This window comes from Chrysemys picta, chromosome 2 (genome assembly GCF_011386835.1).
Source record: "Chrysemys picta bellii isolate R12L10 chromosome 2, ASM1138683v2, whole genome shotgun sequence".
In the NCBI taxonomy this organism is placed as follows: domain Eukaryota; kingdom Metazoa; phylum Chordata; order Testudines; family Emydidae; genus Chrysemys; species Chrysemys picta.
Genome location: NC_088792.1, coordinates 12,497,047 through 12,624,162, shown reverse-complemented (window position 1 = coordinate 12,624,162; position 127,116 = coordinate 12,497,047). Strand labels below are relative to the sequence as shown.

General features: G+C 46.5%; 1 protein-coding gene across 1 annotated transcript; it reads left to right on the top strand.

The window, feature by feature from the left end:
* Positions 1–38,579: 38,579 nt before the first annotated feature.
* Positions 38,580–79,109, top strand: GHRHR (growth hormone releasing hormone receptor). The gene is made up of 13 exons (XM_065582397.1): positions 38,580–38,695; positions 48,393–48,553; positions 49,405–49,512; positions 58,841–58,938; positions 63,124–63,221; positions 63,829–63,961; positions 64,112–64,265; positions 65,295–65,355; positions 67,127–67,196; positions 68,638–68,729; positions 69,193–69,322; positions 70,944–70,985; positions 76,997–79,109. The coding sequence occupies exons 1-13, from the start codon at positions 38,580–38,582 to the stop codon at positions 77,120–77,122; spliced, it is 1,389 nt and encodes a 462-aa protein (XP_065438469.1). The 3' UTR covers positions 77,123–79,109.
* Positions 79,110–127,116: the final 48,007 nt, after the last annotated feature.

The following is a 127,116-nucleotide window of genomic DNA, read 5'->3' as shown; positions in this document are numbered from 1 at the left end:
CAGAATGTAAAGCAGCACCTGGGCCCTGAACATGTAAAACTAGGCTATGAAGCCCAGATCCTCACAGATATTTAGGTGCCTAACTCCCCCGGGCCTCTCCTCTTTGAGACAAGGACATTATCCTTCTATTTGTTGTGTAGTGAGCCTAGCACACGTCGGCCGCTGTACCTCGGTAATGATTCTAAATACAATCAGATTAATAAAATATTTTTTTAGTAGTAAAAATATGAAAATAACTACTTCCCCAAGGCAAATCTTGGCACATTACCGTGATGGTTTTCCTTGCAAAGGGTTCATTGCTGGCACATCAACGTAAATGAATTACAGCGTGGTTTTTTTTATTATTACTATTGTTATGAATGTCGAGAGAATTTGCACTTATTGCAAATCCCCAGCACAGCCCCTTGGGAATTGTGGGCTACATTCACTGAAGGACTTTGGTGATTAACTGCCACTTTAGGCACCTAAATCCCCAAATCAGGCCCCTCCGAGATTCGCAAAACTGCTGCTTAGCTGCCCCCGAGTTCTGTAGGCACCTAAACTTTCTTGGTGCCTAAATTTCTGCAGTAAAAGTACCATAGGCACCTATGAGTCTGGCTCTGCAGGACATGGGTTGTTAGGTGGCTGGTTTTTGTACTGTCTTGTTGGTTAAAGAGATTTTTTGCCCTCTGCCTCTCTGAGGGTGAAGTAGGGAGAGAAATACTCAAGACCCTGGCCTACTTTGGAGAACCTGTCTGCCTTCCCTTCCTTCCCGGCATGCTCTGGGGTCAGGCAGGCTCTCTAGTCATTGTGTTGGCAGCAGGTGGGTGGGTTTGTTGTTATGGGGCCACCCACGTTGCCAGCTGCTGGTGAGTTTGACAGGGGCCCGGAATGCAATGACAAGTGGAGAAGATAAAAGGCAAAGAGGTCTTGAGCCACCCCCAGCTCCCCACGTGCACCGCTGTCTGCGTTGGAGGGTTGGTCAGGCTGCTGGGGAGTGGGGAACTTGAGGGGGAAGAGGAGGGCCAGGCTGCTGGGGGACACCTGAGAGAGGAAGAAGAGGGTCAGGCTGCTGCTGCTGGTGGTGGTACAATGGCTGCTTTTTCTGCTTCTCAGAGGAAGCAACACTACTAAGCTCCAGAGTGATGCACCAATGAGTGGAACATAGGCGTTCCTCAGCCTAATTCGCCTATGGGGCCTGATCCCGTGAGCGTGATCAGACGTCACTTAGCAGACTGGGGCCCCATAGGCAAGCTGACACAAAAGGACAGCAGGAGGCGCCCTCCCTCACAACTTTAAAGCCAGTGGTTAGGGTGCTCAGCTGGGATGCAGGACACCCCTGCTTCCTCCTCCATCTGGAGGGGAAAAGGGATTTGAAGTGAGATCTGCCACATCTCTGATGGGTGCCTTGCCACTGGGCTATGGGATATTCTGATGGAGGTAGGGAGGCTCCCTTCCCATTGAAGCTCTTCCTCTGTGGAGAAATAATTAAAAAAAAAAAGTCATTGGAGCAGAGGGACCAGGTGAGTGCTCTAACCACCAGGCTACAAGGTCATTCTTTCTCTCGGGTCCAACGATTCACCCCCAGTGCAACAGCTTCAACAAGAGGGAATGTGAGAGCCCCCACAGCTGAGTCTGCCAAAGCCCAGTGGTGAGGCATGCAACCTGCAAAGTGGAAGAGCCCTATTTGAATCCTTCAAGTCCCTCCACCTGGGTGGGAGGCGGACTTGAACCAGGGGTCTCCCACATCTCAGCTGAGGATCCTAACCACTGGGCTAAAAGCTATGAGGCAGCTGCTCCGCCTTCTCCCACTTCCTGCAAAAAAATGGCACAGACACCTAACAGGAGAGGGTTTGCAGCTGGGAATGCCAAACAGAGGGAGGCGCTTTCCTGCAGCTGGGAACTTGGCACCTATCTCTGTGAGAAGGGAAGGGCTTAGGACACACTCCTCTCCTTGGCATCTCCCATTGGCTAGCTTAGGCAAGGAGCTGCCTAATGTGCTGGCTTTTGTGAATCCCATTCTGCGGCGCCCGTCTCTCCCCATTCATTGCATAGGAAGCATAGGTGCGGAACTCAGACTTGGGTGATTTTCTAGGCGCCTAAAAGTCAGGCGTGGTAATGCTGAGCCCTGCCATGCCTATATTTATTTGTGGATCTAAATAGCTAAATAAAGCCCCAGAGTTCCATGTGGCGGAAACGGAAAAGCTTAATGATGAATTCAAAATACTTGGATCCCAAACTGGGAACGACAGTTTCTAAACAATGCAAGTCAAGGCTATAATTACTAATAATTTCCCGTGCTGTTCCTAGTACAAGTAGTTGGGACTGTGCTGGCCAAGACCCTTATAGTACTCAATTTTAGTACTCAGTATTCCAATTAAAATAAAACATTAGGAGGCTGCACAGTAAACAGATTCAAATCTGACATGCAGTAGTAGGTACTGGGTACACGGACAAATGTCAGGTACACAAACACACCGTCATGAGGGTACCAACGCCCATTGAAATCAATAGCCAAACTCCCATGGTTGGTGGTGGTTCAAGTCCTAAAAGAGAAGCTGTTGATAAACCATCTTTCTGCTCTGCATTGTAATAGCTCTCAAATGGAAATGAATTGGACAAGTTTAGAAACCTCCCGTAACGATTGGGACTGCAGCGGATACCTGACTCCAAAGGGTGTCTACCAGTTCCCCCTCCCCCCCAACTGGGTAGTCAACTAAACCAGTGTTTCTCAACCTTTTCAGGTTGGTGACCCCTTATTCGAAGTCAAACATTTTTCAAACCCCCTTATGTTTATTCTAAAAGTGAGGGCTTGTCTACACCTCAAAAGCTACAGTGCTTGTGCTTCAGTGTAGACACTACCTAAACTGATGGGAGGGGTTCTCCCATCGTTATAGTTAATCCACCTCCCAGAGAAGTGGTAGCTAGAATTCTTCCATCAACCTACTGCTGTCTACACCGGGGATTAGGTCAGTTTAACTACTCTGCACGGCGGGGATTTTTCTCAGCTCTGAGCAACATAGCTGTGACGATTTAAGTTCCTGGTGTAGGCCAGCCCTAAGAGTTTAAAATGTCGATATAACTGATGTATGTGTCTGTGGATTTTGAAATGTTGATAGAGAAAATTTGACCTGGAAGGTTATGGGTGTGTGGGGAGTAGGGGAGTGAGATTTTCTTTGCTTTACATCGTAATAACATTTTAACACCTCACAACCCTCCGATGGCCTTTCATGACCCTTGGAGGTTGTGACTCACTGATTAAGAAACACTGAACCAGACCATCAACATAGCCTTGGAGAATCCTCCTATACTCATTGTTATACTGTATCAGAATCAAGAACCTGTATGATATTTTTAGTGAGCTGTTCACTCTCTCCCAGAAAATAATGCCTTTCTATTACTCACCTTTCAGAGAAATACAGCTGCCATTCATTCTTCTCTGTACAGTCTAGGTACTCCTGTATTAGCCTCCTAATTTAGTGCTTTTATAGCTCTTTATCTTCAAAGTGCTTTAGAAGCCTTAGCTAGTTAACCCACACAACACCCTTATCATGGAGGTAAACATTATTATTCTCATTTTATAAAATGGTAACCCAGAGGCACACTATCATTAACTATCTTGACTAAGGCTAGAGGGAAAATCAGTGGCAGAGCCAGTGTGAAATCCCCAGGTTGGTATGGCACACAGAGACAACTAATATGGGCCTTGTCTGCATGAGAAAGTTGCACTAGTTTGACCTAAGATGTGAATTTAAACCAATCGAGTTAAACCAGTGCAGTCCACCCTGTGGGCGTTCCTATTTCTGTTTAAAAGTAACATTTTCAGGTTAGCTTAAGTCAATGGGGGAAAAAGGTTTAAACTAATTCAAAATAAACTTAAAATGGAGCATCCACACAAGGGGTTTGCAACCTTTAACTAAACCAGATTGAAAACTGACTTCAATTGAACTGTTGTAACTTTCCTGAGTAGACATGGCCACCAACCCAGCTGGTTCTAATAAACAGATCTTCACTGTAGATTGCTCAGAGATCATTCTGCATGAACCATGCACAGACCCAACCTGGTGGGGTCTATTACTGGGTCTCTTAAAATGCACGTTCTATTGCAGCTGGGATTAGAACTGAGGTTTACAGTTCTCGGCTCAGGCTATGAGACGGCACCTTACCATCGCTATATCTGCATCTCATTATTACATCCTGCGGCAAGTTAAATTTAGATTCTTATTCACTTGGGTTCCCATATACTTAAAAATATACAAGAAGGAAAGAAAGGCGTTTGAAACACAATATGAAGAGAGCCAACAGGGCAGGAAGTTGCCATTGTGTTCACATATACACAAGCTGCACCAGCTGTCCACCAACTACAATTCGTGGATTAAGTATTTTCTTAAAATAAAAAAAAAAAAAAAAAAAACACAACAAAGCTAGTAATCAGCTCCCAAAGTAGCCTGGCATTTTTACGTCCTGTCCCAGCTGAAACTGGGAAGTGCACAGAGACACATGGGAAAATGACAATAAAAACCCAAACAAAGTTTGGGTTTGGTTCAAGTGTTTTGTGAAGATTTGAGTTGGGTTTGGTTTCATCTGACCTTGTTGGCCAGGCCCTATTTATTAATACATTGATTCATGTTATGGAAAGAATTTACCCCAGATATGAATCCTCCCTGATAGGGATGAATGAGGTCTTTTACACAATTTCTAATGGCAAATTGTAAAATGCAACCTATATATTAACAGATTGATTGATATGTGAAAATTAGCTCAATGTGGATTACACCAGTGATTCTCAAAACCAGTCCGCCGCTTGTTCAGGGAAAGCCCCTGGCGGGCCGGGCCGCTTTGTTTACCTGCCGCACGTCCGCAGGTTCGGCCGATCACGGCACCCACTGGCCGCAGTTCACCGCTCCAGGCCAATGGGGGTGGCGGGAAGCGGCGCGGGCCGAGGGATGTGCTGGCCACTGCTTCCCGCCACGCCCATTGGCCTGAAGGGAGCCGCGATTGGCCGAACCTGCGGACATGGCAGGTAAACAAAGTGGTCCGGCCCACCAGGGGCTTTCCCTGAACAAGTGGCAGACCGGCTTTGAGAACCACTGGATTATACCACCTGAGGCTGTAGGCTTCCCAAAGCTAAGGAAGATGGTCCTGTAGTGAAGGCAGTAGACTAGAACTCAGAAGGGGTGGGTTCAATTCTTGCCTCTGTCATAGACTTCCTGGAGGATCCTGGGCAAGTCACTTACTCTCTCTGCGAGCAATCTTGACCTAACTGAATCCTCTGTGAGTTTATTTACTTCACTGAGGACAAGATTTCACTCTCTGTGCCTCAGTTTCTTATCTGTAAAATGGAAGTTCTTCAGGGTAGGACTGTCTGTTTCTATGTGTATATACAGCAACTAGCACAATGGAGCACTGATAACAATTGGGGCCTCAAGGTCGTACAATAATACAAACAATAAAAACCATGTCATCGTATTGGATGGAAACAGCCAATGAAATTAAACATGCTGCAGGACAGGGCGTTGGTGATTCTGTTTGCACCACTTTTCCTTCTGGATCAGCACCACAGCATGATGGCATGTGCTGTGGGTGACATTTTTTGGAATGAGACATAAAACCAGTAATGTGACTATTTGTAGTCTCACAGCACTTTGTCTTAACTCCAAACCATAGACTTTTTGTAACAGCCAGTATAGAAAAAGTTAAAGCACAAATTCTCAACTCTCTTGGGATTTTGGGGCCTGCTCCTAATCAGAGAGGCCAATGGATACTCTTTGACTTCAATTAAATTTGGATCATGCCCTTACTGAGATGCCCTGTTCCCCTTTTAAAAAAAGGTCAAGGATCATTGTACATAGAGCAAACACACATCAGTAAGTGTAAGATACTTGTAAATAAAATCCCTTTTCTTGCTCCCAGGTATGGCAAAGGAATGAGATAGCCAATGTTTTAATATTATGATCTAGTCTCACTTGTATTTCAGTATCACTTTTCTTCTTTCTGGTTCAATAGACTGTTGTATTATTTCATAGAAATACCTTATCATCTTCCCACACAACCATGTGCAAATATAGTGCTCAACAGAATATTCCACGGCAATGTGCATTGCTATCCTCACAACAGACACACACACACAAAATGGATGTAGGCAGGCAAATTTCTCTAAAGTTTGAATTAGCGCCAATTTTAATTCAACCCAAGTTTCATACAGAATGTATCAACTCTTCTGAAGCAAGTGAAGTTGTTTTACACATGCAAACTCCTCTTCTGCTCCGCAAAGCCCATCACTTCTATTTTCTCATATATATTAGGGAGCAGAAGGTGGTGCACAGTAATTTGAATAAAGATGGTTGACTGAGATACAAGTATGTGTGTTTCTATAAAAATTAAATGCAGCAGCACTCTTGCTTATTTTAGATAAGTTGTCCCACTGAATTTAGTTTTTTTTTGTTTCATTTTGAATGATTCACAAACAAACTCTGATTTCTGCAAAGATATTAGTCAAAGTAGGTTAGTTGAAGAAATTTCAACCTATGGGATGTTTGCTGTCTGATCATATTGCCTATTTGCTATTCACTGTTCATGGTGTATGAATTGACACTTAAATCACATAGTGTTGCTGATCCTTCTTGACTGGTGGCCTGACAATTTTTAAACAAGAGAATAAGGAAAATCAAGCAACAGACAGCGAATAGTTTATTATGAACAACAAATAAAGACTAGGAAACACTCTTGTTTGCACAAGAACTTGGGCATTTGTATGAAGAACCATGCATGTGTACAAAATCTCATAGAATCATAGAAATGTAGGACTAGAAGGGACCTCAATAGGTCATCTAGTCCAGTCCTCTGCACTCAAGGCAGGACTAAGTAATAACTAGGCCATTCCTGACGGGTGTTGGAAACCTGTTCTTAAAAACCTCAAATGATACAGATTCCACAACCTTCCTAGGCAATTTGTTCCAGTGTTTAACCACCCTGACAGAATGTTTTTCCTAATCTCCAACTTAAATGTCCCTTGCTGCAATTTAAGCCCATTGCTTCTTGTCCTATCCTCAGAGGATACAATGAAAATGATGGTACAGGCACATTTTGTGAATAGCTCAGATTCAGAGTTCATAAAAAGCCTGTATAGTTGATTTCAAAAGCTTTCAGGTATAAGCAGCATTAAAAACTAATTCCCTGCCATTTTCCTCACCTGAGCCATGGGCAAACAGAAGATCAAACATTCATTCTCCTATAAAATTAAAGCAGACCATTTGCAGTCAGTGAAAACCACAACTTCCATGCACATTGTTGGTGAAAATAAACCACAAACTTTCTGTGATGCTGATAAATAGAAGGGCTGAACTTGTGTCCCGGGGTTACTTTACAAATGTGAAGCCCAGAAGGATACAGTCCATGCCTTATAATGATCTGCCTTAGCTGCGTAAAAGAGGTGTCTTTTCTCAAAAATTACTAGACATAGTTCAGTGGATATTTTTTTCTTTAGAGTTGGATACCCCATTTAGGGCAGAAGGACTTTCATGGATTCTATCTACCCAATCCTCCCTTAAATTTACTGGGACCAATACTCAACTGGTGTAAAGGGATGTAACTCAGAGCCACACCTATTAACAACAGCCAAGGATCTGGTCCTGTAACTAAGATGAAACCATTACACAGTGCTGACCACAAGCCCACATAAATAGAGCAACTGGATAATATATCAATGCTACTGATGGCCTGATTCTCTTCTCACCTTCATTGGGTTTAACTCCATTGATTTTGAGGGAGCCGCTCCTGAGTCACACCAATGAAAATCAGGAAAGAATCAGGCCTCAGAGGGGTTGACTATTTTGACTCTTTGAATTAGAACTTGTATTCTGCGATTCAAGAACTATGATTCCTAGATTCTAAGGCCAGAAAGGACCACTGTGATCATGTAGTCTAACCTATTCTAGTCTATTAGGATGGGCAGGGATGGTGTCCCTAGCCTTTGGTTGCCAGAACCTGGGAATGGGCGATGGGATGGATCACTTGATGATTACCTGTTCTGTTCATTCCCTCTGGGTCACCTGGCATTGGCCACTGTCAGAAGACAGGATACTGGGCTAGATGGACCTTTGGTCTGACCCAGCATGGCCGTTCTTATGTCCTTACGACCTCCTGTGTAACACAGGCCAGAGAACTTCCCCAAAATAATTCCAAGAGCAGATCTTTTAGAAAACCATCCCATCTTCATTTAAAACTTGCCAATGATGGAGAATCTGCCATGACCCTTGGAAAAGTGATCCAATGGTTAGTTACCCTCACTACCAAAAATGTATGCCTTATTTCCAGTCTGAATTTGTCTAGCTTCTACTTCCAGCCATTGGATCTTCTTATACCTTTGTCTGCTACACTGAAGAGCCCATCATCAAATACTTGTTCCCCATGTAGTACATATGGACTGTGATCCTGTCACCCCTTAAACTTCTTAGTTAAGCTACACAGGAGCTCAATTGCTATATCTCTATGATCCAGAGAGATCTTTGGTTGCCAAATCATGCTGGAAATCAGGGGAAAGAGGAAGAAACAACAACGAATAAACCAACTTTATAGTAAGATTTCCTCAACTTCCTGGTTGGTCAGATTCAAAAATATGCCATGAATTACTTTTATTGCACCATTGCCATTGTTCTGTTTCTATTCTTGTCTGAAAGCAGGAGTCACAAGGCACATGAAAACTGATCAGCACAGTGATCCCATCTATCCTCTTTGATATCACATCTTTCTCAGGCCTCTTCTTTAGTTCCCTTCTTTTGGATGGATGTCAGGAGAGAGATCACTTGATCATTACCTGTTAGGTTCACTCCCTCTGGGGCACCTGGGATTGGTCACTGTCAGTAGACAGGATACTGGGCTAGATGGACCTTTGGTCTGACCCAGTACGGCCATTCTTATGTTCTTATGTTCTTCCATACTCCCTCCTTTCTGGCTACTGTCCCAAGATATGTTGCTAACATTTAAAGAAGAGTGCCCCACAAAATTGCGCCCCCTTGTCTGTGATAAACTCCCCGTACCAAGGTGTGTGTGAAGGGCGGAGGGATTGGAGAACTGATTCATGTGTTTTTGCCATTGAAAACACACACCAAATTTTTTTTTCTTCATAATCAAGGGGGCGAGCAGCAGCACTTGGCAAAGAGGCTCACATTAAGTCCAATTGCTGGAAGTGTTAATGCTTTTTTTTCTTGAAAGAGTCTCTGGAGCCCTAGCAAGTAGCAGTCTGACCACTGAGTGGATGTTGCTATAAACAGGCTGCAGCACTCATGCGCTCACCCTGGGGCAGCTCTGACTTTTTAATGTTGCGCCATTTCATTTTATGAGTTTAATCAGACAGCAGCCCGAGATCAATTCAGGCAGGCCACCAACTCCATCTTCCAGCCTTTATTACCCAAGCGGAACCTTTCAGCCTCCTGTTAACATTGTGTGTGAAATTTCAATGACTGGCGGGAATGGAATGAATTTCACCATCTCTGAACACTGTGGAAGGCAGGGGACATTTGTATCGCAGGAACATAAAGCTGTTTGTACCTGATACAAAGTTGGGGAAGCCTCACATCATCACTGCATGCAAGAGAGGTTGCTTGCAATATGCCAATATTTTATCGCTTGAGGCCTGATTCATGCTTATACTAACCAGGGCCGGCTCCAGGCACCAGCGCAGGAAGCAGGTGCTTGGGGCGGCCAATGGAAAAGGGCGGCACGTCCGGGTCTTCGGCGGCAATTCGGCGGCGGGTCCCTCAGTCCGTCTTGGAGGAAAGGATCGGCCGCTGAATTGCGCCGAAGAATGAAACGGCTTTTTCTTTTCTTTTTTTTTTTCTTCACCGCTTGGGGCGGCAAAAAAGCTGGAGCTGGCCCTGATACTAACACCCCTTAACACTGTTCTGGCAATCGAAAGGGGCCTTTCACACCCCCTTGAAAGCCTCTTTGCACTGCTGGAATAGTGAAAAAGGACCCTTACTGGCAATGAGAAACAGATCCCAGTGCTCTAATATCTGCTATCATAGCAAAATAGTGCTCTGTGTAGGGTGCTGTCTGTCTGTTGATCTCCAGGTGGAATCTGAAGCATTGATTTTGGTCTATAAGACCCTAAATGGCCTGGGACATGCCTATTGGAGAGACTGCCTCTGTCCCCGTGGTATGCCACCCCCAACTGCTCTCAGTGGAGATGCTTGAGTAGGACTGTTGGCAGCATGTTCTGCCAGGGAGCCTGTGACCCTAGCAGCATCCCAGTGCAAGAGGAGAAGGGGCTCACTGACATCTTATAGTGAGTTTCAGCTGGCCTGACCAGTCCAGTGTACCCCAATTCATTAATGTCATACACTGTATCTGACATGTGTCGTGTAAGACATCACTGGAAAACTCTTTAAATATATCAGAGGGATAAATACCAGGGAGGGAGAGGAATTATTCCAGCTTAGTACTAATGTGGACACGAGAACGAATGGATATAAACTGGCAGTGGGGAAGTTTAGGCTTGAAATTAGACGAAGGTTTCTGACCGTCAGAGGGGTGAAATATTGGAACGGCCTTCCGAGGGAAACGGTGGGGGCGAGGGACCTGTCTGGTTTTAAGATTAAATTAGATAAGTTTATGGAGGGAATGGTTTAATGGTAAAACGTGTTAGCTGAGGAATACCGAGCAATAGCAGGTAAATAGTATAATGGCTAACAAGGGTCAGGCTGGAGACTCTTGCCTACATGCTCGGGGTCTTACTGATCACCATATTTGGGGTCGGGAAGGAATTTTCCTCCAGGGTAGATTGGCTGAGGCCCTGGAGGTTTTTCGCCTTCCTCCGCAGCATGGGGCAGGGATCGCTAGCAGGAGGGTTCTCTGCCAATTGAAGTCACCAAGACACAGGATTTGGGGACTTCATCAGCAGAGTCAAGGGAAGGGTAGGGACGGTTTTGTGGCCTGCGGCATGCAGGGGGTCAGACGAGATGATCATAATGGTCCCTTCTGACCTTAAAGTCTATGAGTCTATGAGTCTATGAACTAGTAACACACTGATAATCAGTGGTGCAAATAGAATTCATTTCTTTCCGGTACACTGCACCAGCTAAGGGGGGGGGGCACGTGACTCCTTCGGTGAGACTGTACCACCCCCAGCCCTGTCCTCCTGTGGGGCTGGAGGAACTGTTGGTGTGGGGTCGCCCAGTGGCCCAATGTTCTGCTCCTCCTATGTCTTTCTGGTACGGTGTACCGGCTATAAATATCTTACTGTTATGTCATACCGGACCGGACCTCCCTAGTTGCATCACTGCTGATAATTAATATTCTCCCATGGTGTCTGCACGATAAATGCCCAAGGGACCATACACATACAAAGGAAACATGGAACTAAAATGTGTTTACGAGACACGTCTGGAGATTGGGTGAACACAGTTATACCACACAAAGGACAAACCAATGCCGCCAGCCAGGTGGCATCAGAGTTGATTGGCAATCACATGACAAGTGGCCATTCATTTGAATGGAAAAGGGCAGATGTGGGTCAATTTACATTTCAGCAAACACCAGTGTGTGTATGTGTGTGCGGGGGGACAAATCAGCATGGAACTTCTTTCCCCTCCAGTCTCCGTGTCTCCTTCCTCACTGCTGGAATGAACTTTACTCTAGGGGCTTGCCTGCAGAAGAATCCATGTCAAAGATTCACTAGATTATAAAAGAGAGGGGCAAAGTATCCCAAGTAAGCTTTCACCTGTAACCCTTCTGCCAGGCCGAGTTGATAGCAGCAAGGGCCGGGTTCAGTACATAGGGGTCCCCTCCCAACAACTTAACGCAAAACCAGCTTGAGCCCTCACCCAGTGACCTGGGAAAATCGTACACACACTCCTGGGTGCCTCGAAGAGGCAATACTTCCCCTCTCGCAAGCACAGAGTCTTGGTGTAGCAGAAAATGTTTAATAACATGAGGTAAATGACATCAGCATTAAATTGGGAAAACACCACAACTAGAGTTCATGGACCAAGCCATGAGCCAAGAACCAAGACCCACCCCAGCAAATTGGGCCGTGTCCTTTCCCTTTGGTTCTTGAATCCAGCAACCCAAAAATCACCCAAAGTCCCACACCCCAAAAGTCTCTTGAGTCCACCAACCCAAGAATCACCCAAAGTCCAACAACCCAAACGTCTCTGCCCCTGGTCAGTGCAGCCCCAGAGTTTAAAAGTTTATCTGCAGGATTTTACCCCCCCAGCCTGGGTGGAAATGGGGAGGGGAGAGAGATGGGGGCATGCAGGGTGTTAAGGGGCACCTTAACGTGGTCTGAGGCCAACTGCCCGCCTCTCCGTGGGGTTCCGCTGCAGCCTTCACCATGAGCCGCTCCGTGGGCCGCTCCAACCGTCCCACAAACGGCTCTGCTTTGCCAGCCATTCCACCAGCTGTTCCGAAACTGTTCCGCTCCGCTCGCTGTTCCTTGGGTCGCTCCAGCCATCCCGCAAACTGCTCCACTCCGCTGCGCTCGCCATTCCATGGGCCGCTCCAGCCGTCCCACAAGCTGCTCCACTCTGCTCCAGCAGCTGCTTAGCAATACAGTTTCAGGCTCCCCCACTAGTTAGCACAGCAATCTCAGCTCTTAGTAACTTTAGTGATTTCAGCTTGTAGTAGGGGAGCCCTACTGCTGGTGCACCATTGACCCAAAGTGAATTCAGCTCAGCAGCCTGTAACTAGACTCCTAATAGAATCAAAGTTAGCTCTGACATTCAACAGTGGAGAAAGGAGAAGGCGCAATTGGTGTTTCAGGCTCACAAAAGGGACCCATACCATCAGGTACAAATACCTGTCCCCAACCCCTCTCCATTCACTAGGTTTTGTAACCCATGCCCCTTGTCTAGCGAGTGCTACTTAGTTAATGGTGAGTCCCTCTGTCATACAACAATTCCACTGGCCTTGATTCACTGAATCAGGGTAACAACACTTTATTCTTCCTGCCCCAATAACAGAGAAACTGGGGATCCCACACCAGCCAAAGTAACCACTTTCAGTTGCTGTTGTCCCAGGCTAGACGGGTGGGTGTGCCTATGCAAACAAGATCAGCCACTGAAGTTCTTTTCCACCCTCGCCATAATTCACCACCAGATGTCAGGGTAGAGCTCATCCTGACTCTGCTTACACACCTAAAAAGACAAAGGAACCAAGCACTTTGGCTTTGGGGAGAGATCCTCACCAAGGCAGGAGTCAGCCATCTTGCTGGAAGGAAATGTGGTAAGAAGCTTATGTTGAACCAAGACTGTTGTTGTGTTAAGTCTTAGTCTCTAGAAAGTTTTTTTCACTTTTATTTCCTTGTAACCATTTCTAGTGCTTTATACTTGAAAATCTCTTAAAATCCTATCTCCTTTTGTTAAGAAACTTGTTTTATTTTTAATCTAAACCAACCCAGGGCTGTGTTGGAATTAAAATTATTGTTAACCTCAGTTTAAGTAGTAAGCTGTGCTTTTTGTCTCTTTAAAGGAGGCCACATGGTCCAGGAAAGGGCGGGACTTTGCAGAGCAGGCAGTTTTGGAAAAATTCAGGGCTGGGAGCATTTTGGGGTCACTTGGAGAGTAGTAACCAAAACTGGTGGATACCACTATGCATTTGGGGTATAACAAGCAGGCTGCTGGATCAGCATGCTCAACCAGAGCTGCTCACACTCGGATAATCACTGGATGCTTGTCTGCTGGCTGTTGGGGTCCATGCTGTGAGCCACAACAGCATAGCATTTGAAGCATTCAGTGTTACAGGGCAGGCAGCAACACAACTGCGCACTGGTCTGCGTTGCACCCCAGGATATGACAGGCCCCTCGGATGTTGGAATCCTCTCCTGCAAAGCAGCCAGTTCTGTATTCTTTGAAGGCATGCTGCAAAGTTTCTCTCTTCACCTAGGCTTTTGAAGGGGTATGTTGAGGGCTGGAATTTGTGTGTCAAGGGCTGGTATTTTGGGACTGGGGTGGTTTTTGTTTTCTTTCGTGGCTTTGGAGAGGCAGATGGATTGACTTCTTTTTGTAGATGCCTTTGTATTTTGAAAAGTGGCAAACGCTTTAGGAACCTTGGATAGATGCCGTCATATGTGTGATTCGTAAGAACGATGTCATGCTTCTAAAGGCAACCACTGTATTTGAGAACTTGTCTAGTCTTGTGATTGTCTAGTCTTATGATAAACTGTCATCATTTAAACGTGTCATAGGGGAACAGTGTCATTAGCCAAAGGCGAGTCAAAGTGCCCTGCCCTGTAAAGTCTCAAAGACTCAGTTGTTGCTGGTTTAAAATAAATCAATGTAACACAGATCCTAATAGGAACTTGCATCAATTAAGGATATTCTTAAGGATAAGGCACTGGACTGGTATTCAGAACATCTGGATTCTACACTTAACTTTGCCACAGAATTCCAGTGTGGCACTCAGCAGCGGCTCCAGGCACCAGCACGCCAAGCACGTGCCTGGGGTGGGAAGCCGCGAGGGCCACCCTGCCGGTCCCTGCGAGGGTGGCAGTCAGGCAGCCTTCGGCAGCTTGCCTGCGGGAGGTCAGCTGGTCCCACAGATTCGGCGGCAATTCGGTGGCGGGTGCGCCGAATCCGCGGAACCAGCGGACCTCCCTCAGGCATGTCGCCGAATCCGTGGGACCTGGGACCTCCCGCAGGCATGTCACCGAAGGCTGCCTGCTGTGCTTGGGGCGGCAAAAAAGCTAGAGCCACCCCTGGTGGCACTGGGCAAGTCACTTGATGTACCCCTTGTCTTAATTTCCCAGGCAGTGAGATCAGGAATAATGCTGCTTCCCAAGGATGTTGCGACAATACATTAATTAATGATTGTGAGGTGCTGAAACGCTACAGGAATGAACACCACAGAAAAGCTTATACATATATAAGTAAAAACAAGTGGTTGTCATATCAGTCCAGGCCTTTTTTGCTGCCGTCCCCCATGAGAGATAGAACATCCTAAGGAAGTCTTAACTAATATGTTCAGCTTGCAAATCCTTCAATGCCTTATTTGTTGAGTCCTGCGTATTTCTAATTGCGTGAATGTCTAATTTATTTATTCTGTAATAATATCCCCTTTAAGGCATCATATGCAGGGTATTATAGGAGTATTATTTTAACTCATTAATTGAAACAAACCAAGGCGTTCCAGGTAAATTTTGAATATTACAAAACTGGGAGGACTTCTCAATAAGGAATAAAAGTCACCAACGGCTCAATTCCTAAATTCTATACTTGGCCTAATAGAAATGGAATTCAAAGATCTCAGTCAAAATCTTTATCCTGATTAATTATTGTGGTGGGATTTTCTTTATATTAACAGTAACCTTTTCTTTCCTAAAAGAATTGTTTGTCCTGTTAATCATTTATGTCTTATCTTGTTAAGGAGCCTTGACTTTGGTTTCATGATAATAATAGTTGTTTCCTGTCTCAGTTCAAACATTGAAATCATTGTTACATTTCAATGCTGTGGACATTCAACAGCACACATTTATTCCAAATATAAGCCACGTGAAATGATTTTTGCCACAAAGGGCCCAATCCCTGCAACAAGTAAAACTCCCATTGCCTTCAGTGGGAGTTTTGCAGGCACAATGAACGCAGGATCCGAACCTAACATGTTGCAACTTCTACATTTAACCGAATGAGCAATTTCTGTAAATAGCCAGTGGCTATGGCATGATAAAGAAGGTGCAAACACACCGTCATTTTCAAAGTGTTGTGCATAGAGGTCCAAATTGCATGGTTAGATACCTGTGCAACTTGCTCTGAACTCAATGAGGAGTGTGCGAGGGTGTGTGTGTGTGTGTGTGTGTGTGTGTGTGTGTGCACGCACATCTGAGGACTTGATTTGGGTCACAGCTATAGGAAATTAGCAATTGTAGCCTCAGGACTAGATTGTGCCCTTGTCTTACTCAGTATAGAGGGGAGTAAACTCTCTCCAATCCTCCTGCTCAGTCAAGTAAGGCTTACACCGATCTTGGGTCCAGATATGGTGTGGAACCTCTCTGGATACCTACAATATTTAATAATGTTGGGGTTCTTTTTATTATTTTCCTTATCATTTTGGAGCCTTTTGGGATAGGGGTTGGGAGTGTTACCTTTTCAAGCTTTACTCCACAACCATGAGGGCTAGAGCTTCCTAAAAAAAATTAAGGGTTGAGAGTCACATATAATCACATGACTCCAGGAGCTTGGATATTAAAGAAAATCACAAAAATGATGAGACTCACAATACAGTCACGAGAACTGATAATGCTGAACATTGTCCCCTTATACTTAGGGCTAGACCTAACTGCTCAGTCAAACTTTGGTTGTTAAATACACAGGCCAAAGTGAAAGTTTTTCCCTTGCAAAAACCAAACAGAAAAACAAAGAAAAAACAATCCCTTTGCCAAAATAAAATAAAATTCAGGACCACAATGAATGTCAAATGCCCAGAAATGCAAAATCAGGCAAGTATCAGAGGGGTAGCTGTTAGGGTGACCAGACAGCAAGTGTGAAAAATCAGGACGGGGGTGGGGGGTAATAGGAGACTATATAAGAAAAAGACCCAAACATTGGGACTGTCCCTATAAAATCGGGACATCTGGTCACCTTAGTAGCTGTGTTAGTCTGGATCTGTAAAAAGTGACAAAGAGTCCTGTGGCACATTATAGACCAACAGATGTATTGGAGCATAAGCTTTCGTGGGTGAATACCTGCTTCATCAGACACAGGTGGAAGCAAGGAACAAGGAAGCCTGGCTTGGGAGAGAGAAATCTCTCCTACTCACACACTCCAATAGCTGCCAAAATATTAATAGTGACTGGAGCTAGTAGGGAAATTATGCCCCTCCCCCCCATGAAAAAATGTTGACAAAAAAAACCCTTAATTTTTTATTGGCAAAAATTTCCTTTTTGTCAAAAATCCATTTTTCATTGAAAAAAGTATCAGTGGAAAATGGGCAACCAGCTCTGATAGGAATATAGAAAACGCCTAGCTTTTCAATATACATGTTTTCTTTTTAAGCCTGTCCCAATATAAAAGCTGCTTGAAGGTTTCCAGGTTCAGAACTTCATTACAGTGGGTTCTTCAATCCTCTCTATTTACACTCGGTCCCACCTCTTCACTGGCTGCAATTTAGATTCTTAGACTACAGGGAATGTTAAATGGGACCTTACTGCTTCTGCAGCTCTCCCTGGATGAAAGCCGGTAAAGGAAAATACCAAGCAACCTGGGGTTTTAAAATAGATTTAGGCAGCTGGAGCTGCACAGGCAGCTGAGACGCATTTAGAAAATGCTAGCTAAGGTTTTAAGGTCAGCTCTGCACTGTGGGAAATAAGGCGGCTGTGGCGTGTTGGAATCAAGGACTGAAAAATGAGCTAGACGTCTCTGATTCCTTTATATGCTTTGGAAAAGTTATTCTGCTTTTTCCCCTATTAGTTGCCTTCAGCTGAATGATCCAAAGGCAGAAGTGCTTGGAAGTGTCCTTGACCACAACTCCAACTCCTGTTCCTACCTTCCACCCTCATTTCCCTCTGCTCTCTGAACCTGGGTGTCACCACTGATTTTAAGTCACCTTCTCCTCCCGCATTTCCTTTGTCTCCAGACTTGATTATATCCACCTCTACTGCTCTGCCTGTATATGTCTCTATCCTGATCCCACATCAGCTAAAATCTTTGGGTGAAACCTTGGCTCTGCTGAAGTCAATGGCAAAATGCCAGTTGACTTGAATGGGGCCAGGGTTTCGCCCGCTTGTCCATGCCTTGGTTCCCTCTAATAATGGTTATTACAGCTCTTTTCGCTATTGTCTCCTCAGAGCCAGTGCCGAGTACCACCCCCCTCTGTTCCATATGTGCAGAACAGGGTGGCCATTCACCCTTCATCTTCAGACACCTCATCTGGCTCCCGAGTCATTTCAGGTTGCAATTTAAAACCATCTTCTTTGTTTGTTTGTTTTTTTAAAATACTTCATGTATTTACTCCAGTGTACACCACAAGCCTTATTTATCTTTATACCCTCCTCACGTCTCCCTCCGCTCCTCTCACACCTACCTCCTCTCACATCTTAGTTCTGCCATGAACTCGAGTCCAGGCCTAGTCGGGGAAGCGCTGGAGCATATGCTTTGCTTTTAAGTGTCGGCCTAAGAAAGTTGCCGAGTGCAGACCTCAGCGTGGGATTGAGGAGCATGTAAGAGTCCAGTCGTGAGTATGGATGTGGAGGGAAGCAGCAGCGGGGGATGGGGAGTCAGTGGGGAATTAAGGGTTGAGCTCGGCAGAGGACAGCAGCAGCAGTTGGGAAAGGGGGAAGCTACAGTGGGATTCTGTTGCGGGGGGTTGAAAGAGCAGCAGCTGGGAGTAGGAGGCAGTGGGAATAACGTCTTGGATCCAGTCAGTGTCTTGTTATACTGATTAACTGTCTGATATAAATAATGGCATATGCCTTCCTTTAAATGCATTTGACAAGCAGTAGTAATTATCCTACAAGTGACAGAGGCACAGCATTGATCTTCAAATCTTCTTTGCCGAGATCTCAAATCCTTGGTATTGCCAAGTGGAATGCTGTGGAGCTCTCATCAAGGTGAAAATCACCCCATGTCAGTGCACCATTAAAGCCCTATTTTGAAGGTTTAGGTGATGCATAGGTCTTGAGCTGGGCCAACTCACAGGGACGAATTTCACTCCCAGAGAATTACTGCTGTTTTTTTCAGTAGTTTCCCTTGAAAATAGTAATGTAGCATTGGAAAAATCTGTTCTTATTTAACTATCAGTCCTCTGATTATCTTTCCTGTGGCCATTTAATAAAATCTTTGCGGAGGAAAAGGGACCAGTAGCTTCTCAATCATCAGCCTTGGTCTGCATCTCATTCTTTCTTCAAACAACCAACATCTTTTATGAATGCCTCCATTTGAGTTGCGAATCCTGGGATTGTATTCTTTCTTCCCTTAGGAGGTAAAGATAAATGATGTTTACAAATACCTTACAGCGCCCACTACTACTTAGTATATTGCACAAGGACACCATACATGCCTGCTGTCTGTGAGCAGTTTAAAGACATGTAATCCATCCTATTTATAACTGAGATATTCATTTATTTGTTATGGGTCTGGTTCTGCTCTCACTTACTCTGGTGTAAATCCCAGATGGGTTACTCCAGGTTCACAGTAGAGCAATTGGAATTGAATGTAACTGAGATCAGAAGCTGATCCCATATTTTTCTTTTATTTTGGTATATTCATTTCTTTTGGTTGGCTTGACATGAAAAAGAGGTTTTGACGGCTTTCTAGCCCATTCTTTTCTTTATCATTACTTATTTGACGCATTCCTATGGCAACTTTTGCCATGGCAACTGAGTTCCTCGCAGTAAATTAAAAAGTAGACACGCGTCCCGTTTTTCAGAGGTGCTAGTCATCAGCAGCAACCACTGACCTCGGTGGGACTTGTGGTCGCTCAGCACCTTTGACAATCAGATCTGTAAACACAGATGGGAGCAGGACATGTGCTCAGCGGTCCAATGGCAAAGCTCAACTAGTAAACAGTGAATACTGGATACTCAATGGAATAGTAGCAATGAACAGTTTGTGAATAATCCATAAACTGGGATGTGACAGCAGAACATACTTGCTGTTCAAGTGCAAAGAGAGAACAAAGCCCTTATCCTTCAGGGGGAACTATGTAGCCGGACTGAGGCCTAATTTGCATGAAATCATACCGCTGGTGGACAATTTGTGATAAAAAAAAATAAATAAAAAAAATAAATTAATTAAAAGTAAAGTAAAGTGATGAGAGGAAAAGGATGACATTTGCTGAATGCGCTGTTTCTGGCTTGTGGCATCATTTCACCTGGATGCTACCTACTCCTATCAACTCAGAGGAAAAAAATAGACCAGAAATTCTAAAACAAACCTTTGTTCCAGCAGTGAAATCCATATACCTGTCTCTCTTGAATATGATCATTTCCAGGCATTGCAAATCAAGCCCCAATTGAGCTTCATTAATGTCAAGTAAGTTAAACACGTGCTTAAGGGCTTTGCTGAATTGGGGCCGGAGCAAACAGGAGCAATGGAAATGACAACCATTGAAATATGCCTCCAGTATGACAAGGGGGAGGGGTGTGAAAAATGAAAGCAGCCGGGAGGTATTGGGAATAACCAGCCCACATAGTTTAATCATTTGTTTCACAGAGTGGCTTTGCTCTGAGCAGAGGTTCACTGTAACTGCAATTGCAATTTGCAGTTACAGTGCATTGGGGCAACAGGAGACTTTCCTGCTCCTTCACTACATCTGAGTCCCTGAGAACCTGCTTGCAGTGTGTCCCATTTACCGTGTGGGAGAGAGGAGATGAGCCACGCACACTGTGCACTGATACAGAAGAAATGCCCTTTTAAGACAGTCAAACACACAGTTCTGTTTGTCTCTGTTACTAAGGCTTGGAAAGCGAACGGTACGTCATGCCAAGCCGAAGGAAAATCGCCCAGCCCTGGGCCGAATCCTCTACTGGCATAACTCCATTGAAGTCAGTGGAGTTTCTCCTGCAGAGAAATTGGGCCCCTGACTTTCACTGAGGGCAAAGTGCAGTTTTAAATCTCCTAGTGTGACGCAGAGATTCTTAGAACAAAAGATTCCGCTTCAGTTCTCTCCCCTCCTTCCTCTTTTAGAGACGGATCCTGGGAGGCGCTGAGCACCCTCAACTCATCCACAGGATGTCCTGAGCACCATCCAAATGAAGCCATCTGTTTGGCCCTTCTCTCACCTGAGCCAGAGCAGCAGCCAACCTGGGTCTTCTCAAAAGTTTCCCTTGACTTCCCTTTGGAGCTCAGAACCTCTGCTCGTTACTAATCAGTGAAGCGGGCCGCATTTGCCTTTTAAAAATGCTTCACAAACAAGTGAAGAAGACCGAACGAGGTGAGAGAGAGAGAGAGAGAGAGAGGCCCAAGCAACTTTCCAGAATATGAAAATGAATGCAGTGTCCAAACAGTCGATCCTTTCCCCAACCCCGTTCCCCAATTCCAAACAGGGAAAGCAAAGATGCTTCCATTTAGTAAACAGCAGAGACTGAGGAGGAAGGACGTTTCTCTGGCCCGGGTGGCTGGGAGGAGGAAGAAGCTGGATTTTAGAAGTATATGTATTGTTTCAGAGGGTGGTAGGGTTAGGGAATTTTGTGCATCTCAGATTAGTGCGCCCCTTTTGTTTACCCTGCAGCCACTTCTCCATCTCCTGGGTTTATACCTTACCTTTGTGTTTTAAGTTGTATATAAAGACATTTCCTGCCAGGGTAGAGAGCAGAGAGGCAAAGCGCCCATGTGATGTCAAGGCAAATGTTATCTTACTGTGGCAAGACATACGTCAAGCACCGCATTCAGTTTATGATAAGAGTTTAACTTAAACACAGCAAAAGCTGAGTCATGCCAAGCGAAAGCCGAAATATTGTGCTTAGCACAGGCTGTGGTAGCAATGATATCGCAGCCTGTTTCGTACTTCGGGTAACCTAGCTTTCAAGGAACCAGTCTGAGCTAATGGCTAGAAAATGGGACTGGAATAAGGACTCTTGAGTTCCATTTCTGGCTCGGGCACTAATTTCATGTTTCTGTGACCCTGGGCGAGTCACTTAGGCCGACATTGTCCATCCCAGCTATTTAAAGCTAGGCAATATATGAGTAGCTAAATACAAATGACCAATTTTTCAGAGGTGCTGAGTATTCACTGCTCAGACCACTCCAGAATATGGAATCTAAATACCATTAGGTAGCCGAGTTTGAAACTTGCAAGGTGTCAAGTATCAGGGGGTAGCCGTGTTAGTCTGTATCTACAAAAACAACAAGGAGTCTGGTGGCACCTTAAAGTCAGGGAAGCGCTGGAGCATATGCTTTGCTTTTAAGTGTCGGCCTAAGAAAGTTGCCGAGTGCAGACCTCAGCGTGGGATTGAGGAGCATGTAAGAGTCCAATCGTGAGTATGGATGTGGAGGGAAGAAGAAGTGAGGAGTCTGGTGGCATCCGAAGAAGTGAGGTTTTTACTCACGAAAGCTTATGCCCAAATAAATCTGTTTGTCTTTAAGGTGCCACCAGACTCCTTGTTGAGTTTGAAACTGTTGGCGGTAGGGGGGGATTTTCAAAAACACTTACAGGAGGTAGGAGCACAAGGTATTAGGGTTTGTGCTCCTAACTCACTTAGGCACTTTTAAAAATCTCACCCTTATTGTCTCAGCTTCCCCACGTGTGAAAAAGAGCTAATATCTACCTCACTGTGGTACAGCAATTAGAACTTTCAAAGCAACCTCTGCGCAAATGTTGAAGTATTAAAATGGCAATAGTATTGCTCTCCTATATCACAGGAGTGGTATGAGCATTAATTAATTAGTTAATGTTGGTAAAGGACGTATGTGTGTTTTATTCTTATTATTTCAGTGACTGTCGGTGCACAAGAAGGGTTAAGGATGCAGTTTCAATCTTAATTCGGGATCTCATTGCTTTTATGGATTTAAATTAGTTCCCTGATGTAGTCTAGTTTTATCTGTTTACTTAAATTTATTTTTAATCTACAAATTTCCTTTCCTTGTTTTTTTAACGGGGTGTTTTTATCATTATGGGTTGATATTCAGGTCAACATCTTGTGGAAGTTTACAACATCATAAGACACTATGCTTATCCTATTAAAGGGACACTCTTGGGTCACATTTGCCCCAGCTTCAGGTTTCTTTTTTATTTGTTTGTGTTTAAAAGGTTTTTCTGAAGTTAAGACTAATAAACTATTTTTCAACTGCTTTTGTTTTTAAACAGTCCCAGTGGAAACAATTTTAGCTCTTTTCTCCCCCAATAGACAAATCTTCCCGTGTGTTTATAACCCAAATAGCACAGCACCACGCTAGTGGGACGCACTGGTTAGTACATTCGCCAGTGAGCTATACTAGTGTAGGAGAACAAGGGAAACTGGGTTAAAACTGGAGATAAAGAAAAGTGAAACTGACTAGGCTGTTTTCAGTGTCCAAACTGAGAGGAAGGCAAAGGGGAAATAAACATACAAAACAGTGGGATGTAAATGAGATTTTTCAAAGGCACAAGGATAATTTATGTGTGCGATTTCCACTGCAAGTTAGTAGGGGTAGGTGGCCTCACTATCCTTGGTGCTTTTAGAAAAACCTCCCCCCTACATTCAGTACATTTACTCTTAGTAAATCTCAGGATTTATTAGTAACGTTGATGAGGACGTTGTTTCTTTTAAATATGATTTTTAACCTGAGGGACTCCATTTAAGACTGACTTGGCACCAATGTGATCAGAATGGATCTCAGTAGTAAACCCCAGGGGACAAACAGTTGTCCCCCTTTCTTCACAGCTCTTCCCTTTCACTCTCTTATTACTGCGGAGTCACTTCTCGTCTATGACAACTCTTTCTTTCCCCTCCTTCCTCTTGCTGTCTGGGTCCAAGCAGAATGGGCGCCTGGCTCGTAAAGAAATAGCAGTGGACCAGATGCTCAGTTCATCTTGTGCCACATCTAGCACAAGAACAAAGGGGGAGGGGCTTTGCCGTACCTTTGCATTCCATATTCCTAGCCCTGCCAGGGCCTATGGAAACATTAGACCAGTCTTAGACCTGGTCTAAGTCAGGCTGCCCTTGGCCCCATCAAGGCTGAGAACAGCCAGAGCGCAGAGTACCCCAGCCACCACCCTCTCTTCCTTACCCACCCGTGGCACACTCCCTACATCTGAAGGGTGGAGCCCTGGAGCCATTCCAACAGTTCTGTGCTAGATAGGTATCCCCTTACATCAGGAGAGGGGTATCTCCCCAGGGTGCCAGCATTCTGGCTCCTTCATGCTGCTAGAGAATACAGAAATCTGGCCCCACATTTCAGGAAGTTTTAGAGTATTATATAACTCCAACTCAGCCAGAGCAGTAGCTGAGAGGTCATATGACTCACCACTGGCCCAGCAGCATGTAGCAATGCAAGACTGTATATCCTATGGTAGGTGGCCCACAGAACAGTCAGGGATTATTAATTGTTTCCGTTGGGGCAATGCTCACAGAGAGTATGAGCAATGTCATCATGTCCTTTTAGAAATGCTTGAGTGAAAAATTGTGATTTCCCTGCAAAGTAAATAAATCATCGTAAAAAAGGAAAATGTCTTCCACTTCGAGCAAATCTTTCCCCGAGAAGGATCTCAAAGCATTTACAATGTGATTTGCAAGCTATACATGCATCACTCCCTCCACTACTCCTACTTGGTGACTGTTCCATTAGCAACAAGGGACAAGCAGGCAGAGCTGTAGGAAACAGATCTTTACTACGTATGCTGAGAGGCCTGTGTGACATGCTGAACCTCTAGAGTTTTGTAAGCAGTCTTGCTCCAGCCTGCCTATCCAAGCCCCCTGTGTCTTAGGGCTGGCCGAACTTATGCATGCTCAGGCTGTTCCCACAACCCCCCATGAGCTGTGTCACGCTGAACTAGGTCCCTCCTGAAACTTGATTCTCTTTCTTCAGTTCCACTCATCATATTACAGTCACCTCTGGGCATGGAGAGCAACACTACACAGTAGTTTTTGGGGCAGGAAGTGTAGAACAGTTTCATTATTCCAGGGGGAATTGAGACAATGTCATTGCCAGAAATGGGTGAATCAACTTGGAAGGCAGAGCCTGGTCCTCTAGTAACACCTATGGAATCAAGTAAACGAGAAATCTGTTTCTCTGCATAGTTCAATACAAAATGATGCATCTCTGCTGCGACTTTCAGCCATCCCAAATGCTGTTTATTGCCGCTACACAAGGCTGAATACGAACAGCTGAAGTTTCTAAACATGCCATCTGAAAATGTGTTATGCAGTATGTAGATGAGCGGTGGAGTTTTCCGGCCTATTGACTCATACACTAAGAATGTGCAAGGAGAGAACCCGGACTGGCCAAGAGACACACAAGTGCTGCCATATCTATGCCTTATAACACCGACTTCCCAGCAACGGGCAGGATTTCTAAAACCTTTCCCGGCTCTGACAGGGCTTGACTGATGAGGTTCGAAGGCTGCTTTGTTTGTACTTTATTTCTCCCCCTACTAGTTTCTGTCTCCACCCTGGATTGGAATTGCTGTTCTGTAATACACTTGCATGCTAATGTGCTAAGTGGTGAGTGGGACAAGGGGCTTTGCCCCTTTCCACCGCCTTTCCCCATTCCCGATAAGAGAATGAATGAGCAGTTTCGCTGCTTCTCTGCTTCTCCTGTCAGTTTGTCACCTGTTTCCTTTTCCTGTGCTACGTTTCTCAGTGAAGTCCTCATCAGCACAGCTCATGCCTCTCCCCTAGTCTTTGTAAGGAAGAGCACGGCAAGCCCTAAAGGGGGAAACCACAAAGCCGAGATAACGCCCGCAACCTCATTCTCTGCTGAGTCTGGGTCAGTGAGAGAAACACTGTATTTGTCAGTGCCAGGAGTCAAAAGTCTCACTTCTCCTCCTTCAAGACAGAGGGTTTCATCCTCCCAGCCACCCCATTACTCTGGAAGTCCCAAAGTGCTCCGTTCCTCCCTCCAGCCCCTGCATTGCTCCTCCATATGCGGTCTACGTACCCAGGCTTTGCATGGAGGAGTGGCCTTTCACTTTGAGTCTGTCAAGCTGTCTCAAGTGACTCAAGAATGTGAGTACCAACCCCAGGGCAGACCGCCAGTGTCACAGCGTCCATGTTAGAATCTTTACCCCGATCAGAGGACGACAAAGCATAAAAGTAAGCAAGGCCATTATCCCACTTTTCCTTGCTCTTTCTGAAGCACCCAGCCCAGATGCATCTCATCTGTAGGTTTCGATACACCTCAGCTACACCTAGGAAGTACAAGCTCAAATGAGACGTATCTAGTGTATTTTTCCATGCTACTCAAAGCCGCTGTAGTTCAGTACAGACACACTCCTCGTACAGCTCCTGCCTCTCTTAGGCAGAGCTGCATTTAAGAGTTGCATTGTGAGGTATAGTATCAGAGGGGTAGCCGTGTTAGTCTGAATCTGTAAAAAGCAACAGAGGGTCCTGGGGCACCTTTAAGACTAACAGAAGTATTGGGAGCATAAGCTTTCGTGGGTAAGAACCTCACTTCTTCAGATGCAAGTACTTCTGTTAGTCTTAAAGGTGCCACAGGACCCTCTATTGTGAGGTATATGATCTTATTTACTCTGCATCTAAATCTATCAGGTATATTAGCGGTGGAAGTACACAGTGTCTCCTGATACTGGCTTAGGTCTCTGGAAGAGAATAGCATTTAATGTTGGGCACCATATTTCAAGGGACCCTATAAAGCTGCCCTGAAAATGTCTTTGTAAAGCTGGGTGCTTTTTTTTTTTTTTGGTCTGCTCAGATTCTTTAAGGTCTTATGAAGGGATTTGTCAGATTTTAACGCACACCTCCAAACTAATGCCTTTTAAAATAGCTTTATACTTTCTTCTTCTTTGGGGACTATTATCTGTGGGGTGTTCTTTTAAAAAACAACAAACATTGCATTCTGCCTTCAAATAAGACAGACAGAATGGCGAGATTTCAGCAGAGAGTGACTAGCATAAAAGCCTTGGAAAATGAGTTCTATGAGGTGAATCCTAAAAGAACTCCGTGTGTGCATCTGGAGAAAAACTGAGATGGCAATTATCTGGGAATGGTTAAAGATGTTATAAAGGAGACAGGAATCAATTATTCCCTCTCGTTGTTAGAGACAGAATAAGAAGTGGGTTTCCAAGACAGCAGGGAGAAATTACGTTAAATATTAAGGAAAAACTTCATAAGAAAAAATAGGCAATGGAGCTAGCCGCCAAGGGAGGATGTGAATCAGCATCAGAGCAGATATTCAAGGCTAGACAGCCATCCGTTAAAGAATAATGAGGTCAGGCCTGCCACAATGCCAAGAAATGGGTTTAATGACCTAGTTTATGTTTCTTATTATTTTGGCTAGTGTGAGGCCTGAGGAAATGGTAGCCAGAATGATTGGTAACTTAACTTGATAATTATTGGGGTATGCCCTGTGTCTCTGGGGAACCATCTAATAAACCAGGAGCTGCTGATGAGCTACCCAGGTTCAGCAGTTAGCACCATTAGAAGTTCAGTGTTCCTTCAACCTGCTTCTTCACCACTGGAAGCAAGTAGTAGGGAGCTAACATTGGGTAGCGGATGGCAAACGTAACTCATTACCTCTTCTCGATTGCATCCCACACAATTTGGTGATGCTACTAGTAACACTGAATAACGGGGTTAAATGATATGCTGTGGTCACCATTATAGCAGTTGCCACTCAGTGGGTGTCTGAATCAGGACATGTGGCCATATACTTAGAATAGGAAAGACCTGTGAAAAGGGAAAGCACCCAGGCCCAAAGGCTGATATGTGAATTGTATGACTGCTTCAAAGAAAAGCTTTCACAAATACTACTTTAGATGTGCATTTCTTGCCAAGGACATTCTCCTACCTGCCATTTTTTGTCCGCATTACACTATGGTGGCATGTATGGGTTGCAGACTGCCAGCAGGGACTGAGAGATAATACCTTCTTACTCGGGTGCTAGCCCTGGCACTGGCTACAATGGCTTTGGCATAGGGGTGTGCTCAGACAAGAGTGGGCAGGGGGGGAACAGGACTGTACCACAATCTTCTACAAGCCAACATCATCACCAGTGACAGGCTACCATAACTCAGAGCAGCCTCTGGAACATCGAGATTACACTGGGGCCTGTTTGATGCTTGGAGCAACTCAGCGAGCACCCAGGTAGCTTAAAGCTAACATGCCCACCCCACTACCCAGGGCTGTATTTCCTAAAGGGGAAGCTCAGAATCTGACCCCATGGTCTAGACTTAGGGCGCAGTCTTGTACAGGTTTATGATCACTCTTCCCAGTGCTTTCCCAGGGATTCCACTTGCGAGTCATAGTTAGTACAATTGTAACTCTGCAGAATGGGCCTTATCGGCCCAGGTTATGTCTACACTTAAACCACTACAATGGCACAGTTGCAACTGTGCTGCTGTAGTGCTTCAGTGTAGATACTACCTATGCCAATGGGAAGGGTTCGCCCATCCCTGTAGTTCATCCACCTCCCCGAGTGGCGGTAGCTAGGTCAATGAGAGAATTCTTCTGTCAGCCTAGCACTGTCTACACTAGGGGTTAGGTAGGTTTAACTGTCAGTCATGGGTATGGATTACTCACACCCCTGAGCAACTTAGTCGGGTCAACCTAACTTGTTAGTGTAGACCTGGCCTATGTCTATACTTAAAGCTCTACACCAGCACAGCTGTAGTGATTCTGTGTAGACACTGACTACAGTGATGGGAGGGGTTCTCCCATTGCTACAGTTAATCCACCTCTCTGGGAGGCGATAACTAGGTCTACAGAAGAATTCTTCCATTGACCTAGTCCTGTGTACACTGGGGTTAGGTTGGTGTAGCTACATCTCAGGGGTGTGGATTTTTCACATCCCTGAGGGATGTAGCTATACCAATGTAAGTTTCAAGTGTAGACCAACCCTTAGTGTAGTCAGTAGAGAGAGTGGGGAAAAGACCTTTTCCTATGAACATTTTCAATGAGAACAGTTTTCCCCTATTTTGTCAAATTTTTTGAAAGGAAAAAAAAAAAAAACCCAAGAAACAGAACTGACATTTTTTCAGTCTTCAGCAATATGAAAAGTGAACATTTTCACTGTAAAACTGAATATTGTTGGTTTTGAACTAAAAATATTAATTAAAGATTCAATTTTCAGTTGTCAAAAAGAGAGAAAAAGTGTTTTGTTTTGTTTTACAAACCCCCAACTTTTTTGATATAAGCAGAGATTGTCTTCCAAAATTTCGGTTTAATAAAAAGGCCATTTTCTCGTGAATAAGTGTTTCCATGGAAATTTTTTGACCAGCTGTTATGGTCAGCAGTAGATTCCATGACTGTTTACTCCAGACCATAACTTAGTGGTACCCTCTGCAATAACAGTAGGTGATCAGGCTTAGATTTACCAAAGTACCAATGGAAGTTAGGAGCCTAAATACCTTTGTTAGGGTGACCAGACAGCAAATGTGAAAAATCGGGACTTGGATGGGGGGTAATAGGAGCCTATATAAGAAAAAGTCCCAAATATCAGGACTGTCCCTATAAAATCAGGACATCTGGTCACCCTAACCTTTGTGGATCTGGGCCTTGCATATTATCATAACCCAAGGGCAATGATATAAGCATTCTGAGGAGAGTTGAGTAGATAAATGATTCTTGAGTTCAGTGACCAAACTGAAAAATAAAATTTAAAAAGTTAGTTTTGAGTTGACCCAGAATGGAATTTTTTTGTTTTTTTCTCATTAAAAATAAAAAATTGGAGAAAAAAATGTTTGGGGGTTTTACAAAAAGTTTTGTTCGACTTGAAATTAATATTTTTTTTTAGTTTCTCTTTGGTTTTGGATTTTGCTTGTACATTTGTTTGTTTTTTATTTACATCTAGCTAAATTTCCAGATGAAACATCATTTCCAAAGGAAAGGTCAGGATGTTTAATTTAGAAAATGAAACATTTCGGCTCCTCCTCCCAAAAGCTATTTGCTGAATTCGCCATGAATTTGTGAACGCTTTCAGCCAGCTTCAAAACTGAATTTTTTCAGCAAATAAACTATTCATCCGAAAAATGTTGCCTCATTCTAATCCTGAGCGAGGTCTCTGGTCTTTCCAGAGAAAAATAGGCCGCTTAGCATTTAGAAAGAAATAACAAACATTTTGTAAAAGAGCAGGTCATTCTTTTCAGACTAGGTTCAGTTGCTAAAATGTCTTCCTAGAAAATAGAAATAACAACCTTTAGTGGTTATTAGGGGTTTGGTAATGAAATTCCTGTCCGCCTGCTTAATTAAAAGCAAATGTTCTTTCTGTAGTGCTTTCCACATACAGTGCGATGAGGACAGTAACAATTTATTAAAATATTGTAGAGGAAATAATATCTAACTAATGGCCTATGTGGTGAGGATATGAAGATGACTAACAACTGGTTTTTATTAGGAACATCCTGCTGAAATAAGTGATTATACATATTATATGTGACTTTGTTATTTATTGGGCTATTTTGTATTCAGCTTTAGCCAAATGCCACTGACCAATTTTCAGTACTGAGCTGAATACTACAATTAAGCATTCGATACTTACCATCTTTACTCCAGTGCTTTGGTACCAACATTAGACCAACCCCCTAAGCTGAGAGAATTAAAAAAAATATCTATCTTGAGCTCATGAGAAAGTTCTCCTATTACCTGTTAATTTACTGTATTTATTCATATATTAATAACACACATAAAGAAGAAACGTTGATCCATGTAAGATAATCAGAGGAAGAAATAAGGATGGGAAAGAATAGCTTGATGTGAATAAGCAGACAGAGGTATCATTATCTGGAAAATAATATTTACTATCTTGTAATAGGTTGCTTTTCCTACCGTAGTGCCCCCCTGGCATCAAGTCATAGCATTGCAGGAAACTTTGCCTATTCTACCCCCTTCTGGCCACTGCCACGGCTCTGTGATGGGCTGTGTCTGTCCAAGTCTTCCGTGTCCTCACCCTCTGACCAGGTCACCTCATAAGTTCAGCCCCCTTCCAGGGTAACAAAAGATCTGACTGTAAGTCCAAACAAACCCAAACTACTAATTCTTCTGACCCTCACAGGCTCCACTGAAGTTCTCTGCTGCTTGGCCCCTTCTCGGAGCTCTTATGTTGCTTCCTCCCAGCAGGGTTTCTCCCATTGCTGCCCCTCCCTGGGTACTCAGGCAGCTTCCCTCAGGGATTTCCCTGTTCTTTGCAGACTCTGTATCAGGGCTCCCCCACAGAACCAACTCTGCTCCCTGTGATGTTTCCAGCCTGAGTTCCCCACCTTTGCACCTCTATTCTGGGTCTCCTCCCCACTCTGTGTTCAGCGCTGTTTAAATAATCATCTCTCTGATTCCCCACAGCTGGGGTCAATCTCCATCATAGTCAGTTGAGGGGTAGCTGTCTGGTCACAGGTAAGGCTGAGCCCATCTTATCTTAAAGGGCCAGCCAGCCTGTGACATATGTCTAATAGACTTTTCATCTCCAAAATGATAGGAAAACCTTTATTATTCCCATTGTGTATGAGGAGGTTGAGGCACAGAGACAGTATATGAATTTGCTCAGTGCCACAGTTAGAGTCAATGTCAGAGTTGTGTTAAGAAGTTGGGAGATCCTGGCTTCCAATCCTGTGCCTGGACCAATAAGCAAACACAGGAACGTGAAAGGTGGCATTATCATGGCCAAAAACCATGTCTCTCCTCCTTTCTTAAAATATTACAAGGCAGGGTCTCCAGGAGTAGAATTTTCCCTAGAGTAACACTCATTACAAAATCCTTGTGCAATGTGAATCCCATTGTGGACCATACAGAATGAACAGGGGTTTATAGCAGAACAAGAGAGAAGGAACAAATTGAACATGAAACCGGTATCTAAAGACTATTCTGGGATAAGCACACAAAGATCTGTTTCTTATTAATTCTGTCATCGTAATTTATGCTGATTAGTATCTTACTCTGTAAATAGCCCCATTAATTTCATAGGGTGGCCCTATGTTGCGCTTGTATCTCCCTTCATTGTTTATTATTATTTACTCATAGCGCTAGGTGCTGTACAAACATAGAACAAAATGACAGTCCTTGCCCCAAAGAGGCTACAATCTAAGGCCTGGTCTACACTGGAGGGGGGGGGGGGGAATCGATCTAAATTATGCAACTTCAGCTACGTAAATAACTGAATAGCTGAAGTCAACGTACTTAGATCTACTCACGCAGTTTCTTCACTGCGGTGAGTCGACTGCTGCCGCTCCCCCCCATCGGGACCGTCCCGAAATTTAGGCGTTTGTCCCAATATTTCGCAGTACTCCTTTTTTTTTTTTTGCTCTGTCGTCGACCCCTCCCACCCATGTATCCCGATATTTTCTTCCTCTCATCTGGTCACCCTAGCCTCTCGCGGCGGTGGAGTACAGAAGTTCACGTAAGAGCATCGGGGGTCGATTTATCATGTCTAGACTAGACGCGATAAATCAACCCCCGCTGGATTGGTCACTGCCCACCGATACGGCAGGTAGTATAGACATACCCTAAGTATAAGACAAGATGGATACATACAGACAGATGGGAGAGTACAAGGAAACAATGAGACAGTATTGGTCAGCATGGTAGGCAATGGTCTTGGTACACCAGAGGTCTAACCATTGTCGATTTTTCACCAAACGAGTCACAATGTCTGTGTCTTCCACAAGGTTTGGGCACTAGGCCCCAGCTTCTCACAAATGGCCTCTATGCTCATCATTCTCTTTCCTTGCTAGTTTTGCAGAGCACATCCTAACTGGGTAACCCCGGCAGTCTGGAGCTGCAGATTAACACTGCCTGCTTGCTGGTTTATGCTGGAGGGCACACCCAGCAGCTTGACTGACCTGCCAGAGAGGCCCCAAGTGAGGCTCAGGAGAGGCACCGTGTGATCAGACAGAGAGAGAAGAGAGAGACGTAGGGGAAGGAGTGCTTGTTCTCAGCCACATGGAGAGGAAACCATTTTCTGACTCTCCAGGTCAGAGAGCCTGAAGCTGACCTGGAGCTCCCGCTCTGCTCCAGAAAGCCTGAGAGCCCTCCACTGCACTGAAAGCCTGAGGTCGGCCCTGGCTTGATTTGCCTGGGATACCAGCCCATTGATTAGCCCACAGCACAGATAGCGACACCAGCCTATCCATCAAACCCCAGCCATGCTGCCCAACTGTGGGGACTTTGGGAAGGGCTGCGGGGCGGGGTGTTTTCTTGTTATATTGCTGTTGTGGGGTTTTCGTGTGGTGTTGTAGTGCAGGATGGGGATCCATTTAGTCACCGTCCCTAAGTCTGTCCCCTGTTCCCCTCCCCTTCCATCGTTATCCATGTGTCCTGTTCCAGGAAGTAAATGGTTGCTATCTTATGTGGTTTTGGTTTAATATATTAGTTAATTTATCCTAGAGGTCATTGCTATTACTTCATCTGGCCAATGGATGGAGGCACCAGTTATTACAAACCCAAGGCCCATTGGTCCCAAGGGCAGGAGGCGGGGGAGTCAAAGACTTCTGAGGAAGGAAGAAACAGGGACTTCACCATCTTTAGGGGGCTGGGACCCCCCTTCCTGAACCTCAAGCAGGAATGGAGTTTCTCTTTCTCCCGCTCTGCCACAGGACCCAGACTGAGTACAGCCAGCAGATATGTGGCATGATCACACACTTAGTTCTATCAAAGGGCTGTATCTGGCAATTGCAAGATGATTACAAGCAGTTGATTAAATCAGGATTGAAAAAGTAGACTTTCTGGGCCCTGCAATATTAAATCCCCTGTGATTTTCTGGTATATTGTGCAGCAGGGAAGTGTAATCTCAATTCTTTTATTAGAAACAATTTTTCTGGTTGTTTGGCCAATTAAAAAAAATAGGGATAGAAGATTTCCCTGGTTAAAAAACTAACTCTCTGTTGTTTTTTTTACTGGTTCCAGGCCATGTGGTGTACTGAAAATGGTGTTAAAATTGTAAGCTATCACTTTCAATTGTCAGGGGGGTCTCCTGGTCCTACTTGCAGGCTGAGGGGCTCTGTAAGGCAACATGAATATCTGTGCCTTCCGTCTGCAGAGAACCAGCCTAGAGTACAGTGAGTTGAGTTGTGGCTCTGTGTTTTAGGGAGCAGCCTGCTTTGTCTCTCTGTTTTGGGGTGTTATCATTCTGAGTCCAAAGAAACAAAGTAGTGTTATGCTGCAACCTTCCAGAAAGAGTCTTTTATGTTTTTATCTAACTTCTCTGTGCGGGTGCCACGGACATCATCGATGACAACTAGCTTCTGGAACAGAACAATCATACTATTGGCCTACTGGGTACTCCATGTATAATCAAGAGAGATCAATTGATGATTGCAAAGATTAGTTGAAGGATTCCATAGAGCACAGTAGAATTTCCAGTAGGATCCATATGAGACTTGCTGTTTTTGAGAGCATTTTTATTCATTTTTTTTCTAGTTCACTTGAAAATTGTTTAGATGAAAATCTTTCTGGCTGATGTTAGTTCTCATAGCACCTTGGACCATTGTTCAATCCAGTGATCATAACGGATGCTTCAGAGAATGGCAGTCGCTTTTCCCTTTCTCCACCTCTATAATGAACCTATTAGAGATGATCAAGGAATTATTTTTTTTTCTGCACCGTTTAATATTTCAACAAAAAGGAAAAAAAATCAGTTTCATCATTTTTTTTTGTCAATGTTTTTCTAGCAGTTGTAAAAAAAACCCCTTGAAAGCTGATTTTTTGTTTGGTATTGTTTTCAGCATCTGGAAACCAAAACTGTTTTCAGGAGCTGAAACCCAAAATGTTCAATTTAAAACAAAAACATTTCGGTTTTCTGTTCTGGAAACAGTTTTTTTGCTTTTGACGAGAACCTGACATTTTTCAGTGAAAAGATTTTTTTACCCCACAAAAATTGCCATTAGCTCGAAACGCCATTTTCCATTAAAGAAACATATTTGATGGAAAATTTTTGACCTATACTTATGTAAATGTGTGATGTTATACTTAGCGTGGGGAGTGTGCCTATGCTGATATGCTCATGAGAGACTCTGTAAGATACCCTTCAGTAGGAAAAGCTTCTCATTACCCCATTAATATGAAAATTAACAACCCTGTCATTGAATTTCAGCTTGGGCTATTTATAATATGTACGGAAGGGGAACATTTTTACATATATATAAGCAAATCAAGTCAAATTGTTATTGATTTAGCCTTTGGCCATGTTAAACATGAATGAAATAAATGCACACGATACACCCAGTTAAACGTACACAAGCTACCATTTAGAAAGCTAACTAGGCTATTAGAATTATTCATATATACAACACACACCAGTTCATGCAGTCCTGTTTCTGCATGCACATCGTTCCTTTACGATTTCTTTGAAGGAAAGTACTGAGACACCAGTGTGCTTTCTGAAAACTTCACCTGGAAGTCCCATCAGCCTTTGCAACATCAGGCCTTCTCTATATTAGAAAACCTGCCCCAAACAGAATTGTTCTTGGTACGCTGGTACAAACTCCCAATATAAATGCACTTACACAGATTTAGTTTAATAGGTTTAAACATGACTGAATGCTTTTCACTAAGTGTTTCCTTGAAGCAATTCTCATTGCTGCTCATTAAAATCCATCTGCCCATTTCATATACAATGTAATTAAAATCATTTCCAACAATTACACTGTCTGTATGTTGCTAGGCAAAAATATCTACCAGAATACAATTTGACTGTGTTGTGCTTTTCAGTCAGCAAGTGTTAGTCAAAATGGCCAAACTGTTAGTACAATTCTGTAATTGCCATTCTGTTATCATAGCGACATAAATATCACAATGTATAACTTTTCTGTATTGATGTAAATTCATATTTTAAACACTCCCGCTTTTCTTATAAACTGGACATTTGATTACCTCTTGTAGTCCAAAAAAGTTATGCGTGACCCTCAAACTTCCTCCCAGACCCTCACTCCAAAACTGCATCTTTTAAATCAGTGGCTCTCAACCTTTCCAGACTAATGTACCCCGTGCAGGAGTCTGATTTGTCTTGAGTACCTCAAGTTTCATCTCACTTAAAAACTACTTGCTTGCAAAATCAGACATAAAAAAACAGAAGTGTCAGAGCACACTATTATTGAAAAAATTGCTTACTGTCTCATTTTTGCCATGTAATTATAAAATAAATCAATTGGGATGTAAATATTGTACTTACATTTCAGTGTATAGTATATAGAACAATATAAACAAGTCATTGTCTGTATGAAATTTTAGTTTGTACTGACTTGGCTAGTGCTTTTTATGTAGCCTGTTGTAAAATTAGGCAAATCTCTAGATGAGTTGATGTACCCCCTGGAAGACCTCTGAGTACCCCCAGGGGTATAAATTAAATAAATAAATTAATGGAGATATCCCATCTCCTAGAACTGGAAGGGACCTTGAATCCAGCCCCCTGCCTTCACTAGCAGGGCCAAGTACTGATTTTGCCCCAGTTCCCTAAGTGGCCCCCTCAATGATTGAACTCACAACCCTGGGTTTAGCAGGCCAATGCTCAAACCACTGAGCTATCCCTCCCCCCCTGAGCTATCCTCTCCCAGGGTATGTGTATCCCTAGTTGAGAACCACGGTTTCAAATAACTGTTCTGCTGGTGAAAGGCTCCGGGTTAGCAGCTCTGAGGCTGAAATCTTCAATTGATCCCCCAACATGAATATTCCTGGTAATACAAGCTTCTCTGTGCTGTCCTGCTCATGGTTCTCAACCCTGATCTAGATGGACCACGCAAGAAGTCACTCCAGATTACATTCCCACTCAACTCTTGGTCTCTCTGATCAGACTATCAAGTACCAAGAGATAGTGCTAGTACCTGGTCTGGGTGTGGTACAGGTCCCCTTCTGAGCCCAATCCACAGAGGATATGAGTCTGTTATAGCATCAGGTAGACAGCTTTAGCTCAGGCTATCACCGTTCATGCTTTTAGTTATGGAGGTTCCCAATTCAATCCTGGGACATCAGTAGGAGTAGGGATCACGGTTGTTTTGATGATGAAACGTCAAGGGTAGAAACACCTGTTTTAGGCCATAGGAAAATTAGGATTCTGCCAGCTTTCCAGTGTTATGAGACAATTAATTATTATTATTATTTCTATATAGATAATGCCCAAAGACTACAAACAGGATGCTCAATTTCATCCGTTTTAAGGCTAGAAGGGACCATTAGATCATCTAGTCTGACCTCCTTTATAACACAGGCAGAGAACTCGAGAAATGCCACCAGTGCCTGACACCCCTGCAAAGACAAGGAATTGATTAGCTGAGATATGCCCAGATGATGCTAACAGGTGATCCACAGACCCTGCTGCAGAGGAAGGCAAAACACAAAACAAAACAAACAAAAACCACCCCAAGTTCCCTGATGATCTAATTTTGGGGAAAATCCCTTCCCATCCCCAAATCGGCTGATCAGTTTCACCCTGACTATGTGAGCAAGACATACCAGCCAAACATCTAAGAAAGAGGGTTTTCCTCACCACCTCAGGACACCACTCCACCCTGATCTGTGGGGGGGACCAGTATGATCATCTAGTCTGACCTCCCGCGTGATGCAGGCCACAAAAGCTGACCCACCCCCTTCCCTGGACTCAGCTGTTGAAGTCCCCAAATCCTGTGATTTAAGGACTTCAAGTCGCAGAGAATCCTCCAGCTAGCGACCCCTGCCCCATGCTGCGGAGGAAGGCGAAAAACCTCCAGGGCCTCTGCCAATCTACCCTGGAGGAAAATTCCTTCCCGACCCCAAATATGGCGATCAGTAGAACCCCGAGCATGCGGGCAAGATTCTCCAGCCAGACCCTCTTTGACCATTGATACTATTTACCCGCGATGGCACGCTGTTGATTGATTGACTAAAATCACGTTATCCCATCAAACCATTCCCTCCATAAACTTATCAAGCTTAATCTTAAAGCCAGAGAGGTCTTTCGCCCCCACTGTTTCCCTCGGAAGGCTGTTCCAAAATTTCACCCCTCTGATGGTTAGAAACCTTCTTCTAATTTCAAGCCTAAACTTCCCCACCGCCAGTTTATATCCATTCGTTCTCGTGTCCACATTAGTACTGGAGCAGCAGAGGAACCAGGAGGCAGACCATGATTCTCCAGGTCAGAGTCGGCTTCCTAGGCTGCTCCCGGCACAGTGCAACTATGCACTAGTCCTTAGGGCTAGTCTGGCTAGCCATAAGGTGCAGGGTGAGAAATAGTGCAGGCGTGGCGAGAGGAGAGGGAGCAGCGGTAGCACAGGGAGAGATGGTGGAGAGGTGATGGTACAGTGGAAGGTGGTACAGGGAGAGGACCTGGCAGCATTTCCCCCAAGCGACTGACAACAGTCCTGCCTGAGTGTACTCCTGGATGTTGGAACTTTGCTAAGCAATGGCAATGACCCATGAGCAGGGGGCAGGGAGGAGGGCATTTATCTGGACATTCACACTAGCTGGTGGGGAGACTGAGGCAAAGGACTACAGCCAGAGTTACTGGGGTATTCGTATTGTTGATTTCTTGTTGCTGTATTTTCCTAAATGAATGCTGTGTTTCCTTCCTTTCCCCATCCCCAGTAAAGTTTCCAGTTTTATCCAGACGCAGGGCTTGCGAGCAGGGAAGTATTGCTCTTAGGGCAGGGAGGGCATTTAGGTTTTTCTCACGTTTCTGGGGGAGGGGAGGGGGCGCCTAGAGCCAGTGGGTTTTGTAAACTTAGAAAGGAACCCCTCAATATTAGAACCCATCCCTTTTTGTTGGCAGAAGGGACCACACAGAAATGGCTCTAGGAGAAGCAGGCAAGGCTGGTGGAGTGGAGGAGGCCAGGAATGGTGGTAATAGACAAGAGCAGACAGGTAGGAGAGACAGAACTGTGAAGGGCCCTGACAGGAGTTCATTTTCACCTCTGGCACATAATGAGATCTTTACCATCACAATCTTTACAGTCAGCTTGCTTTGTCCGATGGCAGGCCTGACCTCACTTTAGCAGCCAATATCTCACAAACTGATAGCGTGAGTGGCTAGGGCTTGCTGAAGCAGCTCTCACAAAAAGCCGCAACTGAAATCTTTACAGAACTGAAGTGGCCGACTTCCAGCTTCGGAGAAAGTCTGAGGAATATGCAGATTTCTTCCACTAGGAATCTGCTCTTTCCTTCTTCATCTCTGCCATCTTCTAAGCAATCTGCCATGTCTAGATACAACTTGGCAGACCGAATGCATGTGCAAAAGCAATAGTAAGTTGTTGATCACTGGTTGTGTAACAACAATTGTAAAGAAAATGTACTAGTTACTGATTTGGCACAGTGGGCAGCCTACTCAGGGGAGGGTCAGGAAAGGGAGAGCCAGGATAGGGTAATTCAAAACCGAGATGCAGTAGTAGAGCTATGGGGTGAAGTGGTAAGCTGTTCATGCCTGGGGTATTTTGATTCTTCTACTGTTCATCTCAGATAAAACCAATAAGATCAGAGGCACGCACAGTGGGAGGAACCGGGGGGTTTCTTTGAAAACTGCAAAATAATATTTTAGACAAAAACTTATCAGGCTGGCTCTGATTTTATTTGAACCAGTCCACCTCTCCTTAATTACAAACAGCTGAAAGGTCACATAAAACGTTGACAACAGACTAGACTTCATTTGAAGAAAATGTCCATGCTGCAGAGAACCACAAAAAAGGCCAGTTAAGCTAAACAGGGGAAGATGGACCAGGACTTTCAAAAGTGACTAATGACCATGGATGCTTCAGTTTTGGGGTTTCCAACCTGAGACACCTTCAAGGGGGCTGATCTTCAGCAAGTGCTCAGCTCCCATCCTCTGGAAATCAGGGCCCTCTAAGGTATGTCAAGGCGGACACTCAAATATTGGGGCAACCAAAATCCACTTTTGAAAACCTTGACCAATTTTTGGTTAGGTATGCATTAAATACACAGACAGATCATAGAATATCAGGGACCTCAGGAGGTTATCTAGTCCAAACCCCTGCTCAAAACAGGACCAATCCCCAGACAGATTTTTGCCCCAGATCCCTAAATGGCCCCCTCAAGGATTGAACTCACAACCCTGGGTTTAGGGGACGGGCCAATATGCAAACCACTGTGCTATCCTTCCCCTTGTACCACCTAGATGCATATATACTCACAGTGGGTAAATGAATATATGCATCTAGGTGGCATGAGGGGAAGGATAGCAGGGTGATCAATGAAATGGTGCAGCGGGCCCTGGATTGAATCGACATGGCTATGACCCCTGGACCAAATGAGGTACATCCTAAGGTACTATGTGAATTAACCCTGATAAGGACTGGCATATTGTAGACCTCCCAAATGGATGCTTGGCAAAATGCACTTAATTAATATTGTATCTCTCTGTAGAGAGAGGCTGAAAGCGCATATATGATGGTGCACTGTGACATAAAGGATTTATTTGGCATGAAATTGGGATGACTGCACGGGTCATGAGTGGTATTTACAGGAATTACAAGGACTATAAGGAAGCAACGTAAAATATCAGAAAGCTGGTAAATCTCCCTGTTCTAATTCACTATTGGAAATGCTCTGATTAGTGCAAATACTGCGTTTATTTAGTTCCACATGTTTATTTAGTTATTTGAGGTAATCAGCAAACGTTAATGGCTGCTTATAGGTTAGCTGTGTATTTTACAGCAGCAGTGTGGCCTAGAGGCTTGAGTGCTAGACTGAGACTCAGGAGACCCAATTTCTATTCCTGGTTCTGCCATTGGCCTACTGGATGACTTTGGGCAAGTCGTATCACTGCGCTGTGCCTCAGTTTCCCCATCTGTAAAATGAAGATCATATTTACTTCCTTTGTAAAGTACTGTCAGGTCTATGCCTGAAAAGAGCTATATATATAGGCAGCCGAAATAGCAATACCTGTACTTCAGGTTCCCTGACACTTTCCATTATAAGACCTTGTTTTTAGTTTCATTCAACTTTGCCAAACTTTAATCATTTGGGCTGAAATTTTCTATGCTCTCCATCTGCCTCGGACTGAGTAGTTTTGGGAAATTCCATCTAAAATGGTTCAGTAATTTCTGATAATAAGATTAGAAAAAATATGTTGTTTTGCCTATGTTAAAAAAATGTACAAATATTTTGTTGAGATGCCCTAGTGCCTGCATGGTTTGGCGCAGGGACTTAAAATTTGGCCGGAAGATTGATTTGCTTTCAGGGATGTGCCTTTGTTGTCTCCATGAAAATTTGCACAAATTACACCAAGATATAAGCCACCGGAAAAAAAAAATCTTAGTTCACATATGCTGGCTAGAGAGTTGGAGTTTGGCAGCTAAATTCTCCAAAGATTCCATCTGGACTGAGCATGCTCCATCCCCTCAGAGTTCCTACATGCCAACTGGAATGTATATGCAGGGCCGCCCAGGGGGGAGGGGGGTAAGTGGGACAATTTGCCCCAGGTCCCGCAGGGGCCCCCACGAGAGTTTTCAGGAGCCCTTCTGTGCTGCTGGTGGCTGTTGTAGCATCAGGCACCAGATCTGAGGACAGGAAGACTAGCTGTCCTGTGCTTTCAGTGCTCCCCATCTAGGAAGCTGGAGGGGAAGGAGGAGCGACAGATGGGAGCAGGGAAGGGGGAAGATATTCAGGGCAGGGGGAGAGGGACTGGGGAGTGGGAGGGACAGTGGCAGGAGCTGGGGGAGCAGGGAAAGCACAGGACGAGCAGGGAGGGGGCAGGGGTTGGAAAGGGAGAAGGGGACAGGCAGAAGCTGTGGGGACAACAGCACAGGCCAAGTTAATTCAGGCATTTCCTATCTTGTGAGTGCTTGACTTTGCAACCTTAATGTTCTTTTCATATAGATTGTTGGGATGTAATATATAAATACACTCACATGCAAGTTTTCATGTATACACACACCCCTGGGTCTGAAGTTGGCCTTCAGCTGCATGCACAATGTGCATTCAAACACCAGGAGTTGTGTATATGTGCAGAATTCGGCCACACATTTAAAAAATGTAATATTATGTGTTTATCTACACACACACACACACACACACACTGTTTGAAACGGGAATAAGATGCACATTTGTTAGAATGAATGAATATTAACCATCACCATGTTTAAAGGGTTTGTCTCATACATATTTTGTTGCGTTAAATGCAACGTGATCAATGGTAATAGATCTATTAATGCCTACTAAACGCCTATTGTATTACAGAGGCAGAAAGAGGGGTCTCTCTCCAGAAGGGAGTGCTCACACCGTCTATCCTTTGCAATCTCAGAACATACTGCAAGGTCAAAAAAGGTGGAAAGCGTGTCACTCACAGCCTCGTCAATCACAGCCGAGAGAGTTGTTAATATTTAGTTTCCTCCTCATTTTACTGTTACGTCACTCCTGGGCAAAAAGATAAATGCTTCAGATCAGCAACTGATAGGAGAGGAGGAAGAGGAAAGGAAGGTAAAAGGTGCTCATGGAGGCTGAGGAAGTGGAGTATGACACCACTTGCTTCGGAACATGAACCCCCGTGCTTTGTACCGTTGTGCCTTTTACTCCCTGAGTCTTGCAGCTTTTGTAAGTAACTGTGTTAAACAGGTTTTCCATCATTGTTTTCCCTAAGCAGTCAGTTTAACGTTGGAACAGATGGTCAGATACGGCTCGTTTCATTGCAGGAGCATCTTTTTCTTTTTTGGGCTTCGCTTCATATTAAACTGTGGAAGATGCTCTGAAAGGTGCAAACTGTAGCAGAAGGAACACACGCATAAGCTGTAGCTGTGTGCCCTTGCATTTCACTGCCTCGTTACTGCACGTTTATTATTACTGCACTTCCATGAAAGAGAAACAGCATCGTTAACAGCGCATGTTACTTTATACAGAAGTGCTAAAAGAGAGGATGACAAATGCAAGGGGAAGGGAATCAAGAAGATACTGTAAAGCCTCTGAATTTAGATATTGTTGCTTAGCCTTTGGCATATCCAACATTAGTAGAAGTTGACATTTCACTTGCTTCTTTGGTAACATTTAAGATAACATAGAATGTGAACTGTGTAGACAATAACAAATTAATTGAATCAACTGTGGCTGCATCTGCATATGCCAGCGTTCGATTTGGCTCCATAAGTTCATCTATGTAAAAAGAAACTACCTATCATGCTGGCGTTTTGCTTCAGCCAATTGCTTATGAGCGAGGTTGCCTGATTGTACCTGAGAAGCTCTGTGCGATTGTTTACTTAAATTATGTTGTTGATGAATTCATTTTATGGTTGAATCCTTTCGTTTCTTTCGAGCAGTGTTTCTCAGTCTTTTAAGGTTAGTGACCCCTTATTTCAAATCCAAAAAAATTGCGACTTTCTCACGTTTCCAATACAAGTAAGAATTTAAAATGTATCAGTTATAACAATCAACCTATATAGTGTGTGTGTGTGTGTGTGTGTGTGTGTGTGTGTGTGTATGAGAGGTTGAAAGAGAAAAGTTGATCTTGAGGGTCAAATGTGTGCAAGGAATGAGGAGTGAGATTTTTGTTGCTTTAGACTGTAATAAAATGTTCAATGCCTTTCATCACCCTGGGATGGGGGTTGCAACCCACGCTTTGAGAAACACAGTATTACAGTATTGTTTTGTGTGGGCTGCACAGGATCTTCTTTTTGTGTGTGGAAAGAGAAACAACACCGTGATGTGGAATAATTGGGACCATATACTTTATCTGTCTGCACCTGTCGTTCTCTCTGCTGGTACCGTGTAACAAACTCTACTTTGCAGTGGCACTCTATGTGGAGTGAAGAACCATTCCTCATGAACAGGGTATCTGAATCTAGTCCTTAGTGGTTAACCATACTCAGCATTAAAGGACATCAGAAAGATCTGGGTGTTACAGTGCTTTCTTCTGAGCTAGATTCTGCCACGGTTACTCACGTTGAGTAGCACCGTACTTCACAAAGGGTACGTCCAGACTACCCGCCGTATCGGCGGGCAGCGATCGATTTATCAGGGATCGATATATCGCGTCTCGTTAAGACGCGATATATCGATCCCTGAATGCGCTCCCCGTCGACTCCGGAACTCCACCGGAGCGAGCAGTGGTAGCAGAGTTGACGGGGGAGCCGCGGCCGTCGATCCCATGCTGTGAGGACCTGAGGTAAATCGATCTAAGATACTTCAACTTCAGCTATGCTATTCATGTATTTTAGATCAATCCCCCCTAGTGTAGACCAGCCCAAAGAGTCACAAAGGGCCAACTCACAGAATAAGATGTAACACAATGTGTGTAAGGATGGCAGAATCAGGCTCTTACGGAACATTAGGGTTTCCTTATTATTATAACTGACATTAGCTAAGAAAACACTGTTTGAACTTAGCTGGAAAAACAACCATCTATTCTCAACCATCAGTATACCTGTATGGTTTGGGGTAACTGTTCAGCGTGGTTTTAAATACTTACAATATTTAAAATGTCTCTACATTTTGGAAACTTAAGATGTTTTGATGCTTTGTATTTGTTGCTTGTATGCTATTTGTTGTAGTACGGTGTAAGAAAGAATGCAGAGACTGTGCAATGCTGAAATCTATGAAAGAAAACAATGAGAGATCATAAGAAAAACAAAATTCAAATAAAACCGCATAAAATAATCCGAATAAGACACATTCTAATCCCAGAGTATGAAGTGTTTGGTTGCTCCCCTGGGCCAGATACTGCATTCATTACTCACCTGAGCATTGATTTCACATGACCAGAGGATTGCAAGAACAGCCTGATTTTCAGAGGGGCGGTGGAGCCCACACTTCCAGTTGACTTGGTTACTCAACAGCTCAGGAAACAAGCTCTAAGTTTAGAATATATCTCCATTTACTTTTTTATTTCAGACAGTTTAATTTTACAACATCAACAAGATTAATGGTTTATTTACTTCTTCTTGTCGGAAAATAATCAGAAATATTAATCACCATCTCTATACAACTATTTTCCATGTCTGATTGTTTTGTTTCATTCTTACTGTTTTGTGCCCTGGAGGGAAAATATGATTGATCTCATCGAAAAGAATATTGGAAAATCTTTTCTCCACTCCATTGTAAGTGGGGCTTATACACCAATATAAAAAGAGAAGCAATTTTAGACCTGATCACTATGTACCTGCCACGGCTGTGTTTATTGTCTATCCCCACTCCTGCCATATTTGCTCTCTTTCCGACTAATCAATAAATCCTTCTTTTTCCTCTGGGATAGATTCTGATACCCTTCTTCAGGTTCAGTAGTGCTATTCCTCATGAACAGAACCGTTGATTTCAGTGGACCCAACCATGGAGTAATGTCCTGCCCACTATGTGAAAATGGCATCGGAATTTGGTCCTTTGATGCTAAGAGCTCCCTGCTCCTGCGTGCATTCCTCAAATGTACCCGCAATATTGGCTCTCATCCCCAGCACCCCAAAGCAGCTCTGCCTAAACTTCATGAGATTCCCTGCTCAGAAGCTGAAGTCTTGACTTTGTACAATCAGTACAATCATACAATCAGTATGTGCTTTCCAACATGGGAGAGAAGGCTCAGTCTGGGACAGGTTCTGGTTAAATCAATATTCATTTGTAACAAGGAGAAATAGTTCTTTTACTTTTTAATTGGAAAATGATCTGGCATGACCCGGATATTTTTATTCCCTGTGGATTCCAAACTGTCTTTATTCTTTGTCGGTGATTAACCAGTGGCCTTTGTTGTATTTGACATGAGTGAAAGACCATTAGAGCGCCAATGTCACAGTGAAGGCATCGCGTAGATATATTTAATAACCATTTTAATATGCTAAAGTCCTTGGCCAACATTTTCATAAGTACCTAGTGATTTTGGATGGCCAATTTGAAATACTTTAATGGGTCATTTTACAGGTAACAGCTGTGCAGCGGGTTCTGAAAATCAGGCCCCATTACGATGGCTCAAGTTGGGCCCACAGAAATGGAGTCCCCAGAATCACTAAGTCACTTTAAAATCATTAGGCCAGAAACCTGTAATCAGAACTGGTTTGGATGCCATATTTTCTGACCCAACTCTAAAACCTGAGCAGCTGGGGCAACTTCAAGATTTCTAGCCCTGAGTGGACACAAACTGCGTGCAAGACATAATGGGGACTAAGGATCTGCTGCATTGTGCTAATGCATCTTCTTAGCTCATATTATATACACTGTGCTAATGCAGCTGTGTGAGAAAAGACTGTGGGTTTGACCCTGCTAGGTGCTGAGATCCTCCTGTGAGGTGTCAAGTGCTCCCCGCTTCCCGAAACAGTAAGTCCTTAGTCATGCAGGCAATCTCACCCCATGAGTAATTCCACAGAGTTTAGTAGGACTATTTGTCCTGTGCCACATGAGCAATCATTGCAGGATCAGACTGCATGATCACGAATAGGATGCAAGGTGAGATGAGAGATCCTTGCTAGATATGGGCCCAAGACTTAAAGTTCAGATCAGGGTCCAAATGCTCTCAAAGTTTAGGAGTGTTGTGACTGTGGATTTTGATTGGAGCATTGTAGTAATAGAAGGTGGCTATGAGCATGGCTCTATCTCCCAGTCTTGTGCCAAGTTGGTATAACGTCTCATCTATTCATCCAATCAAACTGTATTTTCCTGAGTCTATGAAAAAATCAAACATTTATTTGTTCTCACCTTGAATATTTTAGTGGACTTCCAAGGCCATTTTCACATGCAGACACCTGTTATTTTTTCCAGGAGAAGTTCTTTTCACTGTGCAAGCGGGTACATTTCCACCCTGCTGAGATCTTTCTGGACACAGTTCACTAAACCAATAGAGTTCTATAAACTATCCGTTCACTGAAAGATATGCCTGGTTCTCATGCTGGGAACCTATTTTCTTCTGGGGTTTCAATACACCAGGACCAAATCCTGGCCTTTCAGCATAGCTGACTTTCATTACTGATTAAGGAACACAACAAAGGAAGGACAAATATAAGCCTGCATGAGAAATTAAAAAGAGACTGTGTGTAGTGTGGGACTGACTCTTTCCCAGACACCTTTAATTGACCCAAGGGACCTGCTCTCTAGCAGACAATAGGGAAGGTGCAGGACACATTTAAAGGTGCAGGACACAGAAAACAGTATCACAACATCTCCACTACATTTGTATATTCACATATACCCCAGTTTCACTGGCAAGTTTCCAAGTCCTGAAGTCAAAACAGCCATGGCTGTGTATGGAATTCCATGGCATGGAATCCTGGATCTAATCTCTTTTTTCCCCTTACACATGGGACCTAATCCTGCTTCCATTAAAAGCAATGGCAAAATATTCAGTGTCTTCGTTAGGAGCAGGAACAGAGCCTCAGATGGTAAACTAATAAGCAATCGGTTCAAAAGGTCGGTATATCAGCTTGGTATAAGGATGTTAATATGAATGGAGAACACTGGCTTATTAAAACCATTACATTCTGCCCTCTGAATGACCTGAAAGCAAGATATTTATTTCCAAAACTCGCTGAATATTTACCCTTCCTGTGTGAAAATGAGACGAGTTGAATTTAGTCAGCCACCTGCTCAGTGGATAGATTTCATCCTGTTTTGATTCTTTTTTTAAAAAACGAATGCTTTGATAGGTAACACTTCTTCCCTGACGAGTAAGGACAGGGTGGAGGCCGTGTGGAGCAGTCAGGGCCATGTGTGGATATGCAAGAGTCATCCGGCAGGTGCAGAGAAAGATGGTGCCAGGTGATCAAGGCATACACTGCTGCCCCTTCAAAGAGGAGTCATGTGCATTGCTGGCTATCACCCACAGCACACAATAAAGCTGGGTGGGAAATGTTTTTCCCTTCCTGTGAAAAAAATGGAGATTTCAGAATAGTTTCTGTTCAGCAGTGGGAGGAAACCAAGACCTTTTGACATTTATATTTTTGAGAAAAAACAGAGAGGGAGAAAAAGGGGTGTTATAGCCTAGAATAGCTCAGTGGTTATGGCACTTGTCTGGTATATGAGAGGTAGGTTCACATCTCTGCTCTACTTTATTTGGAGCAGGGACTTTACTCCTTGTCCCCCAGGTCAGTGCCCTAGGCTAATGGCTATTCTACAGAGGAGCTCTCTCTGGCTACAAATTCTGTCCAAGACGTCAGAAACCTCTGCTGGCCACAGGGCTGGTGGAACAATTTCTATAGTGGGGATGCTGAGAGCCAATGAACCAAACTGTAAATCCTCTATATAATGGAAACCATTTCAAGCCAGGAGGTGCTGCAGCTCCCCCCGCACCTCTAATTCTAGCACCTGTGCCTGGCCAAAGCTTAGTTGAAACTGACTTTTTCCTACAAAAAGTTTTGGTTTTGACAGTTTGGCATTTCCTCACCCCCCCTCCAAATAAATAAATACAATTGTTGAATAATCCCACTTGTCTCTTGCACAATGTACTTGCCAGCTGGCTGGGTGCCTTGGAAAATCCAGTAGCCATTGTGCTCTGGTCCTACCTGACTCACCGGAGCTCTTTGCAGGTCTAGGTTGGAATCCTGCTTTGTTGTAGCAAGGGGGAGAAGTGGGGAAGAGGTCCTCTCTGTTCAAAGTCTCTGTGCACATCTCTCCCCTGCACCAGAGCACACAAGCAGCAAAGGGTAGGACCTGCCCATCAGAATGTATGGCTGTGAGAGCCTCAAAGCACAGAGGATTATATCCTGCCCTAACATCATTCAAGCAGGAGAAGGGCAAACAGCATGAGAAGGAAACAGAGCAGCTCCCTTAGGAGTCAGTGGCAAGAGATGCTTGTTAGATGCAAATCTTGCAGAGGGCAAATCTTATGGTTGATGATTCAGCGATGAAAAACCTTCCGAGTCAATCTTTACCTGGGGACAGAGTCTCAGCTATGAAGTTTATGGAGCTATGCCAGTTTACACCAGCGGGGGATTTGCTCTTTGGTGTAAATCAGACTTCAACAGAGCTCGACTTCTTTACGCCAGCTGAGGCTCTGGGCCTGTATAGTTGGGGTTACATGATGGAGTGGTGCTCTAAGCCCCAAGCCAGGGCTAAGCATCTTCACGGCACCTTTCTCGTTGCAGGTGCTTGGGCACATTCATCCAGAATGTGACTTTTTAGCTGAGCTGAAGAGAAATGAGAATGAATGTCTGAGGGGTGCTGAAGATCATGGAAATGAAACGGCAGGTACCGCATATGGCAGCTCAAAAGGGGTGCGGGTTGGACAGTGGCGTGAAAAATTGACCGGGTTGTGAGAACCGGTTCAGAGAAATGAGTGACTCCTTCCCACTCAGTTCTAGATGAGAACTCAGATCCTTGGATTCCTTCCACTGGCTCCCCATCACCCAAAGCATCAAATTCAAATAATTTGGTCTTTCATTCAGTGGCCCACCTCCCTTTCCCCTGGTCTATCCTCACTGTTCAGTTTAAAAGAGAACTGAATAAATTCATTGTGGTTAAGTCCATTAATGGTTATTAGCCAGGATGGGTAAGGAATGGTGTCCCTAGCCTCTGTTTGTCAGAGGGTGGAGATGGATGGCAGGAGAGAGATCACTTGATCATTACCTGTTAGGTTCACTCCCTCTGGGGCACCTGGCATTGGCCACTGTCGGCAGACAGGATGCTGGGCTAGGTGGACCTTTGGTCTGACCCAGTACGGTCGTTCTTATGTTCACATTCCGCCACCCACTGGTCCTTTCATTTCCTTCTCCCACTCCTGGTTCTGTGCCCTTTGCCACGCTGCCCTGTAGGCATGGAATTGTTTCCCAGCCTGAGTGCACTGTGCCACCTCCCTCTCCTCATTCCGTTCCCTCCTACGCTTCCTGGGCTGCCTGCAAGAAGTGAGCTAGAAAAAAAATAAATGAATGGGACCAGCAAATTGGACAGAGACCATCATGTGAGCTTGCTGCAGTAATGCTCCTCTTTCTTCACCCCCTCCTCATGCCGACACACTCTCACATATTGCATCATGTCTAAAATTTGACTTTTCATGTGCAAATATAAAAATGCTTTCAAATGTGTTTTCCCTTCCCTGGCAGGTTGCAGGAAAACATGGGACAGGCTACTGTGCTGGCCGAATACAGAAGCTGGTGAGACTCTCACCTTGCCCTGCCCGCAGGTTCTCTTTCACTTCCTCAAGGAGCCAGGTGAGGGACCCGCTTTACCTATTTATTTTAACTGGGCACATGACCGTTGTGCTCATGAAAGTGAGGGACTGAGAAAGCAGCTTACATGGGACTAAGCCACGCAGGGCTACGCAGAGTTGCCACTCCTTGGATTTCAACAGGAGCTGAGGGTGCTCTGCAGCTCATAGGCGGCCTTGCAGAGCTCCCAGGATGGGGCCTGGTCCTGAAGTCCGTACTTAGGGCTGAGCTGAAGAACGTGGACGTCAGTGGAAAGATCCCCATTGGCTTTGACAGGCTTTGGGATCAGCCCATTGGGGTAAACACTCCTGTTGAGTTCATTCACAGGGCTGGCTGAGTCGGGACTTCAGCACAGGATCATAAGAGCTTCAAGCTGTGATAAAGCGTGGGATGAGATGAAAGGATGAGGAACCAGTGATGTGGTTGTTCCTTAGGGCTAAGGGTTGAGATGAGAAGCAGAACTGTGCCATTAAAATGGCATCTGCATTGGGCCAAACACAACACTGAAGACAATAGGCTCAACCCAATGGAAGTCAAAGGCACTTACTCCAGAGGTGACTTTGGCGCAGTAACTCACTACAAACAAACATGTGGGAGAGGAGAGGGAAATGATCTTCCAGGAGAGATCTAGATTTGGCATTTTCAAAAAGGAAAAAGTAATCTGCAAAGCGCAACCTCCTGCCTCCCTGGCAGCGCCTGCCACGTTAGTTATAAATGAGGGATAAGGCAAATCCCTTTCATCTGCAGTTTCATTTCCTGCTCTGGGATTCTTAGGTTTAGCCTTGATCCATCTCATAAAGCTTTCTGCTGAAAGCCCCTTAATAACCAGCAGGACAAACCAATCACACCAGAGAAACCAGCTACTAATATCCAAAAGATGTTAACACCAAGGAGGGAATGGGTGCAAAGGGGTACAAGGGGTGTGTGTGAGCGGGGAGGGGATTGAATATAATTAGGAGGTCAGAAAGAGCAAATATATAACACAAAGGCTTCAGGAAGAAGGAGTATTCATACTCGGACACAACTACAAGATTGGTCATTTCTGAATGAGAAGGAAAAACCCGAACACAGCTAAAATCCTTGTCTGTACGGCCTTCGTGATATTTTATAGAATTACCTCAAAAGCAACAAAAATTTTTGTTTGCTAGTATTTGTGGACACACCCCGGACCCTAAAAGAAAAGCCGTGACTCAACGTGAAACCAAAGAGAATAATGGGAGCAAAGCCATTGACTATACTGTGCAGCTACACTGATGCAAAACATCAAGCCCAAACAAAATGATTGTGTACTGATAAAAGAGCCCTGAGGTATAATTGCAATGCATCAATCTCATCACTTTTGTAGCAATATTTTATAGAGCCACCTGCAAAACAATTACTTTTTTTCCCCATTTGATTATCACATTGAAGTGGCCCCAAAGATTAATTTTTCTAATTATATTAAATCCCGTCACACACACACACACACACACACACACACACACACACACACACACACACCTTGCACCTCTTGCACCCACTCCCTCCTTGGTGTTAACATTTTTCTGGATATTAGTAGCTGGGTTTTTTTGTGTGACTGGTTTTTAAAGGGCTTTCAGCCAAAGACTTTATGAGATGGATCCAGGATAAAAATCTTATATACAAATCTACAGGGTATGGGGCCCTGAAAACCGTAACTTCTTGCACATGCTCCCACCCCACCACTCATAAACATTTTGCTTTTGTCTAAATCAGAGGAAGAGGTTGAGTGGAATACAGATCACAGCACAATGTTTAAAAGCTACACTAGCCCAACCTTTAAACAAAAGTGATAGTTTCTTTTGAAACATTGCCTAAAGGGATTGCCTTTCATAAAACCCCCCCCAGCCAAACAAAAACTTCTCGAAAGCCAGTTTACAAAGATGGGACATAGGCCTCTTCATAGGCTCAACCCCTATAAATGGCAAAGAAAGTTTTGGATTCCAGTGTACAGTGAAAAAATAACATTTTAAAAGGCAAAAGCCATAGCTTTGTGACTGCATGAAAGCCAGAGGTACAGACTGTAGCCTCTGACATCCTTATCTGAAGAAACCGCCCCGTCCCACACCTCCTCCTCCTTCTTTCCTGACATTTTTTTAAATCTAAAATTGCCATATGCATCTGCTAAACATGCTGATTTTAATCACATCAACTAAAGCTTGAAAAATAAATACTCATAAGCTTTTAAAAGTTTAACATGAAAAACAGGGCATGGGGAGACGAGAGCTGGCCTGCCTTTTAGCGGAGCATTGATACATGACTGAAATATTGTTTTAGTAAAACAATTTTGTAGCCACTCTTTGCTAGTTGTCATGCTTTACCATGAACAAACATGTGTCGTACGACAGATTGTCCCAACTTCATGAGGCATTATTTCTCCCATAATTGTGCCAATTTTTCCACTCCCTTTTCCCCAGGCTATCAGAAATAGTAAATAAATCAGATTCTCAAAATCGTTGGCGGGTGACATGCTTGGAGATACTGCATAGCAACACCCACAAAGCAACAATTATATCTGGGGGGGTTTGCTGATCATAACATTGACAGGGTCCTAGAGAATTATATTTTTTCTGTTCTTAGTTAACACTTTATACTTTACTTTTACACAAGCTGTAACTCTGGATACTGAATAATACAGGACAGGCGAACAACCTCAGAAAGTGCTGAAAACACAGGCCTTACGATGGATTTAAGCTCTAGTAACAGGACTAGGGAAGAAGTTAAAAGGGATAGTTGAACAGGAAGAGAGTATTATTTAAAGAGGAGATTTGAAGAAAATGTGGGGGGGAGACTTTTAAAAGTTTCTAATAGCTTATTTTTAAAGCTTTATTTGATGTGATTAAAACAGTATGTTTAGCAGAAGCATAGAGAGAGGATGGTAGTTTTAGATAAAAAATAAGTCAGGAAAGGAGGAGGAAGGTGTTTGAGCCGGGGGATGTTTCTTCAGATACCAATGCATAGGCTACAGCCTTTATCTCTGTCCCTCATACAGGCACAGAGGCTTTTATCTTTTTTTTTTTTTTTAACTGTACACTGGAATCAAAAACTTCCTTTGCCATTTACAAGTGTTGAGCCTATGAAGAGGCCTATGTCCCAGCTTTGTAAACTGGCTTTTGAGAAGTTTTTGTTTGGTTGGGGGGTTTTGTATGCGAAGCAGTTCAGGTAGGCAAATCTTTCAAAACAAACTGTCATGTACTTCTGGCTACAGAGCTCCCTTATATACGCCAGCTGTGTTCATTGTAAGAGCCTTTAATGCTCTGCCAGGCATGGTTAAGGTTAGTTTAAATAAGATATTTTACACCACATAGTGGTTGAACAGATAATACAGTTAACATTCCATTTCATCTCCCCCTTTAAGTTCTACATTCCTACCATTTACAGTATTTACACTTTCACACTGTCTTTGAAGTTCAGTACTTATCAGCCTGTTGCCCGTCTCTGAAACATACTCTTCTTCTAATTACGTGACCCAAATGTGTGTCAACTTGGTATTCTGGCCATCCATTAGTTGCAATGACGAGCCATGGTTGGTTTGGAATCTCTAAGTCTTCTTCTTTGTGAGCTACATCTGCCATCTGTAGAGTTTGCTCTGTTGATTGTTCTTTCTGAGGACCAAACTTTAGCTGTCAACAATTTCTGTTCAACTCTCCACTGTTGGTCTCGATCACATATGTTCTGGGTGCTGAATTCTTTTTCTTTATGACAGCTGGAGTTGTCTCTCCTTTTCCTCCATCCAGTTTGACACAAAAGTGGTCACCAGGTTCTAGACACAGCAGTTGTCCAACTGAGTGATATTTGTAAAAGTGTTCATAAGCTCTTTTAACCTTTTAATCCAATTTGGCTACTCTCTTCCTGTCTGGCCACTTTGGAGACAGATTCCTCTCCCAAGTTAGAACAGTAGTTCCAAGTTGTTGTCCCATCAGGTGTTGTGCTAGACCAGGGATCGGCTACCAGCGGCACGCACGCCAAGGGCGGCACGCAAGCTGATTTTTAGTGGCACTCTGCTGCCAGCTGGGGTCCTGGCCACTGGTCCTGCTCAACACACTGCTGGCCTGGATGGATGGAACTCCAGGCCGGCAGCGGGCTGAGCAGGGCTGGCGGCTGGGACCCCAGGCTGCCAGGGACCGGTGGATGGAACCCCAGACCAGCAGCGGGCTTAGCGGCCAGCCCGCTGCCGGTCTGGGGTTCCATCTGCCAACCCCGCTGAATGTAAAATGTATTACTGGCACACGAAACCTTAAATTACAGTAAATAAATGAAGACTTGGCACACCACTTCTCAAAGGTTGCCGACCCCTGTGCTAGACTATATCCAGTAGCTGCTACTGGTGTTGATCTGTAACTCAGAAGAGTGAGGAATGGACCTTCCTGCTTTGGGATTTTCTTGGTTGGCTGTACAGCTCTCTCAGCTGCTGCATTCATTTATGGGTAATGTGGGCTGCTAGTAATATGGTTAAAATCATATTTAGTTCAAAATGACTTAAATTCTGCTGCAGTGAATTATGGTCCATTGCCTGTTCCTAGTTGTTCTGGAATACTGAAGTGAGCAAAAGTGCACTTCATTTTTTCTCGATAACGTTGCAACATGTCTTTCAAGTACATTATTTCTAATAACTGGAAAAATAGTTCACAATGACCAGGCAATGATATCCTCTGAATGCACGTAAATCGCCAGCTAGTCTCTTCCAAAGTCTCTCTGTTAGAGGTGTTGTTATTAAAGGTTCTTTCTGTTGCATTGGGCCACTAGTTCTGCAACGTTCACATGTGGCAACTTTCTTGTTTATGTGCTTTCTGATGCCCTGCCACCGCACTGACTGGTTGGCCCATTCACAGCATTTAGCTAATCCTTGATGTCCTTCAAGGATGAGGTTTAGAAATTCTCCTCTCATTTAATCTGGAATTATGATCCAATTGCCTTTAATCATGAGCCCATTTGACTCGCTTAACACACCACAAAGTTGTCTCATGTCACCTGCTTAGTGTCCTTTAAATACTTGGGCCAGCTGCCCCAATGTAACTTAGACCTTCCTGAAGTTGCTCCTCTGTCAAGGTTGCTTTTGGTAGCTGGAGTAGCCTCTTTTATGACACTTGTCTGTATGTGTCCACAGCATTCACATCAGCTGTTACATCACCCTCGAGCTCACAGGTAGCTGAGTACAATGCTGAGCTCCATGACAGAGTGCCTGCTACTACTAGATTTTCCAAGGAACATATCTAGCAATTGAGTTAAATTGCGTAAACCTTAGCAATAAATGTTGGCATTTCAGTGGTGCTTGATCCAGGTCTTTTCAGTTGATGAAGGTTATAAGCGGTTTATGGTTCGTTATCCATCTAAATGAATCCAGTCCACACAGATATCTGTAAAAGTTCTCACATGCCCATCCACTTGCCGGGCACTCCTTTTCAATCTGTGCATATCGATTTTCTGCTTCTGTAAGCACGTGAGAGCAAAATGCAACTGGCTTCCACTCAGAGCCAGGTTGTAGCAACAATGCACCACCTAGGTCATAGCTGCTTGTATCTGCACTGACCATTGTGGGTTGGTTCACATCCTCGTTCTTGAGAACTGGAGTCATTGAGATAATTTCTTTTACCTTATCAAAGGCAATTTCTTGGTTTGGCCCCCATAGACAAGATGTGTTGGACATTAACAGTTCAGACAGTGGTTTGTTGCTGTTGAAAAGTCGTGTAGGTATCAACTATGGTAATTTACCATTCCCAGTATACGTCTTGGTGCATGCCATTCTCAAATTGCTGTTACTTTCTCAGGTCTAGGACTGATTCCATCTTTGTTTATTGTCCGTCCCCAAAACTGGATTTGGGGTACACAGAAAATGCACTTTTCCTTGTTTAACCTCAGTTCAGACTGACTGATTAGGATTAGGACTTTGTTGAGGGTTTTGTAGTATTCTTCCACGAAAGATCCATCTATCAGAATATTGGCCATGAAAACTACAGCTTCATTTGTGTTCATTCACAGTTCTGCCATCTTTCTTTGGAAAATGTCAAGTGCACTATTAATCCAAAAAGGTGATCTTCATAAGCAGAATCTCCCAAAAGGTGTGATACATGTAGTTAGTTTAGCAAATTCTTTGGCTAAAGGAATTTGGCAGAATCCACTCGAGGCATCCAGCTTAGAGAATACTGTATATCCTTTCGCTTTGGGGAGAAAGTCATCCAGTGTTGGAAGGATTTATTTTTCTCTCACAACTGCTTCATTAAATCTTTTAAGATCCACACAGATGCATATTTTCCCATTTTTCTTTATAAGTGATACCATTGGGGCACCCCATACTGCTGGCTCAGAGATTTTCTTGATTATGCCAATACACTCCATTCTCTTTAACTCAGTTTCCACTTTATGAAATAATGGGTTAAGATTCTTGTGAGGTGTATGTGTATGGCTTAGCATTGTCTCTTAATGTTATTTGTAATAGATCTCCGTTCAAAAGTCCAATATCAATAAATATGACATTGAGTTCTTCCACCTTTCTCACTAGGCCCATCAGGGCTGCCACACTGCAGCTGAGAAGGCTTTTGTTCTGTGGTCCTTTGATCACACACACTCTGCATGCATAGCTTTTCTCTTTGAAAGTTGTTTCAGTGGTGAACTAGCTCATGCAATTCAAAATCCCTCCAGGTGGTCTGTCAGGTGACATCAGCTTTGGGCAGTGTAGAAGGTGATTGTAAGTCCCTTCTGAGATAACTCTGATGCTAGCTCTTAAGTCAATTTTAAAGCGAATAGTCTTGCCATGGATATACAATTTCATTCTCCAGGCAGGCTTTTGTTCATCAAAAGTGATAGATTCCAGAAACAATGCCCTCTTGATTATCTGTAATATGAGTGAACTCCCTGACTGATTTGGTTCAGCAAAGAGCTCCAAAATGTCCATATTTAATGCCTTTAGTACCCTGTGCACCTCTGGCTACACACACATCATCTCTCGGGATATGACTTTTTCACATCTTGTATATATAGGCTGGAATTTGTCCCTCTTAGCTTGGGAGTTCTTTCTCCTTGCCTCCGGGGGCTTATAATATTGCCTTTTAACACTCAAGTGTCTGTGTACAGTTTCTAACCTAGTTTCAGATTTTTCATGTTCATCAGGAAAGCCCATACTTTAAAATTTTTATTTTTTATTGTAAAGCCTCTCTGTAAATGATAGGTTTCAGAGTAGCAGCCGTGTTAGTCTGTATTCGCAAAAAGAACAGGAGTACTTGTGGCACCTTAGTCTCTAAGGTGCCACAAGGACTCCTGTTCTTTCTGTAAATGATGGAAATTGTATACTGTCCCCTGAAATCTAAAACTTTGTTCACCCTTTACAAATGATATACATGAGAAATGCATTTACAAATTTTTGTTTGGTTGGGGGTGTTTTTCCATGCTGGGCAATTCACTGAGGCAAAACTTTGCCAGACTTAAGGTGTAACAAAGGCCTTATTCTCCGTTGCAGAATGGTAGTTATTTAATTATGGAAATGAAATAATTTAGCCATTTCCTATTCTTGGCCTCTGTAGGGTGTAACGTATAGATTCAATGTAAAAACATGCTTATCTTATTGTTAAAATGCTGGCATAATATTGCTTTAAAACACTTTATTTCAAATTTCATATTATTTAATTTTAATCCTATGATAAAAACATTATTTCGCTGAAGATACTGCAAAAGACGTCTCTCTTAGAATAAGAGGGTAGAATAAGAGGAGAGGGTATGGAGACATGTTTCTTCACATGACAGTGACAGAGGGTACACTCTTTATTAATCTCTTTCATCCAATTACAAAGCTATAACTTTCTTTATGGTAAAACTCCTCTATAAAGTAGGAGAATATTATCCTAACCCCCCAAATCTTCACACTTTAGAAATGATATCCCATAAACTGATGTTAAAAGAAGTTAAATTAAATAGTATTGTATTAATTTAGATGGAATCCGGTGTTAACGTAACCCTGTCACTGTCCAACATTAAACAGTTTTAAACCAAAGTTGGGGTTTGGTATACAGAGGCCCCAGCATGCTTTGTACCATGGCAAACACACCAGTAAACATCCTTTAAGCTTTTTATTAAAGATACAGAAAATAAGGGAAAACAGTTAAAGCATTTGACATATAAAATATTGAATAATATTTTAATTTTAGCAACATCCCCTGTTCTCTTTCCCTTTAGCTGGAGAGAGCTTTTAGAAGGAAAAAGCCCTTGTTTGACAGTCTTTTACGTGGCATTAAAGATGGTAATAATTGTAATTTTGGGGGAAAAGAGAAAAAGTTAGTTGAGATCAGAGGCATCATGTGCATGGGGGGCGGGGGCACGATTTGCTGCTTGGTTTCTACTGAGCATGCTCCCATGGACTGAGCATGCTTAGTAACATCTGCTGAAGCTGCTGTCCTCACTCTGCCCCCCACTATGGGCAGGGATGGGTCGTCTCTGGTTGAGATGGGCTGAAGCTGTCATTGCTGTTGTTAATGTCCGATCACCTTTCCTAAAAGACAAAACAAGACAAACACACACAAGAGGGGGAGAGGAAAGAACAGCAAAATAGAAAATGCCGCTTCTGTGTCTGGTGTTGCTTTTCCCTTGCAGCCTCACCGTTGGAGAAACATGGGTAGAGCACCTGGTCTGATCAGTCATTCCAAGATATGGCAAATTGTACCAACACGGGCTGGTTAGGGCATTGCTTTTACTCACCTCTTTCTGGTCACAGACTTGCGGCAGTGCTGCAAAAGATACATCTTGACTTGGCCGGCTAAGCCAGACTCTGATTAGCCAGAAGGAAAAGGGAGAGGGATAGGAGAGATGGGGAAGGAAAAACATACATGGGGAAGAAGGACGGGAGGAGAGAGACAAAGTCTCCCAACCCAGGTGGTGTTTGGGATTCAGCCAGAGCTGATGGAGGTGGTGGTGTCTTCGGGGTCCCTCTCTCTGGACCAATCAGGTCAGGACATATTTTAGGATTAGGATGAAGAAGGCCCAGGGAACCTCACAAGCTGTATCTCTTCCTAGAACTGCTCCCACGTGTTCTTCTGCAGCAGGAATTAAGTCCTTCCTACCCACCAGGAATGTTGCCACTGCCCATTCTGAAGCTCCTCATTAGCAAGCTACCTACTACTGCTCCTTTCTGTTTTGCAGTGGAATGAATGTATTAATATTATTATTTATGTGTATTACTGTAGTGCCCAAGAGCCCTAGTCACGGACCTGGACCCCTTTGTACTAGGTGTTGTACAAATACAGAACAAAATGATAATCCCTGCCCCTGTGGGTTTACAATCTAATGTATGGCCTTGATTAGCAATAAAAACAAGCATTGTTTGCAGGCTTGGTAAGAAGAAACTGTACAGTGAATGGCTGGTCTGATCCATATCCCTCCTATCACATTGCCTGTCCAGTGAACGATGAGATTCCAGTTGAGGAAGTAAGTATATCTGAACCAATACCGTTTAGAAATATGCTGACGCTAGTCATATACCTTTCTATTTCAGGAGTTGGGGATGGAAACTTTGTTGAAGCAGCAACATTCTCACTAAGTGTAAAATGCCATTGTATTTTTACTCCGTCCACTTGCTCTGTGAAATTATTGATGACATTTATTATACAGGTTAAGAGAGCAGTCATTTAGACACCTAATAGATCTAGAGAGTTGTGTCAGAAAAATATAGGGCCAGATCTCCTGGGGTTGTAAATTCGTGTAACTCTCTTGAATGACACGGACATACACCAGCTGAAGATCCAATCCAAAACTGGGATTAATACTTCAGTTATACTCAATCAGTCTGAGCTGTCGGTAGCATCGCTGCAATAATAAGGCAAACGTGCCCTTTTTTCACCAGAATTTCAGACTCAAGACAAATTGAATCAGTTAAACAGAAGATGCTGCATTTTTGCTCCTCATCTAGTTTAAAGAAAACAAATCATTTAAAGAAAAAATAAGCGGCCATGACAAAGCAAAAGGAAATCTGGGCTTAAGAAAAATACTATGCCCAGATTCTGGTCTCTATTACATAGGTGTAAATCCATTGACTTCAACAGAGTTACTCTGGATTTACACCCGTGTAATTTAGGCACATTTTGTATTTGGCACATTTTGTCAGTTTGATTCCCAAAACCGTTGTCACTTTAATCTTGTCTGCACAGAAAATTTTTCCCATTTTAACTACACCTTGTGCTTAGGTATAAAGATGCTTCTGCTGGTATAGCTATTTTTGTACAGAAAGGGGAATAAGCAATATTGGTATAAGGCACCTTAATAATAGTATCATTGCATCCACCCTAGGCCAGGTCTGGCAGAAGTCCCCTAGTGTAGATAATTATACCAGGAAAGCTGCACTCTGACTGGTATAGCTTGTTTCGCTCAGGGGAGGTGTTTTTTCAACTCCAGCGCAAACCACATTTTTGCTGGTATAAGCTGCATCCACACTAAGGGCTGGTCCACACTAACCCCCCACTTCGAACTAAGATACGCAACTTCAGCTACGTGAATAACGTAGCTGAAGTCGAAGTATCTTAGTTCGAACTTACCGCGGGTCCAGACGCGGCAGGCAGGCTCCCCCGTCGACTCCGCGTACTCCTCTCGCGGAGCAGGAGTACCGGCGTCGACGGCGAGCACTTCTGGGATCGATCCCAGAAGATCGATTGCTTACCGCCGGACCCGGAGGTAAGTATAGACGTACCCTAGGAGTGCTTTGCTGATATAGCCTGCCAGTATTCCCATACTGGTAAAGCTCTCCTGGAATAGACATACGTTAGGGTTGTACTGGTATCTCCATATCAGGAAAAAAATCAGAACCCTACCTGGTATAAGTCTACTGGTTCAAAACCTGTGTGTCACTCTGGCTTTGTTGCTGATTCTTCTCTCAGTCACTCAGGTGTAAAGTCAATCAGACGTCTGTCTATTAGGGTAAAACTGGTAGAAAACAGCAGGGAATCGGACCCAGCAAATGGTGCTAACTGAGCGAATGAAAGCAAGATTCTGTTTTACTTAGTGAAGTTAATTTCACCTGTCAGAGAGAGCATAGTCAATAATCCATTCCATATGGGTTGGATGGATTTTTGTTGTCATCTTCAATTTATTTCTTCACTGTTTGTCAGCAGGCTGTTTAACTTGGAACTTGCTTTCCAGCTGGCTGATCTGTAATGCAGAAATGCAACTCTTGAAATGTTCTTTTCCCTTCCTTTTATTTAGTCCTTGCACTTCTAGTGCAAAAACAAACATAGCATGAGCCTGCTGTTTTCCTTGGCAGTTGCCCTGTTCTTTCACCTAGGTTGACTCTTTGGCCTGCTTGTTTATCCACTTGGGAATTGGATTATTGCCTTATATGGACTTTCTTTCCTATCTGATTTGCAAGGAATGGCTGCCAGCTGGGATGACCCTATCTCAGCTTTGAAACACTTGCTCATGAGATGGGTTCTCATTGATGCACCTGGTGGATTTGCTGCTGAGGATCCCGTGTTTGAGTTTTAGCTGGATAAACGCACTCTGAGGCCTGGTCTACACTAACCCCCCAAATCGAACTACGTGAATAACGTAGCTGAAGTCGACGTACCTTAGTTCGAACTTACCGCGGTCCAGACGCGGCAGGCAGGCTTCCCCGTCGATTCTGCGTACTCCTCACGCCGAGCAGGATTACCGGAGTTGACGGGGAGCACTTCTGGGTTCGATTTATCGCGTCCAGACAAGACGCGATAAATCGAACCCAGAAGTTCGATTGCCAGCCGCCGAACCAGCGCGTAAGTATAGACAAGCCCTGAGTAAGAACTGCTACCAGGGCTTTGCTAACTGGTTAAGAGCAATCTAGTGTTTTGCCACAAGGTGGTAGACACAGTATGAACCCTATTATGAGCAAAGGAGTTGCTGCTCCCTCTTGCTTCAATACTGCTCAGCACGTCTGAAAATTGAACTATAAATATTGCTTAAATTTTATTGAGAGAGAGAGACTAGAGATTCTAACCAGCTTTCCTTTCCAACCTGGAGCTGTGCTACTGCAAAGACTGGCCAGGGTGACAACATCTGTACAATAAAATCAAAATGGGACCAAGACAGATACTTCCAGACTTAGGGAAAGTTTGGATTCAGATCCAAACTGTGCATCTTGGGTCCACGTCTACTTTTATTTGCTGCTTTCTCTAGAGATGGATGAAGTTAGTTTGTCCAAATTCCTACGCACTCAAATACGATGTCTGAAAAAAGCTGGATTTTAACTCAAGCACTATTAGGTTCTTCTTGTACATGGGTAAAGTTGAGTTTGGGGATATAGGGAAAAAATATCCAGTGGACCAATAGAGTGGAAATAGGAACAAAGCACAAACAGTGAAATACAGATAGGGCAAGGTTGAAAAAAAGAAGTAAAAAGAGAGAGAGAGAGAATCATGAAAAAATTGATGTTTGCAGTGTTGTTGTAGACACGTCAGTCCCAGGATATTAAGGAGACAAGGTGGGGGAGGTAATATCTTGTATTGGACCAACTTCTGTTGGTCAGAGAGACAAGCTTTCGAGCTTTACAGAGCTTTTCAACAGGTACTTAGGTGGAAAAGGTACTCAGAGTGTCATAGCTAAATACAGTGTGGAACGGATTGCTTAGCATAAGTAGTTAACACATATTCTTAAGGGATGAGTCCAGGTGAACTGGCCAGCTCTCCAGTCATAGGACAAAATGATACATTGTGTTGTGTATATCATACATAAGGCAGCCATTAGTGCCAGCCTAGCTTTTGAGGAATTAGCTCTATCTCTAATACCAGGCTCTAGTCTGCCTGCAATTTAGGAAAATCTGATGTTAAATCCACACCTCATTGAAGTCAATGGGACTTCTTCCAATTACTTCAGTGGGGCCAGGATGTTACCCAGGGGGGTTTAAAAATGGAATCGTTCTCGCAAAACAAATGTGGGTTTAAACCATAGCAGACAAAGCTTTGTGAACTCAAATTACTGCCATTTGGAATCCCCTAAAAATATAGTTTGAGAGGATCACAAAACCTTGCACATCATGAGATTCATCCTTCTCTCCTTGTTACCCATCTCCCTGGACCTTCTATCATTGATTATCTTGAACTTCTGCCATAATTATCAAACATTTTATCAAAGCAAGAAGATTTTGGTTTAGTAAATGAGTGAGTGGTGACTTATAGGAAGGATTAATGTAGACCAGTCGTGGTATAACAATATATTCACAAAGAGAGTCAGGTTGAATTTTTTTCAAGAAACCCAAACTGGTCCAAACTTGCCTGGTTTCAGAGATCATTATAAGCCTGAAAGCCAGCGCGGTCTCATGGAAAGACTTGCAAAATTCTTAGAACCCTTTGAGTTAACTTGGACCCAATTTCAAGCCAGCTTAGGCCCTCTGGTGGTTTTCCAGCAAAACCATGCAGCGTTTACTGTTCTTCAAGGTTTAGATATGAAGCCCGGTGAAAGGATAAAGGATTCCAGCTGAGTTTTGCTTTGAGATCACATGAACCCTCAAAAAGTGAAAGTCAGGGGTGTGAACTGAGGCCACAGAAAAGGTTCTGAGGCCCCACAAAGCAAACCCACCAGATTCTGTGAAGCTTCTTTTCCTTCTATTTTCATTAAAACCTATGTGTGACTTGTTCATTCTCTTCTTTACAGCAGTCCTATTTTTCTACTGTAAAGATCATCTACACTGTGGGCTACAGCATTTCTATCTCCTCCCTCACCCTAGCTGTGACTGTTCTTATTGCATTCAGGTATGTTTCTGACCATTCACCCTGGGCCCACAAAAGTAAACAGAATAAACAGATATCAAGTTAATGCAACATGCTGGAAGCTACGGGCCGAGAGATTTACAGATTGATAACTGGCAGAAATATCTGCTATTTCACAACGCATTTTGCATTTCCATTCAGTTGCAACACTCATCACACTAGAAGCGAACATTATGATTAGGCATGAGTGATCTGGTGTGGATTAGACTTTAATGCAGCCTGATTTTCACAGTTGCTGAGCATCCCCAACTCCTTCTGAAGACGCTGAGCTGCGGCTGCATATTACCTCTGCAAATCAGCCTCTAAATATAATCCCTGCCCAATTTGCTGAGAAAGCTATCTAGATACTCACGGATCTCTCTGCACCACTCCCTGTTGCTTGGGAGCTGTGTCAGCACAGTCAGTGTTACATCAGGGAAGGTTATTTCTCAAATTCAGATTTCATTCCGCCATTGAGTTCAATGTGAGCAGAGGTAGGCCACAGCGGAGCACTTTGGACATCCCCACACTAAGGAAACCCATACACGTGAAAGATGAGTTACCCATCTTCCACCACTTCATTTTGCTGGCCTTCCTTCTTTTCCTCCAGGAGACTCCGCTGTCCCAGAAATTATATCCACGTCCAGCTCTTTCTCACCTTCATCTTGAAAACTATTGCCATTTTCATTAAGGATGCGGTCCTCTTCCAGAAGGAAGATATTGACCATTGCAGCTTCTCTACAGTAAGCATTTGAAAAGGAGATTACAGTGGCATTTGATATCTTCGTATATCATTAATGTACTGGTTAATACCTTGCCACTGCTTGTGCTTGTATGTGATATTGTGGTACCCATAATAGCAATAATGAAATTTTGCCTTCCCTGCTTCTTAGACTGAATGCAAGATATCAGTGGCTTTCTGTCACTATTTTATGATGACTAATTTCATGTGGCTGCTGGTAGAGGCGCTTTACCTGAACTGTCTGCTCTTATCATCCTTTCCTCATGGAAGACGCTATTTTTGGTGGCTTGTTCTGTTTGGATGGGGTAAGTGAGGACTGAGATGGGACTAGAAAAGATCAGATTATGTTTCAGGGCTTGAGCCATCACCCATTGGGGTCAACGGAAACATCTTGACACCAAAGTAAATGCCCATATACTATCAAATGGATGAACCTCAAAGGGTTCTATGGTTTGGATGATTGTCTGAAACCTGTAGAATTTGGAGACTGTATGAGGACACTGGGGATGCACCATCTCTTGGCCTGGATACATCACTGGGAGCCAGGAACCCCTGATATTTAATTCTGGCTCTGCCAGTATCTACCTGTGTGGCCTTGAGCAAGTCACATTAATCTCAGAGTGGTAGCCGTGTTAGTCTGTATCAGCAAAAACATAGTCTCTAAGGTGCCACAAGTACTCCTCGTTCTTTTCACATTAATCTGCATGCCTTGATTTCTCCATCAGTGAAATATGGATAATAAAGCTTATCTCTGTCTAATCTGTACCATGCCCATCGGTATTACCTTACAGGAACACTATGATAATTTACTGACTGATGTTTGTAAAGCGTTTAGAGGGATTATTGAAATGGATAAATGCCACTCCTCCCTCATCACCCTGCCATGCCAAAACCACCACTCCTTACCTAAAACTGGGGGTGGAACTTGCAACCTGATCTTAGGGACATTAGTTGAGACAACTAGTCACATGACTAAGGATTTCTCATATGAGCAATAGTTTGTGGGGACAAGTCCATCCTGGAGTTATTGTATTGTTTTCATATTCATTTATCCACCCTGCACAAACATTAACTGGTTAATGCAGTAGGCTACTTCATTTCATGGTGTGCATTGGGAGATTTCCCATTATATTTATGCAGCTCACCATAACCTCATTAGGTTAAAATGCAATTCCCGTTAGACATAACAGTCATTGTACGGGGCATTTTCTGTGGTCAGTAAATGTGTCTCATGCTATCCCGGTTGGGTTGCAATAGACAGGATGGAAATTGAATTTGGAATAATTAATGAAATCAGAAAAAAAAAAACAATGTGTATTAAATTGTTTCTACAGGTTTCCCAACATTTTTTACCGTAGTGTGGATATTAGCAAAGCTATATTTTGAAGACACCGCGTAAGTTGACGTTTCATACTAGATGCCATATTGTAGTGTTGCATTTTTAATGTTATGATTGGTTCCAGTCCTGCAATTTTCTCTGTGCCCGTGTGAAGCCCTATTGAAATCAAAGTCTTGCATCTTTACATCCATTTTGCATAAGTGTGAATGGTTTCATAAGGGCATGGCAGTGGAGGATCAGGCCCTTACCCCTTCCTTTTTTAAAAAATAATAAGCACAAAAAAAAAGTAAATGGAAAATATATGTGGGTGAAATCCTTCCTCCGTTGAAGTCCATGGGAGTTTTGCTGCTGAGTTCAGTAGAATCAGAATTTTACTTTGTATTTTTCCCCCCGGTCTGGTGAAAGGATTAAGGGATTTATTTCAAACTGTCCAAAACAAATGTACCTCTTGCACTGAGACTATGAAAACATTGAGGCTAAAGGAAGAATTTTTAAAGAAGCGACTGTAAATATGTTTGTAATGGGAGTGGAGCTACAGCTTTCACTCTAGCACTTGCTTTTGCAAACATTATAATCAGAAACTTGAAGTATTATGCTTCAGGGAAATCAAGGGATTCAGATGAAATAATGATAACTATGGAGCAGAGCTACAGTGGTGTCTGATATCATCAGAAGCATGAGATACTTTTATAGCCTTATAAAGTGAAGCTATTACTTACAGCGGTCGGGGTCACCAATGTGATCAGAGGTTGGCTGCCTGTGTGTTCATTCTGTGGGCTGTCCCAGCTCTGTGCAGATAGCGGAGATAGCAGACCTTAATTAAACTGCCCAATAAATCCACAGACTTGGTTTTTAGCGAAGGTGCCCGGCCAGGTTTATTGTAGATGAAGCACAGTACTAGCACGTGGCAGACGTTACAAGGATACTAAGACATGTATCTCCTGACAATGGACACAGCTTAGTTAGTGGCGGGACTTTCCACTGCTCCATAGGCTGGCCAAAAATACTCCCTTTAAAATACGTCTTTTATACCCCAATACAAACAAGTTAGTTACTGCCCCCTAACGTTGCTAGTTATTACCCATCATTTTGTACATGTTGGTTCAATTAAAACATTTTTATTACGTACTGTCATTTTGACCTTATTTTTGAGGAGGGGTTAGTGTGTTCCTGTCATTTTTGGGGAATGTTTTTGTACCATCCTTAATATCGTAATGTTGGGGTGGCGCTTAATATCGAAATGTGTTTGCATAAGCGCACTGTAACTAGCACTTCTTTAAAATGTGTATTTCTGGAATATCAACCCTGTTCTTGCCAAATTCTGTGAGCAGGGCCTGCCTTTTGCTCACAACCTGATTTTGCTTCGTATCAGCAAAGCTTTAACCACTACTTTAGTTCAGGCCTCAGGCCTCATACCAGACCTCTAACACAAGGGCTTCTGTCTCAGGCGCTCTTCTTGCTACAAAGACAATGTCCCATAGGTCAAAAAGAGATTTTCAAACAACAACGATGTTTTTGATTTGGTTTTCAGCAACAGCCCTTATAACCTGCTGTCATTCATATTTTCAACCGTGAAGCAATAGATTTCTGGCTATCACTTGCTACATAAGGGTCAGTGGTAATTTTGTCATTTTGGTATGAGTAGGATAATATTGATGGAACCTAGACTCTACAAAGCCAAATTGCAGATTTGGATGGCTCCATTCCATCTTAAAATGAGGTAATAGGTCTACTCATAATTCCATTGACCCTAATGTGTGGTTTCTCCATGTAACCGTATTCCAATGACCATGTAGAACTATATTAATTTAAGTGCTACTTTTCCAGATGCTGGGATATTAACCAGGGCTCGCCTTACTGGTGGCTAATCAAAGGACCTATTATCATTTCTGTTGGGGTATGTGTGATGTTTCTCATTTTGGAAACGTGAATGGACAACAAAGTGATTATGGGGGTGGGAAATGGCTTAAAGCTTGACCTACTGCTTCTGAGTAGAAGCAGAAACTGTAGCATTAATCCACTAAAGGGATTATCCCATTGGGCTAAAGATGAGTGCTGCTGAATCTCAGAGAAAACACTTCTCCCTAAGTTTTCAAAGACTTGTCATTCCCACTGAAGTGACTGGGAGTAGTTGGGTGGCAAACACTCCCTGAAGCACTTTGAAAATGCAAGATTTGAACTAGGAGTCCAGATCTAGCAAAGCATTTAAGCACACATTTAAGGAGAAGCACAGGGATAGTCCTATTGAGTTTTGTTTCCAGTCTAAGCCGATAACAGAAATAATGGCCCTGGAGCTGTGCATTTACTGGGGATTCATAATTGGTTAGGGTTAATGGGTCAGGATGCGCAATTACTCACAACTGGTCATTAATCCCTAGGAAATATATAAAATAAACAGTTAATGTGTGCAGTGCACCAGGCTGTAATTAAAGCCACTGCATTTGTGTGACTTAATCGGACGGCAGCACCATCTGAGTCTAAATAAGGGTTGTTGCAGGACAGAGTAGTATGAATGCAGAATCCAAAAATGACAGATCGTTATCAGCTTTATTCTGCCGTGAGGCAGTTTTAAAATGCTCTACACCTCCATGGTTTTTGCCTCATTGCGTTTGACTGACATTCCTGACTAGGTGTGAATGCCATACAGGCAAGCAAGGAATGTATTTTTGTGCAAATCATCTAATTAACTCGTTATAGGTGGATAAAATGAAATTGCAATGTCTGGGGAGAGATGGGCATCATTAGACCAAAACAGCCATTTGCCATCACCTGAAAGACTGATGGATGCACATAATACATGGCATGCAAGGACAAATTCACTGCTAGTATAAAGTGGTCCAGCAATGTTGGTTTGAATGGAGCTGTGACAAATTACACCAGCAGAAAATTTGACCAGTCAGCTCTAAAGGTATCAGCCATAGTTCAGTGCAACAACTATAATTGTCTCAAACCAGAAAAACTAAGAGTGCTGCAAACTATAAAGAAATGATTGATAGTTGGGGATTGGTCCTGCTTTGAGCAGGGGGTTGGACTAGATGACCTCCTGAGGTCCCTTCCAACCCTGATATGCTATGATTCTACTTCAGGGACTAACAAATATGGTTGTTTAATAGAGATGGTCTTCCAAAGAAAACAACAGAATTATATGCAATATCCTTAGGGATACTTTGCTGCCGTCTCTTTAAGACGGGAAGTTTCCTAGTAAGGTTGGTTTCTTGTACAACTCCCACTGTATCTGCAGTAACGGCTAGCAATTATTTAAGTCACAATATACTTTTCACAGGAATGTTTGGTAGTAAAAGGTAACAATCTTCTTTCTTCCAAAAAAATGGAAACAGGTCAACTTTATCCTTTTTATCAACATCATCAGAATCTTGCTGAAAAAGCTGGACCCGAGACAAATCAACTTCAATAATTCATGTCAGTACAGGTAATCCAGCGTCACACACATTGTGAGCAATGCTTCTGGCCAGGATATTTTCCAAATGGAGCAGCTGAGTCAGAAATTAAAGGGCATGCCCAAGGTCACAGATAGAGTCATTTTCAGAGCCAGGGTTGGAACTCAGGGGTGCCTGGCCCCATTTCTGTTGTCAAGATCACTTTTATTCAGTCTTATTCAAGCATTAAGAATGCCAAATCACAGCAAAAAAAAGGTTGGTTATGTGGTACCTCCACTCCAGCCAGAAGCACTGGAAATTTGTGCCCACCTTTGTTCTCATAAAAACCTGTCCCAGGAGATTTTAAAATATATATCTGGGTCCCTTTTTAACCTGTTGAGAATCACTCATTACTAGAGAATTTCTAGTTCACCTGTCCTAATGCTCTTCAGAAGAATTATATATACACATACATTTTGGCCGCTTCTTATTTCCTGCCCTTATTTCCTGCCCTAGACGTCTCTCAAAATCGACGCTGCTTCTCATTCCATTATTTGGGACACATTACATTGTCTTCAACTTCCTCCCCGAATACACCAACCTGGGAGTCCGGCTATATTTAGAGCTTTGCATTGGATCTTTCCAGGTAAACCCATTGAAGTATTGCAGCAGTGCACATGTTCCCGTACCTTGTCTAGCCTGAACAGATAGGATCATTTCTGTGCACATTCAAGTGGGACTGTAATCCAAACTCAGCCATGGATGCCACTTCATTGAAGATGGTGGAGTTGCACAGAACTTTACCCTCTTTGTTGCAGAGGCCAACCTGTGGTGAGGTGACTTAAACCTCCCCGGTTAAATCTTACAGAAGATCAACCAGTGGCTATCAATGTCTCACTTCTAAAAACTAAGGGGTCAATTCACTCCCCAGCCCCTATACACTGCTCTGGCAGTGTATAAGCCCTTAGATGAACCACACCAGGCCAGGGCAGAAATCCCCAATGCAGGAATCAGCCCTATACTACACCCAGGGCAGACCCCAGAATAGGAAGTGTGCCAGTGGCACTGAGTGCTAGGACATTCAGGACAGTGGGGAGGCTGCCATAAGTTAGAGCAACCTCCAGGCTGCTCTGGTTTAAACTGAGGGCTGTTTTGACTCCCTGCATTAGTCCAGGATCTGGGCAGCACAAAGGTAGCTGAAAGCCCCTCTCTTTGCCCCACCCCTTCCCCTGACATATGTCGCAAACCCTGCCCCAGGATGTCTAGTGGCTATACTCACTGAGCTCTTCCCTCTTTGCCTTTTGACTTGAAATGCAGCGTTCCATTGGTCACTAACGATCCCACGGCCTCTTCAGCTGCTGTAAATCAACAGAGACCCATGAGCTGTGCGGAGTTACACCAGCTGAGGATTGGACCCATGGTGTTCACAAATTCCAGTCCAAAGACTCTCATTCTTCCTGTCTAAACTCAGCCTGGGATTTCAGTCCCTACTCTGAATTTCAGTCTTTGGGGCTTTCAGTCGCCATTAAATGATCTTGCAATGTAAGAAAAGATACTAAAAGGGCCAGACTCTCAGCTGGTGTAAACTGACATAGAACAACTGACATCAGTGGCGCTATGCAGATTTGCACCAATGGAGGATTTACCCCCAAATGTTTCCTAAAACACTCTAGGGCTTGATTCTGCTCTGAGCTGTTGGCCACCAGGCATAACTCTAGTGGTTTCACTGGAGATTTTGTTTGGTGTAAAATCACTGTATGTGAGATCAGAACCAGGCCCGCTGTGTATAATATTAATGCCCTGCAGTGTGCTATAGCGATAAGGCTAGTGATTTGGTATTTAGAGAAATTATAAAAATAAAGCTAAGCAGTGACTGGAAGCAATATAATCCAGAACAGTCTCCCAGTGGAGTCCAGGGTGCTTTTGCTGATTTACACTTGCTGAGGATCTGGCCCACAACATATTTGGACGAGCCGTAATTTTGACCACCATGTTGCAGATATAAGGCCAAATTCATTCTTGGTGGAGCTTCATGGGACCAGATCCTCAGATGGTGTAAACTGGTGTAGCGTCACTGATTTCGATGGAGTGATACTGGTTTCCACCAGCGGAGGATCTGGCTGATCAACTGCATAACTTGACTTAATTCAGTTTAGAATATTTTACGCTCATTCCAATGTATAGGATATAGGAATATCATTACAGACTGATGAAGCTGAAGCAGCTTTTTAAAACTGTGCTATCACTTAACTGTTTTGCTTCTTTAGGGGTTCATCGTAGCCGTTCTGTACTGTTTCCTTAATCAAGAGGTAAGAGAACTACATTCTCTTCTTCATTATTGATTTAAATGGAAGTCATATAGAGTTAATACCTAGTTTCACAGTGGCAGGCGATCAAATGTCCTAGGTTAGCCCAGTTGCCTAGTGACATGGGAGTGAATGCTGCTGAATATCTCTTTGAACTATCTTCATGAGAATGAAGCCACCTAGTGGGCAGAAACATTGTTGCTATTTTGTCCTGAATTTAATGGAAAATTATTACCGTCTCTGTTTATGGATTATTTATACTGTTATAGGCTCAGTAATGAACCAACACATGGATGTGCTGGTGATCTACAAACATAAAATAAAAAGAAGGTCCATACCCCAAGGAGCTAACAGATTTGTATTAAGTTGGAAATAATGTCAACTTTAGAGTGATTGTTTTACAAAAGGTAGATCATGCCGGACCAACTTGATCTCTTTCTTTGAGAAGACAACCAAAGACAAAGAAATGCAGTAGATCTAATGTACCCGGTTTTCAGTAAAGCATTTGATACATTTCCACATTGGAAATTATTCATTAAATAGGAGAAGATGGGAATTAATACAAGAATCAAAATGTGGGTAAGGAACTGATTAAAGGGGAGACTACAGTGGATCATGCAGAAAGGTGAACTGTCAGGTTGGAGTGGAGAAGCAGTCTTGGGACCAATCTTATTTAACATTTTCATTAACGGTCTTGGCACAAAAAAGTGGGAGCGTGCTAATCTGGAATATTGTCTGCAGTTCTGGTCTCCCATGTTTAAGAAAGATGAATTCAAACTGGAACATGTGCAGAGATGGGCTACTAGGATGATCAGAAGAATGGAGAGTTTATCTTATGAAAGGACACTTAAGGAGCTTGACTTGTTTAGCCTAGCCAGACAAAGACTGAGGAGTGATATGATTGCTTTCAATAAATACTAGAGAAGGAGAGGAGTCATTTACGTTAAGGGCTAATGTTGGCACAAGAACAAATGGGATATAAACTGGCCATCAACAAGTTTAGGTTTGAAATTAGATGAAGGTTTCTATCAATCAGAAGAGTGAAGTTCTGGAACAGCCTTCCAAGGGGAACAGTGGGGGTAAAACACCTAACTGGCTTCAAGACTCAGCTTGATACATTTATGGAGGGGGTGGTCAGATGAGGTTGCCCACAATGACATATAGCCATCCCCAACAGCTACTAGCTAATATTTCCAACCACCAGAGATAGGATATAAGAGGGGAGGGCTCTGAGTTATTACAGACAATTCTTTCCCAGGTGTCTGGCTGGCAGGTCTCACCCACATGACCAGAGTCTAACTGATTTCCAGGTTTGGGGTCAGGAAGGAATTTTCCCCCAGGTCAGATTGACAGAGATCCTGGGGGGAGGGTTGCATTCCTCTGCAGTGTGGGAAATTGGTCACTTGCAGGTTTAAACTGGTGTATATGGTGGTGTCTCTGTAATTTGAAATCTTTGAGGACTTCAGTAACTTAGCAAGAGGCTATTGGCCTATTGCAGAAGCAGGTGGGTACAGTTCTGTGGCCTGCCATGTGCAAGAGGTCAGACTAGGTGATCATGATGATCCCTTCTGACCTTAAAGTCTATGATTGTCAAATATACATAACATCTGGTACAGGTAGTTTTCACTATGCTCTCTAATCTTGACAACATTTCTTTAGTGTAATCTATCTATTTCCATTCTTCATATGAAGCACCACATTTTACTGTTGCTCAGACATGCATTGTAATAGAATACCAGGGTTGGAAGGGACTTCAGGAGGTCATCTAATACAACCCCCTGCTTAAAGCAGGACCAATCTGCAGACAGATTTTTGCCCCAGATCCCTAAATGGCCCCCTTAAGGATTAAACTCATAACCTTGGGTTTAGTAGGCCAACACTCAAACCACTGAGCTATCTCCCCCCCCATAGGAGTGTAATACAGGTGCTGAAAGAATCTGATATTTATGTCCTGGCTTCAGTCACATGACATGAGCTAATGTTACAAAGATTGTACCCTGTCACATAACAAGGGTTAAAATCAACTGAATCTACTAAGAACATAAGAATAGCCATACTGGGTTAGACCAATGGTCCATCTAGCCCCATATCCTGTCTTCCGACAGTGGCCAATGCCAGATGCTTCGGAGGGAATGAACAGAACAGGGCAATTATTGAGTGATGCAGCCTTTGTTGTCCAGTCTCAGCTTCTGGCATTTAGATGCTTAGGACACCCAGAGCATGGGCTTGCATCCCTGATCACCTTGGCTAATAGCCATTGATGGACCCTATCCTCCATGAATTTATCTAATTCTTTTTCAAACCCAACTATAGTTTTGGCCTTCACAACATCTCATGGCAACTAGTTCCACAGGTTGACTGCGCAGTGTGTGCAGTAATACTTCCTTTTGTTTGTTTAAACCTGCGGCCTGATAAGTTCATTGGGTGACCTCTGGGTCATGTGTTGTTTGAACGGGTAAATAACACTTCCTTATTCACCATCTCCACACCATTCATGATTTTATAGATCATACCAGTTTTTCCAGATCATCACTGATTACTACTATTAGTTATTAGTTGTATAGTGATTTAGTGCCAATAAAGATTAGACCCCAATTGTGCTAGTACTATAAATATAGAGTAAAAGATGGTCAGTCTACAAAGAGCTCATAATTGAAATAGACGTGGCAGACATAGGGCAGGAGCCTGGAGTATTATGCACAAACAGAAAGATCAGAGTGGGTGGTCAGCAAATGGCACATTAATGCCAAAATTGTTTTCCAAACATTCTTTGTGTGGGGCTTTAGCTAGTGGGGGATAAGCTAAATATGGAAAGATAAAGGAAAGGATGGGGGAGTAGATGGAAGGGGAAGGGTGGAAAGAAGGAAGGCGGAGAGCATGGTGGATGGGAGGAGTGAAGCTGAGGTGAAGAGATTGTTTGGGAATGGGTGGGTGAGCGCAAACAGATAACCAATATAGGGAAGAAAACATCTTGAGTGAAAATGACAGATAACAGCCAGATGACATCATCCAGGTCTGCCAGTCCCTGCTGCAAGACCTGCTAAGGCTGCTTCCATGTCTGCTCCTGGCTGACTGACAAGAAGCCCAGAAAGCAGTAATGGATCCAGTCCAGAACTCTGGCTCTGAATCCCTTACAACACTTGGAAAGTTTGGATCAGAATCTAAACGTAGTGGCTTTGATGCCTCTACGAGATGGAGAATCCACCACATCTCTAGGTAAGTTGTTCCAAAGGTTAATTACCCTCATTGTTAAAAAAAAAAACAACTGTGCCTTAGTTCTAGTCTTAATTTGTCTAGCTTCAGCTTCCAGCTATTTTGTCTCATTGTTTTTTCTGCTAGATTAAACTCCACTATCAAAGAGCTCTTCCCCATGTAGGTACATGGAGACTATGATCAAGCCACTTCTTAACCCTATCTTGAATAAATGAAATAGATTGAGCTCCTTAATTCTCTCACTCTAAGCCAGTGGTGGGCAACCTGCAGCCCATGGGTCACATGTAGCCCATCAGGGTAATCTGATTGTGGGCCGCAAGACATTTTGCTGACGTTGATCATCCGCAGGCACGGCCCCCCGCAGCTCCCAGTGGCTGTGATTCACTGTTCCCAGCCAATGGAAGCTGCGGGAAACAGCGTGGGCCGCAGGGATGTGCATGCCCCCGCTTCCCGCAGCTCCCATTGGCCAGGAACGGTGAACCGCGGCTGTGGGGGTGGGGGGCTGTGCCTGTGAATGGTCAATGTCAGCAAAATGTCTCACAGCCCGCAATCAGATTACCCCGATGAGCCGCACGCGGCCCACGGACCGCAGGTTGCCCACCACCGCTCTAAGCCACGTTTTCCCGATCTCAGATCATTCTCGTAGCTCTTTTCCGAACCCTTTCCAATATTTCAACATCCTTTTTGAAATGTAGGCACCAGAACAGGATACGGTATTCCAGTGATGGACTCTTCCGAGCTCCTATGAGGCAGAGAAGGGTGCCTGCTCAGTGGGAGTTGAAGATGAGAAAGAGAAAACAAGCCAGAGCAATTTACACACACACACACCAAGATGTGCACCTCATCCCCAGCACAAGCTTTGAAAATTGCACAACAGGCGCTTCTTAAGGGGCACATCCCCATGGAAAGAGTTGGGTGTTAAACCACTCTCCTGGTCATCAGAAGCTCAGAAGAACACACCATGTTGGGAGACATGCACGATTATTTCATGAATAGCTTTAAAAATGTTTTAATTAAAACGGTCTGGTAGTAAAAGCAACTAGTTCCACAAACATGACAGAGGAGTCTGAAGTCAAAAAAGTATGGCATGCCAGTCAATATGTACCAGCTGATATCGGTTCTCACATAAGCCTTGTCGATACTATATTTCTACCACCGACTGAGCTCCAAAAGAGGTAGTAATGCTGGGAGCGTTTGTGTTAAGCCACCTTAGACTGCTGGCATTTTTAACCAGGGTTTCCTCTAGCACTGTTCGTAGCATCATGAGAGAGGCAATGCGAGCCAATAGATAGCAGCCTAGGCTGGGGTAATGGAGAGCTGGGTTCTGTTCCCAGCTTGGCCTGCTAGGTGACCTTGGGCAATTCACAGCACTGTGTTGTGCCTCAGTTTCCCTATCTGTAGAATGGGGTTAATGATACTGACATCCCATAATAAGTTTCTTGAGATCTACTCATAAAAAGCACTATATACGTACTAGAGATTATTTTTATTGCATGACTCACTGGTTGAAATGCCAGCAGGCCATCTCTATGAGCACCCTACTATTCCTAGCACCAGAGCTGGAGCTAGGTCGGGAAAGTTTAAGGAAAATATTAGTGTGTAGACACAGCTATGTGTGTTGTGTGCAATTCACATTATAGTATGGTTCTCTGTCACCCTCTAGTGGGTGAACTTTATAAGTCTGATACTGGCTTTGAGTTAACAGATCTGGGTCATGCAGTAGGCTTGAACTAGGTGTTCATTTTAAATGGAAGAGGTGTGCCTTTTATTCATTGGTTAGATACCATGCACAGAATCAAAAGCAATTGTCACAGTAAATTGGGTATGCTATCAATTTATTAGACACCTGAGTTTTAATCCCATCTCAGTCCATCTAGGTGTTTATTATTATGTATTATTTTATAGCAGTTCCTGCAAGCCCTAAAGCTGATGTGTTAGGTCCTGTACAAACACTATAGATGTGGTCCCTGTCACAAAGGCTTTGAAATGTGTGGCTGACATTTTTCACACTGATCTACTGTGTGTCACTTTGGCCATCTTCTCAGAGGTATTTATGCACCTAACTGCCATTAAAATCAATCAGAGTTAGTCACCTAACTATCTTTAAGGATCTGGGCCTTCACCTCTTTGGAACAAATGATAATAATATTTAACTTATCTAACTCCCTCCCTCCTAGGAATGCTTTTAACTTTTTATGATGCTTAGATGGTATTATGCATGCTGCAGAAGGTCTGATGCTGCAAAAGGTATTATTATGAATTAGGTTATCACTTATTGTATAACTACTGGTTGCGTTGGTCTATTTTTATAGTTCCAACTGCAAGACCAAATTTTCAGTAATACTTTATTTGCATTATAAGACATTTATTTTAGAATTGCAATTATGAAAATTCAGAGCAGCTTCAAGCTCATTTACAAATTACACTTATTTTTTTCTTAAAATCAGAAAGATGTTAAAAACGTCACACATTTAAAAAAAAATTCTTCAGTTTTTATAATTAGAAATGTCAACATTTCAACATTTAAAAAAATGTTTTCTAGCTCTGTAGTTTGTTGGAAAATATACAGTAAAAATCACACTGAGGCTTTTTCCATTTTTTATTTTGAAATGTCATTAAAATTGTCACATTTGAAAAATGTTGACTAGTTTTCATGGCAAATGTTCCCTAGTGGGTCCATAATGTATGTACTCAAGTTGGGTACCATGAACGTACCTGTCCAGGTCTCCTCTCACCGGGCTCATTTGGCATAGTGGTCCGTTAGGTTGATTTCATCTCTAACATCTTCTTTCCCTTTTCAGGTGCAAGCAGAAATTGGCCGGAGATGGCATGGGAAGAGCTATGGATTTATGCCAGTGTGGAGGAAGAGGACTAGGTGGACCATGCCATCTAGTTCTGGGATAAAAATGACTACCTCTGTGTGTTAGGGACAGCTGCTGGACTGGGAGCAATGGTGTTTAAGAGACCAAACGTGATTTAGGAAACTGAATTTAAATCATCTGACTGTAACTTAAAATGCCTGAGTGAATTAGAGAAGACTAATCCAGTTCTGTCTAGTTCCATAGAAATTCCTCCCACCAGACCTCTACAGAAGTTACAAGCATTACAGCATCAGATCAAACACCGATTGGCTTATATAATCCTTTTCATGTGTATCATATGCAGCACAGCAACAGACCCATGACAGCAACAACCTACTCTTCTTTTGTAGAGTTTCTGGACTACTTTTCAGGGACTAGACATTAAAGCACATCAACTGAGAGGTCACCAAATGTGTCCTAAAGTGACACTATGGAAGTGTCAGATCTGGAATGCACTACCACCCTCTTCAAATTGTGGGAACTGGATTCAGACTACTGATTTTGAATTACTAGACTAGCAAACAAGAAACAGAATGTCTTTTGAACCTACAGCACAATGTTATCAATCCCCTCCTAAGCAAGGAGATTCAGAGTTAAGGCGAAACCCAACTATAGCCTGAACTCTTGATATTGTGCTAAAGCTGTTTCTCAAATTATGGTCCCTGGACCACCAGTAATGTAGAGAGTATATCTTGGTAGCCTACAGGTGAAGCTTTCTGAGAAATAAGGAGTAGGAAACTGAGTTGTTGAAGAGGATTCCATGAGAGTGGCTGTAATCAGGCGTGGACTCACCCCTGCAGCGCCTCCTGCTGGTCATCTCGGGAATTAGCTCACCCAGCATCCAGAGCGCCCTCTGCAGGCCAGGTGTCCCGCCTGTCATTGGCCCCCCTGTCCCTTCCAGACCCTGGTGCCTTGGCTTAGGTGCTGCCCCCCTGGCAGTACCACACTCTCTCTCTGGGTCTCCCCACCTAGGGGAACCGCCACCCCCAATCCCAATGTCACCTCAGTCGTGGCTACTGCAGTCACCATCTAGCCCCCACACCCTGGGGCAGACTGCAGTCTATCAGCCAATCATCACTGGCAACAAGGGGTTTGGACTGGCTGCCTTTACCCACCCTCAGGTTTCCCCTCTGCATCCCCAATACCTATGTGGGCCTAGGACCAGGCCCTGCAGCCTGGGGAGTTGCTGGCCTAGGGCTTCCCAGCCCCCAAGGCCTTTCCCCAGCCCTGCCTTACTCTAGGTCCCCAGGTGAGCTCCCTGCAGACAGGCCTGTCTCTCTCTCCTGTCAGAGGGCAACTCCTCTAGCTTCTAGCTACCCTGGCCTTCTTATAAGGCTGAGTTGCTCCATTTGGGGTGTGGCCCCAGCTGCAGCCACTTCCCCAATCAGCCGGGATTTTGCTCCTTTACTCAGCCCCAGCCCTCTGCAGGGCTTTTCCAACCCCTTCAGGGCTGGAGTGGGCGTTCACCCCGCTACAGAGCGTGCTCAGGGTCCTCTGTGGCTGCCCTCCTGGCTGGAGCTCTCCCTCCTTCTCCTTCTCCTCTCCACCTGCCTTGCTAGTTGGAGCTCTCCCTTACTCCCTGGGCTGCTGCTGCTGCTGCTGGCTAGAACTCCCTCCCTAGACTGCTGCTGCTGTTGCTGCTACCACTGCTGCTGAGTCAAGGGTGGGGGGGCCTTGCTGGCCTGCCCCCCCTCCCCGCCATCTTTGGAGGGAGAAGCTAAGACCCCCACCTTCACCATCAGCACTATCACCTGTGGGGGTCCTTCCTGCCTAGCTGCCAGGGTTGCCGGAGCTGCTACTGCTGCTGCTGCTGCCGCCGGTGCTGTGCGTGTCCTGGAGAGCTGCTAGAGCCTGGAGGTGGAGGAAGAGGACTGCGCGGTCCATCGGCTGCTGGGGGAGCGCTTGAGACTCTGGAGACCACTGTGGAGGGGGCTGTTTTGGACTGAGTAATTTTCGAACTGTGCTCTAGTGGTGGGGGTCTAGACTGTGTTTGTGGGGACACGGGGTGTGGCGTAGAGCCTGCCCCCTGGTCCATCTGTGTGTCCCCCCCCAAACCCCCACCACCACCGTTGCCCCCTCCACCACCCACCACCAACCCCACAGCCCATTTTCCATCTGCCTCCGCTCCTGCCTCTGGGACTCTGCTGCTTTCCTGGCCTGCCACGCCCTACTGACAGCGTTTGGGTCTGCAGCGGCGGACAGGCGGCCCGCATATTGACTTTTCGCAAGCGCTCGTGGGCGCACCTACCCCCCCCTTGGACTGACCCCTTCCCCTTTTGCAACAGGCCCCCCAGCTCTGCCCTTTGCTGCCTACCCCCTTTGCCCTCTGTAGCCTTTTGCCCTTCCCCAGCTTCAGTTTGTTTGCCTGCCCCGCCCCTTTCCCTCTGTAGTTTGGTTCCGTTGTCCCACCCCAGCCCTGCGGTTAGCCCTTTGGTTCCTCTGCCCCATTCCCAGCCTCGTTGCTCCCTTGTGAGCCCCTTGCCCTGATTGACCCCTCCCCTCGTGTGCCCATGCCCCCTCCCGTGCGCTTGTGCCCCCCATCACATTTTGGTTAATCACTGCACCCCCTTCTGTTATTGTGACCTTCCCTCCCTTAGTGTAACTAGAGGAGCCGGTGTCGGTGACTGTCCCCCCTCAGCCCTTGATACTCCCGCATCTCCCTGCGTTTCGGTGCCCTCCTCCCCTGCCTGCAGCCTAGCGAGGAGGAGTGGTTGACCTGCCTTTCCTTTAGCCGCCCCCTCCCCTTTTTTTCTCCAGTGTGTTTTCCCCTCCCTCCCTGCTCAATATGGAGGGGAACACGGTGGGCGAGCCCCCCCAAGTAGGCCCCGCCACCCCTCCCCCGCCTGTCCCCTTAGCCTCTACCTCAACCTCCGCTACCGAGCCACCTGCCACCACTGCGGTATTAGCAGCGGCAGGCGACGGGGTGACCTCCGCTGCTGCCACGTCCCTAGCTCCCTCCAATTATGGGGGAGCTGCCCCAGCCGGCAGGAAAGGCCAGGGCAAGAAAAAAGGAAAGAGCCCCGCTAAAAAGACTGGGCCCTCCATGGCAGGGGCTGCCTCCACTGCCGCGGCCCCACCACCGGCCGCGGCATCCCTTCCCGCTGCTCCCTCCACCAGCTCTGCGGGTGCCCCTCCCCCAGGCCCTAGGGCGTATGCCCAGGTGGCAGCGGCCACCGGTATGCCATCTCGCCCATCCACCGCCTCCGCTTCCAACTATAGTGGCCTGGGCCCCTTCCCCACCTTGACTAGGAGGCATGGCATCCGTTGCCTCCAGGTATCCGCCTCGCCGCACGTGGAGACCTACGTGCGGGCGTTGGCGAGGGTGGTGGGGCCCGCGGCCATCGTGGCGGCCTCCAAAATGTATGGCAAGGTTGTCTTTTTCCTTGCCTCGGAGGCCGCCGCCCAAGAGGCGGTGGAGAAAGGCCTGGCGGTGGGGGGCGTATTCGTCCCCCTGGAGCCGCTAGAGGACCTGGGTGTCCGTGTGGTCCTTACCTCTGTTCCTCCTTACCTTCCCAATGTCGCCCTGCTGCCCGCCCTTTCCACCCTGGGGAAACCTATTTCCATCGTTCGCCCTCTCTCGCTAGGATGCAAGGACCCCGCCCTCCGTCACGTCCTCTCGTTCCGCCGGCACGTGCAGCTCCAACTGCCGCCGGCGGCACGTGCTGGAGAGGCGCTTGAGGGGTCTTTCTTGGTCCCCTATCGGGGGACCCATTGCCGGGTGTACTATTCTACGGGGGAGGCCCGGTGCTACCTCTGCCGGGCGATAGGGCACGTCCGGAGGGACTGCCCCTTGGCCCGGCACGGAGGAGCGTCCAGGACCCCCGAGCCCCGGCAGAGTGCCAGCCCCACCATTGCTGGCGCTCCTAGTTGCCCGGTACCCGGAGCCGCCCCTCCTCCTTCTCGGACCACCACTGCTCCCGCTCGGGCTCAAGGGGTATCTCCCCCACCATGCCCAGATGAGCGAGAGAGCCCCGTCTCTGCTATGTGCACTGTGGCGGGGCCTGTAGAGGAGGGTGTGGTGGGGGTATTGCCGGGCGCGAGAGAGGGCCCTCCCCAGGGGGCTTCTGCCCCCCCTCCTACTACCCCATTGTTACCTCCTCAGGTCCTCAAGCCGTCATCTCTGCCCCCTGACCCAATCCCTGTTACCCAGCCCGCAGACGATGCCATGGAGGGCTGGACCCTAGTACAGGGAAAGCGGGGCAAGCGGAAGGCTCGAGCTCCACTCCTGCCATCCGGTGCGGAGGCCCCCCGGAAAACCAGGAAGGGGGGCTCCGCTGCTGAGCCTTCCGCTTTGCCCGCGGGTGCTTTACATCTACCGTTGCCGGTCGGGGAAGCTGTGGCAGCACCGGAGGATGCCGCCATCCATTCTCCGCGGTCCTTCCTCGCGGAGGCCCACGTTGCGGCCCCTCCTCCCCCCTTACCACCTATACCCTCTGCGATGCTCGAGGCAAGCGTCGCCTCGGGTGTTAGCGGGGATGATCCCGGGGTGGTGGGAGGTGAGCTGCCCTCTATTTATGAGGAGATCGAGGCCCTGGGTCTGACCCCGGTCACCCAGGGGGAGGACGACCCTTTGCCAGCGGGCCTTGATCTAGCCGCTCTCACCTCAACCCTCCCTTCTGCGTCTCCTGTTCCCCTGACCGTTGCTCCTGCCTTCGAGGAACCCCTGGACTCCTTGCCCTGCCCGGCTGCGGGTGACGCATCGCTGACGGCCGCCGAGCCTCTTCAGGCGACGGCCGGTGCCTCGCGGCCGGGACTCGAGTTACCAGGGGTATCCCTTGTTGGAGTGGGGCAACCGAGTTCCTTCCCGAGTGGGGGCCCCATTGCAGATTGTTCACCATCTGCTGCCGTGGCTGTTCCATCTGCCGTAGAGCCTGAGTCCGGCATCCCTGGGGACCCCCTCCCTAACCCTCAGACCCCTGGGCCCGACCGAGAGGAGCTACCTTCCAGCTGTCCAGCTCCTGGGGCCCAGGATCCCGCCTCTGTCCCTCTTCCCGACCCTACTCCTGCCCCCGGCCCTACCCCTACTCCTGACCCCAGCCCTGTCCCCTCCACCTCCCACGATGCCATTGCCGCCTCTGGGGATGTCCCTTTCTCTTTCCCAGAGGGTGACCCCCAGGGAGCGGCTTTTGTGTTCCCCAGTCCCGACCCACTAGGGGCTGCTCTTCTCCCTCCGCCGCCGCCCCCCATTAAGCCGGGGTCTGAGGCGGACCGTGTGGCGCCGGTCCATCGGGCGCCACGTCGAGGGTCCGCCCCTTGCCTGCCCGTCTCAGTAGGCCACGGGGCCGAGCCAGGGGCCCCAACGGGGGATGATCTGCAGCCAGTGACCCCGCCCCCCCATATGCTGCGAGAAGAGCTGCGGGAGTTTTTAGAAGATGTGCGTGGCTCCCGCAATAAGGTGCCGCTCGCTCTCCAGCGATGGGGGGATTTCCACCAGATCCTCCGGGCCGCGAGGGCCCTCATGGGGGAGGGTAAAAGGACCGGGAAGCAGGGTGCTGCGGCTTACCAGCGGGTCCGCAGCTTCCGTGACTCCTTGCTCACCTTCGGGGTGGGTCACGGTTTGCTGCGCGGCCCAATGGGGGCCGCGAGCGTCCCTGCCAGCGAGGATCCCCCCCAGCCCTCCTCATGCCACCTATCTCTTTTGCAACATTGAACACCCGGGGCTGTAGGGTGGGTCTCCGCAGGTGCCAGGTGCTCTCCTTCCTTCGGGAAGGGGGGTACTCTGTGGTTTTCCTGCAGGAGACCCACACGGATCCGGCCGCCGAAGACAGCTGGCGGCTGGAGTGGGGGGACAAGGTCTATTTTAGCCATCTCACAGCTCGTACGGCTGGAGTGGCTACCCTGTTCTCTCCCGACATACGGCCCGAGGTGCTGGGGGTTGCCGAGGTTGTGCCGGGCCGCCTGCTGCACCTCCGGGTCCGTATGGAGGGGCTTGTGGTTAATCTTGTCAACGTCTATGCCCCGACATCGGGCCCGGAGCGGCTGCCTTTCTATCAGCAGGCATCCGCCTTCCTCGGCTCCTTGGATCCTCGTGAGTGCCTGGTTCTGGGCGGGGACTTCAACGCTACCCTCGAGGAGCGGGACCGCTCGGGGACCGAGCAGTGCCCGGCCGCAGCGGACGTCCTCCGGGAGATTGTAGAACGTCATTCCCTGGTGGACGTCTGGCGCGACCACCACCCGGACGACGTCTCCACGTTCACCTACGTCCGGGTGGAAGTCCATCGGTCGTGCCACTCCCGGTTGGACCGCATTTACTTGTCACGTTTCCATCTCTCACGGGGCCACTCCTCCGATGTGCGGCCGGTCCCCTTTTCTGATCACCATTTAGTCACCGTGACGGCCTCTCTATGTGGGGAGAGGCCGGGGCCGGCCTATTGGCACTTTAACAATAGCTTGTTGGAGGATGTGGGCTTCGTGGCGTCCTTCCGGGAGTTCTGGCTGGTCTGGCGAGGGCAGCGGCGTGCCTTTCCCTCGGCGCGGCGATGGTGGGACCTAGGAAAGGTGCGCGCCCGGCTCTTCTGCCGTGATTACACCCGGGGCGCCAGCCGACGGAGGGATGTGGCGATAGAGCAGTTGGAACGGGAGGTCTTGGAGCTAGAGAGGCGTCTGGCCGCCAGCCCTGAGGATCCATCCCTTTGCGGAGCGTGCCGGGAGAAGCGGGAGGAGCTCCGGGCCCTCGACGATCATCGGGCCCGGGGTGCTTTTGTTCGATCCCGCATCCGCCTCCTTCGGGAGATGGATCGCGGCTCCCGCTTCTTCTACGCCCTGGAGAAAAGGAGGGGGGCCAAGAAGCACGTCACCTGCCTTCTAGCGGAGGACGGCACCCCCCTTACGGATCCGGTGGAGATGTGCCAGAGGGCCAAGGCCTTCTACGCACACCTTTTCTCCCCAGATCCGACCGACCCTACCGCTTGCAGAGTGCTCTGGGACGGACTCCCAACGGTCAGCGCGGGCGACCGGGACCGGCTGGAGTCGCCTCTCTCTCTGGCAGAGTTCTCGGAAGCCCTCCGCCGCATGCCCACCAATAAATCTCCGGGCATGGACGGGCTGACCGTGGAGTTCTACCGCGTGTTCTGGGACGTCCTCGGCCCGGACCTAGTCACCGTCTGGGCCGAGGCCTTGCGAAGCGGGGTCCTCCCTCTTTCGTGCAGGCGAGCCGTGCTCACCTTATTGCCGAAGAAGGGGGACCTCCGCGACTTACGGAATTGGCGTCCCGTCTCGCTCCTCAGCACGGACTACAAAATCGTAGCCAAGGCCATCTCGCTGCGGCTGGGGTCCGTGCTGGAGGACGTGATCCACCCAGACCAGACCTACACCGTCCCGGGCCGTAGCATTTTTGATAACCTCTATCTGGTCCGGGATCTTCTGGAACTTGGGTGTAGGGATGGTCTGTCGTTCGCCCTCCTGTCCCTGGATCAGGAGAAGGCGTTCGACAGGGTGGACCACGGGTATCTCCTGGGCACTCTGCAGGCGTTAGGCTTCGGACCCCAGTTTGTGGGTTTTCTCCAGGTGCTGTACGCCTCCGCAGAGTGTCTGGTCAAGCTCAACTGGACCCTGACCGAACCGATCAGCTTCGGGCGGGGAGTGCGGCAGGGGTGCCCCCTCTCGGGCCAGCTGTACGCTCTGGCGATTGAGCCCTTCCTCTGTCTCCTCCGCAAGAGGTTGACGGGGTTGGTGCTTCGGGAACCGGAGCTGCGGCTGGTCCTGTCGGCGTATGCCGACGATGTGCTCCTCGTGGTCCAGGACCCGGGCGACTTGGTGCGGGTGGAGGCTTGCCAGACCGTGTACTCAGCGGCCTCCTCCGCCCGGGTCAACTGGGTCAAGAGCTCTGGCCTGGTGGTAGGGGCCGGGTGGCAGGCGAGCTCCCTCCCACCCGCGCTTCAGGCCATCCGGTGGAGCGCAGGTCCGCTGCTCTATCTCGGCGTTTACCTTTCTGCCACGCATCCGTCTCCGCCGGAGAACTGGCAAGGTTTACAGGGCAGGGTGACGGAGCGGCTCCGGAAATGGACAGGACTACTCCGGTGCCTCTCCCTTCGTGGGAGGGCACTGGTACTCAATCAACTAGTCCTGTCCATGCTCTGGCACCGTCTCAACACCCTGGTCCCGGCCCCGGGCTTCCTGGCCGACCTCCGGAGGGTGATTCTGGAGTTCTTTTGGCCAGGACTGCACTGGGTCTCTGCAGGGGTCCTCCATCTGCCCCTGGAGGAGGGAGGGCAGGGCCTGAAGTGCCTCCACACTCAGGTCCATGTCTTCCGCCTCCAGGCCCTGCAGAGGCTCCTTTATGGTGCAGGTAATCCGGCGTGGAGCGTATTGGCGCACGCCTTCCTGCGCCGCTTCCGAGGGCTCCGATACGACCGGCAGCTCTTTTATCTCGATCCGAGAGGGCTTCCGCGAGACCTCTCCGGGCTGCCGGTCTTCTACCAGGACCTCCTCCGGACCTGGAAACTGTTCTCAGCGACCAGGTCCGTGGCGGCCACCGAGGGGGCAGATCTCCTCGCGGAGCCCCTGCTACACAATCCCCAGCTCCGTGTGCAGGTGGCGGAGTCCCCCGCGGTGCGCCAGAGGTTGGTCCTGGCAGAAGTCACTAGAGTCGGAGACCTCCTGGACTACGACCGGGGAGACTGGCTGGATCCCCTGACGCTTGCTCGGCGCATGGGGCTCTCCAAGCCTTGTACTCCCCAGCGCGTACTTCAGGAGGTGAGGGCCGCTTTGCCGCCCGCTGCTCGGGTTTGCCTCGACCGGATCCTGCATGAGGGCACGCCCCGCCCACCCTCCACCCCTGGTCCTCCGGACCTTTTCATCGGGCCCCTGCCCCGTGGACCCAACCGGCCCCTCCGCCCCTTCTCCGTGAGCCGGCTGCACGACTTGCAGCCGGTTCGTTTCCTGACCGCGCCAAGGAAACATCTATACACGCTCGTGCTGCACACTCTTCACTTCCTCACCCTCGTGTCCCGCCCCGATACAAAGTGGCGAGACCTCCTGCCACCTGTCGAGGGTGAGAAGCCCCGGTGGGCCAGCCTCTATTCCACTCTGGTCCCGAGGCCCGCCGGGGATATCAGCTGGCGGCTCCTTCATGGGGCCGTGAGCACGGGCGTGTACTTGGCGCGGTTTACCCTAGTCCCGGACACCTGTCCTTTCTGCGGCGTGAGGGAGACCCTGGCTCACGTTTACTTAGAGTGTGCCAGGTTGCAGCCCCTACACCGGCTCCTCACCGATATTATGTTACGTTTTTGGTTACACTTTTCCCCTCACCTTCTCATTTATGCACTCCCTATCCGTGGCCCCACAAAGTCGCGGGACCTCCTGGTCAACTTCCTCTTGGCACTGGCTAAACAGGCCATCTATAAAACCAGGGAGAGGAGGTTGGCCGATGGAGGTGCCTGTGACTGCGGGGCCTGTTTCCGATCCTCTGTCCGTTCACGTATCCGGGCAGAGTTCCTCTGGGCGGCATCCACTGGCTCCCTTGAAGCCTTTGAGGAGCAGTGGGCGCTGTCCGGGGTTCTCTGCTCGGTGTCCCCGTCTGGTTCTCTTCTTTTGACCCTTTGACCACACTCCTGTCCCTGTTTTTACATTAGTTGTCCCCCGTAATTATTTGAGTTCCAGGCCCTGTGGATCCTCCCCTTAGGCTGGGGGGGGATCCTTTAGTAGTGGGCGGGCTTACGCCCGCCCACTTCCCGGAACCCAATAGGTACAGAGCGTGCTCAGGGTCCTCTGTGGCTGCCCTCCTGGCTGGAGCTCTCCCTCCTTCTCCTTCTCCTCTCCACCTGCTTTGCTAGTTGGAGCTCTCCCTTACTCCCTGGGCTGCTGCTGGCTAGAGCTCCCTCCCTAGACTGCTGCTGCTGTTGCTGCTACCACTGCTGCTGAGTCAGGGGTGGGGGGGCCTTGCCGGCCAGCCCCCCCTCCTCACCATCTTTGGAGGGAGAAGCTAAGACCCCCCACCTTCACCATCAGCTCTACCACCTGTGGAGGGTCCGTCCTGCCTGGCTGCCAGAGTTGCCGGAGCTACTACTGCTGCTGCTGCTGCCGCCGGTGCTGTGCATGTCCTGGGGAGCTGCTGGAGCCTGGAGGTGGAGGAAGAGGACTGCGCGGTTCATCGGCTGCTGGGGGAGCGCTTGAGACTCTGGAGACCACTGTGGAGGGGGCTGTTTTGGACTGAGTGGTTTTCGGACTGTGCTCTAGTGGTGGGGGTCTGGACTGTGTTTGTGGGGACACGGGGGGTGTGGCGTGGAGCCTGCCCCCTGGTCCATCTGTGTGTCCCCCCCCCCCAAACCCCCCCCACCACCGTTGCCCCCTCCACCACCAACCCCACAGCCCGTTTTCCATCTGTCTCCGCTCCTGCCTCCGGGACTCTGCTGCTTTCCTGGCCTGCCACGCCCTACTGACAGCGTTTGGGTCTGCAGCGGCGGACAGGCGGCCCGCATATTGACTTTTCGCAAGCGCTCGTGGGCGCACCTACCCCCCTCTTGGACTGACCCCTTCCCCTTTTGCAACAGGCCCCCCAGCTTTGCCCTTTGCTGCCTACCCCCTTTGCCCTCTGTAGCCTTTTGCCCTTCCCCAGCTTCAGTTTGATTGCCTGCCCCGCCCCTTTCCCTCTGTAGTTTGGTTCCGTTGTCCCACCCCAGCCCTGCGGTTAGCCCTTTGGTTCCTCTGCCCCATTCCCAGCCTCGTTGCTCCCTTGTGCCCCCCTTGCCCTGATTGACCCCTCCCCTCATGTGCCCATGCCCCCTCCCGTGCGCTTGTGCCCCCCATCACATTTTGGTTAATCACTGCACCCCCTTCTGTTATTGTGACCTTCCCTCCCTTAGTGTAACTAGAGGAGCCGGTGTCGGTGACTGTCCCCCCTCAGCCCTTGATACTCCCGCATCTCCCTGCGTTTCGGTGCCCTCCTCCCCTGCCTGCAGCCTAGCGAGGAGGAGTGGTTGACCTGCCTTTCCTTTAGCCGCCCCCTCCCCTTTTTTTCTCCAGTGTGTTTTCCCCTCCCTCCCTGCTCAATATGGAGGGGAACACGGTGGGCGAACCCCCCCAAGTAGGCCCCGCCACCCCTCCCCCGCCTGTCCCCTTAGCCTCTACCTCAACCTCCGCTACCGAGCCACCTGCCACCACTGCGGCATTAGCAGCGGCAGGCGACGGGGTGACCTCCGCTGCTGCCACGTCCCTAGCTCCCTCCAATTATGGGGGAGCTGCCCCAGCCGGCAGGAAAGGCCAGGGCAAGAAAAAAGGAAAGAGCCCCGCTAAAAAGACTGGGCCCTCCATGGCAGGGGCTGCCTCCACTGCCGCGGCCCCACCACCGGCCGCGGCATCCCTTCCCGCTGCTCCATCCACCAGCTCTGCGGGTGCCCCTCCCCCAGGCCCTAGGGCGTATGCCCAGGTGGCAGCGGCCACCGGTATGCCATCTCGCCCATCCACCGCCTCCGCTTCCAACTATAGTGGCCTGGGCCCCTTCCCCACCTTGACTAGGAGGCATGGCATCCGTTGCCTCCAGGTATCCGCCTCGCCGCACGTGGAGACCTACGTGCGGGCGTTGGCGAGGGTGGTGGGGCCCGCGGCCATCGTGGCGGCCTCCAAAATGTATGGCAAGGTTGTCTTTTTCCTTGCCTCGGAGGCCGCCGCCCAAGAGGCGGTGGAGAAAGGCCTGGCGGTGGGGGGCGTATTCGTCCCCCTGGAGCCGCTAGAGGACCTGGGTGTCCGTGTGGTCCTTACCTCTGTTCCTCCTTACCTTCCCAATGTCGCCCTGCTGCCCGCCCTTTCCACCCTGGGGAAACCTATTTCCATCGTTCGCCCTCTCTCGCTAGGATGCAAGGACCCCGCCCTCCGTCACGTCCTCTCGTTCCGCCGGCACGTGCAGCTCCAACTGCCGCCGGCGGCACGTGCTGGTGAGGCGCTTGAGGGGTCTTTCTTGGTCCCCTATCGGGGGACCCATTGCCGGGTGTACTATTCTACGGGGGAGGCCCGGTGCTACCTCTGCCGGGCGATAGGGCACGTCCGGAGGGACTGCCCCTTGGCCCGGCACGGAGGAGCGTCCGGGACCCCCGAGCCCCGGCAGAGTGCCAGCCCCACCATTGCTGGCGCTCCTCGTTGCCCGGTACCCGGAGCCGCCCCTCCTCCTTCTCGGACCACCACTGCTCCCGCTCGGGCTCAAGGGGTATCTCCCCCACCATGCCCAGATGAGCGAGAGAGCCCCGTCTCTGCTATGCGCACTGTGGCGGGGCCTGTAGAGGAGGGTGCGGTGGGGGTATTGCCGGGCGCGAGAGAGGGCCCTCCCCAGGGGGATTCTCCCCCCCCTCTTACTGCCCCATTGTTACCTCCTCAGGTCCTCAAGCCGTCATCTTTGCCCCCCGACCCAATCCCTGTCACCCAGCCCGCAGACGATGCCATGGAGGGCTGGACCCTAGTACAGGGAAAGCGGGGCAAGCGGAAGGCTCGAGCTCCACTCCTGCCATCCGGTGCGGAGGCCCCCTGGAAAACCAGGAAGGGGGGCTCCGCTGCTGAGCCTTCCGCTTTGCCCGCGGGTACATTATATCTACCGTTGCCGGTTGGGGAAGCTGTGGCAGCACCGGAGGATGCCGCCATCCATTCTCCGCGGTCCTTCCTCGCGGAGGCCCACGTTGCGGCCCCTCCTACCCCCTTACCACCTATACCCTCTGCGATGCTCGAGGCAAGCGTCGCCTGGGGTGTTAGCGGGGATGATCCTGGGGTGGTGGGAGGTGAGCTGCCCTCTATCTATGAGGAGATCGAGGCCCTGGGTCTGACCCCGGTCACCCAGGGGGAGGACGACCCCCTGCCAGCGGGCCTTGATCTAGCCGCTCTCACCTCAACCCCCCCTTCCGCGTCTCCTGTTCCCCTGACCGCTGCTCCTGCCTTCGAGGAACCCCTGGACTCCTTGCCCTGCCCGGCTGCGGGTGACGCATCGCTGACGGCCGCCGAGCCTCTTCAGGCGACGGCCGGTGCCTCGCGGCCGGGACTCGAGTTACCGGGGGTATCCCTTGTTGGTGTGGGGCAACCGAGTTCCTTCCCGAGTGGGGGCCCCATTGCAGATTGTTCACCACCTGCTGCCGTGGCTGTTCCATCTGCCGTAGAGCCTGAGCCCGGCATCCCTGGGGACCCCCTCCCTAACCCTCAGACCCCTGGGCCCGACCGAGAGGAGCTACCTTCCAGCTGTCCAGCTCCTGGGGCCCAGGATCCCACCTCTGTCCCTCTTCCCGACCCTATTCCTGCCCCTGGCCCTACCCCTACTCCTGACCCCAGCCCTGTCCCCTCCACCTCCCACGATGCCATTGCCGCCTCTGGGGATGTCTCTTTCTCTTTCCCAGAGGGTGACCCCCAGGGAGCGGCCTTTGTGTTCCCCAGTCCCGACCCACTAGGGGCTGCTCTTCTCCCTCCGCCGCCGCCCCCCATGAAGCCGGGGTCTGAGGCGGACCGTGTGGCGCCGGTCCATCGGGTGCCACGTCGAGGGTCCGCCCCTTGCCTGCCCGTCTCAGTGGGCCACGGGGCCGAGCCAGGGGCCCCAACGGGGGATGATCTGCAGCCAGTGACCCCACCCCCCCATATGCTGCGAGAAGAGCTGCGGGAGTTTTTAGAAGATGTGCGTGGCTCCCGCAATAAGGTGCCGCTCGCTTTCCAGCGATGGGGGGATTTCCACCAGATCCTCCGGGCCGCGAGGGCCCTCATGGGGGAGGGTAAAAGGACCGGGAAGCAGGGTGCTGCGGCTTACCAGCGGGTCCGCAGCTTCCGTGACTCCTTGCTCACCTTCGGGGTGGGTCACGGTTTGCTGCGCGGCCCGCTGGGGGCCGCGAGCGTCCCTGCCAGCGAGGATCCCCCCCAGCCCTCCTCATGCCACCTATCTCTTTTGCAACATTGAACACCCAGGGCTGTAGGGTGGGTCTCCGCAGGTGCCAGGTGCTCTCCTTCCTTCGGGAAGGGGGGTACTCTGTGGTTTTCCTGCAGGAGACCCACACGGATCCGGCCGCCGAAGACAGCTGGCGGCTGGAGTGGGGGGACAAGGTCTATTTTAGCCATCTCACAGCTCGTACGGCTGGAGTGGCTACCCTGTTCTCTCCCGACCTACGGCCCGAGGTGCTGGGGGTTGCCGAGGTTGTGCCGGGCCGCCTGCTGCACCTCCGGGTCCGTATGGAGGGGCTTGTGGTTAATCTTGTCAACGTCTATGCCCCGACATCGGGCCCGGAGCGGCTGCCTTTCTATCAGCAGGCATCCGCCTTCCTCGGCTCCTTGGATCCTCGTGAGTGCCTGGTTCTGGGCGGGGACTTCAACGCTACCCTCGAGGAGCAGGACCGCTCGGGGACCGAGCAGTGCCCGGCCGCAGCGGACGTCCTCCGGGAGATTGTAGAACGTCATTCCCTGGTGGACGTCTGGCGCGACCACCACCCGGACGACGTCTCCACGTTCACCTACGTCCGGGTGGAAGTCCATCGGTCGTGCCACTCCCGGTTGGACCGCATTTACTTGTCACGTCTCCATCTCTCACGGGCCCACTCCTCCGACGTGCGGCCGGCCCCCTTTTCTGATCACCATTTAGTCACCGTGACGGCCTCTCTATGTGGGGAGAGGCCGGGGCCGGCCTATTGGCACTTTAACAATAGCTTGTTGGAGGATGTGGGCTTCGTGGCGTCCTTCCGGGAGTTCTGGCTGGTCTGGCGAGGGCAGCGGCGTGCCTTTCCCTCGGCGCGGCGATGGTGGGACCTAGGAAAGGTGCGCGCCCGGCTCTTCTGCCGTGATTACACCCGGGGCGCCAGCCGACGGAGGGATGTGGCGATAGAGCAGTTGGAACGGGAGGTCTTGGAGCTAGAGAGGCGTCTGGCCGCCAGCCCTGAGGATCCATCCCTTTGCGGAGCGTGCCGGGAGAAGCGGGAGGAGCTCCGGGCCCTCGACGATCATCGGGCCCGGGGTGCTTTTGTTCGATCCCGCATCCGCCTCCTTCGGGAGATGGATCGCGGCTCCCGCTTCTTCTACGCCCTGGAGAAAAGGAGGGGGGCCAAGAAGCACGTCACCTGCCTTCTAGCGGAGGACGGCACCCCCCTTACGGATCCGGTGGAGATGTGCCAGAGGGCCAAGGCCTTCTACGCACACCTTTTCTCCCCGGATCCGACTGACCCTACCGCTTGCAGAGTGCTCTGGGACGGACTCCCAACGGTCAGCGCGGGCGACCGGGACCGGCTGGAGTCGCCTCTCTCTCTGGCCGAGTTCTCGGAAGCCCTCCGCCGCATGCCCACCAATAAATCTCCGGGCATGGACGGGCTGACCGTGGAGTTCTACCGCGTGTTCTGGGACGTCCTCGGCCCGGACCTAGTCACCGTCTGGGCCGAGGCCTTGCGAAGCGGAGTCCTCCCTCTTTCGTGCAGGCGAGCCGTGCTCACCTTATTGCCGAAGAAGGGGGACCTCCGCGACTTACGGAATTGGCGTCCCGTCTCGCTCCTCAGCACGGACTACAAAATCGTAGCCAAGGCCATCTCGCTGCGGCTGGGGTCCGTGCTGGAGGACGTGATCCACCCAGACCAGACCTACACCGTCCCGGGCCGTAGCATTTTTGATAACCTCTATCTGGTCCGGGATCTTCTGGAACTTGGGTGTAGGGATGGTCTGTCGTTCGCCCTCCTGTCCCTGGATCAGGAGAAGGCGTTCGACAGGGTGGACCACGGGTATCTCCTGGGCACTCTGCAGGCGTTAGGCTTCGGACCCCTGTTTGTGGGTTTTCTCCAGGTGCTGTACGCCTCCGCAGAGTGTCTGGTCAAGCTCAACTGGACCCTGACCGAGCCGATCAGCTTCGGGCGGGGAGTGCGGCAGGGGTGCCCCCTCTCGGGCCAGCTGTATGCTCTGGCGATCGAGCCCTTCCTCTGTCTCCTCCGCAAGAGGTTGACGGGGTTGGTGCTTCGGGAACCGGAGCTGCGGCTGGTCCTGTCGGCGTATGCCGACGATGTGCTCCTCGTGGTCCAGGACCCGGGCGACTTGGTGCGGGTGGAGGCTTGCCAGACCGTGTACTCGGCGGCCTCCTCCGCCCGGGTCAACTGGGTCAAGAGCTCTGGCCTGGTGGTAGGGGCCGGGTGGCAGGCGAGCTCCCTCCCACCCGCGCTTCAGGCCATCCGGTGGAGCGCAGGTCCGCTGCTCTATCTCGGCGTTTACCTTTCTGCCACGCATCCGTCTCCGCCGGAGAACTGGCAAGGTTTACAGGGCAGGGTGACGGAGCGGCTCCGGAAATGGACAGGACTACTCCGGTGCCTCTCCCTTCGTGGGAGGGCACTGGTACTCAATCAACTAGTCCTGTCCATGCTCTGGCACCGTCTCAACACCCTGGTCCCGGCCCCGGGCTTCCTGGCCGACCTCCGGAGGGTGATTCTGGAGTTCTTTTGGCCAGGACTGCACTGGGTCTCTGCAGGGGTCCTCCATCTGCCCCTGGAGGAGGGAGGGCAGGGCCTGAAGTGCCTCCACACTCAGGTCCATGTCTTCCGCCTCCAGGCCCTGCAGAGGCTCCTTTATGGTGCAGGTAATCCGGCGTGGAGCGTATTGGCGCACGCCTTCCTGCGCCGCTTCCGAGGGCTCCGATACGACCGGCAGCTCTTTTATCTCGATCCGAGAGGGCTTCCGCGAGACCTCTCCGGGCTGCCGGTCTTCTACCAGGACCTCCTCCGGACCTGGAAACTGTTCTCAGCGACCAGGTCCGTGGCGGCCACCGAGGGGGCAGATCTCCTCGCGGAGCCCCTGCTACACAATCCCCAGCTCCGTGTGCAGGTGGCGGAGTCCCCCGCGGTGCGCCAGAGGTTGGTCCTGGCAGAAGTCACTAGAGTCGGAGACCTCCTGGACTACGACCGGGGAGACTGGCTGGATCCCCTGACGCTCGCTCAGCGGATGGGGCTCTCCAGGCCTTGTACTCCCCAGCGCGTACTTCAGGAGGTGAGGGCCGCTTTGCCGCCCGCTGCTCGGGTTTGCCTCGACCGGATCCTGCATGAGGGCACGCCCCGCCCACCCTCCACCCCTGGCCCTCCGGACCTTTTCATCGGGCCCCTGCCCCGTGGACCCAACCGGCCCCTCCGCCCCTTCTCCGTGAGCCGGCTGCACGACTTGCAGCCGGTTCGTTTCCTGACCGCGCCAAGGAAACATCTATACACGCTCGTGCTGCACACTCTTCACTTCCTCACCCTCGTGTCCCGCCCCGATACAAAGTGGCGGGACCTCCTGCCACCTGTCGAGGGTGAGAAGCCCCGGTGGGCCAGCCTCTATTCCACTCTGGTCCCGAGGCCCGCCGGGGATATCAGCTGGCGGCTCCTTCATGGGGCCGTGAGCACGGGCGTGTACTTGGCGCGGTTTACCCTAGTCCCGGACACCTGTCCTTTCTGCGGCGTGAGGGAGACCCTGGCTCACGTTTACTTAGAGTGTGCCAGGTTGCAGCCCCTACACCGGCTCCTCACCGATATTATGTTACGTTTTTGGTTACACTTTTCCCCTCACCTTCTCATTTATGCACTCCCTATCCGTGGCCCCACAAAGTCGCGGGACCTCCTGGTCAACTTCCTCTTGGCACTGGCTAAACAGGCCATCTATAAAACCAGGGAGAGGAGGTTGGCCGATGGAGGTGCCTGTGACTGCGGGGCCTGTTTCCGATCCTCTGTCCGTTCACGTATCCGGGCAGAGTTCCTCTGGGCGGCATCCACTGGCTCCCTTGTAGCCTTTGAGGAGCAGTGGGCGCTATCCGGGGTTCTCTGCTCGGTGTCCCCGTTTGGTTCTCTTCTTTTGACCCTTTGACCACACTCCTGTCCCTGTTTTTACATTAGTTGTCCCCCGTAATTATTTGAGTTCCAGGCCCTGTGGATCCTCCCCTTAGGCTGGGGGGGGATCCTTTAGCAGTGGGCGGGCTTACGCCCGCCCACTTCCCGGAACCCAATAGGTACAGTGGCGTTTTATGAGAAATTGGGCTAAGTAACTAAAACAAGCAGAAACATCGAGGAGTCCTTGTGGCACCTTAGAGACTAACAAATTTATTTGAGCATAAGCTTTTGTGGGCTAGAATTTATGCCCAAATAAATTTGTTAGTCTCTAAGGTGCCACAAGGACTCCTTGTTGTTTTTGCTGATGCAGACTAACACAGCTACCCCTCTGAAACAAGCAGGGAAAACAATGAAGAATGAGAATAGGAATCGGCAATGTATTAATAAATTTTACTTGAGAAGGAAAGGCAATGAGAATAATAGAAAAAACAGTGAGTAAGAAAGTGGGAGATGTTTGAGAGAGACAAAAGAAGTAAATGAATGAGTATGGGAAGAGACTAGAGGTGGTCAGGAAATTATTACTTTTCCCTTTGAAAATTTTTGACAAAAATAAAAGAAATATTCATTTGCCAAAAATTTTATTCTTGATTTTTCAAGCTTTCATTAAAAAAAAACAAAAAAACAAAAAAAAAACTATTTTTTTTTTCAGTTTTAAACTGGAAAAACAAAAACTTTTTTTTTTTGGACAAAAATTTGAATCTCTTTTGCAAAGATTTCTGGTTTTTTGGAAAAATCATCCTCCATCAAAAACAAATAAACAAAAAGATTTCAATGGAAAATTTTCACCCACTTCTAGAAGAGAGTAGAGTAATGCATGAAACAAGAGCTGGCTCTTACCAATTAGTACATGCAAATAATAGCATGAATGCAGATTTCTCCACAGTAGTGTCTGCTCTGAGAGGAACATATTGCCTTAAAGACTGCAGGCCAGATCCTCAAAGGTACTTAGGTTCCCAGTGGAAGCTGGGAGCTTAAATACCTTTCAGGATCTGGGCTACATGTCTGTTCTAGTGTCCTTGAGCACTCGAAATAGCAGGGACGTAGGAATTGTGGGGCTCAGTGTCAACTACAAAAAGGCCAGGGGACTTAAGTGCACTCTTAAACAGCTTTGGCTGGTTTTGCTCTCCATTGTCGTCATACTCATTTAGGAGCTTGGGAATCAAAGTGCATTCCCTATCTTTGTCCTTTTCATTGAGCTTTCCCAAATGGGTGCTGGAGTCTGGGGGGACAGAGATTGTTCTCAGTGAACTTTTCTAATAGGAACAGCAAGTTCCAGAAAGTGGGGCGGATAAACATGAGTGAAAGATGAGGGCTGAGAGGTCAGTCAGCGTGCATCCAGTATCTTTGGGCATTCCGCCGGGCTTTAGTCTCAGCAGTTTAAACAACAAAAAATATGGAGTGGCCTTCCCCTTTCTTGGGTGGTAGCCCGATACAGTTAATTAAATGGGATGGGTTGATCATCCATACACAGATCTTCCCCCTCCCTTGTGGAAGTAGGGGTCAGCCTCTTTGCCACTGGTCCCCACAACCCTTCCTCTATCCCACAGGCCTGCCTTCTGCACTAGGGATGGGGATGGAGACTGGGGATGCACAATTCCCAGCTGTGCAGTGATTCCCAGGAAAATATTACACATGTTGGCGCTCTGCAATATCTCTTACACAGAGCCAGGAGACCCCCTTCCCCTGCCCATAGAGATCCTGGGGGCACTTTTGTGGCCAGCACTTAGAATTCATGTTGATCACATGAATGTATGTGACCCACAGTGAAATGAGGGTTTTCCAGCACTCAGAGCCTTATATAAATACCTATAAGAGTTAAGTGATGTAGTCAATGTGTATTAGATCGGAGGCATTGTCAGATTAAATCCTCAAGGTAATTAATTGACTTTTCACTCCATACACCAGGAATTATCTAGCCTCGGGAAGATTATTAATTTTCACATGATTGGGTAGAGAGAGTTTTAGAGCTTCTGAGGTTTTAAAATTAATCTTCAACTTGGAAATGTATCCCCATAGAGCACATAGTGTCGCCACGTTGAGAAAAAAGAGAATGAAACTGAGGGCAAAGAGAAATCTTTCTTGTACTTATTAGCTCATTCTATGTTTGGTGTTGTAAGTTTCTAAATGTGCGATGTCATTTTGCGTCTCCCCAGGTCGTGACCAGTGATATTACATATGGCGTATCAGGACACTGATAACTGTTGAATTTATTGTCCTCCATTTTTTCTATTGTTTGTAATCCTGTTTTGGAAACCTGAAAATATTTACCTCACACGAATGTTCTCCTCTCGCAATTGGTTAATGATTTTTGTCCCTCCCGAGTGCTATTGGACCTTATCTGAAAAGGACATGGCAGATTTATAACACGGCACATTAGTACATGGCCTTAATGAGTCTAAGTATTTGTGTTTGTGTACCAGCCTGTATTATGGGCTGAATCCAAAGGCAAGTGACGTCAATGGCACTCTTTCCAATTGACTTTGATGGCCTTTGGCTCAAGCCTTATGCCACTAAGGTTTGGCTGCGCTAAAACAACCTGATAAGAATCAACATAATGAAGGCTAACACAAGCAGGTGGTGAAGGAAGCATTATTTTCAGAAATGGAGTGTATCATTATCCTCACCTCCGCCCCAATAATGGTTCTTTGGTTTGAGCAAGGCTCTTCCATATTCTAGACTGCCCTCGCTTTTCAGTCCACTGTATTCTTTCTGTGATGCAGCCCATGACTGTGGTACCAGGATAAACGTCCAAATTCACTTTTTTTGAGTAAACGTGGAAAAGCTTCAGATCATAGGCCAACCTCTGTGGGTGGGTAGGAAGAAATTTTCCCTCAGGTGAGTTTATCTTATCACTGACTTCTGCAGGGCTTCTTGTATTTTCCTCTGAAATATCTAGCGTTGACCACTGTTGAAGCTACAGTACTGGACTGGATTGATCACTAGGTTGCTCTGGTGTGGCAGTTCCTGTGTTTGCGTTTTCACTCCAAATGGGTTTCTTTTCAGACAAAAACACTCAAAGGTGAGAAATTGAATGTTCACCTCTTTGCATGCAACACCAGCCATTTCACGAGAACATAATGAAACGCAACATATCTGCGCCACAAAAAAACTCGCAAATGAAAGTGCCATTTTTTCTCTCATTTCAAGAATTTCTCTGTGAGTCTCATTTCTGCACATAACTGTTAGCAAGCCCAAAGAGAATGAACTTGCTCAAGAGAAGCAGATATTTTCTTGCTGCAGTTTCCTCCTTTAAATGTCAGTAATTGAACTGTTTCTTTGGATTTTGTGGTGTGAATTTTCTCCATCTCTTTGAGGTAATTTGTCAATAGACTAGCAGAGAATTCCCTGAGTGTGTACTTGCTTAACAAAGGAGTTGTGCTACTAATCCAATATGCTTTAATTGTAATCTTAGTATCTGTTATAACACAGACAACCATAACATATCACAAGGTTCGCCAATGTAATCTTGATTAAAAGGTGTTACCTAGAATAAGAAATTAAACTATTTTTACATTTGCATTTTTACATTTTTTACATTTTACAATTTTTACTTTTTTTGGAAAGGGAGTGAGATTTACAGTGAATTCAGATAGTCCTGAGCTGGCCTAACATTAAGAGCTTTCCAACATATGTATACTTACTACACCATCCAGTTATGTTCCTCCAGGGTCTTGGCTTTGATATGCAGCCAAAAATTGTATGAAAAGTGAAAAGAGCTGGAACTCCTTCAGGCAATTATACCAACCACAACTGTTTACTCAATGTGGCTCAAAATGGAGCCAGACCAATATAAAATTGGACTGCAACAGTGGCAAATCAGACCCAGTGAGTCTAACCTTTTACACTCTTATTTGTGTTTCTCATTTGGGGGGGGGACTCTTAAAAGACATATTCTGACTTTCTACAGCCAGAGCACCTGGAATTGTGATCTAATGAAATCTCCCAAGCTTTTTTCTGCTTTCATGAAAAATCCCAAGATTTTCAAGGCTTCTGTAAGAAATGGTGTTGTGATACTGTAGGTTACATGCATATCTCTCAGTCAGTACAGAATCAACAACCTAGCAACTTTTTGTGACACCCATTGGCTGTGGGAGATCTACTAAAATTGTAAGCTCTTGGGTCAAGGACTTTGTTCTTGGGTCAAGGACTTTGTTTTCTTATCTTCATAGATTTCTGTCATGTTCCTAGGGATATAGATAAATAACAATACTAATAATTAATAATAAATAGCAGCTTTGGGAGCACTGTGTAGCTGAAGACCCCATCGTCAAATTAATAGCTGAGAATAAATGTCCTATTGTGTCATGTTGAATCTGTGTTCAATGCATTAAATTATTCACCCAGGTAGCACTTTCTCTTGTTCTCTTGTCTGTTATTCTGCCCTCAGACTTTTGAGTCCAATTTGTTCATTTAGGCAGCGCCATTAGTTTTGCTATCTATTATATTCGGGTTTCTATTGCTGCCCATCACCACAGTATGTGAGCACCTTCCTTGTCAGAGCAATAGCAATAGCAAAGTCCCTAGTGCTAAGCTTACTTATTTTATTATGAACGTGGCAGAACCAGCACAGAGAGGCAAAGGTAACAAATTCAAACCAACAAAAAAGTGAGGTTACCGGGTAACGCTGACAGACCCCGGTCATCGGGATTGAACCAGGGTCTCTGGAGCTTAGTGCATGAGCCTCTACCACATGAGCTAAAAGCCAACTGGCTGTTATCTAAGGCTGTAGAGCAGACTCATTTTATCTCTCTTCCTAAGTGGTCTCCGTGCCACTAGCGGGGACAGAACACCACACCCAGGAGGTGTGTGGGTTACATACTTCCCCTAGCTGAGGAAGCACGTACTGAGCTTCAGAGACTTCCCAGTTGAAATCCTGGACGAGCCCCCACTCATAACACTGACAGACGCTGGTTGTCGGCAGGTGGGATCGAACTGGGGAACCTCTGGAGCTAAATGCATTAGCCTTTACTGCGTGAGCTAAAAGCCACATAGCCCTTAACTAAGGCTGTAGCAGATTCATTAATCTCTCTCGCTAAGTGGTCTCGGTGCCACTAGCTGGGACAGAGCGCCATACCTAGGAAGTATGTGGGTTACAACAGCATTACACTGTTTTATAGAATTTAAGGCCAGAATTTCATTAGATCATCTAGTCTGACCTTCTACATATCACATTAAATTTTACTCCATTACCCGCTACATAGAGCCAATAACTTGGGTTAGACTAAACTGTTGCTGTCCTCAGGAGACTAAAGTGCTGTGAACCAGAGGTAGGCAACAGGAGAAACCAAGGTGCCACCAATGGCCAAGGCCCCTGCAATATGCCCAGATGATCCTAGCAGGTGAACTGTACTCCATGGGCAGAGCAATGTGAGCCTCCTCCTCCCCCTCCTAGATCCCTGCTGATCTCAGCTGGGGGGAAATCCCTTTCTAACCCCAAATCTGGCATTCAGTTTGACCCTGAGCATGTGAGCGAGACACCAGCCAGGCATCTAAGAAAGGGGATTCTTTATACCACCTCAATGCATTGGTCCACCCCATCTGATGCTTCAGAGGAAGGTGAAAAATAACCTCAAAGTACAGCTGACCAATTGAGCATCGGGGAGAAAAAAATCTTTCCTGACCCCTGCAGGTGACAGGTTAAAACTCTGAAGCATGCAATTTGATTATAATCATGTGAGTAAAGGTGCAGTCTCCTATGGTTTTATCCAACATATAGACAGGGTCAGCACTATCTTACCCAGTGAAATTCCCATACGTTTGTAGGGGATGGGTGCCACAAAGTATAGCTTTTCAGTGGTTCTGTCTCTACCCTTAACAGCCACCTCTCTTCTATGACTACAGTGCAGCAAATATAGGGAGTTTCCTCTGACATACTTCTGCAGGGTCAGAAGTATATTAGAATATCAGGGTTGGAAGGGACCTCAGGAGGTCATCTAGTCCAACCCTCTGCTCAAAGCAGGACCAATCCCCACACAGATTTTTGCCCCAGATCCCTAAATGGCCCCCTTAAGGATTAAACTCACAACCCTGGGTTTATCAGGCCTATGCGCAAACCACTGAGCTATCCCTTCTTGAGCACTTGCCCTACAATAAGCAAAAGAACAGTCATTCCACTCTTTACATCCCCTTCAAATAAAAAAGTAGAGATGGGCCCAAACCACAAGTACTTAAGGACTTTTTGGTTTATTCTCTTATGAGTCCATTAGTAAAATTTGGATGTGACACGGGGTTCAGACTTTAGACTCCCCCAATGTTTGAGTGTCTGGGTCATCGGATGTTGTTTGTAGCGAGCTCTATTTAAAAAAACAACAACAACAAAAAACAGAAACTCCTGCGTTTCTAAATTAGGTAGATTACAACAAAGGACCACCTCAGCCAAACACAGTAGCCAGTGGTAACCTTAACTCTGAAGACACTATTCCCTGGTTATTAGAGAATTTTCTGAAAATGGAAACTGAAAGAGATCGGGCAAGCAGAATCTACATCTGCTTTGACTGAGTCAATTATATCTTCATATGGAGTGCCCATCCCAAGCTGCGCTCACAGTGTGTCAAACTAAGAGCCTAATATGATGTCCTCAAGATCAATGATTGCATAATTACTCCATGTGCATAATGCTTTTAATCAAAACAGTAAACCAATATATATGATCGTCCCCAAAGTCCCAATCCTGTTTGTTTGATGAACATGATCTCATAAGAGCTTTTGAAAAATTATAGTTATTGTACAATGTGAAAAAAAGAAAGTAGAAAGAGAGATTTTTATTTTATGCAGCAATAGGATTTGGCAAACATTTTACAGTATATTAATAGTAAATGCTATATATCTTAATGGCTAAGAACCATATGTATGTATATTTATGTCTCCTAAATTTTCAACAATTATTAGAATATATGTATAGTCAATGTATGTTTATGTGTATGTATCATATAGAATGGATCTCTGTTCCTTTACTTATCACATTGCCTTTATAAGTGACACTGACTTACCTACTCTTCCTCTATGTTTGAAATGTTATTTGTTTGATAGAAATATTGGGCCTTGTTCTCATTTTAATTTAAAGTGTATGTAAATACACTTTATGGATAAATATAACTTACACCTGTTTGATGGACCTTTTGTACCATAAAGGGGCCTTTACATAATTATACATGCATATTTAATATACTTTGCATTGCAGTACAATATCTGGGGGCCAGCTATATACAGTAAACAGAAGCCTCCTCAAGACAGAAACCATATGATGATGAATACATTGGTTGTTGCAAGTTCTTTCTGATCTTTTGTTCTTTTTCTTCTTCTGCAATATTCCACCTATTTTGGTTGCCGAACTCAAGATGCCTTGGGCCTGATTTTCAGAAGAGCTGACTACCCACAATGCCAACTGAAACCAAGGCACCCTGCATCAGTGGCCACTTCTGAAAACTCAGCTATAAATGCCTCTTGGTTCTCCTCTGCTGCACAGTTCTGTGGCCTATGTTACGCAGGAGGCTACATGATCATAAGAGTCCCTTCTGGCCTTAAAATCTTTGACACTAGATAGAAAGCAATATTCTTTTTCCAATTGCCATTGTTGCGAGGCAGAATGTTCACATGTTTATAGTGTTTTAGGAAAATTACTCTTTTGTTCCAGCAACTCACCTATTATACCATATACAACAAGTGCTCACTTAGTTTAATCAAGTAGTTCACAGTCATTGCAAGCCAAAGCTATATTTCTGGCTGCATCTCTCCCTAACTGAACGTTTATAATGTACATTATTCTCAATAACCACTGCACTGCCCGGTGACTGCTATAATGTAAACAGAACAATTTAACTGCACGCCTACTGCATTGACAGGCTGGAGTCATTTCTCAGGTTAGCTCTTATGGTGCCTTCTCAATGCCGGTGACAATGACCGCCCTTCAGTGGGTGGAAAATAATAATGGACTGAACAAACAAAAGAGAACACAAAACCCAATCTGTTTTGACAATGGAAGGTCACTTGATCTTCTGCCTGCATGAAAATGGAAACGAGTGAACGTTAAAGAGAAAAGCAACATTACAGGAAAATAAGTGGGTTTGACACAATATTACACAAGCAAGAGAATTCCTATTTTAAAGATTTCCCCAATACTAACGAGGGGTCCTGTTGTGTGTATAGTTGGGGGAATTTTTTTCTCCAAACCTTTTTTGGGGTGAAAAATGCAAATGTGGCAACATCAAAACATTTTATTAATTCTTGTTGGTTTTGCCAAATTGTTTCAGTTGAAAAAAACCTATAAAAATAAATAAATCCCAAAATCATAACATTTCATTTCAACGTTTGTGAAACAAAATGTTTTGATTTTTTGGTTCAGAATGATTTTTCATTTAAATCCCAATAAAACATTTTAAAATGATTGAAATAAAAATGAAACATTTCAATTTTATTCAACTGAAACGTTTCAATTGACCTGCAATACAATTTTTTTTTATTATCCCCAACATTTAAAAAATATATTTTCAATTTGATCTGAAATGATTCCCCCCCCCCATTTTTTGAATTACCAGCAAACCAGAATATCAATTTTTCTCCCAGCTCTACTTGTCTGTAGATTTGAGTTAGGGCTGGGGACCTGTAGATGGGCCAATGAGACTGGGTAATGAAAGCATCATTGAATGTCATTATGCATGGAGATCAGGTGCTTTTTGGAAACAGGTACTTTATTTAATTAATAGAATGGATCCAAGAACCTTCTGAGCTTCTAGCTCCCTATGAAGAATCTCACCCTCCAACATCTGGGGCTGGTGGTGCCTGGAGGACAAAGAATGGTATCTTTGCCACTGTGGCCTTTGGAATATGGAAGACCCTTTTGGGTCTGAGAATGACTACTGAGATGGATGGTGCTTTAATTGATAGTTCTGTGCTCAATGTAATTGTTGTTTTGATACTTTTTTTAGTTCTTTAATCTTTATATTTTATGTTACAAAGATCCAGGATAATTTTTGTATAGATCGGCATGGAATATATTCAATCCATTATTTTGACTATTACTATTATTTTATTTATTTAGGTCTGAAGAAAAAAAAACACTCAAAACCAATAAAAACAACAAGGAGTCCGGTGGCACCTTAAAGACTAACAGGTGCCACCGGACTCCTTGTTGTTTTTGTGGATACAGACTAACACGGCTACCCCCTGATACTCAAAACCAATAAGTACCTCTCCCACTAGATGGCAGCAGGAGACCTTAACAGACTGTCGTTCAATCTGCAGCCTGCTCCTATTTTTGACTCTTTCTCTTGACACATAATAATTAAGATGTTCCTTTCGAAGGATGAATTGCTTGACTAGCTTTCCAGAGAGTGTTTCAAAATACAGAGGAATTCCAGCACCAGTGAATTCCACTATCCATCCTCCAGCTGGGATGCTAATCCCTCTCCTATTCTGCCTCCCTCAAGTCTCTGCAGTGATTGTGATGGCACCGAGAGATCTCCTCAGTGGAATTATAGCTTCACAGCACAACAATGTTTGCTATTTCCTCTGGGCACCATTGTGTCCCTGGGCCTGTGTGCCAGCTCAGGGCACTTTGGGGGAAGGAATGGCACCCCTTCACTACACTGAAAGAGCTTTCTGTGTTGCTGGTAGTAGCATGGGTGTTGGTAGGGGGGAAACAGCCTTCATGGAGCTACTCTCCCTTCAGGTGAATGGGAAGTAGGTGGGCGGGGCAACTGGTAGGGCCTTGGTTCCACCCTCCAATTGCACCAGTCAGCAGGGCTGCACTGGAGTAAAAGGGGAAATAATTTGTGTCAGGGATAGGGCTAGTGCATTCCCTTGGAGAAAATGGGGAACCAGGGACCAGAGAGACTCACAGTCTGGGTCATAGTCTACATCTTTGGCAGTGGAACTGGGAGCTGCCCCTTACACTCTTGGTCCCGCTGTGTTTTTTTCCACCCCGGCTTTCAGAGATGGACAACAGGACACACAATATAGATAGAGATCCAACTTTTTGAAACCCCTGATGTCATACAGTGTTCATCATTTGGGCCATTTGTAGTAGCCATGACATTCTGATGTGGATTCAGACCTGGATTCTGAATCCTCTAAAGAGGGGTTTATTGAAATCTGGACTTTAGTTTGTTCACATTGCTAATTACATCTATTGGGTTTTTTTTAATGTAGATTTTGCGTGGGTGACTGAATATGAATTTTATAGCATGATGCGTGTCAATAATATTTTATACTATACTCCACCATTACATATTCTATAACTGCCGCATATTTTACAGGAAAAAGACTTCCTTTCCAAATGTGGAACATAATGGCTTGCATACTTTCCTGCCTACCCGAGAAATGCTGAGACCGTGAAGGAATCAGAACAAATACTATGAGGCTCAGAGGGTGACTAGAACTGGTTGAAAAATTTAGAAACAATCAAAACTGCAATTAAAAAACAGATATTGTTGAGCTAAATTTCCCACTGATGTTGCATCTTCTTTAATTAATGTTTCTAAACACATCCTTGCATGAAAGAAAGGATGGCCCTGATCCAACAAGCCAAGAAAACCAATAGATCTTGACCTACATGCTTAAAGGTACATGTGTTTACGTACCTTGCTGACTTAAGACCTATGTTACTACTAAGCATAATTATTATGATGTATCTCTGTTGACAAAGAATTGGCTCAAGTATCTTTCAGCTGTAAATTTGAGGCTATCTGGTAACTAATTGAAATCAGTGGGTATTAGGCATCTAAGCGTGCCTGAGAGGACTAGCAATGGAGATAGAGCCTTTACCCTGCAGATGGCAAATTCAAATCCTAGATGGTAGCAGCTGAACAGCGATTGCTATCCAGTAGTCTGGCAGAAATGTATCTGTGGTTTAGTTCACACTGTACAGGTGTCCATATTATAGCAACCAGCCATTTGCACTATGACTCTACTTTGCATCTTAGTCGCCAGTCTCTACAGAGTGAAGTATTGAATAGCCATAGCGTGACATTCTGGCTCCACTGAAATCTATGGAAGAACTCCAATTGATTTTATTGAGGGAGGGTGTGGAGGTGTGCGGGGCAGTATTTTACCTATAGAGAATGTTACCTTCTTGGGCCAAATTCCCTGCTGTGTAAAAAGCAGCTCCATTTACTTCAATGAAGTGATGCCACTTTACATGATCAGGGAAATGAGCCCCTTCTATGTAACATGGTCCCTCGAGGTAATGGCGTGAAGTGAAAGGGTAGGGTGAGTTTGGGACGCTTGCACTAGCACTGTGGCTACACATTGTACTTCAGACTTCAGGGCTGCCAGTTCGGGCTGGATGAACATTTTCCATCAAAACTATTTGGAATCAATGTCATTTTTCTTGGAAAGTGTTTTGCTCCCTTTCCAATCAAAAATTCAATTGTTTGACAAAAAAAAAAAAAAAAATCAACATTTCTCACAGGGAAAAAAAACCAACCCACTCATTTTCTGACCATCTCTAATGTGGATCCATTATATTTTACCTGAACTAACATTCTTTGGAAATTAACACCAGTGAAAAAATATGGCGATCCTTTTCAACTCAACAGCCCACATACAATAATGGTGCATAAGCTACATACTGGTACAGATCCAGTTGATTACCACTTGCTGTTCTACATATGGACAAGGGTTGGGAGGATGTGAGACTCAGCCACTACGTGATTCCCTCAGGCCCTATTTCCTCAACCCAACAAAGCACTAAATTCAAATAGTCTGCTCACCTGCTTAAAGTTAAGCATGTGCTTAAGTGCTTTACTGGCTTGGGGCCCTCCAGAGGAATGTTGTCAGAACATGTTCTGGCGTGGGTGGTTGTGCATTAAAGTAGCTATTTGCAAGTGTCACTATCTAAGGCTCTCTCCCTGTCCCTCCACTTTCAATAGTTCCTGTTTCCTGAGTGCTGGTTCAGTATCTCAGTAACAAAGGGAAAGTAGCATATAAGTGCTGTCTGGATTTTAATTTAGTTCTCTACGTTTTAAAAGCTTTGGGAAAAAAAATAGAGAGAGCAGCTTTTAATAAAGTAGAGACGATCGGAACACAGGTAATTTTCTTTCCTCCCAGCCTCTTCAAAGAGACCGCAGAGAATACAATTTAATTTGATTAATTCACAGCTCATCTTTAAAATCCCCCCCCTTCCTTTTGGAAGTTGCACATATAAACCATCTGAAAAGAATTCAGATACCTTTAGTGGGAAGTGGCTACGTAATGTGCTCTACGTGTGAGCCACAAGAACACTGGTGCCCTGTCTTGTAATATGTGACAAACACATTCATTTGATGAGTTATGTAATGGATGAGACAAAAGGAAGGCAATCACATCTCTTCCTTCTACTCCATTTCTTCACAGGTGGTCGTTTGTAAGGCTATATTTTAGTCATGGGTATTTTTAATAAAAATCATGGACAGGCCCTGGGCAATAAACAAAATTCACGGCCCATGACATATCCATGACTTGTACTAAATATCCCCGACTAAAACTTGGGTGTCAGGGAGGGTGGCACAGGGGCATGGTGAGTGCTCTGGGGGAGGTGTCCCGGGACCCCTGCTGGTGCTGGGGAGGGACTGGGGGGGCTGGCACGCTCCCTACCTGGCTTTGCGTGGCTCCCGGAAGTGGCTGTCATGTCCCTGCGGTACCTAGGCGGAGGCACAGCCCGGGGGGCTCTGTGTGCTGCCCCCACCCCAAGTGCCCGCTCCACAGCTCCCATTGGACAGGAACTGTGGCCAATGGGAGCTGCGGGGGGCGGCACCTGAGGGCAGAGGCAATACGCGGAGCTGCCTGGCCGTGACTCCACCTAGGAGCTGGACATGCCAGCCGCTTCCGGGGAGCCCTGAGGTAAGTGCAACCAGAGTCCTCACTCCTCCCACACTCCAACCCCCTGCCTCAGCCCTGAGCCCCCTCCCACACCCAAACTCCTGCTGCTGCTGGGGGAGCGGAGCACAGTCGGCTGAGACTGCCCCAGCAGTGGCCAGTGCAGCTGGCCAGGCCAGGCCGGCTGCACCTGCCACTGCAGAAGTCCCAGAGGTCCGAGAAAATCACGGAATCTGCGACTTCCATGACCTCCGTGACAGACTCGCAGCCTTAATCATTCGCAATCAGTTCAGTTAGCATGATTTTTCCACTTAGTACATTATTATTACTGCTTCCTGCACCCTTTTTTACCCCAGAATATGTTTGAATGCTAAATATACAGAACAACAACGAAAGGGATGTGTTACCAGAAGAGCTGGTCAACATACTTAGGACAAAACATTTCTTTAATTGAAAAGTGCTTTTTCATCCAAAACAAAACATTTCACCAAGATATATCAAATTTGATGAAGTTTTGTAAGAGTGCTCTCCCATTGGCATAATTAAACCACCCCTAACGAGCGGCGGTAGCTATGTCGGCAGGAGAGCGTTTTCCACTGATATAGCACTGTCCACACCAGCACTTTTTCAGTGAAAGTTATGTCGGTCAGAGGTGTTTTTTTCACAGCCCGACTGACAAAAGTGCTAGTGTAGACAAAGACTTACTCAAAATGTCACTGCTAAATACAAGATTTGAACAGATTGTTTAGCATAAGTAGTAGTTAATATATATTTCAAGGGACCATTCAAGGTGAAGTAGCTTGTTAACGCCCTTCCAGTCATGGCGGGGGGTGGGGAAGGAAACAGCTGGGGGGATTGTTAGTGGGTTACAAGTTTTTTGTAATAAGCCATAAATCGAACATCTCTGGAAGGGAGGAAGAATCTGCCCCTGAATGAATCGCATCTGCTTTGTTCCCCAAACACAACAATTGTGCACCAAAGACATACCGAAAGCCCACTGAAGTTAGACACCGGGGTGGTCATGCCCCTCATGCCTATGGGTAAATACAATGTCTAGTCAAAACATTTCAATGAAAACTATTTTTCAGTGGAAAATTGGGGTTTTGACCAAATGAAAAATTTCCCAGGAAGTGGGTGCTCTCCTTGAAAATTTTCCACTATTTTATTGGAAAACCAAAAAGCAAAACTGTTCATCTGAAATCTGTATGCCGTGTTGTGGTAGCCGTGTCAGTCCCAGGAGAGACAAGGTGGGTGAGGTGATATCTTTTATTAGACCTCCAATAAAAGATAGTACCTCACCCACCTTGTCCATCTGAAAACTGACATTTGCCTAAAAATGGTTTGTATTTGTCAGATTTTGGCTGAAAAAAAATCATTTTTTTAAAATATTTTTTCCAGGGCGGGGGTGTGTGTGTGCTGAATTCCTGACCACCATAAACACCCACCAGTGTGAACCCATCAGTGTCTACAAATATTGCAACAAACACCAATATACATACTTGCATCTATAAATACTTCACCTAATGCCAGGGTACTTCTATTCTTACCTGTATGTAGGAGTGTGCTTTACTCTACAATCTCTGCAAACCACCTCTTATTCTGCATGCATATGTACCTGTGTAATTACCATTAAACACCTCCTGAAAATATAACAGTTAAAAACATCCAAAAAAGCAAATTGTCAGCAGAAGCAGACTTGTTTATGCCATTTTAAATAGGGAGCAGCATCAGAAGCAGGGAACTGCAAAGAGAAGAAACGGCAGTGGGATGCATTCACATAAGAGAGCATAGAAGACTTTCCTCCAGAAAGGCATTTGAGATTATGAGCAATGAAAACTTTGATGAGAAAATAGGCCTGTGTGAATAATTTTGACAGTATAACCAGACAAATGCCTTGGAGCTGATTTCACATCAATGACAATATATTACAATCTAGCTCTTAGATAGCACTTTTCATCAGGAGATCTCAATGCACTTTGCAACTGAGACAAGTATCACTATTCCAATTTTACAGATGGGGAAACTGAAAAACTGGGAGGGAAGCAATTTGCTGAAGTCACACAGCAGGTAACTGGCAGAGCTAGTGTAACACGCTCAGACCCCTGTCGGTGGGCGGGATTGAACCTGGGACCGCTGGAGCTTAATGCATGAGTGTCTACCACATGAGCTAAAAGCCAACTTGCTGTTAGCTAAGACTGTAAAACAGACTCATTTAACTCTCTCTCTTTACATGGTCTCGATGCCACCAGGGCCGGCTCCAGGGTTTTGGCCGCCCCAAGCAGCCAAAACCAAAAAAAAAAAAAAAAGCTGCGGCCGCGATCGCGATCTGCGGCGGCAATTCGGCGAGAGGTCCTTCACTCTGAGCCGGAGTGAGGGACTGTCCGCCGAATTGCCGCCGAATACCTGGACCTGCCGCCCCTCTCCCGACCGGCCGCCCCAAGCACCTGCTTGAGAAGCTGGTGCCTGGAGCCGGCCCTGGATGCCACTAGATGGGACAGAACACTACACTCAGAGGGTGTGTGGGTTACACTAGGATAAGCACCCAAATCTCTTGAGTTCCAAGCTAGTGCAGCAGAAAATCCTGGTTGCTGGAGTATATTTTCACCATGACTGAAAAAACTAGTGAAACTGCATTGTGTTGTGTGCAGGGCCGGCTCCAGGGTTTTTGCCACCCCAAACAGCGCAAAAAAAAAAAAAAAAAAAAGTCACGATTGCAATCTGTGGTGGCAATTCGGTGGGAGGTCCTTCGCTCCGAGTGGGAGTGAGGGACTGTCCGCCGAATTGCCGCCGAATAGCCGGACGTGCCGCCCCTCTCCGGAGTGCCCGCCCCAAGCACCTGCTTGGTAAGCTGGTGCCTGGAGCCGGCCCTGGTTGTGTGCAAACAAAATGAAAAGGCCCATTGTCAGAGACACATACAATTAGACTGCACAAAACATTGTAGACAATGAATTGTAGCCAGTGGAGCTGGTCAAATATAGATATTTTTAATTTTAATGAAAAAATAGGGAAACGAATTTTAGTTTTCACATTTTTTCTCCCTGTTTTTCAACCATGGATTCCAAGGCCAGAAGGGACCATTGTGACTATCTAGTCTGACCTATATAACACAAGCCAGATAACTTTCCCAAAATAATTTCTGGATCATATTTTTACAAGAACATCCAATTGTGATTTAAAAATTGCCAATGATGGATAAACCACCATGACCCTTGGTAAATTTGTTCCAATGATTAATTTCCCCCACTGTTAAACTTTAATGCCTTATTTCCAGTATAAATTTGTCTAACTTTGACTTCCAGCCATTGGATCATGTTACATCTTTCTCTATGAGATCGAAGAGCCCACTATGAAATATTTGTTCCCCGTGTGTATACTAATAGACTGTAATCAGTTCACCTCTTAACCTTCTGGTAAACAGACTAGATTGAGTCTATCACAAAAAGGCAGGTTTTCTAGTCCTTTAACTATTCTTGTGGCTTTTCTCTGAACCCTCCCCAATTTATCAACAACTCTAGCAGGGAACAATCTTCCTTTGGCAGAGACACAGGCTAGATAAGGCCTTTCTATCTTTTACAACAAAGAGTTTGTGAAATCCTGTGCAGAGGGGGAAAGAACATTTTTGATGGAAGAGTCGAACGTTGTTATTCATCCAGTGCTGAGAGGCCTCAGTTGAGGCCTGTATCAACTCATGGTGAGAAACAGTTGCTGCTCAAAACAGGGGTCCTGGAACAGGGAGGGCCAGGGAGCCATGGCCCCTCCCACTTTTTACCAGCTGTAAGGGTGAGCGACGCGGGGAGGGGGCAGAGAAGGGTGTGCTGTGGGGGCCTTGGGGCAAGAGGCAATGAGGGGGTGGGGTCTTTGGGGAAGGGGCAGTGTGTGGGTGGGGCCTCTGGGGGTGTGGCAATGTGGGTGGGGCCATGGTTCAGGCGCCCGTGCCCCCCTCTCCCACTTTTAGGGTGTTTCTGCAGCTCTAAGGGTGAACTCGTGCTGAACTTGCTCAAAGGTCATGCAGTATGTCAGTCTCAAAACCAGGAATGGAACCTCTCTCTCTTAACTCCCAGTCCAGTGCTATATTCACTGGACTCCATTGCCTTTCATTTTTTATTTTTATATTTAATTATTATTCTCTTCATGCCATGAGCAGGTGTAAAATCATTGTACCTGCCTGGTAAATCTCCATGTTAGCTTTGCAAGGCTGATGTTATACAACCTGGAATTTCTTTCATCACTTTACATCCAGAAAGTCAAAGTACACACATGCTTAGTTTGAATCTTAAATCCCCAGGATGTGTAAATCAAGCCAAATTTGAAGGTGTTCGCATATAGGCTTGTTTGTCAGCCTGAGATAGAATTTGGGGTTTGAATTTTGATACTCTTATATCTTATACTAATATGTGTGATAAACAATGAACAAAGACACTGTGTGTTGCATTTCCCACAAACAGAGGGAGCTTTTAGTACAATGGGAAGAGATAAGGGATAGAGCAGTTAAAGTGTTACTGGGCATGGTGGTAATGTACTATATGAGCGCACACTTAAAGACTGCCTCAACTTCTTATCTCAAGGCAAGGTCAATCAACCAGTTAGGAGGGGCAAGGGGGGACGCATAAGAAACACTAAAAGCCGAAGAAAGGCCTGACACAACCTCACTCCTTACCCCTCCCATGGGGTACAAAAGGGATGGGATGAAGACCCCAGACTCATGACCCTCCAGAATGGAACATGACCATAACTTGTAAGGGGTGTGACTGTGGGCGTGCACTGCAGGTATATTTGGGCCTGCTAAGGAGGAGGAGGTGGGAATAGGGAATGGGAAATGGGGGGGACACAGGCAAGGCTCTGCAGCATCAGAGCTGGGAAGGGGGACACGGGGTAAAGGCTCTGTGGTGTTAGAGCTGGAAATGAAACACTGGGAAACAGACTCTGCTGGCGTGTAGAGTTATGGATATGTTTTCTTGGAACTAACCCCAATAAACAGCGCATTGCCTACACGTCAGAGTTCTGGTCTTCTGCTTTCTGCCTGCGTGACAAGAACCAGGGGAGGGGGTGAAGGGAAAGCCCTCAAACAGAAAGAAACTGGGTCAGTAGTTTTAAATGCATGAACATTTAGAACTGAACAGACTAGCATTAGAGATAGTGGGGTTAGGAGAAAAAGTGCTGTTTTTCCTGACTTTTCCAGCTGGATTGCCAGAGAGTGCCGTTAAAATGCTGCCTCTCTTTCTGCAAAACCAAGTGAAAATGGGTGCTGCTAACCAGGGCTGACATTTCTGATCACAAGACTTGTCTTCCCCTTGTGATGGGAAATGGTGTCCTTTAAGAGGCAAAGTTGACATTGACTGTATTTATAAATGACATATTTACTTGTCTTTGCTGGATGGAAGTCGAGAGAGTGAGTGACATTTTCCATTCTGTTTTTGTTGTCTAAGGCTAGGTCTACCCTACAGCGGGGGGTCAACCTAAGATACGCAACTTCAGCTACGTGAATAGCGTAGCTGAAGTTGCGTATTTTAGGTCGACTTACCTGGCTGTGAGGAGGGCGGCAAGTCGACCACTGCCGCGCCGCCGTCGACTCCGCTGCCGCCTCTTGCCGCGGTGGATTTCCGGAGTCGAAGGCAGAGCGATCAGGGATCGATTTTATCGCGTCTAGTGAAGACGCGATAAGTCAATCCCCAATAGATCGATTGCTACCCGCCGATCCGGCGGGTAGTGAAGACGTGCCCTGAGAGACGGAAGGCTTGGAACTAGACAAAGGATTGTGGCTTGCACTATATCAAGAGAAAGGGAGGAAAAATGGGCAAAGAGAGTGGGCCACAGAGCAGAGAAGCAGTGACGGGATGAGGCTAACGCATGTAGGTTGGGAATGATGTCAGGACAATAGTTCCATAGCATGGAAGCATAGAGAGCTTTCTGAAAAAAAGGCAATCTCCATGAGAACCCTCAATCATCTGCCATGCTGCTCACTTCGCATTCCCCTACTGGAAACTTGAAAACAGTGTGCAACAGGTAAGATGTATAATTTATTACTTTGCCTCCTGAGATTTCGAGGCTCTGCAGACGAGCCCCCTGCTGCCATGCATTCTGATTCTTCCTGATACCAATCCGAAAGAATCAGACTTGTGCTGAAATTCAAGCAGAATCAGCAGGAGCCTGTCTCGTATTTCACATTGATTTTTTTTTTGCTTTTGTTTGTAGTTTTGATTTTTTTTAATTGCTCACCAAGGGCATTATGATTTCCTGAATGGGGCAGGTTTGAAAATGTATCAGGAAATGTGAGTGCTCCCAAAAGGTACCAGATTAACAACCTCGGAGATTGAATTCTGCTTTTCACAAGAGCTGAGCTAACTTGGCCACACAATCCTACCCATGTGCTTCAATTATGGACTGGATGGACCACCTCTCAGGTTAGCTGGTAGTTCAGTTTCCAGGGGTCAACTGCTGAGATATCACTTTGCATTCTAGGCCCTCACTGCATTTTACAGACACTACAGCCATGATACACAAGGGGATGTAGGAACCCAGAAAAATCACAGGAACAACATAAAGCCTGAGTTCATTGACTACTCTCCCTGTACAATGGATGGGGACAGATAGGTGCTTTAGAATGTGATCCACAAAGGCCACCATGCTAGGCAGGGAACCACGTAAGATTGCAAATGGGAAATGCTGACCAGAGGGGTATATGTTAAGCTTTGTCCTTCTGATGGAGATAAGACTGGGCTGCAGATTGCCACCTATTTCTGCTAGTGAACCACGACCGGAAACCCCTCTCCTGGATTCAGATGGCTTAGGTGCCAAGTTGTTTCTTGACAGAATGAGTGAGGCAGCTACTTAGCCCCACATAAAATGGGGGAGGAGGAGGCAGAAGTGTTCACCTTATCATTTTTATCCAGTGGTTAGAGCACTCACCTGAGATGTGGGATATCCAGGTTCAATTCTTCCCTCTGCCAGAAGGGAGAAAGGGTTTGAATGGGGGTCTCCCACATCACTTAAGAGCCTACTCTAACGATTGATCTATGGGATATCTTGATGTGGGGTTCCCTCCCTCTCTCGTTGAAACTGTTCCACTTTGGATAAATACTTAATGAGCCATTGGGTCAAAGCCACCATGTGAGAATGACTCTGTAGTTCAGCGACTGGGCACCCGTTTGGGAGACCCAGGATCCAATCCCCCTGCTATAATGACTTTTTAATGATTTATCCACCATAGAGTTTAAACAAAATCACCATCAGTGGCAGCTTTAACCTCTTCCAAGAGGTTGTTTTTTACTTTTATATCACTTTTTTTTTTTTTTTTAGTATTTGTAATAGTACCCACTGGAAACAGAGGTTACTGACCTCATGTGACGGGGTATATACTTTTGTAACCCTGAGCCATGTCGTGTGAATGGATGGGTCACTGTCTATTGATTCCAGTAGTATCTTTGAAAGTACTTCATTTCATTGTCAGCATGATGGCACCATATTTTCTGTTGAGACTAAAAGAACTGTTTTTGTTAACTTTATTCTGAAGGTTTGAAGCAGCCCCAGGCATAACTGTGTATTTCAATTCCTCATTGTAGTCTTTCTTCAAGCAAATGAGAATGAAAACCTGAAGGCTTCAGGCATTTCAGATCCTCAGGAGGAAAACAAAAAAGAGAATAAGAAACAGCTTCTACGATGACACATTCCCTATAAAATTTAAGCAAAGAAAATCCTGCTTGTGAAGGGAACAGAAATAATCCCAAACATCCATCCCAATGTTCAGGCTATTAAGGCAAATTGCTTAATTATGCCTGGATTTAGCAGAACACTTAATCTGCCTTCTGCCAATTCATGGTCCAATAGAGTGTCATTGTATTTTATAATCTCACATGAAAAGGCCTTAAATTGTAAAAATGGTTATTTACTCTATTGCAGAGGGAAGGGAAGAGATATTTAAAAGCATCTAAAGGATCTAGGATCACAGTCCTCATTGACAGGCAATGGCATTTAAGCTCCTAACTCCCATTCTCTTTTATTTTTCAATGGGACATGTCCTCCTAACTCATTTGAAAATCCCATCTGTGATGGGGCGCCTGCCCCGACACCATCCCTGAGAGGGCTAAAATCAGCCTAGGGAGGCTCCTATTGGGTTCTGCTAAAGGACCCTCTCCCAGCCTGTGGGGAGGATCCACAAGGTCCAGAAACTCAAATAATTATAGGGGACAGGTGTGAAGATCAAAGGGTCAAACAAAGGGAACCTGAAGGGGACACTGAGCATCCCGGAGAGCATCCACTGCTCCTTGAAGGTGTCAAGGAAGCCAGTGGATGCCACCCAGAGGAACTCTGCCTGGATACGTGAGCGTAGGCAGGATCAGAAATAGGCCCCACAGTCGCAGGAAATCCCCTCAGCCAACCTCCTCTCCCTGGTCTTATAGATGGCTACTTATAGATGGCGAGGAGGAGGTTGACAAGGAAGTCCCACAACTTTGTGGGGCCACGGATAAAGTGTGTGTATAGGAAAAGGTGAGGGGCAAAGTGCAGCCAAAAATGTAAAAGGATGTTCAGGAGGAGTCGGAACAGGGGCTGCAACCTGGCGCACTCCAGGTATATGTGCGTCAGGGTCTCCCTCATGCCACAAAAGGGATAGGCATCAGGGATGGGATGAACTGCGCTAGGTACACACCTCTGCTCACGGATCCGTGGAGGAGCCACCAACTAATATCCCCGGTTGGCCTTGGGACTAGGGTGGACTCCAGGCTGGCCCATCGGGGTTCCTCACACTCAAGAGGTGGCAATAGGTTCCACCACTTTGTATCGGGGTGGGACACGAGGGTGAGGAAATGAAGGATGTGAAGCACGAGCGTGTACAGATGTTTCCTTGGCGTGTTCCGGAAGTGAACTGGCTGCAAGTTGTGCAGCCGGTTCATGGTGTACGGGTGGGACGGCCGGGGGGGGACTCATGGGGCAGGGGCCTGATGAAAAGGTCCAGAGAGCCCAAGGTGCAGGATGGGTGGGGAATACCCTCCCGCAGGACCCGTTCGAGGTAAACCCGAGTAGGGGGCAGTAAGTAGGGTGACCAGATGAGATGAAGAAAATATCGGGACACTGGGGGGTTGGTGGGGGACAAAAAAAAAATAGCCGAGTGCTGCCAGCGGAGCAAAATATTGGGACAAATTGCATCCCGACCAGAGATCGGTCGGGATGCGGGACAAACAGCTAAAAATCGGGACGGTCCCGATTTTATCGGGACGTCTGGTCACCCTAGCAGTAAGGCTGCCCTCACCTCCTGAAATACGCTTCGGGGAGTACGGAGGATGGAAAGCCCCATGCGCTGAGCGAGCATCAGGGAATCCATCCTCTCTCTCCGGTCATAGTCCAGGAGGTCTCCGATTCTGGTGGCTTCTGCCAGGACCAACCTCTGGTGTACCAAAGGGGACTCTGCCACCTGCACACGAAGTTGGGGATTGTGTAGCAGGTGCTCCGCGAGGAGATCTGCCCCCTCGGTGGCCGCCATGGACCTGGTCGCCGAAACCGGCTTCCAGGTGCGGAGGAGGTCCTGGTAGAAGACCGGCAGCCCGAACAGATCTCGTGGAAGATGTCTCAGATGGAGATAAAGGAGCTGCCGGGCATACCGGAGCCCTCGGAAGCGGCGCAGGAAGACGTGCACCAACGTGCTCCAACAGCCTAGGGAGGCTGAGCAGCAGGCAGCCAAGGAGTGTCTGCCAGGGAAACAGCCCATTAGGGCGGCGGCTGAACCAACCAATCAGGGCCCAGCCGGCCCATATAAAAGGAAGCTGCAGACCAGAGCAAGTTAGTCTGCTGCAGGGAGCCATAGGGAGAAGACTGGCTTCCTAGAGGGCTCCCGGTGGGCTGCCAGGACGTACAGGCTCGAGGCCCTGGGAAGAAGGCAAAGGAGCTGGAGCCAGAGGCAGTAGCAGAAGGAAGTGAGGCCGCGGGGAAGTGGCCCAGGAATAGAGACAGTGAGCTGGAAGGAAGAGGCAGCAGGAAGCTGCTATTTGCAGGGTCCCTGGGCAGGGCCGGCTCCAGCATTTCTGCCGCCCCAAGCAAAAAAAAAAAGAAAAAAACTGCGATCGCGATCGGCGGCGGCAATTGGGAAAAAAAAAAAACGCAATCGGCAGCGGCAGTTCAGCGGCAGGTCCTTCGCTCCTAGAGGGAGTGAGGGACCTGCTTGTTAAGCTGGTGCCTGGAGCCGGCCCTGTCCCTGGGCCAGGGCCCGAAGTAGTGGTTAGGTTCCCCCCCACACACACACACACTAGCCACTGAAGGAGCGGCCGGCTGTGGACTGCCGAGTCGCTGCGAGGAGTGGCTGGACTCTTGTTGGAGGAGTCCCTCGGAAGGGGAGGAAACCGGATGGTGACATGGACGGAGGGCTGTGCCACGAAGCAGACACCGAGAGAAAGGAGCTGTAATGGATCTGCAGGCAGAGGACCAGTGAAGACCCGCTAAATCGACTGCCGATTGCTCTCCTGTCGACTCTGGTACTCCACTGGAATGAGAAGCATAAGGTAAGTCGATGGGAGAGTTTCTCCCGTTGACCCAGCGCTGTGTAGACACAGCAATAAGTCAACCTAAGGTATGTCGACTCCAGCTATGTTATTCACGTAGCTGGAGTTGCGTAACTTCGGTCGACTTAGCCCCATAGTGTAGACCTGCCCTCAGTTGTCCTGCATAGGGTTCCTCGCTTTGCATTGCCAATTACATTGAATAATACTGAGTTCCTGTAAAAAAAAAAAAAGTTACTTCCTTCCTAGGAAATGGGATTTTAAGACTCCAGTACTGTGTGTGTGTGTGTGTGTGTGTATAATACGAATGAAAACAGGGCTAAATTATACACTGAATTATACATTATGCCACTCCATTGATGTTTTTGGGATTGTAAGAGGTGTATGTCAGTGCAGAATTTTTGTCCATGATGTTGATTCTATAGGGGCACATGCAATCGATTCGTTCTCAGACAACTTGAATCTGGGATGGAGGAATTGTAAAAGAGATGGAAGGACAAAATAGGAGTCTCTCTCAGATCTTCCCAATATATTTTGTCTATTAAAGACGAGTTTATTTCTAATTTAAATTCAACTAACTGGAGCTTAATTACAGCCAGTAATATTATTGCCAACATCTGCATCCCTTAAATTATTGTGTAAGTCATTACACCTCTTTTAATCAAAGGATGGATTCGTGCTCACGAAAGGATCTGATTCTGCTACTCTTACTCCCTGAGTAACCCATTGTCTTCAGTGGTGCTACTTATGGAATAAGATACTACTCAGCATAAGGGTGTCAAGTATCAGAGGGGTAGCCGTGTTAGTCTGAATCTGTAAAAAGCAACAGAGGGTCCTGTGGCACCTTTGAGACTAACAGAAGTACTGGGAGCATAAGCTTTCGTGGGTAAGAACCTCACTTCTTCAGATGCATCTGAAGTCTCAAAGGTGCCACAGGACCCTCTGTTGCTTTCAGCATAAGGGTGGTTGACTATGTTGCATGAATAAAAGAAAAAACAACAACCCAGACTGAACGGCTTTTCAGATTTTGAAACATCAGTAAACATTATCCCCCTTGTTAATTTCCAGAAAGAAGGGGGAAATTTACAAGCATTTTTTTTAATAGAACACACTGGGCATGTTAATGAAGGGTTTCTCTATCAAGCTCCTTCCATTAAGTCTCTAGCGGTCTTTTCAGTAAAGAAAAGGAACCAATTTATCTGCTCTGTGCTGTTAAGAAACTGAAGAAACTGGAGGATGAATAAGGGCAGGTCTTCACTACGCGGGGGGGAGGGGTCAATTTAAGATGTGCGAATAGCGTAGCTGAATTCGACCTATCGGAGCCGACTTACCCCACTGTGAGGACGGCGGCAACATTAACCTCCGCGGCTTCCCGTCGACGGCGCTTACTCCCACCTCCGCTGGTGGAGTACGCGCGTCGATTCGGGGATCGATTGTTGCGTCCTGACGAGACGCGATAAATCGATCCCCGAGAGGTCGATTTCTACCCGCCGATTCAGGCGGGTCGTGTAGACCTAGCCTAAGGCAGCTCACGTAGAGCTGAAATCTGAAATTGTCAATGATCCTTGTGCACATCGAGTCGTGTATCAATAAGAAGGAATGCAGCTGGCTCTGCTTCTCTGTTCCCCGTGCAGCCTGAGCCCCGGTGTCGCTCGATGAAATCAATACATCAACACAATAGCTTTCTAGGGCCTCATTGCTGTGCATTTATTTGTACAATCTGTTTTTTTAACTTAAACGGTGAAAAAAGACGAACATTTCGGTTTTACATTTTCACAAAAGAACATCCCCCACCCCCAAATGAATGGATTTTAAGACCAGACAGGACAATTATTCTTGCTCGTCTGACTTCTGTAATAACACACATTAAGACACATGTTTTTAACAATGAGGGTGGTTAACCATCGGAACAAACTACCTAGGGAAGTGATGGACTCTCCATCTCTTGAATTCGTCAGCTGTAAACTGGGTGCCTTTCTGAAAGAGATGCTTTAGTCCACCCCAAGTTATTGGGTTCAATAGAGGGATACCTGGATGAAATTCTATGGGCTCTGTTAGGGACAGGGCCTCGAAATGTGTGATTTTTATGAACATGCCCATAGTTCTTGCATCAACCCCAGTAGTTTGTGGTTGAATTAAAGGCTATCTGAAGACAGACATGAGCTGTATAGTCAAAGCCAACATTTATGTAGGTGCCTAAGGCTTGGTCTACACTAAACCCCCAAATCGAACTAAGGTACGCAACTTCAGCTACGTGAATAACGTAGCTGAAGTCGACGTACCTTAGTTCGAACTTACCGCCGTCCAGACCCGGCAGGCAGGCTCCCCCGTCGACTCCGCGTACTCCTCTCGGCGAGCAGGATTACCGGAGTCGACAGGGAGCACTTCTGAGTTCGATTTATCGCGTCCAGACTAGACGCGATAAATCGAACCCAGAAGTTCGATTGCCTGCCGCCGAACCAGCGCGGTAAGTATAGACAAGCCCTAAGATTAGGCATCTTGATCTCTATTCGGTGTCCAAGAAGCCTGACTTTCCAAAGGTGCTCGGGAACTGTAGCTGCAAAGGAAAGTAATGGAAGTTGTGGATGCTCAGGTCCTCTGAAACTGCTTTTATTCAGGTGCCCAGCTGTGAACCGAGATGCCTGATTCTGCATCGGTACTTGAAAATGTTGGCATCAGTGCACACATCAAAATGGAGACTTGCATAGACCACTTTCAGTAGCTCACATTCGCTGCATGAGCAGTTGCATATTTTTTTATGCAAGACTAACATACATATTTAAAAATATTTAACCCAGGCTGTATTATAAAAACAGGCAGGGCCACATCGGTTTCCCCCCCAAATGATCCAAAAAACGTAAATATCCATATATGTAATGATCAACCCACGAACACCAATGACTCGGAGAGTTACAACATTCTTAGCATGAATTCCCATGATAAAGAAGCAGTCAGTAGTTTATGGATTATTTTGGTGTTCAGATTTTAAAAGAAGTTACACTGATCTGTAAGCACCATATTAGATTGCTGGGCAGTACATATTTTACGGTATTATTTTATGTGAAAGCAGTGGTGGAATACTATATTGATAGATGAACTATGATTAGCTCTTTTAAAACAATGCGGGAAATGACAGCCAGAACAGGAGAGGCTGCATATTTTTGCTTATATCACTGGTATAAAAAGCAATTTTAGGGTCTGATCCAATGTCCATAAAAATCAATGGGAGTCATTGGATTAGGACCTTAAAAATATAATGCAACCTGTACCTCTGCTCAAAAGTTCTCAAGTTCACTGTTCACAACACACCTGATCTCACGAGGTATTGAGTGTCTTTTGCAAGATGTGGAGCATCCCCGACTCCCACTGAAGTCAAAGGGAGTTTACGGTGCTCAGTGCCATGCGTGATTAAACCTAAAGCATCACATACAGGGCCGGCTCTAGGCACCAGCAAAACAAGCTGGTGCTTGGGGCGGCACATTTTTAGGGGCGGCATGGCCGGCGCCAGAATGCTGCCCCTGCTGCCCCTAAAAATGTGCCCCGGCCGCCCTAGCTCACCTCCACAGCTGCCGCTCGCGTGCCGCTGCTCGCCCTCCCTCCCAGGCTCTCAAACATGGAAGGGAGGGGGAGATCCCGAGCGGCCGCGGCACGCGAAACAGCTGATTCCCGCGCCGCTGCTCACCCTCCCTCCCAGGTTTGAGAGCCTGGGAGGGAGGGGGAGACTCTGAGTGGCCGCGGCGTGCGTGCCGCTTCTCCTCCTCCCTCCCGCCCTCCCTCCTAGGCTTGAAAGCCTGGGGGGAGGAGGCAGGGCTGGGGATTTGGGGAAGGGGCGGAGTTGAGGCGGGGTCGGGGGTGGAGTAAGAAAAAAACGAGGCGCGGGGGCGGCCAAAATTGTTTTTGCTTGGGGCGGCAAAAATCCTAGAGCCGGCCCTGATCACATAACTTGGGGTAGATCCACACTTTTGGTGGGGTGCAGAATACAGACATTGCAGACCCAGCTAGCAAGGATATACATAGCTGCGTAGATGGGGAAGCATGGCTTAGGTGGGTAGAGTGGAATGCCTTACACACCTGAATCTTGGGATATACCCTACACGGCTCTCTGCACACACAATCCGTACCTCCTATGTCCACTGCTGATTTTAGCAGTGTAGTGTCCTGATGACTCCCCACTGCAGAGGTTTTCCCCGCTGCCTCCCACCTTCTGGAACCCTTCACGTCGGTGGGGAAAGGCTAAAGCATCCCCCCCTCTCAGAGCCTTTCCCTGCCACAGTAAGGGTATACCCACACAAGCAGCCGGGCTCGCAGCACTTAACTTCTGAAGCCTAGGAAAGGGGGTGGGCTTCAGTGTCTGAACACTATCCCAAGCCGCTAGGTCTCCAAAGCCGCTTTTAGCGGTGTGGCAGGAGCCTGAGTCTGTCAATCGTAGACATACCTTATGAGACCCCAGCAGCGGGGATATGCTTTGACAGAGCCTTTCCCCACTCCCTCCCCCCTACCAAAGCCTTTCATGGCCGCTTGTAGTTACACACCACAAGTGTGGATGCAGCCTGCCTTTCGCTGCAGCATGTAGCTACATGTACTCTGTGCTCTCCCATAAGTGCAAACAGGTCTCAGACATCATTAGCTAACTCTCCTGCTAATGCTCAGGCCTGGGATTCAGGAGACTTGGGTTCTAGCCAAGCTCTGCCACTGATTTCCCTTGTGGCCATGGGCATGTTACTTAACCCAGAGGTGCCTCAGTTCCCATACATGAAATGTAGATAAGATAAGACTTCATGGTGGAATTCATGTTTGTGGTACTTCACTCAGTATCCATAAAAACATCTTGAAATACTTGGGTGGAAGGTGTTATAAAGCTACAGAATATTATTAAGGTGAAGGCTAATTATTTCAAAAGTGTGGTTAACAGCTCTTGGCAAACTATTCAATAGCTCTCTAGCCAGATGACTTACCCCACCTGCTTATACTAATAGAAATAGAGACCTCAGAGTTAACGCCCTATTGAGATGCACACAGGCAACTCACACTTTCTTTAGGGGGTGAATCCTGCCCCTCCCTCCACAGGGTCCCTATTAGTAAAGGAATCACTGTTCCGCTGTGCAGGCATCGGGACAGGCTGTGGGGTCACCATGTGTGGGTGCAGCAGGGAATTAGGGCGTGGCCAGCATATCTGTTGCTACATGGGTCTACCAGCCATTCGACCCACTATCTATCTAGGTACTTATACAGTCAACATCACCCGGAATCTAAGGCCCAGATCCTCAAAGGTATTTAGTCACATACCTCTCATTGATTTCAATGGGCGTAAGGCTCAGATACTAAAAGGTATTTAGGGGCCTAAGAACCTTGCAAACTTTAATTTATCCTCCTATGAGGTATGGAAGTATCCCCATTTTACAGATGTGGCACTTGAGACACAGAGAGTTTAAGGGATTTGTTGAAAGAGCCAGGATATCTAAACTCATGTCTCCTGAGTCCCAGTCCATTGCCCTAAGCATCCAGTCCTCATTTCTGCCCTTGTGAACTACTGAGCGGGTCCTCTGCAGCACATGCCTAGTCCACACTCTGAAAATTACCCTCTTCCTTGAAGCAGATTTTAAGCACAGATTCCAAAGTTCCGCTGAACATGGGCTGTCCTTGTCTAGGCCATCAGGTGAACTAAGTTCAGTTTTACCTCAGCTGCACGCATGGCTAATGCCTGTTGTCAGTGACGGGTAGTTTTCGTGGTATGGACACTAGAAACTACAGTTGTCTAGGGGGAAGACTCCTTTCCACCACCCCCTCAGAGATTTCCAAATGGGAGTTAGGTTGTTGGTAGTTAGGTTGCAAAATCAGTGAGAGCTTGGCACCTATCTGCCATTTGTGCCTTTGGACATGTCTCCCAAAGGGCCCACTGAAATCCACAGGAGTCTTTCAGTTGACTGCAGTGGGTGATGGATCAGCCCTAAGACTCAGATTCAGACTTTCGGCAGTTCACATCTCTGTAGATTCAAAAACACAGCACAGCCTCGGTTCACAGTGGGCTCACATTCAGAAGGTTCTCTGTGCAAACCCAAGGGCTAGAAATACATTGTAAAAAATAACAGAAGCTTAGGTTGCAGAAACTGAGTCATGCCCCACGAACCAGGGGAAGTTTCCTACTCACCAGTGGCAAGTGAATTTGCCAGGCTGTAAGAGTTAATGTCCCAGATGCCATGGTGATGAACACTGCATAGACAGTTATCTCTATATTGGGCTGTTGGGGTCTGGAACATGCATTCATGGATGGCGCTAAATACAATAAAGATGATGCACATTGATCATTTCACTTGAGCGTTTTGGTTTCCTTTCAGGCCCACTGGAGAATATAAAACACAGTTTCCTTTTATTCTGCTCCCTCAGGCTCTTCATGAATTATTTAGGTTAATATGTTAATTCGTTCCAAATTAATGTTTTCCTCAATCTTAAGTCATTCGCCGAGTGCTCCATTCATACCAGCCAGATAATAAATGGCTCTGTAGGATTGTGACAGAGGCCCTAGTTATTAAAGAACAATTGCTGAAATGTGCAATATGAATCTTATCCAAAGCCCACTGAAGTCAAAGGAAGTTTTTCCGCTGACTTCAAAGGGCTTTGGATCAGGCACTATAATACCTATCTCTTTTCATCAGTAGATCTCCAAACACTTTACAAAGGAGGCCAGTGTCATTCCCATTTTATAGATGGGAAAACTGAGGCACAGAAACCTGAAAGTCATGGGCAGAGCCAAGAATAAATCCCAGGTCTCCAGAGCATTGATCCAGCACAATCGATGTACCATGTGTTCCATGACTTACACATATATGCAACACTACAGTTACTCTTTGTTTTCCTACATGGACAGAAACAAGCATAAAGGAGAATTCAGAGAGTATCTTGATGGCTTTGTCAAACAAGAGAACTCAGTGGTAGGAAGAGAATGATCAAACAGCCAGGAATGGAAAGCGACAAGGAGAGAGCAATCATAATGCTATGTGTCCTATTTGTTTCCAAGATTTCTCATCTCTTGGATTTTCTCATTTGATGCCTCCCCACCTGTACTTGCAACACATTTTGAAATTCTCCAAATAATAGATTCTCAAGATAATGCACCAGCTGAAAGTAACACTAAGGAATACATGAGATGAAGCATTCATTCCACATGTCCCATCCCACTTGTAGCTAACAGCAGTCATTATCTCAAAATTATATTGAGCTTTCACTTTGTATTCTGGCCGAGAGAGAAATTGCTCAATTTCAGCTAAGAAGAGGGTAATGGTCACAAGTGTTTTCCCAAGCACAAGGTGGGTGAGGTAATATCTTTTATTGGACCATCTTCTGCTGTAGTTCTTTATATGCTATAGAGAGAGCTGGCTGCAACAGGATGGTGAGAAAAGCTTCAGCTTTTTATCTGTTTTCTCCCTGTATTCCTCAAATCTCTACCAAATCATTGTAATGGGCGATGGTCATTGAATATTCCAGTACTGGGAAGATCCCACCTTATTAGACAACATCCTGACATAGCACACGGCCCCAGGGAAACCCCAAGGATATTGGCGTGTGCTTCCTCCGATGCAGTCCATTATGACTTTCCTCAGCTCACCAACAAGGCCCCGTACTCTGTTTACATTTAAGTCCTTCATAAAGGGCCCATTTCTGCCCCACTGCTAACCGTAAATCTAATTGATCTGATGGGGAAAATAACCCTATTTGTCTTCTTCTACTCACTATCTGTCTATCCTTAGAATTGTGAGCTCCCCAGGGAAGGGACTGTGACGTTACACTCCATATGATTTTATGAAAATATGCTAATGAGTGTGAATAGAATGTAATTGGAATATGCTTCATGCAAAAGGTCTCATCAGGTATTATTACAAAGCATATAATCTACTGAGTCTGGTCATCCTATTTGTATAAATGTATCATTCTTGTATCTGAAACTAGAAATATGAAATATAACTCTGAGTCCTATTGTAATTATGCAAAGTGTGGGCCATTAATGGGGGTTTGGAATCTTAATGGCTCCCATCAACTAGGAAAATTGGTTGTAAATGGCTCTGTTTACTTGCAAGCCTTCCTGTGAGGCAAGCCAGGAAGAATGAAGGTTTGGGGTCTCACAGGACATGTGACCATGTCACCAGGTACTGGAATCCATCTAAAACCTGGGGCTTTTCCATTTAGAAGGAGGGGTGGGGACCCAGAGAGAGACAAAAGATTCCCGCCTTCTTCCAAAGCTATATAAGGGTGTGGAACAGAACAAAGGAGGTTCCAGTCATGAGAAATCCCCTACTTACCACCTGATCTGGAGCTAACAAGAACTGTACCAGGGGAAAGGATTGAACCCTGACTAGGAAGGAGTCCAGCCTGTGAAAGAATCTTATTGGAACATCTCTGAGGGTGAGATTTTTATCTGTAATCAGTTTCTTAATGTATTAGGCTTAGACGTGCATGTTTTATTTTATTTTGCTTGGTAACTTACTTTGTTCTGTCTGCTATTACTTGGAACCACTTAAATCCTACTTTTTATACTTAATAAAATCACTTTTGTTTATTAATTAACCCAGGGTAAGTAATTAATACCTGGGGGAGCAAACAGCTGTTCATATCTCTCTATCAGTGTTATAGAGGGCGGACAATTTATGAGTTTACCCTGTATAAGCTTTATACAGAGTAAAACAGATTCATTTGGGGTTTGGATCACACTGTTAGATGGGTGTCTGGGTGCTAGAGACAGGAGCACTTCTTAAGCTGTTTTCAGTTAAGTCTGCAGCTTTGGGGCGTGTGGTTCAGACCCTGGGTCTGTGTTGGAGCCGACTGGTGTGTCTGGTTCAACAAGGCAGGGTTCTGGAGGCCCAAACGGGCAGAGAAAATGGGCTCAAAGGTAGTCTCAGCACATCAGGTGACAGTCCCAAGGGGGTCTCTGTGACTCAACCCATCACAGAGACCATCCTTTCTTAAGTGTCTGGAAAGTGCCTAGTATATTGTGGGGTCAACCATAAGCAAATACATTCCA

Excerpts from the sequence above, each read along its gene's own strand:
- GHRHR (XM_065582397.1), top strand. The coding sequence starts at position 38,580 with ATGCAGATTTCTTCCACTAGGAATCTGCTCTTTCCTTCTTCATCTCTG. Across the intron at positions 63,222-63,828 it reads ACTGTTCTTATTGCATTCAG|GAGACTCCGCTGTCCCAGAA; the intron begins GTATGTTTCTGA and ends CTTTTCCTCCAG. Across the intron at positions 68,730-69,192 it reads AATAATTCATGTCAGTACAG|ACGTCTCTCAAAATCGACGC; the intron begins GTAATCCAGCGT and ends TTCCTGCCCTAG.